Genomic DNA, 144,179 nt, shown 5'->3' on the forward strand with positions numbered 1-144,179 from the left:
AAAGTTACGGAGAATCGCTGAGTAACTGAGATAACAAGTGAACTCATACCGGGCCCCCCCAGAGTAAGTGAGTGGAGGTCCCTGAGCAGTTACTGGGCGGCAGCCATTACTAGTGAGAACATCCCCTCCCCCCTCCCCGATTATTTCATTATCACATATCTGAGGTTTACACAATATTCTGGGGATTTTTCCTCTTTCCATCATTTCCACTATTTATATCCCTGATAATAGATAATGTGTCACAAGGTTCATACAGCGCAGCCCCTGCCCCGTATTGTGTATGCAGCCCCAGCGTCACATGACTGCGCTAAATAACAGAATAAAGCCGTAATGATAGATTATAGCATGTCACCTCCCTGAGCGGCTAATATACAGGAGAAGTGTGATTACTATTACTAGTGGGGGGAATTCACAGCCAAATAATCACAGCCAGTGTTTCCCAACAATTATTATAGATAACTGTATTATTATACTCCAGAGCTGCACTCACTATTCTGCTGCTGGTGCAGTCACTGTGTACATACATGACATTACTTATCCTGTACTGATCCTGAGTTACATCCTGTATTATACTCCAGAGCTGCACTCACTATGCTGCTGCTGGTGCAGTCACTGTGTACATACATGACATTACTTATCCTGTACTGATCCTGAGTTACATCCTGTATTACACCCCAGAGCTGCACTCACTATTCTGCTGCTGGTGCAGTCACTGTGTACATACATGACATTACTTATCCTGTACTGATCCTGAGTTACATCCTGTATTATACTCCAGAGCTGCACTCACTATTCTGCTGCTGGTGCAGTCACTGTGTACATACATGACATTGCTTATCCTGTACTGATCCCGAGTTACATCCTGTATTATACTGCAGAGCTGCACTCACTATTCTGCTGCTGGTGCAGTCACTGTGTACATACATGACATTACTTATCCTGTACTGATCCTGAGTTACATCCTGTATTATACTCCAGAGCTGCACTCACTATTCTGCTGCTGGTGCAGTCACTGTGTACATACATGACATTACTTATCCTGTACTGATCCTGAGTTACATCCTGTAAATCTTTTATTTTATATATAAAAATGAAAAACATTACAACAATAAACATAAATCAAGCCATAACTTCTGGCAAAACAAAACAATAATAATAATAACAAAACAATAATACAAACTAAAAGAGACTTACGAAAATCTCCTGGCCCAGCCACACACACACCACACAATCAGCATTATAAAACAAAACCTTCACCCAATCCCACCACCTAATTTTTTTTTTTTTTATATATAATTTTTTATAATAATTTTTTTATTTTTTTTTTCCCCATAAATAACTAAAGAATACACAGCAAAAAAAAAAGACAAACAGGAAATAAAAACATTAAATATAACTAACTAAATCCCACGCCCATCACCCTCCCACCCAGACACTGGTCTAACGTCCAAAGTTCGCGCTATATAGTCCAGACCAGTGCCCAGGATCATATTGTCCAAATCCCGTCCACCCCCCTCCCAACCTAACACCCTAACACCAACACCCCAAAAACCAACCAAGCTATATACACATTAACTATAACTACATAAATACACACTGTACACAAAATACAAACACATTAAACATATCAACATATAACAAACCAACCACATAAAGCCCAGGTTCGGCGCCTGCAAGCCCCTACATCTCTATAACCTCAGAAACAAAACAAAAATCTACAGTGTCAGCTTCAGCCCAACACCAGGAGAGGAGATGACAGACTAAGGGACACTAAAGGAGAACCCCCTCCAAAGGAGAGAGGCCCTCCCCGTGCCCAGCCTCTCATACTCCAGAGAGCGCACCTTCACCAGGTCCCCCAGAATGTTCCTAACCACCTCAACCACCGGGAGGATTTTACGCTGCGTCGATACTAAACACCGTGCGTTCCACGTGTGGTACCTGACCACTAGACTGACTAAGAATAATGTGCAGCGGTCCCGGCCACCCAGGCCTCTGAATGCTCCATAGGCCCACTCCGCAGAGGAGAGACCGGCCAACCCGGGCCAATGGATGGAAGCGCCCACCCGGTTGTACACCTCTGTGTTATAGGGGCACTGAAGCAGGAAGTGGTCCATGCTCTCCAGCAGGCCACCGCACTCCTCCCGGGGACAACCCCTTTCCTCAGAGCTCCTACACTTCAGATTGTCCCTCACACACAGCTTTCCATGGAAGCAGCGCCAAGTCAAGTCCCAAAACTTCAAGGGGATCCTGATGGAATTCAAAAGACCTAAACCCACCCCCAGATCCCGACTTGGGCAATCCCTGAGGGCCAGAGGCTTCTGGAAATGGGCCAACAGAACCCTTTTGTCAAGGACTTTCCTCGACATGGTCCTGATCTCCCACATTCCCAGACCCCACCGGCGAATCACCTTCAGAACCGGGGTAGCGTAAGCCGGAAGATGCCCATGTGGTGTACAGAGATCCTTCACTTGCCCTCCTGTCTCCCATTCCTGGAAGAAAGGCCGAAACCATCCCCTGCAGGAGTATACCCACGGAGGAGCCCTCTCTTTCCAGAGGTTTGCGATATTGATCTTAAGAAAGGTATTCACTAGGAACACCACAGGGTTGACCATACACAACCCTCCTTGTCTCCTCGTGCGGTAAGTAACCTCCCTCTTGATTAGGTTCAGCCTATTCCCCCATAACAGCTGGAAGAACAGACTGTAGACTCGAGTCCAGAGGGGTTCTGGCAACATGCACACACTGCCCAGATATATCAGCAATGGGAGCAGGTAAGTTTTAATCAAGTTCACCCTTTCCCTGAGGGTCAAAGACCAACCCTTCCACTGGTCCACCTTCTGGGCGGCGATCTTAAGCCTGCCGTCCCAGTTTTGCATGGGGTAATCCCCCTGGCCAAATTCGATGCCGAGAACTTTGGCAGAGTCTTGGGGCCCTGGAAGAGTGTCCGGGAGATCAAAGCCTGGACCTCCCTCTCCCAGCCAGAGACTCTCACACTTATCCCGGTTGATCTTGGACCCAGAAGCCTCTGAGTAGCGGTCAACCTCTGACATCACCCATTGCGCCTCCCCTCTCGAGGACACAAAAACAGTGACGTCATCGGCGTACGCTACCACCCTTAGAGTGGCTTCCGGTGCTGCCCGGTCCATCCCGTCTCCCACCAACGGCCCACGATCAACCCTCCTAAGGAATGGGTCAATCGCGAACACGTACAGTAGTGGGCTCAGAGGACAACCCTGGCGAACACCAGACCCAACCTCAAAAGAGCGGCCAATCCAACCGTTCACAAGCGGGAAACTCTCTGCCCCTGCGTACAAAACTTTAAGCCAATCGACAAACTCCCCCGGCAGGCCATACCTCAGAAGGACAGACCAGAGGTACTCGTGGTTAACCCGATCAAACGCTTTTGCCTGATCCAAGGACAGCAAGTACCCCTTCCAGTTACCAGCCCTGCCCTGCTCCACTGCCTCCCGGACACAAAGCACAGCACTAAATGTACTGCGGCCTGGAACAGAGCAGTGCTGGGTCCCCGAAAGGAGCCGGGGCGCAAACTGCACCAGCCGATTAAACAGCACCTTTGCCAAAACCTTTCTGTCCGTATTGAGAAGCGCTATGGGACGCCAGTTCTCAATACGAGATCGGTCCTTACCCTTTGACAGGATGATCAGGGCTGACCTCCTCATTGACTTCGGCAGAGCGCCCGAGGAAAGACACTCATTGAATACCTCAGTCAAGAGGGGAACCAAGGCATCCTTAAAGGTCTTATAAAACTCAGATGTTAAGCCATCCGGACCCGGCGATTTCTTGAGGGCGAGCCCTTCAATCGCCCGGCTGACTTCCTCTTCCCTGATCATCTCTGTCAAAACATCAAGAGAGGGGTCTACTCCTGGCTCAGGGACAGTTTCAGCCAGGAAACCCGACATCACATCCCGATCTAGATCCTTCCTGCCCAAGAGGTGTGAGTAGAAGGATCTGACGACCTCCAGAATCCCTGATCTGGACCTTTTCAGGGATCCCGTACTGTCAACCAGTCCCGTGACAACTTTACCATTCACTGACATCTTGCAGTTTCTGTAAGGGTCGGGCGAGCGGTATTTCCCGTAATCCCTCTCAAAAACCAAAGATGCGTGTCTATCGTACTGACACCTCTTCAGCAAGGATTTCACTCTGGAGATGTCCTCACGACTACCTCCAGTCGAGACGAGATGCTCGAGTTTCCTCCTCAGGCCCTGATACAGGCGGTACCTGTCCAGGCTCCTGAGGCTCGAGAGCTGGCGGAAGAATCTCGCCACCCTTTTCTTGAGCATCTCCCACCACTCTGACTTACTGCTACAAAGGCCCAGCAATGGTACCTGGCTCTGAAGAAAGTCCTCAAAGGATTGTCTGATCTCTGCTTCCTCCAGGAGAGACGAATTGAGCTTCCAGTAGCCTCTTCCCATCCGGGGGGTCTCTGTAACATTCAGAGAAAACAAAATTAAACAGTGGTCGGAGAACTCCACCTCAACAACGGACACTGCTGAAGAAATGGCTTCCTCCTTTAAATAAAACCTGTCTATTCTAGACCTGCAGCTACCCCTATAATAGGTGAACCCCGCGTGGCCTGGGGTGTGCCGGATGTGGACATCCACCAGGCGAGCCTCACTGGCTATGCTATTAAGAGCGACGCTATCATAAGTCAGCTTGTCTCTGGAACCTCCCCTATCCTGGGACCTCGTGACAGCATTGAAGTCCCCTCCAAAGACCACCTGCCGACTTGTAAAAAGGTAGGGCTTGATCCTCATAAAGAGACACTTCCTGTCCCACTTGGACTGGGGACCATAGATGTTAATAAGACGAAGTTCTTGTCCCTTCATGAGGACATCCAGGATCAGGCACCTCCCCATTTCTAACTCAATAACTCGTCTGCATTCTACCGGTGCGGTAAAAAGGACCGCCACTCCGCTATACGGCTCGGCCGCAAGAGACCAATAGGAAGGCCCGTGTCTCCATTCCCTCTTAGCTTTAAACACGGCCGCCAAATCTGGCAGCCTGGTCTCCTGCAAAAATAAAATGTCGGCTTCAACACGGCCGAGAAAATCAAAGGCCGCAAATCTAGCCGCATCAGACTTAATGCTGGCGACATTAATGGACGCCAGCGTCAACGGAGTGGGTGCCGCCATCATGAGTGATTGAGTTAGACGGCTTTTTTCTTACTATTTCCCTTCCCCCGACTCTCCTCTGAGGATGATCCCTTTTCCCTTTTCCCTTCAGAATTGGGGCAACTTCTTTTTAACGAAATTGAGGTGTCCATGTTATTACTGGCCCCCAAGGACCCACCCGGACCACCCTCTCCTTCGTCCTTGTCTCCTGACTCTGAGTCAGTCTCCCACTCTGAGGACCCGGCTTCCCCAGAGGATAGAGACTCGGCGCCCCCTGCAGGCTGCTCCGCCGCCACCTCCAGAACCCCACCCTCAGCCTCTCCTTCCGAGGAGGCGATCTCATCGAGGGTGAGGAACTGGTTGGAAAGCTCAACCAGAGGGGAGGAAGTTTTCCCTTCCTTAGGTACCTTAGATAGGCCGCGTTTTTTCTTTTTCTGCTTGCGCTTATTTTCTAGCCAAATCCTGTTATCCTCATCCATACTCTCATAATGGGAGGACGTGGAGGACATGGCACCTTTCTCGCGCTCCATCCTCCTGACCTCCTCATCCAACTCATCATCCCTCAGGGCCTCAGTAGCATGACCAGCCTCTGAGGAAGGACCAAGGGTCACCCCAGCAACCTGAGGCTTCCCCAGTTCTCTCCCTTTTTGTCTGGCTTCAAGCCGCCTTAACTGAGAAGGTGACTTATTCTTGCTTTTCTTCACAGGCCCCTCAGCTCCTCCACCTCTGCTGGTACCTTCCCCAGCAGAAGCAACCTCATGGCTCTCCTCCACTGGGGTCACAACCGCATTGGCAAAGGAGCGAGGACAACGGCTGAAAGGGTGACCGAGCTCACCACACAGGTTACACCTAATGTCCTTACAGGATGCAGCGAGATGACCTAGCCCACCACACAAAGCGCACTTCTGCACTTGGCAGCTGGCGCTAAAGTGTGTGGGGTCACCGCACCTGTGACAGACCTTCGGCTGCCCCTGGTAGAAAATCAGGATTCTGTCCCGCCCAAGAAAGGCTGAAGAGGGAATGTGGGCGACTGTGCCGCCTGAACACTTCAACTTCATCATGAAGGTCCAGGCCCCAGACCAAATGCCAAATTCATCGCGGTTTTTCTGAGGTACCTGTACAACCTCACCATAACGACTTAGCCAAGTCATGATGTCCATGCAAGAAAGTGACTCGTTACGGGTCAAACCGGTCACTTTCTTGACTGTGTTTTGGCGAGACACTGCTTGCACAGCAAAGTCTCGCCATGCGGGCTCGTTCTTTGCCAGCTCATAATTTGCCCAGAAGAGCTCTAAGCCCTCCGGCCGAACAAAGCTGACATCGAACTCCGGAGTACCATAAGGATGTATCAGGGCAAAGATGTCACTTGCCCTGAAGTTCATCTTCAGGAGGAGCTCCACTACCCTTGACCTTGGTGGGCATGCGTCACTGCCCCTCCAGCGAAGACGAACCACATTCCTACGGGCAGCTCCGGGCCCGGTTGTGGGTAAAGACCATACAGTCTCTCCCCCCCTTTTCTCTTGGAAGGCTGCCAGGCCATGCCTCTCTGTCCAGAAGGACAGATCAACCTCTCTCCCCTCTACATTGATTGACTTTTCCCCTCTCCTGAGAGCCTCCAGAAGACGCCTTTGCAAAACGCTGTTCCCAGAGCCAGGAGACAAGGAGTTAACCCCACTTGCCCCAGCGGTGACACTCGCATAGCTCCTTATGGGAGCGGCCACCACTGGGGGTGCAGATGGACCAGCACTCACACCAGGATCCCCCTCAGCGCCATTCACCACCCCCACATTCACCACACTATGTACATTACCGCCTCGCTTCCTTGCATCACTCACACCAGCTGGGCCAGGAGGACCTGGGGTTGCCTCAGCGTCACTGGACACTGGGGGTAGAGCCACCTCTATAGCTGATACAGCCTGAGAAGAGGCAGCTCCAACCCCGATCTTACTTGTGCCCTCTGCCTCATTGGCATTAACCCCTGGTTGTCCAGCAGTTTTTCTAAGGTTTGAGCATCGCTGCTCGCTGGATGAAAGAGGCCTCCTGTCTTTATTTACTCCGGACAGTCTCTTATGGTCATCTCCAGGGTCAGATGCACCAATACAAAATAACACTGTTCCTGCACCCTTTCCCACAGGCTGCACAGGACGCTTGGGAGGCGCCGCACCACAAGCCCCAGCAGCCCCATCACACTGCCGCTGCTCACCGGAGCTAGATGCAGCCACAGCGCTAGGGGCCACAGGAGCCACCGTCCCTGGCACCGGGCCACCCCCCCCTCCCACTGGGGGGCAGCGCACAGTACCAGGACCTGCTGGATCGCCCTCACTGTCCGGCCTTTTGGCCGATGCCTTCCCTGCACCATCCTTGCTACTACAAGCAAGGCTGGTGCTCTGCGCCATGATGGAACGTGGCTTTGCAATCTCCCCGCACCCTGGCACCGAGTCCACTGCAGGATTCGGGCTGGGCTGGGTAACGGGGCCTACACGACAGGCTGGCACTGCTGCCCGCCCGGAGGAAACAGGGAGGGGACGAAACACCAGATTCACCTCCTGAGACTTGGTCTTCCTGGCTCTCTTCTTTCTCTTTGGGTCGTCATCTGGCATATCATCGCCGAAGGAGAAGTTCTGGAGGTGAACTGGGGACTCAAGCTGACGGATCTGAGCCATTAGCGCCCCCCCCTGGCCGCTGTCATCACTTTCCTCCTCCAGGTTGGCAGAGCCGCAGCCTGATGGTAATGGCGCTTGCTCCGCAGGCAGCCTGTCGTGCGAGGCCTGCTGGTGTTGGCGCAGGCCACCAGACGGACACGGCAGGTCTTCCTCATCCTCCTCATCATCGCCATCATCCGCCTGGATCTCAAGCCCCTTTTGCTTTCTCAGCTGCTCTTGTTGCATTTTTTCAAATCTGGTGTCATTCTCAAGCTTTTCCCGGAACGGACCGCTGTTTTCACGGATAAGCCGACGCTTCTCCTCCAGAGCGGTGACCTCGGCTTTAAGCCTGTTGATGGTGGTAAGAAGATCAGGCTTCTTCTTCTTAGTGGCCACCCCCGCTAGGGCCAAGGTCTCCCGTACCTCCTCCTGGAGCCTCCTCAGCGCTTTTCCGGCTTCCTCGTACTCACGGAGGTGCTCAGCAATCCGGGAGCCATAGATGGAAGCAGACTCCCGGGCCTTAAGTTCACCCCATGCTTTTTGCACACCTCTGTGAGCACCCAGCTTTTCAGCTGAACCACCCAGCTTTCCCGCACAGTCACTCAGCTTTCCAGGAGGAGCACTCAGGCTGATGTTACTTGCCTTGATCTTCAGTGAACCGAAGACCTTGCGGCTTCCCTGGGTCTTGGGGGTGGCAGCCGAGGTCACATCGCTGCGTCCTTGGCTCCGGGCAGATCTTCTCACCCCCTGCGCTTTGGCCGGTAACTGGCTTCTCCTGCCCCCCGCCGGCCTGGTCCGGGAGGCAGAAGCCTGGGATTTTCCTGGCTCACTCATCCCAGTAACCCACTCCCTCCCTGGGGAGGAGAGAGCAGGCCTGGGTGGATGGAGATTGCTCCAGGTGGTGCAGGAGCTCAGCAGCACACAACCACACCCGTCAGTAGCTCACAGCAAAATGAGTCAGCACGAACTATTCTGCTGGTGGTGCAGTCACTGTGTACATACATGACATTACTTATCCTGTACTGATCCTGAGTTACATCCTGTATTATCCTCCAGAGCTGCACTCACTATTCTGCTGCTGGAGCAGTCACTGTGTACATACATGACATTACTTATCCTGTACTGATCCTGAGTTTCATCAGGCATTATACCCCAGAGCTGCACTCACCATTCTGCTGCTGGTCCAGTCACTGTGTATATACATGACATTACTTATCCTGTACTGATCCTGAGTTACATCCTGTATTATACCCCAGAGCTGCACTCACTATTCTGCTGCTGGTGGTCCAGTCACTGTGTATATACATGACATTACTTATCCTGTACTGATCCTGAGTTACATCCTGTATTATACCCCAGAGCTGCACTCACTATTCTGCTGCTGGTGCAGTCACTGTGTACATACATGACATTACTTATCCTGTACTGATCCTGAGTTACATCCTGTATTATACCCCAGAGCTGCACTCACTATTCTGCTGCTGGTGCAGTCACTGTGTACATACATGACATTACTTATCCTGTACTGATCCTGAGTTACATCCTGTATTATACTCCAGAGCTGCACTCACTATTCTGCTGCTGGTGCAGTCACTGTGTACATACATGACATTACTTATCCTGTACTGATCCTGAGTTACATCCTGTATTATACTGCAGAGCTGCACTCACTATTCTGCTGCTGTGCAGTCACTGTGTACATACATGACGTTACTTATCCTGTACTGATCCTGAGTTACATCCTGTATTATACACCAGAGCTGCACTCACTATTCTGCTGCTGCTGCAGTCACTATGTACATACATGACATTACTTATCCTGTACTGATCCTGAGTTACATCCTGTATTATACTACAGAGCTGCACTCACTATTCTACTGGTGCAGTCACTGTGTACATACATGACATTACTTATCCTGCACTGATCCTGAGTTACATCCTGTATTATACTCCAGAGCTGCACTCACTATTCTGCTGCTGGTGCAGTCACTGTGTACATACATGACATTACTTATCCTGTACTGATCCTGAGTTACATCCTGTATTATACTCCAGAGCTGCACTCACTATTCTGCTGCTGGTGCAGTCACTGTGTACATACATGACATTACTTATCCTGTACTGATCCTGAGTTTCATCAGGCATTATACCCCAGAGCTGCACTCACCATTCTGCTGCTGGTCCAGTCACTGTGTATATACATGACATTACTTATCCTGTACTGATCCTGAGTTACATCCTGTATTATACCCCAGAGCTGCACTCACTATTCTGCTGCTGGTGCAGTCACTGTGTACATACATGACATTACTTATCCTGTACTGATCCTGAGTTACATCCTGTATTATACCCCAGAGCTGCACTCACTATTCTGCTGCTGGTGCAGTCACTGTGTACATACATGACATTACTTATCCTGTACTGATCCTGAGTTACATCCTGTATTATACTCCAGAGCTGCACTCACTATTCTGCTGCTGGTGCAGTCACTGTGTACATACATGACATTACTTATCCTGTACTGATCCTGAGTTACATCCTGTATTATACTGCAGAGCTGCACTCACTATTCTGCTGCTGTGCAGTCACTGTGTACATACATGACGTTACTTATCCTGTACTGATCCTGAGTTACATCCTGTATTATACTCCAGAGCTGCACTCACTATTCTGCTGCTGCTGCAGTCACTATGTACATACATGACATTACTTATCCTGTACTGATCCTGAGTTACATCCTGTATTATACTACAGAGCTGCACTCACTATTCTACTGGTGCAGTCACTGTGTACATACATGACATTACTTATCCTGCACTGATCCTGAGTTACATCCTGTATTATACTCCAGAGCTGCACTCACTATTCTGCTGCTGGTGCAGTCACTGTGTACATACATGACATTACTTATCCTGTACTGATCCTGAGTTACATCCTGTATTATACTCCAGAGCTGCACTCACTATTCTGCTGCTGGTGCAGTCACTATGTACATACATGACATTACTTATCCTGTACTGATCCTGAGTTACATCCTGTAAATCTTTTATTTTATATAAAAATGAAAAACATAACAACAATAAACATAAATGAAGCCATAACTTCTGGCAAAAGAATTACAACAAATATAATCAAAAATAAACTTACAAAACCTCCTGGCCCAGCCACACACACTCACCACACACTCAGCATGAGAACAACCAAAACCCACACACAGTCCCACCACCTAATTTTTTTTTTTTTTTAATAATTTTTTTTTTTTTTTTTTACACATATACACATATATATATACACATACATACACACACATATATATATGCACATACATACACACACACATATATACATACACACACATACACACACACATATATACATACACACACATACACACATTTTTTTTTTATTTTTTTTTTCCCCCATAAATAACTAAAGAATACACAGCAAAAAAAAAGACATAAAACAGGAAATAAAAACATTAAATATAACTAACTAAATCCCACGCCCATCACCCCCTCCCCCCAGACACTGGTCTAACGTCCAAAGTTTGCGCTATATAGTCCAGACCAGTGCCCAGGATCATATTGTCCAAATCCCGTCCACCCCCCTCCCAACCTAACACCCTAACACCAACACCCCAAAACCAACCAACCTATATACACAAGAACTATAACTACATAAATACACACTGTACACAAGATACAAACACATTAAACAAATCAACATAACAAAACCAAACCACATAAAGCCCAGGTTCGGCGCCTGCAAGCCCCACATCACTACACGCTCAGATACAAAACAAAAATCTACAGTGTCAGCATCAGCCCAACACCAGGAGAGGAGATGACAGACTAAGGGACACTAAAGGAGAACCCCCTCCAAAGGAGAGAGGCCCTCCCCGTGCCCCGCCTCTCATACTCCAGAGAGCGCACCTTCACCAGGTCACCCAGAATGTTCCTAACCACCTCATCCACCGGGAGGATTTTACGCTGCGTCGATACTAAGCACCGTGCGTTCCACGTGTGGTACCTGACCACTAGGCTAACTAGGAATAACGTGCAGCGGTCCCGGCCACCCAGGCCTCTGAATGCTCCATAGGCCCACTCCGCATAGGAGAGACCGGCCAACCCGGGCCAATGGATGGAAGCGCCCACCCGGTTGTACACCTCTGTGTTATAGGGGCACTGAAGCAGGAAGTGGTCCATGCTCTCCAGCAGGCCACCGCACTCCTCCCGGGGACAACCCCTTTCCTCAGAGCTCCTACACTTCAGATTGTCCCTCACACACAGCTTTCCATGGAAGCAGCGCCAAGTCAAGTCCCAAAACTTCAAGGGGATCCTGATGGAATTCAATAAACTCAAACCCACCCCAAGATCCCGACTTGGGCAATCCCTGAGGGCCAGAGGCTTCTGGAAATGGGTCAACAGAACCCTTTTGTCAAGGAGTTTCCTCGACATGGTCCTGATCTCCCACATTCCCAGACCCCACCGGCGAATCACCTTCAGAACCGGGGTAGCGTAAGCCGGAAGATGCCCATGTGGTGTACGGAGATCCTTCACTCGCCCTCCTGTCTCCCCTTCCTGGAAGAAAGGCCGAAACCATCCCCTGCAGGAGTATACCCACGGAGGAGCCCTCTCTTTCCAGAGGTTTGCTACATTGATCTTAAGAAAGGTATTCACTAGGAACACCACAGGGTTGACCATACACAACCCTCCTTGTCTCCTCGTGCGGTAAGTAACCTCCCTCTTGATTAGGTTCAGCCTATTCCCCCATAACAGCTGGAAGAACAGACTGTAGACCCGAGTCCAGAGGGGTTCTGGCAACATGCACACACTGCCCAGATATATCAGCAATGGGAGCAGGTAAGTTTTAATCAAGTTCACCCTTTCCCTGAGGGTCAAAGACCAACCCTTCCACTGGTCCACCCTCTGAGCGGCGATCTTAAGCCTGCCATCCCAGTTTTGCATGGGGTAATCCCCCTGGCCAAATTCGATGCCGAGAACTTTGGCAGAGTCTTGGGGCCCTGGAAGAGTGTCCGGGAGATCAAAGCCTGGATCCCCCTCTCCCAGCCAGAGACTCTCACACTTATCCCGGTTGATCTTGGACCCAGAAGCCTCTGAGTAGCGGTCAACCTCTGACATCACCCATTGCGCCTCCCCTCTCGAGGACACAAAAACGGTGACATCATCAGCGTACGCTACCACCCTTAGAGTGGCTTCCGGTGCCGCCTGGTCCATCCCGACTCCCACCAACGGCCCACGATCAACCCTCCTAAGGAATGGGTCAATCGCGAACACGTAAAAAAGTGGGCTCAGAGGACAACCCTGGCGAACACCAGACCCGACCTCAAAAGAGCGGCCAATCCAACCGTTCACAAGCGGGAAACTCTCTGCCCCTGCGTACAAAACTTTCAGCCAATTGACAAACTCCCCCGGCAGGCCATACCTCAGAAGGACAGACCAGAGGTACTCGTGGTCAACCCGATCAAACGCTTTTGCCTGATCCAAGGACAGCAAGTACCCCTTCCAGTTACCAGCCCTGCCCTGCTCCACTGCCTCCCAGACACAAAGCACAGCACTAAATGTACTGCGGCCTGGAACAGAGCAGTGCTGGGTCCCCGAAAGGAGCCGGGGCGCAAACTGCACCAGCCGATTAAACAGCACCTTTGCCAAAACCTTTCTGTCCGTATTGAGAAGCGCTATGGGACGCCAGTTCTCAATACGAGATCGGTCCTTACCCTTTGACAGAATGATCAGGGCAGACCTCCTCATTGACTTCGGCAGAGCGCCCGAGGAAAGACACTCATTGAATACCTCAGTCAAGAGGGGAACCAAGGCGTCCTTAAAGGTCTTATAAAACTCAGATGTTAAGCCATCCGGACCTGGCGATTTCTTGAGGGCGAGCCCTTCAATCGCCAGGCTGACTTCCTCTTCCCTGATCATCTCTGTCAAAACATCAAGAGAGGGGTCTACTCCTGGCTCAGGGACAGTTTCAGCCAGAAAAGCCGATATCACATCCCGATCTAGATCCTTCCTGCCCAAGAGGTGCGAGTAGAAGGATCTGACGACCTCCAGAATCCCTGATCTGGACCTTTTCAGGGATCCCGTACTGTCAACCAGTCCTGTGACAACTTTACTACTCACTGACATCTTGCAGTTTCTGTAAGGGTCGGGCGAGCGGTATTTCCCGTAATCCCTCTCAAAAACCAAAGATGCGTGTCTATCGTACTGACACCTCTTCAGCAAGGATTTCACTCTGGAGACGTCCTCACGACTACCTCCAGTCGAGACGAGATGCTCGAGTTTCCTCCTCAGGCCCTGATACAGGCGGTACCTGTCCAGGCTCCTGAGGCTCGAGAGCTGGCGGAAGAATCTCGCCACCCTTTTCTTGAGCATCTCCCACCACTCTGACTTACTGCTACAAAGGCCCAGCAATGGTACCTGGCTCTGAAGAAAGTCCTCAAAGGATTGTCTGATCTCTGCTTCTTCCAGGAGAGACGAATTGAGCTTCCAGTAGCCTCTTCCCATCCGGGGGGTCTCTGTAACATTCAGAGAAAACAAAATTAGACAGTGGTCGGAGAACTCCACCTCAACAACGGACACTGCTGAAGAAATGGCTTCCTCCTTTAAATAAAACCTGTCTATTCTAGACCTGCAGCTACCCGTATAATAGGTGAACCCCGCGTGGCCTGGGGTGTGCCGGATGTGGACATCCACCAGGCGAGCCTCACTAGCTATGCTATTAAGAGCGACGCTATCATAAGTCAGCTTGTCTCTGGAACCTCCCCTTTCCTGGGACCTCGTGACAGCATTGAAGTCCCCTCCAAAGACCACCTGCCGACTTGTAAAAAGGTAGGGCTTGATCCTCATAAAGAGACACTTCCTGTCCCACTTGGACTGGGGACCATAGATGTTAATTAGGCGCAGTTCTTGTCCCTTCATGAGGACATCCAGGATCAGGCACCTCCCCATTTCTAACTCAATAACTCGTCGGCATTCTACCGGCGCGGTAAAAAGGACCGCCACTCCGCTATACGGCTCGGCCGCAAGAGACCAATAGGAAGGCCCGTGTCTCCATTCCCTCTTAGCTTTAAACACGGCCGCCAAATCTGGCAGCCTGGTCTCCTGCAAAAATAAAATGTCGGCTTCAACACGGCCGAGAAAATCAAAGGCCGCAAATCTAGCCGCATCAGACTTAATGCTGGCGACATTAATGGACGCCAGCGTCAACGGAGTGGGTGCCGCCATCATGAGTGATTGAGTTAGACGGCTTTTTTCTTACTATTTCCCTTCCCCCGACTCTCCTCTGAAGATGATGCCTTTTCCCTTTTCCCTTCAGAATTGGGGCAACTTCTTTTTAACGAAATTGAGGTGTCCATGTTATTACTGGCCCCCAAGGACCCACCCGGACCACCCTCTCCTTCGTCCTTGTCTCCTGACTCTGAGTCAGTCTCCCACTCTGAGGACCCGGCTTCCCCAGAGGATAGAGACTCGGCGCCCCCCTGCAGGCTGCTCCGCCGCCACCTCCAGAACCCCACCCTCAGCCTCTCCTTCCGAGGAGGCGATCTCATCGAGGGTGAGGAACCGGTTGGAAAGCTCAACCAGAGGGGAGGAAGTTTTCCCTTCCTTAGGTACCTTAGATACGCCGCGTTTTTTCTTTTTCTGCTTGCGCTTATTTTCTAGCCAAATCCTGTTATCCTCATCCATACTCTCATAATGGGAGGACGTGGAGGACATGGCACCTTTCTCGCGCTCCATCCTCCTGACCTCCTCATCCAACTCATCATCCCTCAGGGCCTCAGTAGCATGACCAGCCTCTGAGGAAGGACCAAGGGTCACCCCAGCAACCTGAGGTTTCCCCAGTTCTCTCCCTTTTTGTCTGGCTTCAAGCCGCCTCAACTGAGAAGGTGACTTATTCTTGCTTTTCTTCACAGGCCCCTCAGCTCCTCCACCTCTGCTGGTACCTTCCCCAGCAGAAGCAACCTCATGGCTCTCCTCCACTGGGGTCACAACCGCATTGGCAAAGGAGCGAGGACAACGGCTGAAAGGGTGACCGAGCTCACCACACAGATTACACCTAATGTCCTTACAGGATGCAGCGAGATGACCTAGCCCACCACACAAAGCGCACTTCTGCACTTGGCAGCTGGCGCTAAAGTGTGTGGGGTCACCGCACCTGTGACAGACCTTCGGCTGCCCCTGGTAGAAAATCAGGATTCTGTCCCGCCCAAGAAAGGCTGAAGAGGGAATGTGGGCGACTGTGCCGCCTGAACACTTCAACTTCATCATGAAGGTCCAGGCCCCAGACCAAATGCCAAATTCATCACGGTTTTTCTGAGGTACCTGTACAACCTCACCATAACGACTGAGCCACGTCATGATGTCCATGCAAGAAAGTGACTCGTTACGGGTCAAAACGGTCACCTTCTTGACTGTGTTTTGGCGAGACACTGCTTGCACAGCAAAGTCTCGCCATGCGGGCTCGTTCTTTGCCAGCTCATAATTCGACCAGAAGAGCTCTAAGCCCTCCGGCCGAACAAAGCTGACATCGAACTCCGGAGTACCATAAGGATGTATCAGGGCAAAGATGTCACACCACAAGCCCCAGCAGCCCCATCACACTGCCGCTGCTCACCGGACCTAGCAGCAGCCACGGTGCTAGGGACTACAGGAGCCACCGCCACTGCCCCTGGCACTGGGCCACCCCCCCCTCCCACTGGGGGGGCAGCGCACAGTACCAGGACTTGCTGGATCGCCCTCACTGTCCGGCCTTTCGGCCGATGCCTTCCCTGCACCATCCTTGCTACTACAAACAAGGCTGGTGCTCTGCGCCATGATAGAACGTGGCTTTGCAATCTCCCCGCACCCTGGCACCGAGTCCACTGCAGGATTCGTGCTGGGCTGGGTAACGGGGCCTACACGACAGGCTGGCACTGCTGCCCGCCCGGAGGGAACAGGGAGGGGACGAAACACCAGATTCACCTCCTGAGACGCCTTGGTCTTCCTGGCTCTCTTCTTTCTCTTTAGGTCGTCATCTGGCATATCATCGCCGAAGGAGAAGTTCTGGAGGTGAACTGGGGACTCAAGCTGACGGATCTGAGCCATTAGCGCCCCCCCCTGACCGCTGTCATCACTTTCCTCCTCCAGGTTGGCAGAGCCGCAGCCTGATGGTAATGGCGCTTGCTCCGCAGGCAGCCTGTCGTGCGAGGCCTGCTGGTGTTGGTGCAGGCCACCAGACGGACACGGCTGGTCTTCCTCATCCTCCTCATCATCGCCATCATCCGCCTGGATCTCAAGCCCCTTTTGCTTTCTTAACTGCTCCTGGCGCATTTCCTCAAACCGGGCGTCGTTTTCCAACTTTTCGCGGAACGGACCGCTGTGCTCGAGGATTAGATGTCGCTTCTCCTGCAGAGCGGTGACCTCGGCTTTTAGTCTGTTCAAGGATGGTAAGAAGATCAGACTTTTTCTTTCTCTGCGTAGCCACCCCCGCTAGTGCCACGGTCTCCCGTATCTCCTCCTGGAGCCTCCTCAGTGCTTTTCCGGCTTCCTCGTACTCACGGAGGTGCTCAGCAATCCGGGAGCCATAGATGGTAGCAGACTCCCGGGCCTTAAGATCACCCCATGCCTTTTGCACACCTCCGTAAGCACCCAGCTTTTCAGCTGAACCACCCAGCTTTCCCGCACAGTCACTCAGCTTTCCAGGAGGAGCACTCAGGCTGATGTTACTTGCCTTGATCTTCTGTGATCTGGAGACCTTGCGGCTTCCCTGGGTCTTGGGGGTGGCAGCCGAGGTCACATCGCTGCGTCCTTGGCTCCGGGCAGATCTTCTTACCCCCTCCGCTTTGGCCGGCAACTGGCTTCTCCTGCCCCCCGTCGGCCTGGTCTGAGAGGCAGAAGCCTGGGATTTTCCTGGCTCACTCATCCCAGAAACCTACTCCCTCCCTGGGGAGGAGAGAGCAGGCCTGGGTGGATTGGTCTTCCACCAGGTGGTGCAGGAGCTCAGTCGCAGACAACCACACCCGTCAGCAGTTCACAGCAGAATGATCCAGAACGAGCTATTCTGCTGCTGGTGCAGTCACTGTGTACATACATGACATTACTTATCCTGTACTGATCCTGAGTTACATCCTGTATTATACTCCAGAGCTGCACTCACTATTCTGCTGCTGGTGCAGTCACTATGTACATACATGACATTACTTATCCTGTACTGATCCTGAGTTACATCCTGTATTATACACCAGAGCTGCACTCACTATTCTGCTGGTGGTGCAGTCACTGTGTACATACATGACATTACTTATCCTGTACTGATCCTGAGTTACATTCTGTATTATACTCCAGAGCTGCACTCACTATTCTGCTGCTGGTGCGGTCACTGTGTACATACATGACATTACTTATCCTGTACTGATCCTGAGTTACATCCTGTATTATACTCCAGAGCTGCACTCACTATTCTGCTGCTGGTGCAGTCACTGTGTATATACATGCCATTACTTATTCTGTACTGATCCTGAGTTACATACTGTATTATACCCCAGAGCTGTACTCACTATTCTGCTGATGCAGTCACTAGTTACATATGTTGTTCATCACTCATCCCTCTTAAAAACGATATGCATAACCGATGTAGGAGTGAATATTCTCTCTTTGTTAGTATTTGCTGTTGCTTGGTTCCTGTGCTCATACTAATATATTTTTGTAGCCCAGGACATATAACTAGTTGTGTTATCTTGGGGAAGTTGTAGTCATGCTCTATGCTGCACATGGAGGAAGTGCGTCTGTTCCTGGCTACATCCATTTGGTGGTCGCACAACCTATAATTAACCCATCAGTCATTAACCAGCACGGGTCAAGATCTCTGACACCTCCAGAACCTTCCATGAAGCCATCAACCTATCAGCATGTATCACTGGACTCATCCACATTGCAGACCCATTGTCTTCCTTCAGACATTTGCTGACTTGCAGTCTATGTGCAGAGTCTGCATTTTGTTATATTTTGTATATACCCTGGATATTCCCTTAAAGGGGATGTGGCAGAATAAAAACATGGTTGATCTCTGATGTCAAGTCTTTAACTACTCGCAATTTTCCTTTATAATAGGCAAAAGAAGTGAATTGTTCATCCCAGGTTCTTTTTAGTTGTGATTTTTCCCTTCTGATCTAAACTTAGAAAATGAGACATTTTATTGAAGATTATATTATCAACATATAAAGGGAACAAGACAATTAAGCCCCACCCATGAGGAGCACAGAAAAAGACTCCACCAACTAAGATAATAAGAAATGGAGAATAACATTGATGAAGAGTACATGGTAATTTTCACACATAAAGAGAATCAGATAATAAATCTCCACCCAAAAGGAAAATAAGACTCTATCCATAAAGAGAATAGAAAATGGAGACAACATCTATTTAGAGTGGATGATAGTTTCCTCATATGAAGATAAAAGGACAATAAATACCCTCCCATGAAGAACAAAAGTAACAAAAATCAACCCTTTTGAAGGAATCACCAATAAGGAGTACAGAGTAAGATGGCTCCACCCATACTGAGAACAAGAAATTAAGACTACACCCATGAGGTGTAAATGGTAGTCTCAGCATAAAAGGAAACATGAAAACAATCACCACCCATGAGGGAAACAGGGTAAGGAGAACATGAAATGGACAGTACATCCATAAAGAGTAGAAATGTAGTATCCTAATATAAAGATGACAGGGTAATAAATCCCCACCCTTGAGGAACACTGAGTAAGGAGAATCAACCCATATAGGAGTACAGGGTAAGATGGCTCCACCCATAAAGAGAACAAGAAATGGAGAATATACCTATGAACTACCTCGTAGTATTCACATAAAAGGGAACTTGACAAAAATCACCACCCATGAGGAATACAGGATAAGAAGGCTCCACCCATAAAGAACCGATGAAGAACACTAAGTAAGAAAAGTCAACCCGTAGAGGAGTCACCAATAAGGAGTATAGTGTAAGATGGCTCCACCCATAAAGATCACAAGAAGTTAAGACTACACCCATGAAGAGTACATGGTAGCTTCCAAACATGAAGAAAATAGGACAATACAGCCCTGCCCCTGAGGGCACAGAGTAAAAAGACTCCACCTACAAAAAGAACAGGAAACGGATACTAAATGATGAGTAGATGAATGTTTCCTCATACGAAAAACAATAAAGGAACACTGAGCATGAAGAATCAGCCCATAAAGGAGTTGCCCATGAGGAGTACAAGGTAAAATGGCCCCTCCCACAAAGAGAACACGACATGGAGACCACACCCATGACCTACATAGTGGTTTTCACAAATAAAGGGAGCTGGACCATAAAGACCCGCCCACGAGGAGCACAGGGTAAGGCTTTAGAAGTAGAGTACTTGTTAACATCCACATATAAAGAGAACAGGGCCAGTGTCTCTGATGTCTCCAGCTTAGGCCTCCATTGATGTTTGAAAAGATGAGGTTTCATCAAGAATAAATTGAAGTTTTTGGTCCTGAAAGCAAAATTAAGTCCTACCAACCCAGTCTCCTTACTGTATATGACATAAAGCCCTTATTGTCCCCTCAGGCACCTGGAACTGGGTGAGACTTCTACCTCAATCAAGAGAAAAAAACTTTAAAAGTTTGGCCAGAAAATTATTGTTCTTGGTCAACCCTTTTAAGTGTAGAACTGGATAAAAGCCTCAAATCCTTAGTCAAATCCCTTTTGTTTTTTAAATTTGCTGTCAGAAAGGCATCCGAAAAATTTGGATATTAAGTTTAAGATTTGACCACCGCCACTTCCTGAAGCTCAACATTTAACAAGAATCAGCTAAAATATGGGCTAAAAAAAAGTCTGTAGATATGAAATGCCTTAATGTATGTCATGTGGTCAAAACTCCCGAGTAAAGTAAGAGTCATTCCAACAACCCTAGTCAACTGTGAAGACAACACCGGGGGGTTCTGGATGTTTTTGGAGACGTGTGTCAGTCATCTGTGTGGCTGATGTGTCTTCAGACAGGAAATGAGGCGGTTTTCCGGGAAAAAAATGACTCTCGGGTGCATCCTCCGGGACAGGAAGAGCTCAGGATGATACTGACAGGTCACCACACACACAGCTCATCCTACCAGCAGAGGAATTATACACTCGGGGTCCCAGAGATTAGGGGGCCCGCACCGACGTCCTCTGGATGCCAATACGGTTTAAAGCAATGGTGGAGCAGGGAGCAATAAACTGCTGGCTCTACCATTCAGAACTGAGAACCGCTCAGTCATAACTTCTACTGGGGCCCCAAAAATATCAAACCAGCCCCCATCTACATGGAGCTCATAGACAAAAATAATGACTAAATTCCAACCTAAATTCGACGCTATTGCCGTCTATGGTGAGGTACATGCGCCCGCAAATTTGCGGCCGCATGTACGTCCCCGCAGACGGCCATGTGAATGTGCCCTAAAGTGAATTCTTACTTTCATGTACTGGAAAGCTGGAGAAAAATTCCAAATGCAGTAAAAATGACAAAAAACGCATTTACGCCATTTTCCTGTGGGCTCCATTTTACAGCTTTCTTTCTTTTTCTCTTTCTTTCTTTCTTTCTTTCTTTCAATCTTTCAATCTTTCTTTCTTTCTTTCTCTCTTTCTTTCTTTCTTTCTTTCTCTCTTTCTTTCTTTCTTTCTTTCTTTCTTTCTTTCTCTCTTTCTTTCTATCTTTCTTTCTTTCTTTCTCTCTTTCTTTCTCTCTCTTTCTTTCTCTCTTTCTTTCTTTCTTTCTTTCTTTCTTTCTTTCCTTCTTTCTCTCTCTTTCTTTCTTTCTTTCTTTCTTTCTTTCCTTCTTTCCTTCTTTCTTTCTTTCTTTCTATCTTTCTTTCTTTATTTCTTTATTTCTTTCTTTCTTTCTCTCTTTCTTTCTTTCTTTCTTTCTTTCTTTCTTTCTTTCTTTCTCTCTTTCTTTCTTCCTTTCTTTCTTTCTTTCTTTCTTTCTTTCTTTCTTTCTTTCTTTCTATCTTTCTTTCTTTCTTTCTTTCTTTCTTTCTTTCTTTCTTTCTTTCTCTTTCTTTCTTTCTTTCTTTCTTTCTTTCTTTCTTTCTTTCTTTCTTCCTTTCTTTCTTTCTTTCTTTCTTTCTTTCTTTCTTTCTTCCTTCCTTTCTTTCTTTCTTTCTTTCTTTCTTTCTTTCTCTTTCTTTCTTTCTTTCTTTCTTTCTTTCTTTCTTTCTTTCTTTCTTTCTTTCTTTCTTTCTTTCTTTCTTCCTTCCTTCCTTTCTTTCTTTCTTTCTTTCTTTCTTTCTTCCTTCCTTCCTTTCTTTCTTTCTTTCTTTCTTTCTCTCTTTCTTTCTTTCTTTCTTTCTTTCTTTCTTTCTCTCTTTCTTTATTTCTTTCGTTCATAAATAAATGTTTTCAAACTGCAGAATTGTTTCACCCCTCCCCCATACAAAAAATATTAATAGTAAATAATGACATTGTATGTAACCAAGGTTAAAATGGAACTCAACTGGATAAAAACGAGAATTCAAAATAAATTGTGAAAAAGTTATATTTGCTCAACTCATCACACTGGGACACATTTACTTATGATATTCTGCATGTGTCGCTTCCCCGCTCAGGTCTGCCGGAGTTCACCATCTTCTTCCCGGTGCATGTAAGTGCATTGTCTTGCGACAATTTGAAAGTTAAATCCTGCGCTCAGTCCGAATCCCTCGGATCATTCGACAGCCCACCCCCGATTTCTGACACATGAAAGCGGGCGCAGGAAAAATCCGATTATGTGCGATACAATCCCCTTCTAAATAAATGTCACAGCCGCGCAAAACCCGAAAACGCCAGAAAGTCCGGTGAAAATGCGTCCGCGGACCCTTAGTAAATAAGCCCCACTGTTTTTCCGACACATGGTCATGACTGGCGTGTTTTTGTGTAATTATTCCCGCCCTTTCGGGCACATTTCAATGTTAAATAAGGTGCAAACATCAGGAAGCAGGAAAAATACAAAGACAAATTAGGCGCAAACCAGGAAACTGCTAAAAGGAGAACTCTAGGGCACTGCAGGAAATAGGTGCAAAAAACTAGAAAATACCCAAATGCGCCCAAAAAGTCACTAAAATACAACCAAAAAAATGTGCATCAGACTAAGATAAATCTGCCTCATGGTATGGACCCCGCTTGTTACCTCCTTGGAATTTTTTGCCACTTTCTTAAATCTCTTCCAGGTACGGAAACAGTCAAAATATCTTAAACGTAGAAAAAACAAGAATTTTGCTTCTTCATTTCCTACATTCCTTCCCCTCTACATCTGTAATATAACATTTCTGGGCGTCAGCAAATCTGTGCCAGCAAAATCTCCCCCTGAAACCCAGTACATAGAGAGCTCCTGGGCACACGTGCCGTGCTCTTGTGTTATCCCCTCATCCTCATAGACTGTAAGCTCTTGTGTCACCCCCTCATCCTCATAGACTGTAAGCTCTTGTGTTATCCCCTCATCCTCATAGACCGTAAGCTCTTGTGTCACCCCCTCATCCTCATAGACTGTAAGGTCTTGTGTCACCCCGTTCATCCTCATAGGCTGTAAGCTCTTGTGTCACCCCCTCATCCTCATAGACTGTAAGCTCTTGTGTTATCCCCTCATCCTCATAGACTGGAAGCTCTTGTGTCACCCCCTCATCCTCATAGACTGTAAGCTCTTGTGTCACCCCCTCATCCTCATAGACTGTAAGCTCTTGTGTCACCACCTCATCCTCATAGACTGTAAGCTCTTGTGTCCCCCCCATCCTCATAGACTGTAAGCTCTTGTGTCACCAACTCATCCTCATAGACATTAAGCTCTTGTGTCCCCCCTCATCCTTATAGACATTAAGCTCTTGTGTCCCCCCTCATCCTCATAGACAGTTAGCTCTTGTGTCACCCCTTCATCCTCATAGAGTGTAACCTCTTGTGTCACCCCCTCATCCTCATAGACTGTAAGCTCTTGTGTCACCCCCTCATCTTCATAGACTGTAAGCTCTTGTGTCACCCCCTCATCCTCATAGACTGTAAGCTCTTGTGTCACCCCCTCATCCTCATAGACTGTAAGCTCTTGTGTCACCCCCTCATCCTCATAGACTGTAAGCTCTTGTGTCACCTCCTCATCCTCATAGACTGTAAGCTCTCGTGTCACCCCCTCACCCTCATAGACTGTAAGCTCTTGTGTCACCTCCTCATCCTCATAGACTGTAAGCTCTCGTGTCACCCCCTCACCCTCATAGACTGTAAGCTCTTGTGTCACCCCCTCATCCTCATAGACTGTAAGCTCTTGTGTCACCTCCTCATCCTCATAGACTGTAAGCTCTCGTGTCACCCCCTCACCCTCATAGACTGTAAGCTCTTGTGTCACCCACTCATCCTCATAGACTGTAAGCTCTTGTGTCAGCCCCTCATCCTCATAGACTGTAAGCTCTCGTGTCACCCACTCATCCTCATAGACTGTAAGCTCTTGTGTCAGCCCCTCATCCTCATAGACTGTAAGCTCTTGTGTCACCCCCTCATCCTCATAGACTGTAAGCTCTTGTGTCACCACCTCATCCTCATAGACTGTAAGCTCTTGTGCCCCCCCTCATCCTCATAGACTGTAAGCTCTTGTGTCCCCCCTCATCCTCATAGACTGTAAGCTCTTGCGTCACCCCCTCATCCTCATAGACTGTAAGCTCTTGTGTCTCCTCTCATCCTCATAGACTGTAAGCTCTTGTGTCACCTCCTCATAGACTGTAAGCTCTTGTGTCACCCCCTCATCCTCATAGACTGTAAGCTCTTGTGTCACCAACTCATCCTCATAGACATTAAGCTCTTGTGTCCCCCCTCATCCTTATAGACATTAAGCTCTTGTGTCCCCCCTCATCCTCATAGACAGTTAGCTCTTGTGTCACCCCTTCATCCTCATAGAGTGTAACCTCTTGTGTCACCCCCTCATCCTCATAGACTGTAAGCTCTTGTGTCACCCCCTCATCTTCATAGACTGTAAGCTCTTGTGTCACCCCCTCATCCTCATAGACTGTAAGCTCTTGTGTCACCCCCTCATCCTCATAGACTGTAAGCTCTTGTGTCACCCCCTCATCCTCATAGACTGTAAGCTCTTGTGTCACCTCCTCATCCTCATAGACTGTAAGCTCTCGTGTCACCCCCTCACCCTCATAGACTGTAAGCTCTTGTGTCACCTCCTCATCCTCATAGACTGTAAGCTCTCGTGTCACCCCCTCACCCTCATAGACTGTAAGCTCTTGTGTCACCCCCTCATCCTCATAGACTGTAAGCTCTTGTGTCACCTCCTCATCCTCATAGACTGTAAGCTCTCGTGTCACCCCCTCACCCTCATAGACTGTAAGCTCTTGTGTCACCCACTCATCCTCATAGACTGTAAGCTCTTGTGTCAGCCCCTCATCCTCATAGACTGTAAGCTCTCGTGTCACCCACTCATCCTCATAGACTGTAAGCTCTTGTGTCAGCCCCTCATCCTCATAGACTGTAAGCTCTTGTGTCACCCCCTCATCTTCATAGACTGTAAGCTCTTGTGTCACCCCCTCATCCTCATAGACTGTAAGCTCTTGTGTCACCCCCTCATCTTCATAGACTGTAAGCTCTTGTGTCACCCCCTCATCCTCATAGACTGTAAGCTCTTGTGTCACCCCCTCATCCTCATAGACTGTAAGCTCTTGTGTCACCCCCTCATCCTCATAGACTGTAAGCTCTTGTGTCACCTCCTCATCCTCATAGACTGTAAGCTCTCGTGTCACCCCCTCACCCTCATAGACTGTAAGCTCTTGTGTCACCCACTCATCCTCATAGACTGTAAGCTCTTGTGTCAGCCCCTCATCCTCATAGACTGTAAGCTCTCGTGTCACCCCCTCACCCTCATAGACTGTAAGCTCTTGTGTCACCCACTCATCCTCATAGACTGTAAGCTCTTGTGTCAGCCCCTCATCCTCATAGACTATAAGCTCCTGTGTCACTCCCTCATTCTCATAGACTGTAAGCTCTTGTGTCACCCCCTCATCCTCATAGACTATAAGCTCCTGTGTCACTCCCTCATTCTCATAGACTGTAAGCTCTTGTGTCACCCCCTCATCCTCATAGACTGTAAGCTCTTGTGTCAGCCCCTCATCCTCATAGACTGTAAGCTCTTGTGCCACCCCTCATCCTCATAGACTGTAAGCTCTTGTGTCACCCACTCATCCTCATAGACTGTAAGCTCTTGTGTCACCCCTCATCCTCATAGACTGTAAGCTCTTGTGTCACCTCCTCATCCTCATAGACTGTAAGCTCTTGTGTCACCCCTCATCCCCATAGACTGTAAGCTCTTGTATCACCCCCTCATCCTCATAGACTGTAAGCTCTTGTGCCACCCCTCATCCTCATAGACTGTAAGCTCTTGTGTCACCCTCTCATCCTCATTGACTGTAAGCTCTTGTGTCACCCTCTCATCCTCATTGACTGTAAGCTCTCGTGTCACCCCCTCATCCTCATAGACTGTAAGCTCTTGTGTCACCCCCTCATCCTCATAGACTGTAAGCTCGTGTCATCCCCTCATCCTCATAGACTGTAAGCTCTTGTGTCTCCCCTCATCCTCATAGACTGTAAGCTCGTGTCATCCCCTCATCCTCATAGACTGTAAGCTCTTGTGTCACCCCCCTCATCCTCATAGGCTGTAAGCTCTTGTGTCACCCCCTCATCCTCATAGACTGTAAGCTCTTGTGTCACCCCCTCATCCTCATAGACTGTAAGCTCTTGTGTCACCCCTCATCTTCATAGACTGTAAGCTCTTGTGTCACCCCTTCATCCTCATAGACTGTAAGCTCTTGTGTCACCCCCTCATCTTCATAGACTGTAAGCTCTTGTGTCACCTCCTCATCCTCATAGACTATAAGCTCTTGTGTCACCCCCTCATCCTCATAGACTGTAAGCTCTTGTGTTATCCCCTCATCCTCATAGACTGTAAGCTCTTGTGTCATCCCCTCATCCTCATAGACTGTAAGCTCTTGTGTCACCCCCTCATCCTCATAGACTGTAAGCTCTTGTGTCACCCCCTCATCCTCATAGACTGTAAGCTCTTGTGTCACCCCCTCATCCTAATAGACTGTAAGCTCTTGTGTCACCCCCTCATCCTCATAGACTGTAAGCTCTTGTGTCACCCCCTCATCCTCATAGACTGTAAGCTCTTGTGTCACCCCCTCATCCTCATAGACTGTAAGCTCTTGTGTCACCTCCTCATCCTCATAGACTGTAAGCTCTTGTGTCACCCCCTCATCCTCATAGACTGTAAGCTCTTGTGTCACCCCCTCATCCTCATAGACTGTAAGCTCTTGTGTTATCCCCTCAACCTCATAGACCGTAAGCTCTTGTGTCACCCCCTCATCCTCATAGACTGTAAGGTCTTGTGTCACCCCGTTCATCCTCATAGGCTGTAAGCTCTTGTGTCACCCCCTCATCCTCATAGACTGTAAGCTCTTGTGTTATCCCCTCATCCTCATAGACTGTAAGCTCTTGTGTTACCCCCTCATCCTCATAGACTGTAAGCTCTTGTGTTATCCCCTCATCCTCATAGACTGTAAGCTTTTGTGTCACCCCCTCATCCTCATAGACTGTAAGCTCTTGTGTCACCCCCTCATCCTCATAGACTGTAAGCTCTTGTGTCACCCCCTCATCCTCATAGACTGTAAGCTCTTGTGTCACCCCCTCATCCTCATAGACTGTAAGCTCTTGTGTCACCCCCTCATCCTCATAGACTGTAAGCTCTTGTGTCACCCCCTCATCCTCATAGACTGTAAGCTCTTGTATCACCCCCTCATCCTCATAGACTGTAAGCTCTTGTGTCACCCCCTTCATCCTCATAGGCTGTAAGCTCTTGTGTCACCCCCTCATCCTCATAGACCGTAAGCTCTTGTGTCACCCCCTCATCCTCATAGACCGTAAGCTCTTGTGTCACCCCCTCATCCTCATAGACTGTAAGCTCTTGTGTCACCCCCTTCATCCTCATAGGCAGTAAGCTCTTGTGTCACCCCCTCATCCTCATACACTGTAAGCTCTTGTGTTATCCCCTCATCCTCATAGACCGTAAGCTCTTGTGTCACCCCCTCATCCTCATAGACTGTAAGCTCTTGTGTCACCCCCTTCATCCTCATAGGCTGTAAGCTCTTGTGTCACCCCCTCATCCTCATAGACTATAAGCTCTTGTGTTATCCCCTCATCCTCATAGACTGTAAGCTCTTGTGTCACCCCCTCATCCTCATAGACTGTAAGCTCTTGTGTTATCCCCTCATCCTCATAGACTGTAAGCTCTTGTGTCACCCCCTTCATCCTCATAGGCTGTAAGCTCTTGTGTCACCCCCTCATCCTCATAGACTGTAAGCTCTTGTGTTATCCCCTCATCCTCATAGACTGTAAGCTCTTGTGTCACCCCCTCATCCTCATAGACTGTAAGCTCTTGTGTCACCCCCTCATCCTCATAGACTGTAAGCTCTTGTGTCACCTCCTCATCCTCATAGACTGTAAGCTCTTGTATCACCCCCTCATCCTCATAGACTGTAAGCTCTTGTGTCACCCCCTCATCCTCATAGACTGTAAGCTCTTGTGTCACCCCCTCATCCTCATAGACTGTAAGCTCTTGTGTCACCCTCTCATCCTCATAGACTGTAAGCTCTTGTGTCACCCCCTCATCCTCATAGACTGTAAGCTCTTGTGTCACCCCTCATCCTCATAGACTGTAAGCTCTTGTATCACCCCCTCATCCTCATAGACTGTAAGCTCTTGTGTCACCCCCTCATCCTCATAGACTGTAAGCTCTTGTGTCACCCCCTCATCCTCATAGACTGTAAGCTCTTGTGTCACCCCTCATCCTCATAGACTGTAAGCTCTTGTGTCACCCCCTCATCCTCATAGACTGTAAGCTCGTGTCATCCCCTCATCCTCATAGACTGTAAGCTCTTGTGTCTCCCCTCATCCTCATAGACTGTAAGCTCGTGTCATCCCCTCATCCTCATAGACTGTAAGCTCTTGTGTCACCCCCCTCATCCTCATAGGCTGTAAGCTCTTGTGTCACCCCCTCATCCTCATAGACTGTAAGCTCTTGTGTCACCCCCTCATCCTCATAGACTGTAAGCTCTTGTGTCACCCCTCATCTTCATAGACTGTAAGCTCTTGTGTCACCCCTTCATCCTCATAGACTGTAAGCTCTTGTGTCACCCCCTCATCTTCATAGACTGTAAGCTCTTGTGTCACCTCCTCATCCTCATAGACTATAAGCTCTTGTGTCACCCCCTCATCCTCATAGACTGTAAGCTCTTGTGTTATCCCCTCATCCTCATAGACTGTAAGCTCTTGTGTCATCCCCTCATCCTCATAGACTGTAAGCTCTTGTGTCACCCCCTCATCCTCATAGACTGTAAGCTCTTGTGTCACCCCCCTCATCCTCATAGACTGTAAGCTCTTGTGTCACCCCCCTCATCCTCATAGACTGTAAGCTCTTGTGTCAGCCCCTCATCCTCATAGACTGTAAGCTCTTGAGTCACCACCTCATCCTCATAGACTGTAAGCTCTTGTGTCACCCCTCATCCTCATAGACTGTAAGCTCTTGTGTCACCTCCTCATCCTCATAGACTGTAAGCTCTTGTGTCACCCCTCATCCCCATAGACTGTAAGCTCTTGTATCACCCCCTCATCCTCATAGACTGTAAGCTCTTGTGCCACCCCTCATCCTCATAGACTGTAAGCTCTTGTGTCACCCTCTCATCCTCATTGACTGTAAGCTCTCGTGTCACCCCCTCATCCTCATAGACTGTAAGCTCTTGTGTCACCCCCTCATCCTCATAGACTGTAAGCTCGTGTCATCCCCTCATCCTCATAGACTGTAAGCTCTTGTGTCTCCCCTCATCCTCATAGACTGTAAGCTCGTGTCATCCCCTCATCCTCATAGACTGTAAGCTCTTGTGTCACCCCCCTCATCCTCATAGGCTGTAAGCTCTTGTGTCACCCCCTCATCCTCATAGACTGTAAGCTCTTGTGTCACCCCCTCATCCTCATAGACTGTAAGCTCTTGTGTCACCCCTCATCTTCATAGACTGTAAGCTCTTGTGTCACCCCTTCATCCTCATAGACTGTAAGCTCTTGTGTCACCCCCTCATCTTCATAGACTGTAAGCTCTTGTGTCACCTCCTCATCCTCATAGACTATAAGCTCTTGTGTCACCCCCTCATCCTCATAGACTGTAAGCTCTTGTGTTATCCCCTCATCCTCATAGACTGTAAGCTCTTGTGTCATCCCCTCATCCTCATAGACTGTAAGCTCTTGTGTCACCCCCTCATCCTCATAGACTGTAAGCTCTTGTGTCACCCCCTCATCCTCATAGACTGTAAGCTCTTGTGTCACCCCCTCATCCTAATAGACTGTAAGCTCTTGTGTCACCCCCTCATCCTCATAGACTGTAAGCTCTTGTGTCACCCCCTCATCCTCATAGACTGTAAGCTCTTGTGTCACCCCCTCATCCTCATAGACTGTAAGCTCTTGTGTCACCTCCTCATCCTCATAGACTGTAAGCTCTTGTGTCACCCCCTCATCCTCATAGACTGTAAGCTCTTGTGTCACCCCCTCATCCTCATAGACTGTAAGCTCTTGTGTTATCCCCTCAACCTCATAGACCGTAAGCTCTTGTGTCACCCCCTCATCCTCATAGACTGTAAGGTCTTGTGTCACCCCGTTCATCCTCATAGGCTGTAAGCTCTTGTGTCACCCCCTCATCCTCATAGACTGTAAGCTCTTGTGTTATCCCCTCATCCTCATAGACTGTAAGCTCTTGTGTTACCCCCTCATCCTCATAGACTGTAAGCTCTTGTGTTATCCCCTCATCCTCATAGACTGTAAGCTTTTGTGTCACCCCCTCATCCTCATAGACTGTAAGCTCTTGTGTCACCCCCTCATCCTCATAGACTGTAAGCTCTTGTGTCACCCCCTCATCCTCATAGACTGTAAGCTCTTGTGTCACCCCCTCATCCTCATAGACTGTAAGCTCTTGTGTCACCCCCTCATCCTCATAGACTGTAAGCTCTTGTGTCACCCCCTCATCCTCATAGACTGTAAGCTCTTGTATCACCCCCTCATCCTCATAGACTGTAAGCTCTTGTGTCACCCCCTTCATCCTCATAGGCTGTAAGCTCTTGTGTCACCCCCTCATCCTCATAGACCGTAAGCTCTTGTGTCACCCCCTCATCCTCATAGACCGTAAGCTCTTGTGTCACCCCCTCATCCTCATAGACTGTAAGCTCTTGTGTCACCCCCTTCATCCTCATAGGCAGTAAGCTCTTGTGTCACCCCCTCATCCTCATACACTGTAAGCTCTTGTGTTATCCCCTCATCCTCATAGACCGTAAGCTCTTGTGTCACCCCCTCATCCTCATAGACTGTAAGCTCTTGTGTCACCCCCTTCATCCTCATAGGCTGTAAGCTCTTGTGTCACCCCCTCATCCTCATAGACTATAAGCTCTTGTGTTATCCCCTCATCCTCATAGACTGTAAGCTCTTGTGTCACCCCCTCATCCTCATAGACTGTAAGCTCTTGTGTTATCCCCTCATCCTCATAGACTGTAAGCTCTTGTGTCACCCCCTTCATCCTCATAGGCTGTAAGCTCTTGTGTCACCCCCTCATCCTCATAGACTGTAAGCTCTTGTGTTATCCCCTCATCCTCATAGACTGTAAGCTCTTGTGTCACCCCCTCATCCTCATAGACTGTAAGCTCTTGTGTCACCCCCTCATCCTCATAGACTGTAAGCTCTTGTGTCACCTCCTCATCCTCATAGACTGTAAGCTCTTGTATCACCCCCTCATCCTCATAGACTGTAAGCTCTTGTGTCACCCCCTCATCCTCATAGACTGTAAGCTCTTGTGTCACCCCCTCATCCTCATAGACTGTAAGCTCTTGTGTCACCCTCTCATCCTCATAGACTGTAAGCTCTTGTGTCACCCCCTCATCCTCATAGACTGTAAGCTCTTGTGTCACCCCTCATCCTCATAGACTGTAAGCTCTTGTATCACCCCCTCATCCTCATAGACTGTAAGCTCTTGTGTCACCCCCTCATCCTCATAGACTGTAAGCTCTTGTGTCACCCCCTCATCCTCATAGACTGTAAGCTCTTGTGTCACCCCTCATCCTCATAGACTGTAAGCTCTTGTGTCACCCCCTCATCCTCATAGACTGTAATCTCTTGTGTCACCCCCTCATCCTCATAGACTGTAAGCTCTTGTGTCACCCCCTCATCCTCATAGACTGTAAGCTCTTGTGTCACCTCCTCATCCTCATAGACTGTAAGCTGTTGTGTCACCCCCTCCTCCTCATAGACTGTAAGCTCTTGTGTCACCCCCTCATCCTCATAGACTGTAAGCTCTTGTGTCACCCCCTCATCCTCATAGACTGTAAGCTCTTGTGTCACCCCCTCATCCTCATAGACTGTAAGCTCTTGTGTCACCCCCTCATCCTCATAGACTATAAGCTTTATTTTCTTGTCTCCAGAATTCCTTTATAAATAATATTAGATACATTTCTTTAGATTATCTTTATGTATTAGGTTATGTCTCTGCTGCCCTCTGCTGGTGAACAAGTGGAATAACATTTCTGTACTAAAAAGTTGTGAGGGAGGAGTAAATTACTTACTTTTTACTTAGAGTAGCGCTGCTGTATCCAAGCTACTATTTTAGAGGTAACTACTCTACATAGAGCAGAAATACTGTATCTCAGCTGCCATTATAGAAGTACCCACCCTGCATAGGGCTGAGCTGCTGTATCTAATCTACCCTTATAAAGGTAACTACTCTACATAGCTGCTGTATCTAAGCTGCCATTATAGAAGTATCCACCCTGCATATAGCAGAGCTTCTGTATCTAAGCTGCCATTATAGAAGTAGGGCTGAGCTGCTGTATCTAAGCTGTCATTATAGAAGTATCCACCCTGCATAGAGAAGAGCTGCTGTATCTAATCTACCCTTATAAAGGTAACTACTCTACATAGAGCTGAGCTGCTGCATCTAAGCTGCCATTATAGAAGTATCCACCCTACACAGAGCCCAGCGTCTGTATCTAAGCTGCCATTATAGAAGTATCCACCCTACATAGAGCCCAGCATCTGTATCTAAGCTGCCGTTATAGAGGTAACTACTCTACATAGAGCAGAGCTGCTGTATCTAAGCTGCCGTTATAGAGGTAACTACTCTACATAGAGAAGAGCTGCTGTATCTAAGCTGCCATTATAGAAGTCTCATGATGGCCCATACCATTCCAGTCACCAGGTAAGACATATCATGGCTGTATGAAATGGAGATGATGATTCTCATAGAAAATATTCTAAACTCTGGCAATGTTTCCTGCAAATGTATATAATGGCAGCTTAAAACTGTTTGGCATCTGCTACATTGTCACAGAAAATACTGTAAACTTTGGCAAGTTTCCTCCGCACCCCTCTGTCTCAGTTGGCTTTGTTCTGGGCTGCAGACGGTTAAGCTAGCTGAGATGGACAGATGCCTCCTTATTCTTCTAAATGTATATAATTTTTGCAGACTTCTGTGGCAAGGTTCCACCACACCTGTCTGTCTCCTGTTGACTTTATTCTGGGTTGCAGACGGTTAGGCTAGCTGCCATTGACAGATATCTCATAAACTCACGTCTCACATTCTAAACGCTGGCAATGTTTCCTGCAAATGTATATAATGACAGCTTAGAACTGTTTGGCATCTGCTACATTGTCACAGGAAATACTGTAAACCTTGGCAAGGGTCCTCCGCACCCCTGTGTCTCCGTTGACTTCTGTTCTGGGCTGCAGACGGTTCAGCTAGCTGAGATGGACAGATGCCTCCTCATTCCTATAAATGTATATAATATTTGCAGATTTCCACCACACCTGTCTCCTGTTGACTATATTCTGGATTGCAGACGGTTAAGCTAGCTGTCACTGACAGATATCTCATAAACTCACATCTCACATTCTAAACTCTGGCAATGTTTCCTGCAAATGTATATAATGACAGCTTAGAACTGTTTGGCATCTGCTACATTGTCACAGAAAATACTGTAAACCTTGGCATGGTTGACTTCTGTTCTGGGCTTCAGATGGTTAAGCTAGCTGAGATGGACAGATGCCTCCTCATTCCTATAAATGTATATAATATTTGCGGATTTCCACCACACCTGTCTCCTGTTGACTATATTCTGGATTGCAGACGGTTAAGCTAGCTGTCACTGACAGATATCTCATAAACTCACATCTCACATTCTAAACTCTGGCAATGTTTCCTGCAAATGTATATAATGACAGCTTAGAACTGTTTGGCATCTGCTACATTGTCACAGAAAATACTGTAAACCTTGGCATAGTTGACTTCTGTTCTGGGCTTCAGATGGTTAAGCTAGCTGAGATGGACAGATGCCTCCTCATTCTTATAAATGTATATCATTTTTGCAGATTTCTGTGGCAAGGTTCCACCACACCTGTCTGTCTCCTGTTGACTTTATTCTGGGTTGCAGACTGTTAAGCTAGCTGCCAATGACAGACTAGAGTCAGGATGTAAGAGTTTTCCTTATGGAGATTTTGCCAATTAAGGCTGCCTTATAGTCGTGTTGAGACTTAGAGCCATAGAAGCTCCACTAGGGGATTCTATAAGGTAGTCGTAATTAGGAAACTCTCCATAAGCAGAACTCTTACTTCCTGACCCTAGTCAATAGACTCTCATTTAGCCAAACCAGTTCCCTACACTGCACTGAAAAGACCCAACCAGGTGGAAACAGAGCTGTCTACAGTTGGGAATCTGTTCCTCCTGGAATAGATAGACTGGTTTGCCTTAATCCCACATCATGTTATTAGACTTCTTGTAGGTCATACTTGGTGTTAAGGGGACTGCCTTTCAAGGTAGCAAAAGAAGGCATTGTTTCCCATTTCCCCCCTTGGAAAACATCTTTGCATATTTCCCAGAATCCCCTAGTGGAGCATCAATGGCTTTAATTCTCCACACACTACAAGGCCAAGTCTCTGTAAGGAGAATTCTTACTTCCTGACCCCACTTTGGTGCAGTCAACCAGTGGTCACCTACTGTCTAGGTTTGGAAAGGCAAATAAGTAGAGATTTAGGGCTCACCATCCGTCAGCATCACAGTATGTAATAGCTATAAACTTCTACTGCCTTGCCATAGAAGTATATGCAATGTGTCGTGCACATGTATATAACGGCAGTGACTACCTGTCTGACAGCTGATACATTGGGGCTCATTTACTAAGGGTCCGAACGCCGTGCTTTCGTTGGGTTTCCCGAATATTTCCAATTTGCGCCGAATTGCCCCGGGATTTTGGCGCACGTGATCCGATTGTGTCACATAGGCGCCGGCTTTCACGTGACAGAAATCGGGGGCGTGGCCTTCGGAATAACCCGACGAATTCGGAAAAAACGCAGAATTTATAAAAGATCAAGATCAGCACTTACATGCACCAGGAAGAAGCAGGTGAACTCCGGCGGATCTCAGCGCAGCAGCGACACCTGCTGGATATTGGGCGCACGGACCTTAGTGAATCCCGGCAGACCTGAATCAGCGTCGGACAACGCGCCACGGGATCGCGTCTGGACCGGGTAAGTAAATGTGCCCCATTGTCACAGAGAAAAGAAAGTCTGGCGATGTTTCTGTAAATTTATATATAGCAGTGAGAGTCTACTGCTTTGCCATAAACAATATACCAAACCCCATGAGGCAAACTATTTTTATCAATTCCCCCAAAACAGATCCCAATAGATTGAATTTGCTGGAATCCAAAACTTTTTGAGCCAAAACTTTTTGAGTCTGTGCCAAACCATTTTTACTCATCGATATCTGCTTGTTGTTGTTTTCATGTACAGGCAGTTCCCGGGTTACATACAAGATAGGGTCCGGAGGTTTGTTCTTAAGTTGAATTTGTATGTAAGTAGAAACTGTATATTTTATAATTGTAGATCCAGACAAAAACATTTTTTGCCCCAGTGACAATTGGAGTTTAAACATTTTTTGCTGTAATGGGACCGAGGATTATCAATAAAGCTTCATTACAGACACCTTACAGCTGATCATTGTAGTCTGGGACTATGGTAACATCCAGAGAGCTTCACCAGAGGTCAGAGGGGGCAGAGGGGTCCGTCTGTAACTATGGGTTGTCTGTAAGTCGGGTGTCCTTAAGTAGGGGACCGCCTGTATATCCACTTTCTCTACTTTCATCTGAACACGGGCAGATTTCTCCATAAAGCCCTGGCCCCGGAAACATGGAGGGTCCCACACAGTGGTTGAGGCTACTTAACCAGATCAATTGTCAAAGTACAAGCCAGAGAGGGAGACCTGGGGGAGAGGGATGAAGACCACCACATCCTCCAGTGGTGTAACATGGAGCTGCCTAGCAATGCTCTTCTCCTGCTCTAGGGGGCAGAAACTAGACCAAGAGCAGGAGGAAAGTGGCACCGGGCACCACCATGTCCCACCTGAGTCCAGAATTAGGGTCAGATGGCCGTGCAGTGCAGTATAGAGCATGAGGAGCAGCAGCACAGTATAGAGCATGAAGGGCTGCCGTGCGGTATAGAGTATGAGGGGCAGCAGTGCAATATAGAGCATGAGGGGCAGCAGTACAGTATAGGGCAGTGATGGCGAACCTTTTGTAGACCGAGTGCCCAAACTACAACCAAAATCCACTTATTTACCGTGAAGTGCCAACGTGGCATTTTAAGCAGTAACTTATTGCTACCTGTTCTTCCAAATCTTTCAATTGTATCCGCAGCCTAAGGCTACCAATACAGTTGAAAGAAAGAGGGCAAATAGCTTCTCTCCAGGGTCTCTTAGTACAGGAAGAATGGTGGGTCCACACCTTCCAATTTTTCCTGCAGTTCCAAACAGCCAATGACGTGTCACTTTAAAATCGCACTGAGAGCAGCATCTCTTAAGTTGCCTGGGACTGCAGGAAGATTTGGTGGATTTGGTCCTGTTTGGTGAACTCTGTCCTGCAGTGATGGCCTGAGTGCCCACAGAAAGGGCTCTGAGTGCCACCTCTGGCACCCATGCCATAGGCTTCGCCATCACTGGTATAGAGCATGAGGAAGAGAAGCTTAACCTATTGTTAGAGATGTGATCCTGTGTTATCTGTCATCAACTTCTTAGTAGAGATGTCACCTCATTGTGATGATGACTGCTGAAAAGTGATCTTTTCAGACCCAGAGGTGTCGGCCTTGCAGCGCTGTAGTCCTGGGTTCAAGTCCCATCCAGGGCAACATCTGCAAACAGTTTGTATGTTCTCTCTGTGTTTGCGTGGGTTTCCTCCAGGTCCTCTGGTTTCCTCCCACACTCCAAAAACAAACTAGTTGATTGGATTGTGAGCCACATTGGGGACAGGTACTGATTTGGCAAACTCTGTGCAGCGCTGCAGGATCTGTTGGCGCTATATATATATATATATAGGATATTGGAATGATATATTAAAGGAATTATTAGACCACTGAAAGGCTCAAAGCAAGTGTAAAAAATCTTTATAAATCTAAAGTTAACAGTTAGAACTTCCCGCTGTGTTCCCCATTGTCTTTGGTACAATACATCTTGACCTCCATTTTCATGACGCAGAACATTTTACCAAAGAATATTTATTTACAGAAACATATTTTTTACAAATCTAAAAATTTCACACTTAAAAAAAAAAAATAATTGTACATTACTATCTACAATCTACATAACAACAGAATTTACATTGAATGATTCTACATAAGTCTCGGTAACACGTGATAGAATCGTAGAGAGTTGAGCAGTAAATGGAGCCAAATGTTACCCTGCTGATAACATATGTTTCCTTTTATGATTTTTCATGATTTTTTTTAATGAAGTCCAATGAACAACAGAACATAAATATAACTTTAACTAATTAACGACATCATTTTTAAGCGATTTACCCCCCCCAAAAAAAAATTTCAGATTTTAATAACTCTCGTTAAAAAAATACGTTTTCATTTCACAATTTATTATTCTAGTAGTAAGAAATATTCTAAAATAGACTCTACATCCTTCATAGACAATTGCAGACTGGAAATATATGTTTCAATTAGAAAAAATTTTAATAATACAATTCAATGTTTTAGCTAAAAAAATAAATGTTTTTTTTTTTTTTTTAAATGCCCAAAACTAAGTTCCTATTTTATGTTTAAGAGTAAATGTTTTGTATTTTTAAAAAATATTTCTACATTATTCTCCGGTCTTCCGGCTCTCAGCAATAAATATAACATTCTCCACTGGCTCCTGAAATTCTTCTTTTTCTCTATTTTTTTTTTTTTTTCATTTTTGTTAATTTAAGTGGTTCAAGTAATTGTATTATTAATTCAAGTGGTTTAAGTAAAGGTTCAAGGTAAAATTCTAACACCCATGGTAACAGGATACATTTTAACAACCAATAATTATGCAATTTACATTTAGTTCAAGGTTAAGTTACCCCCCCCCCAAAAAAAAAAAATTTACATAATGTTTTTGAAGTTTTTGTGATAGTGGAAGGAGTTATGTACCGTATATACTCGAGTATAAGCCGACCCAAGTATAAGCCGAGGCCCCTAATTTTACCACAAAAACCTGGTAAAACCTATATTTTTTTTACTTGAGTATAAGCCGGGTTTGGGTTTTCAGCACATTTTTTTGTGCTGAAAAACTAGGCTTATACTCGAGTGTATATGGTAATTCAAGTGGTTTAAGTAATTCAAGGTAAAATACTAACGTCCTTGGTGGCGGGATACATTTTAACAACCAATAATTATGCAATTTACATTTAGTTCAAGGTAAAGTTACCCAAAAAAATTTTTTTTACATAATGTTTTTGAAGTTTTTGTGATAGTGGAAGGAGTCCACTATCCCAAAAATTTCAAAAACATTATGTAAATTTTTTTTTCATTAAAAAAAAAAAAAAATCCTAGTTTTTTTTTGTGTGTTTTTTAAAATAAGATTTTTTTGAGTCATCGTGTGATACTTAATCAAGTTTATTAGTTAACTTAATTAAATAATCTTAATGTGTGGAAGCAAAAAAAAAATAAAAAATTCTACTCCCTGAAACTTTACATTTTTTAACAAGACCCTTTAAGAGTCCAATCTACAGCTACATCCTCTGCCGCGCTAATAAAGTCTTAGAGCCAAAAACACTCGGTGGTTTCCATTGACCATCATTGATCCCGTTCGCCTCCTCGATCCCAATCTTCCAGTCTTGCTCTTGTGAGCCGAGCGTCCAATCACAATAGACATCAGGTAATGGCGCCCTCCAGTCAATGGTAGGACCATCCACAAAATTCAAGTTGGAGCAAAAAAGTTGCCGAGTTCCATAATTCCGCCCGTTTTCGCCACGCTCCTCCTTTTTTTCCAAAATATTTCTTTAATTTCCTTGTCGATGACTTCCTGCCAGTCCTCCCTGCCAAAAACAGAAGAGTAACAAGTAAAATTGCACATCATGGAATATTACAGTATAAAATAGTATAGCATAGGATGATATAGAAAAGTATAGTAAGGTATAAAACACTATAGTTGTGTGTTATATAGAAAAGTATAGTATAGTAAGGTGCAAAAAAGTATAAAAAATTAAAGTAAGGTTTTTAGATTAAAATAGCATAACACAGTATAAAATGGTATTGTACCGTTTAAAACACTATGTTATAGGGCAGTATAAAATAGAATGCTATAATACAGTATAAGAAAGTATAGTGTGGTGGAGCGTAAAATATACAATATAGTACAGTAAAACGAGTAAAATAGTATAGTATGATATAGTGTGATGTAGAATAAAATTGTACAAAAAGTAGTATAGTAATCTATAGTATAAAATATTATGATATGGGGGTTACATAAAATAGCATAGAATAGTAAGGTATAAAATATTATTGTGTAGTGTAGTATAAAACAGTATATTATGATGTAGTATAAAATAATGTAGTACAATACAGTATAAAACAGTACAGTATGAAGTAGTATAACAAAGTATAGTATAAAACAGTACAGTATGAGATAGTATAAAATAGAATAGTCCAGTACAGTATAAAACAGTACAGTATGATGTAGTATACACTAGTATAGTATAAAACAGTGTATGATGTAGTAAACACTATAGTATGAAACAGTATAGCATAAGGTATAATAAAATAGTATTGTACAGAACTGTATAAGACAGTATTGTATGATGTAGTATAAAATAGTATAATATGATCTAGAATAAAATAATATAGTACAGTATAAAAGAGGTTTTATATACATCCCCATAGACAGAATGGCGACATGGCGTGCTCTATCCTTCTCCGTATGTACGGCCAGGCCACGCTATTTTCTACAATGTACAATCTAATATATAAAGCTGAGTGTATGTGTGTGTGTGTATATATATATATATATATATATATATATATATATATATATATGTGTATGTGTGTGTATGTATGTATGTGTGTGTATGTGTGTATGTGTGTATGTATGTGTGTATGTATGTGTGTGTATGTGTATGTATGTGTGTATATGTATGTATTTATGTGTGTATATGATGTGTATGTATGTGTGTATGTATGTATGTATGTGTGTGTGTATGTATGTATGTGTGTGTGTGTATGTATGTTTGTGTGTATGTATGTATGTGTGTATGTGTGTATGTATATGTGTGTATGTATGTTTGTTTGTATGTGTGTATGTTAGGGCGGCACGGCGGCTGAGTGAGTAGCACTTCTGCCTTGCAGCACTGGGGTCCTGGGTTCAAATCCCACCCAGGTCAACATCTGCAAAGAGTTTGTATGTTCTCTTGTATGTTTGCGTGGGTTTCCTCCGGGTACTCCGGTTTCCTCCCACACTTCAAAACATACTGTTAGGTTGTTTAGATTGTGAGCCCCATGGGGACAGGGACTAATTTGATATGCTTGTGCAGCGCTGCGTAATCTGTGTGCGCTATATAAATAAAGAATTATTATTATTATGTATGTTTGTGTGTGTATGTATGTATGTTTGTGTGTATGTATGTATGTATGTGTATGTGTGTTTGCATGTATGTATGTCAGCTAAAAGAATCTGCACTCGCGGGTTTACAGTCACCAAATTTTGCACAGCCACTCTCTGTGACTCAGTGCACATCATAGACTAGCTTTTGAGTAAAAATTTTCACCCCGCATTTCCCAAAATCCACTTATTGACCACCATATACAGGAGCCATTCTCTGCTGCTGCTGCTGTGACAGTTGGAAGCTGAGCTGTGATTGGTTGCTGTTCTGCCAAAGGTCAATAATATGAGCTCTGAGCTTTGATTGGTTACTACAGGCAATGAGTATAAGAAGCTTATGCAGAGAGAGACAGAGATATTGGGAGATTTATCAGAATCCCATGGAAACCAATCAGAGATCAGCTGTAATTTTATAAACAGCTGTGGGAATATGAAACTTGAGCTCTGATTGGTTGCAATGGGCAACTTGAACAGTCCTGCTCTCAGACACTTCTGATAAGTCTCCCCATAGACAAGGGACAGTCAGAGACAAAGATAGTCAGAGAAAGACAAGTAAAGAATCACAGTCAGAGACAGAAACAGTCAGAGACAGAGACATTCAGAGACTGACAGAAATAGTCAGAGACAGACAGAGACAGTCAGAGAAAGACAGAGATAGTAAGAGTCAGTCAGTGACAGACAGAGATAGTAAAAGACAGACAGACAGAGACGCTCAGAGGCAGTTAGAGAAAGAAAGAGATAGTTAGAGACAGACATAGACAGTCAGAGGCAAAAACAGACAGTCAGAGACGGACACAGTCAGAGACGGACACAGTCAGAGACAGACACAGTCAGAGACAGACACAGTCAGAGACAGAGAGACAGAGAAGGTCAGAGACCGAGATGGTCACAGAGACAGACAGCAACAAAGAGAGAAACAGACAGAGACAATCAGTCAGAGACCGAGAGACATAAACGCAGTCAGAGAGAGATAGATACATATAAAATATTTTTTGTCAACCCATTTTATTTTGTTATAGCTAAGAGCAGGTATTTACTATCCCAGGCAACTCCGGGAGCTACAGCAAGTGTAATATAAAACAGTAAAGTACAATGCAATACAAAATTATATAATACGGTTTAAAATAGTTTTGTATGGTGTAGTATAGAATATTACTGGGGGTTGTCATAGTACACCCTAGATTTGGAGTTTATGATGACAAAATGACAAAACAGTTATAAAATATGCTAAAAAACAAAAAGAAAATGAAAAAACAAAGTTTTCTCCATGAAAACGGCTAAAAAATAAATCGCACACTTGATTGGTGTTGCAAGTGTTTCTAAATGTACCCTAAAAATTGCATCAAGTTATTTTACCTAAATGTAAAACTCAGTTCAAAATTGGTGCCATTAAAAAGTACAAGTTGTCCTACAAAAAACTAAAAAGTTTCTAGCTGCCGTTTTCTTGTGGATCAAGGCCCCTCCCCCCCCCCCCCCAGTAGATGTTACAAATGTTGACAATGTTTCTTCCTCGCTGGTTCCTGTCTGGGATACATAGGAATGATATATGTTATGTACACAAGAGAACACGAGAATTTCGCCTCTACCTCATCTCTATTCCTGTTTATCCCGCTTAGCGAGCAACTTTTCCGCTTTTTTCCTTTTGAACTCTGCAATTTCTTCTGCTGTTAACCCGTGGGCAATACACCTGCAGTAGATATATATATATATATGGATTAGTTATCGCCGTGCAACAAGTGTCACTAAAGGGTTAAACTTTAAAGGGTTAAATTTGAAACTTTATTATCATGTGACATATCAATAGTTGCTATATGTGTGGTGGAATCATAGAGTTACCATAGAGTTCTATTTGGAAGCGCTCAACTTCCCTAAGCGCCCTCACAGGGGAAATGAGGTATTACACAACGTCCATGCACATGAATGAGCTTTATGAATAACCCAGGACGGGACTGGTCCTACCAGAGTGTGAGACTCTCCATGTAACTAGTCCTAGTGTAAAGGTCCTTAGAGGACAACTTTATAGGTCCAATAATCCCGGTTCTTTATAATAATATTAATAACACTATCGTCATCCACTGTCCTCAACCACTAGGAACCGCCAAGCGATAGAGCATTGGACTTCTTTTACAAATCATGGGACACTTTGAATTTCCTTCCTAGCACTTACGGTTGCTGAGATATCAGTCCCGGTATCTGACCATTATAATCCTCTCTAGTGTCAGAGAGGAGGAGCTGGAGCAGAAGAGGAGGAGGAGGCATGTGTTATTCTAAGATTCTAAGATTAGCATAGGGAGATCACACTGTACACATACATAGCAACTTCTCTGACACTGTCCCAACTGTCAGAGAAGCTTGGCATGACCCATACACCCTACTCTGCTCCAGCGCTTCCAACGGTCAGATATTGGGACTGATATATCAGCAACTATGGGGGCTTGGAAGAAATTTGGCTCCTTGATCTGCGTAGGACCCCCCCCGCCAACAGCTATGTTCATCATAAGGTGAGGTGGTGAAAAGGTCTTCAGTCACCACCCTAGATCACCAGGGATTCTAACACTGACTTCTGTCAGTACCCACAGGGATGCTGACATTAACCTCATATACTACCCTCAACCTACCAGGGATAATAACATTATCCTCATCCACTATCCTCAACCACTAGGAACCACGACCACCAACATTATCGTCATTTACTATACTAGACCATCACTGACAGTTTGGTGATAAGCATGTGGCTGCTTCACAGATTATGGGACACATTTTCTTTCTATCCCTCACAGTTGCTGAGATATTAGTCCCGGAATCTGACCATTATGATCCTCTCCACTGTCAGAGAGGAGGAGCTGGAGCGGAGGATGGAGTGTGTGTTATGATAATCTTCTCTCACATTGTCCAATCCACAGCGGACAGTGTCAGAGAAGCTGCTTTGTGCATGAGCAGTGTGATCTATCTATGCTGCTCTAGAGAAATCACACTGGTTGCTGTCGAGCAACAGACAGTGCAATCTTTCTAGAGGATACTGTGCAAGTACACAGCAGCTTCTCTGACAATGTCTTTCCTGATTGGACAGTGTCAGATAAGATTAGTATGACACACGCCCCCCTTCCCCTGCTCCAGCACCTCCTCTCTGACAGGGGAGAGGATTATTAGGAATAATATCTCAGTAACTTTGGGGGCTAGAAATAAAATTGAAAATGTCCCTAAATCTGCAAAGCAGCCACTTCAGCATGGTATGTTCCTCTCCACATGTGTGAGGTGGTGAAAGGTCCTCTTTAACTTTACTCACAACCCTAGTTCACCAGGGATTCTAACACTGACTTCAGTCACTACCCCAGACCACCAGGGATGCTGACAATAACCTCATCCACAACCAGTAGGGACCACCAAGGGTTGTAGACATTATACTTATTTGCTACACTTGACCACCAGGGATGCTGACAAAATTATGTTCACTAAAACTAAACATAAGGGATGAAGACATTTACTCCATTCACTACTCTGGACCACCAGGGATGCTGACCACAACCTCCTCCATTACTACCCTACATCTTCAGGGATACTCACATTAATTTTATTTAATACCCAAGACCACCAGGGATGATGATATGAACCCCATTCACTCTACTGGACAGCAAAAGACCAGTCTCCATACAGATGGCAGTATTATTGAGTGACTCTGTATGATCCAGTCGCTGCAAGTATAGCAGTATTATTCAGTTACTCAATGGCGGTATTATCCAGAATTATTCAGTCACTCTAGGATCATTTCATTGTACAACTATGCAGTACATTGTATGCAGTGTATTGGTCTACTGTATGGCAGTATTATTGGTATACTGTATGGCAGTATTATTGGTATACTGTATGGCAGTATTTTCTACTCAATATATGGTAGCGTTATTCAATTATGGTACTTGTATGGCGGTATTATGGTATTGAGTCACCATATGAAAATTGTCTGTCACTGTATGGGAGCTTTACTTAGTTACTGTTATGACAGTATTTTTCACTCACCGATTTTGCAGTATTATTCAGTCACTGTATGGCAGTATTTTAAGTCAGTGTATGGCGGTACTGTAGGATGGTATTATTTATCGACTGCATGATGATGACACTGGGTGATAGTATTATTGAGGGGCTATGGCAGTATTATTTAATCACTGTATGGTGATATTATTAAGTCACTGTCTGATGATCAAACTACAGTAAATGACTAGTTATGGTGTCTCTATAGAGGGTCTTTTTAGAGTGACTATTATTCAGTCACTGTTATTGAAGTATTTTTCAGCGACTTATTTGGCAGTATTATTTAGTAACTTTATGGCAGTATTGCTCAGTATGATAGCAATATCTACTGACTGCGATTAGATGTATTCAGTCACTGCATGGTAGTATAGCAGTATTATTTAATGTCTATTAGCTGCATAACAGATTGACTTTATGGCAGTATTATTCAGTCGCACATTGGCATTCTTATTTGTGGACAGTATGGTGGTATTATTTACTATCTACCTGCTGACATCATTCAGATAATTTGCGACTGTGTATCAATAGGTCACTGTACAGCGGTATTATTTACTATGTACCTGTTGACTTTATTCAGATACTTTGTGACTGTATCTATAGATCAACATATAGCGGTATTATTTACTATGTACCTGTTGACTTTATTCAGATACTTTGTGACTGTATCTATAGATCAACATATAGCGGTATTATTTACTATGCACCTGTTGACATTATTCAGATGCTTTGTGACTGTGTATCAATAGGTCACTGTATAGTGGTATTATTTACTATGCACCTGTTGACATTATTCAGATACTGTGTGACTGTGTATCAATAGGTCACTGTATAGCGGTATTATTTACTATCCAGCTGTTTACATAATTCAGTTACTGTGTGACTGTGTATCAATAACTTACTGTATAGCGGTATTATTTACTATGCACCTGTTGACATTATTCAGATCCTGTGTGACTGTGTATCAATAGGTCACTGTATAGCGGTATTATTTACTATCCATCTGTTGACATAATTCAGTTACTGTGTGACTGTGTATCAATAACTTACTGTATAGCGGTATTATTTACTATGCACCTGTTGACATTATTCAGATCCTGTGTGACTGTGTATCAATAGGTCACTGTATAGCGGTATTATTTACTATGCACCTGTTGACATTATTCAGATACTGTGTGACTGTGTATCAATAGGTCACTGTATAGCGGTATTATTTAATATTCTCCTGTTGACATAATTCAGTTACTGTGTGACTGTGTATCAATAACTTACTGTATAGCGGTATTATTTACTATGCACCTGTTGACATTATTCAGATCCTGTGTGACTGTGTATCAATAGGTCACTGTATAGCGGTATTATTTACTATGCACCTGTTAACATTATTAAGATATTGAGTGTCTGTGTATCACAAGGTCACTGTATAGCGGTATTATTTACTATCCACCTGTTAACATTATTAAGATATTGAGTGTCTGTGTATCAATAGGTCACTGTATAGCGGTATTATTTACTATCCACCTGTTAACATTATTAAGATATTGAGTGTCTGTGTATCAATAGGTCACTGTATAGCGGTATTATTTACTATCCACCTGTTAACATTATTAAGATATTGAGTGTCTGTGTATCAATAGGTCACTGTATAGCGGTATTATTTACTATCCACCTGTTAACATTATTAAGATATTGAGTGTCTGTGTATCAATAGGTCACTGTATAGCGGTATTATTTACTATGCACCTGTAGACATTATTCATATACTGGGTGACTATGTATCAATAGGTCACCGTACAGCGGTATTATTTACTATTCTCCTGCTGACATTATTCAGATACTGTGTGACTGTGTATCAATAGGTCACTGTATAGCGGTATTATTTATCTCTAAATCAGACAATATCTGAGCAGTAAGCGTTACCTAGGGGTACATGTTTTGTCACGTGGAATACATACGCCGTTGCATCTGTAAACTTCTCCACTGGCTTCTGCGGATCCGCCCCAGTTACAAAAAAAAGTTTTACCGCAACTTTTCCATTAATATTCTGCGCGCGGTTCGTATATTATAGCGGCTGCACATTAACAATAAGACGTTTGTCAGTTTTATTTACATATCCGCCATCGCGCTTTAGTGAAGCCGTTCCCTTATTATGCTGACGGTCGTATTTATTTGCTCCGCGTTGCGGTTTTATTTATTTATATTTTTTTTCCTTTTTACGTCTTTTCGCTCACAATTATCGGCTTTAACGCCGGGCCAGCAGTTTCCTCTTTGCTGGGAGATATGACACGATGAAGGGGAATTTATTGTGTTCCATAAAAGCCATTCCCTCGGAGACGGCGGTTTTTATTATGGCCGCGCCGACGCTCGCCTAAGAGATGCAAAATAAGACGCCGCAGTCCCGCGCTGTACAATCCCCTTATAATACCGCCATATATAATGAAAGGCCGGTGATTATTACTGCGTGAACACAAAGCGCAAATAATTTCTGAAGGTGCAAGGAAGAAGGAAGAACACGGAGAGGAATTTCCCGGAGTCGTCATGGAAAATATGTCTTAAAGGGACGGTGTAATATAGGTGATTTGACTGTCAGTATGGAGCCCTAAAGCTTAGCTTAGCGGTTTGCTACTATATGGAGGTATTATAATATGACTCTATGTAAGGAGCCGTTATTGGGTCATTGTATGTTAATACTGTATTATTTGAGAATCATATGGCGGTATTATGGTTTTATACTTTGTAAAGAGCTGTTATTTGGATACTGTTTGGCAGTAATATTTGAGCAGCGTATGGCGGTATTATGAGATTACTCTACATAAGTAGCTGTTATAGGGTGATTGTACATCAATATTAATGTATCAGCATATAAAAGTATTATGAGATTACTCAGTTATTCAGATACTGTATATCATTATTATTTGAGAACACTATGGCAGTATTATAAGATTACTCTATATAAGGAGCCGTTTTTTTTCGGATACTGTATGTCACTATTATTTGAGAACACTATGGCAGTATTATAAGATTACTCTATATAAGGAGCTGTTTTTCGGATACTGTATGTCAGTATTAATTGAGAACACTATGGCAGTATTATAAGATTACTCTATGTAAGGAACCGTTTTTTTTCGGATACTATGGGGCTCATTTACTAAGGGTCATGCGGCCGCACTTTGGTCGGATAGTTTGACTATTTCCAATCCGCACCGCATTTTGGATTTTGGCGCCAGCACCGGCTTTCATGTGACACAAATCAGGGGGCGGGCCATCCAACGATCCGATAAATTTGGACTACCCGCGGGATCTAACAAGTCAAATTGTGTCGCCCCCTCAGCGGGGGAAGGGACAAATGCAGGATCTCAGGCGCACGATCTTCATGAATCAGGCAGACTTCATCCTCAGGGATCGCGCAGGGACCGGGTAAGTAAATGTGCCCCTATGGGGGTCATTTACTAAGGGCCCGATTCGCGTTTTCCCAACGTGTTACCCGAATATTTCCGATTTGCGCCGATTGTACCTGAATTGCCCCGGGATTTTGGCGCATGCGATCAGATTGTGGCGCATCGGCGCTGGCATGCACGCGACGGAAATGGGGGGGGGGGGCGTGGCCGAACGAAAACCCGACGGATTCGGAAAAACCGCCGCATTTAAGACAAAGAATGTGTTGCGAAAATTACACTTACCTTCAGCAGGTATAGGCCGGTGAATTTCAGGGCATTCCAGCGCGCCTCCGGGGAACTACCTTAGTGAATCCCGGCCGGACCCGAATCCACCGCAGAGAACGCGCCGCTGGATCGCGAACGGACCGGGTAAGTAAATGTGCCCCTATGTGTCAGCAATGATTGAGCAGCGTATGGCGGTATTATGAGATTAGTCTATGTAAGGAGCTTTTATTTGGATACTGTATGTCAGTAGTATTTGTGCAGCATATGGCGGTATTATGAGATGACTCTATGTAAGGAGCTGTTATTGAGTCACTGTATGTCAGTAGTATTTGAGCAGCGTATGGCGGTATTTACATGACACTGTGTGATGCGGAACATATTGCACTGTATAGCATAGTTAATTAGGTAAACTATATGGTAGTATTATTGACAGTTCCTTAATCTTGTATGTTACCTGGATGCTATATGGCAGTATTATTTGGGTACTGTTTGTCAGCATTGGCTTGGCACTGCAGTATTCACATTACCTTCCCCCTGTATGTAATTCGGATATATTTGGCATTGTGTGGCACATCTTGCACTGTATAGCAATGTTATTTATCTTACCCGGGTGTGTTACCTGGACGCTCTATGTCAGTATTATTTCAGCATAAAAGGAAGCTATTTACTTAGCACCATATGACACTATACATTTTGTGTTATTTGTACTCTGCATGGCGGTATTACATTGTTACATTGTATAACATTATACACGGTGTAGCATTATTACTATGGTGGTATAGTGTGTCATTTGGACACTATATGGCAGTATTACTGGACCCATGTGTGGCAGTGATTACTTGTTACATGGCACATACTGCACTGTATAGCAGTATTATTTACCCTGGCATTCGGTCACTATCCACATGTAATTCTTTAGCATTATATGGCGATATTTTCTTGTATTATATCGCACTTTACATTTCACTCTGTATAGAATTGTTATTAAAGGGAATCTACCATCAAAAAACCATCATGATAAACCGGAGACACTTACTCATAGATCCAGGCACCGTGACTGTGGTCATCTTCTTATATATGCCCTCCTTCATTCTAAAATCAACTTAAAAAATGATGTTGATCAGTTTGATGAGGGGTGTCACCGAAAGCCCTTCTTGCTGTAGCTTCACTGGCTGTTACACTGTGCAAGAACACTCCCCCCCTCCCACTGGGTGTGTAAACTTCCTCTGCTGCAGAGGGATTACATCAGGCAGATCGAGGGGGAAGTGCTGAGGTAGAAGAGGAGGAGACAGTGTAACAGCATGTGAAGCTACAGCATGGAGGAGCTCTGGTAACACCCTCAGCATGATTTTAAAAGTTGATTCTACGGTTCTACGAGTAAGTGTTTCTGGTTTATCATGATGGATTTTTGATGGTAGATTTCTTTTAGGGTAACCTTGTGTGTTATGACATGTCAGTAGTATTTGAGCAGTGTATGGCGGTCATTACTTTGCAATACTTTGTATATAGTTTGCATATCTTTGCTATTAGGCAGACCTTGTCAGTTATTTGAGCCTCATATGTCAGCACTATTGGAGCACAGTTTGGTACTGCTGTGATTAAGTTAATCTCTGGACACTATATGGCAGCATTATTTGAGCACAGTTTGGTAATGTTGATCTTTGGACACTATATGGCAGCATTATTTGAGCACAGTTTGGTAATGTTGATCTTTGGACACTATATGGCAGCATTATTTGAGCACAGTTTGGTAATGTTGATCTTTGGACACTATATGGCAGCATTATTTGGAGCACAGTTTGGTAATGTTGATCTTTGGACACTATATGGCAGCATTATTTGGAGCACAGTTTGGTAATGTTGATCTTTGGACACTATATGGCAGCATTATTTGGAGCACAGTTTGGTAATGTTGATCTTTGGACACTATATGGCAGCATTATTTGGAGCACAGTTTGGTAATGTTGATCTTTGGACACTATATGGCAGCATTATTTGAGCACAGTTTGGTAATGTTGATCTGTGGACACTATATGTCAGCATTATTTGAGCACAGTTTGGTAATGTTGATCTTTGGACACTATATGGCACCATTATTTGAGCACAGTTTGGTAATGTTGATCTTTGGACACTATATGGCACCATTATTTGAGCACAGTTTGGTAATGTTGATCTTTGGACACTATATGGCAGCATTATTTGAGCACAGTTTGGTAATGTTGATCTTTGGACACTATATGGCAGCATTATTTGAGCACAGTTTGGTAATGTTGATCTTTGGACACTATATGGCACCATTATTTGAGCACAGTTTGGTAATGTTGATCTTTGGACACTATATGGCACCATTATTTGAGCACAGTTTGGTAATGTTGATCTTTGGACACTATATGGCAGCATTATTTGAGCACAGTTTGGTAATGTTGATCTTTGGACACTATATGGCAGCATTATTTGGAGCACAGTTTGGTAATGTTGATCTTTGGACACTATATGGCAGCATTATTTGGAGCACAGTTTGGTAATGTTGATCTTTGGACACTATATGGCAGCATTATTTGGAGCACAGTTTGGTAATGTTGATCTTTGGACACTATATGGCAGCATTATTTGGAGCACAGTTTGGTAATGTTGATCTTTGGACACTATATGGCAGCATTATTTGAGCACAGTTTGGTAATGTTGATCTGTGGACACTATATGTCAGCATTATTTGAGCACAGTTTGGTAATGTTGATCTTTGGACACTATATGGCACCATTATTTGAGCACAGTTTGGTAATGTTGATCTTTGGACACTATATGGCACCATTATTTGAGCACAGTTTGGTAATGTTGATCTTTGGACACTATATGGCAGCATTATTTGAGCACAGTTTGGTAATGTTGATCTTTGGACACTATATGGCAGCATTATTTGAGCACAGTTTGGTAATGTTGATCTTTGGACACTATATGGCAGCATTATTTGAGCACAGTTTGGTAATGTTGATCTTTGGACACTATATGGCAGCATTATTTGAGCACAGTTTGGTAATGTTGATCTTTGGACACTATATGGCAGCATTATTTGAGCACAGTTTGGTAATGTTGATCTTTGGACACTATGGGGGTCATTTACTAAGGGCCCGATTCGTGTTTTCCCGACGTGTTACCCGAATATTTCTGATTTGCGCCGATTTTCCCTGTATTGCCCGGGTTTTTGGTCGCACGCGATCGGATTGTGGCGCATCGGCGCTGGCATGCACGCGACGGAAATCGGGGGGCGTGGCCCAACGAAAACCAGACGGATTCGGAAAACCCGACCGCATTTAAAAGACCGAAAGTGTCGCGGAGCTTGCACTTACCTTCATCCAGGATAGGCCGGTGTATTTGAGTGCGTTCCGATGCTCTTCAGCGCAGCAGCGCTTCCTGGTGGACGTCGGAGGAACTACCTTATTAAATCCCGGCCGGACCCGAATCCACCGCAGAGAACGCGCCACTGGATAGCGAACGGATCGAGTAAGTAAATCTGCCCCTATATGTCAGCACTATTTGAGCACAGTTTAGTTAACCTTTGGACACTATATGGCAGCATTATTTGGGCACCATATGTATGATGCTTATAATAAATCACTGATGTGGGGGATTACTAGGACCCAATATTAGGTACTCATCAACTTTAAGCCCAGAGTTTATGAATGTTGGGGGTCCTGCTCCATATTGTAAACTTCTCATTGATTTGGGAGTCAAAAGTCCCTCCCTATGATCCAAACTCACACCCAAAATCTTAAAGACACAACCAGTTATAGTTACGAGATGCTTTAGACCCCATATTGATACCCCCCCCCCCCAATGTGACCACCATGACACATATACATACCCCGGCTTGACATCCGGTGGTCTTGGTAGAGGTTTGGTGAAACCATCTTTTCCTACTAACCAATACGTTTCTTCTATACCTTTACCCTATAGACAAAAGAATACAGATTTAGAACAGGAGGTGCAGGGTTTCTGTAGATCTCATCCTTTTGTGGGTCAGGGTATCGCTGCTTTTGCTGAGATTGTTTCCAAAATTTGTGACTGTCCTTGGAAATTTAGGACAACGGGAAACCAAGGAAACTGGCGTAAAGGATTAAGTAGAGCGCCATCTGGTGGTCACCATTTCTTTGTCCTTTCTAGAATTCCCACTTATGTGGAATCTTGTCCATAAAAAAAATCTCCATGTGGACAATGGGCAGAGAAGAGTCATATTTTGAGTTGAATTAATTATTGGTTGAAGGGGGGAAAGTCACTTCAGATGCCCCTATTTTGCACTAAAGATAAAAATCTTATCTTTCAGATCGCACCCGGTTGGTGATTCTTGGAGCTACAGAACCGGAGATACAGACCGTTAAAAGCATAGATGGAAATCTGAGCTGCAGATAAAAATCCAGTTCCCACCTATTTCTTTAACTGTTTTGTAGCTCACAGAACCACAAGCCTGAATCATAGTGAAAGATGATATTCTTACCTTTAATTCGACACCAGGAGCAAGTTTCTAGGTGCCAAAGAACTGAATATAGGGTTGCCTGAAGTGACGCTCCCCATGCAGCCTCTAAGCATGACTCATCTCAGGTAAAATATGACGCTTCTCTGCTCCTTTTCACTTGACTTTGCAGGAGATATTTTTTATAGGTACATGGGTGAGATTTCACATAAAAAAGGGAATTCAAGGAAGCGCTACGGAATTTGATGGTGCTATATAAATAAAGATTATTATTATTTTTATTATCTCCTGGGAGCTTACTGGGGTAAAATCTGATGACAGGTTCCCTTTAATTGATTTTCGATTCGTTTTGTCATTACCTATCAGGGTATAACCTAAAGATCCTGGACCCCAAAACAAAATCTGCAAAAGGACCCCATCCCCCGGTTCCCCCCTACACGATTCGTACTCATCCAATAGAAGTAGCATATAACCTTACCTTTAATTCTGTCTTTCCCCTAACTTCTATTTTGTAGTTTTCTTTGAGTGTCCGCAGCGTGGCCACTGTACTTTGGTTGACGTGGATTCTGTAAGCTGAAAACAAAAATTGTATATTCAGTTACAAAAAATTGCCTTAGCTTTAAATTTTTCACAGTGCCCCCTAGTGGTCACTCTGTGTTACACATGAAGATACTTTGTGAGAGTTTCCCTGGGATGTTAATATAAATACTAATCCATCATTCAAGAACACTGTGTATATTAGGTAAATCATTAATATTAGGAAGCAAACAGCGCCAAACACTAAATAGTGGCCAAGCAGGGTTACTACAGTCACTACAGAGTGAATGCAGTAACCAGTAACAGCCACTTAACATGAAACAGCACTGTTTGCTTTTCATCTCTGCTCCATGGCTCCTGAATGGTGGGGGTGCCTAATATCAGACCACCACTAATCTACATGTGAGGACCTATACTAAGGATCAAAATCCTTAGTATGGAAAGCCCCTTTAACCACAAGGGATAATATAGGATGACTACATCCCATCCTTTGTGACATTTAGAACACGTTTCTGTAGTCAGATGTTCTAAATGTCTAAATGTAACAACTTTCGAGACACTCTGTAACAACATGAACAAAAACTAGAATACTTAGTTGTAGCTGCAGCAGGAACCTTCCTCAATAGGGGTCATTTACTAAGGGCCCGATTTGCGTTTTCCCGACGTGTTACCCGAATATTTCCGATTTGCGACGATTTCCTCTGAATTGCCCCGGGATTTTGCCCCAATGGGGCAGATTTACTTACAGGGTCCATTCGCGATCCAGCGGCGCATTCTCTGCGCTGGATTCAGGTCTGGCCTGGATTTATTAAAGCAGTTCCTCCTCCGCTTCGCTGAAAAGCATCGGAACGCACTGGAATACACCGAGCCGTGCTGAGTGAAGGTAAGTGCAAGCTCCGCGACAGATTTTTTAAAAAATGTGGCGGTTTATCCGAATCCGTCGGGTTTTCGTTCGGCCACGCCCCACGATTTCCGTCGCGTGCACGCCGGCACCGATGCGCCAAAATCCGATCACGTGCGCCAAAATCCCGAGGCAATTCAGGGGAAATCGGCGCAAATCGGAAATTTTCGGGTAACACGCGAATCGGGCCTTTAGTAAATGACCCCCAATGTTTCTATACTTATGTAGGACCATTTCTACGTAGATCCCCTCCTAGGGCACACACCCAGGACTTTAGACCGAGTTTCAGCCCCCCCTCCAAGAATTCTCACGACTTACGCAGTCCGGTGGATTCCATTCGTGAAGCCGTGTTCACAGTGTCTCCAAATAGACAGTAGCGCGGCATAGTGAGCCCAACGACCCCGGCTACACAAGGCCCTGGAAATAGACAAAATATCACACGATACCAAATGTGAAAGGTTCCTCCTCATCTTGGGATCAGACAGAATCTGATGTGACTCTTGTGTGGTCCGTACCTGAGTGCAAACCTATCCTGATCCGGACCGGTACGTCCGGCATGTGCCTCATCTGGAAGGTGCCCACAGAGCTCAGGATGTCCAGAGACATGTTGGCAATTTCGGCTGCATGTTTGTTTCCGTTTCTCTTAGGAAGCCCTGAGGCCACCATGTAGGCATCACCAATGGTCTCCACCTGCAGAGAGAAGGTCCATGGCTTGGTAGGGTAACTTTATAACATGAAGGACCAAGGACATGAACTGGTTAGTATTCTGTCCCAATGGACAATCAGTAATACCACCTTTCTCCTGTAGTGGCCGCTGCAGGGCAAATGATCACCTGCTGGAACCTCTCTTGGGAATAAGAGCTGATCCGTGGGAGCTTCAGCTCCTGGATCTACGCTTGGAAATTATTGAACATAATGTTGGGTGTGAGAAAAGGGAAGGAAGAAATGTCCATGATTTTAACCGTTTCCCAGCGTTACTTGTTTGGCATGGCCTGTGCCTTAATCCCAAATTTTTGCTTTGGGCATGGTCTGGGTTTGGGCATAGCCTGTGGTCTCTGCCTTAGTCCTGACCAGTGCTCTCTGTCTTGAATGTCGTTGAGTCTGATGTATGACCATGGACATTCAGGTCTGATCCATATCTCCATCCTTGCCTCTGCCTTGGGTCTGGTCTTTTCCATAAGCTTGGATTTAGCCTGGTCTAGGTTATGGTCTGGGCTCTAAAACGTGGTCTCTGTCGTGGTCCTGGCCTCAGCAAGGTTGTACATTTGACTGAATGTTGTCCAGCCGGGTTTGTGGCCTGGACACCAAAACTTGATCTCCAACTTAGTCCTAACCTCTGCTTTAGGCTTTGCCTTTTTGCATGGTTTAGGCTGCAGTATAGAAAGAAAGTCTTAGTCTCTGCCTTAGTCTTGGTCTCTGCCTTAGTCCGGCTCTCCGCCTTAGTCCGGCTCTCCGCCTTAGTCCGGCTCTCCGCCTTAGTCCGGCTCTCCGCCTTAGTCCTGCTCTCTGCCTTAGTCCTGCTCTCTGCCTTAGTCCTGGTCTCCCCCTTAGTCCTAGTCTCTACCTTAGTCCTAATCTCCCCCTTAGTCCTAGTCTCCGCCCTTAGTCCTAGTCTCTGCCTTAGTCCTGCTCTCCGCCTTAGTCCTGCTCTCCGCCTTAGTCCTGCTCTCCGCCTTAGTCCTGCTCTCCGCCTTAGTCCTGCTCTCCGCCTTAGTCCTGCTCTCCGCCTTAGTCCTGCTCTCTGCCTTAGTCCTGGTCTCCCCCTTAGTCCTAGTCTCTACCTTAGTCCTAATCTCCCCCTTAGTCCTAATCTCCCCCTTAGTCCTAGTCTCCGCCCTTAGTCCTGGTCTCCGCCTTAGTCCTGGTCTCCGCCCTTAGTCCTGGTCTCCACCCTTAGTCCTGGTCTCCACCCTTAGTCCTGGTCTCTGCCTTAGTCCTGCTCTCCGCCTTAGTCCTGCTCTCCCCCTTAGTCCTAGTCTCTGCCTTAGTCCTAATCTCCCCCTTAGTCCTAGTCTCCGCCTTAGTCGATTGTTTAGTCTTTTTTAATCTTTCTAAAAATTCATGTACCAGATCATGAATAGTCCTGTCTGAGAAGAACCTGTAGAAAAGTGCATAGACAATATCTGTGGATGAATAGACTTCTGGAGCTACATACCTGCTATACAATGGCTGTCACCGTTCACTTACCTTATACACATCATGATTTCCCAAAACTGCATCAAATAATGTATAAAGGTCGTTCAAAAGGTCGACCACCTCGATGGGTTCACTGAGGGCAGATATGGTGGTGAAGCCAACTATGTCACTGAAGTAGATGGTGACCTGATCGAAATACTCCGGCTCCACGGTGGCTCCGGTTTTCAGAGCTTCAGCGACAGAACTGAGAAATACAAGGTGCGAGGTTATCGGAAATATTCCAGGTGTGCAATTTATACCAAGCCATAGAACCCATAGTACCCACATAGTCTACAATTGTAACAAAACCTGAGCTGAGTATTAGATCAGAACCAATTTTCAATGATGTTCTGGATGGATTCCATTCACCGATGGCAAGCAGAGATCTTGAGAATCGGAAGACATTGGAACAAATGGACTCTAATAACATAGCAACCCTGGAGAGATGTGTAATTATAGCTTTGTGTGTGTGTGTTGTTAGTAGCAGCAGGGCTGTGGAAAATGTGTTCATACTCTGGGATTTGAGGGTTGTGTCCTCACACTACTATACTCTGGATTCTCTGCACTGAACTGCCCCTCCCCTCTACTCAGTGTAAAAGCTGGTTAAATAATACAGTAGTTGCTCGGAGTAGTAGGTCAATTGCAGAGAGCACAGAGCACAGAAGTGTGAGGACCCAACCCCTGACCAGTACACATGGAGAGTAGCTCCTCCATCGTTAGTTTATTTGAAAGGGATGTCCCTCTAGACTGGGCGACATCCCCCATAGTGTGAGTCTTCTCAGGTCATTACTACACTGTAGCATCTACTCACGGGGGTAGCATTTGGGAGAGAAGTTTTTCGGTTTTCTGTTTTTCCACCTCCAGCTCCTCAGTCCTCTCTCGGATCAAATCTTCTAAATTACTGGAGTATTGTTCCAACATCCTCAGCATGGAGTCGATGATGTTGGTTTTCTTCCCTTTGTTGATGGTCTTAAACTGAAATAAAAAATAGACTAGCCTATTATCTGTGTTACCAGTATGCAGCAGTTTCTTAGTTATATCTACAGATGATCTGAGAGCTGCAATAACTGCTTCCTCTGCCTTTGCTGATAAGCCCCAAAATCCGTATTATAAACAAATCTACAAACTCTATGGACTCCTGGGAGGGGAGGGGAGAAGGTCATGTGACCGAGCTCTCTCTCTCTGTATGTAGCAGAGCTAGATGTGTTCGAAGACTGTGGATACAGATATCTACTGCACAGAATAGTGAGGTACAAGATCTCCCTGTTCCCATCAGTCCCTCCATCCCAGTCTGTGATTCTACAGAACTTTCTCTCTCTCTCTCTCTCTCTGCACATCATGCTGCTCCCTCCCCCACCTTGTAATCTTTACTTTGTGCTCTGTGCAGATAAGCTATTGCAACACCCTCGCCGATGCAATGGCGAGGTAGTGTTTGCGAATACGTCCCACCTGCATGTACCCACATCACACTACATGGTCCTGATAGGACATAGGGGATATTGCAGTGGTGAATCCTGCCTGGCAAGGCAGAGGTTAAGTATTTTGTATGATGCAAGATGCTATTGTCCAATGATATGTGTTACATCCTGTGCTCTGTAAGCTGAGATGTGATTGGAGGAGCAGCCACCACCTGACCAAAGGGAGGTAATAAAACCCCCTGGCCAGGAATGTTCTGGAGATCTAAGAGAAAGGAGTTAGTGAGAGAAGTCTCTCCCACAGGAGAAGATCTTGTAGACTTAGAGTGAGTGAGTGAGTAATCTCTGTCTAGCCCATACCAGAGCAGGAAGAGCCTAGCCCCTGCCTCTGAAGAGTGGAGTCTAAGACTAGAGTTAGTGTAGTGAGGAAAAGGGGTATCATCTTACCTTCAAAGGTGATACCTGAAGCCCTACAGGACAAGCTGAAGCTTCCTACCAGGACACAGCTGCCTTCCCAGCCTGCCCTCTACATCCAGGCTGGTGAACTATCTCCTGAGGCTCCCTCCAACTCACATCTCAGCACTCCATCTACCTGTTAAAGGCACGTTTGCTGCGGTTCCTGCCGGTTCAAATAAAGAACTGTAAGTTGTTTTCTTCAACTTCTGTCTCCGTCTGGTCCCTGCTAATACGGCTGCCTTCATCACTGGCACCCTGCCCATCACCCAGAGACTCACACTCGGGACATTAAGGGGTTGCCCCAGGGAGATCCGCTATAGCAGCCTCTCCCTCATCTTTTCTTGCCAACACCACCCTGCTGGAGACCTGCCAGGCTGTAGGACAGCCCTCCGGTTCCCCCGTACCAAGCACCGTGACAATAGCGTGCTTAGGCCGCAACCGCCAGCCACTCCGGTACTACGGGCCCCGGCTGTCTCCAGGCCTCACCTCAAAGGGCTAGGCCCCGGTGGGGGATGTTGCAAGTGGCGTCACGAACAGGATTGATACTTCTGTGCCTTATTACGGCATTAAAGACTTTCCTTTATTAAAAAGACTGTGCTGCCTAACCCTGCTGCCATCCGGGTTTAGGCCCAAGTAACTGTGTGTTTCACATTGAACTGTTATACTGCTGCCACGTGCTGTCGAGCGCCGCTCCAGCACTCAAGAGGTTAATTCCTGCAAGAACTGTGTCAGCTCTGCTACATCCGGCGCTGCTGCGCCTGAAGCATTTTACCTCAGAGGCGTGTGGCGCAGCAAGTATTGCCAGCCCGCCAAATCCTCACTGGCGGGAACTCCAGAGGCGTCACTAGGCTCCGCCCCCTGCGCGAGTGGCGCGAACTACCGTGGAGGAGGAGCTGGAGCGAGTGCGGCCGGCAACGAAGAGGGTTAATCGGCCATCTTGGATTTCGGCGCAGGCCGCGCCTGAAGCCTGCCAGCAGTGTGCGCCTCATCCGGAGTTCCGGCGCACGTGTCCTGCGACCGGAGAACACCGCGGAGCATCACTGAGCCCTGCTGCCTGCCGGACATCGGGAACGGAGACCTTCGTGTACCGGAGCTGTCCTGTCACCGCGGCTGATCCTGAGTGAGTACCGCTGGGGAAGTTAAAGGGGGGTAGAGATTGTTTCCGACGCTAGGTTATTGGCTCACCTCCCAAGGAATAGTGACTGTGTCTTAAAGTGCCCACGTCCCATTCTAGCCATCGCCCCTAGCAACGGACATTGTATAACCCTACAGGCTTCCCTCAGCTAGGCCAGTCATGTCCGCCCAGGACGAAGATACGGGACTGGCGCAAGTCCCGTCCCCTGGTCCCTCCTCAGGGTACCGGAGCATGTTAAGTCCTCCAGAGAGTCCCTTCAGCCCTGCTACAGCTAGTGTCCCTGGGACTCCCACCATGATGCCTCTGACTATGCCCTACTATCTGGGGGCCCCCTGGTTACCCTACTACGAGGGAGAATCACATACTCTCCCTGAATTCAGGGACAAGTTGTTAGCCACCTTCGCCTTGCTCCCATTCACAGAGGAACAGAAAGTGGGCATCCTCATCGGGCAGTTGAAAGGACCCGCTCTCCGGGAAGTCAAGTCCTGGCCCCGAGAACAGTGTCAGAATGTGGTCCAGATTCTTGATAGGCTACGTAACACCTTTGACAAGTGTACTGTCTCCGAGTTGAAGCAGAAATTCTTCGGGAAAAGACAGAAGCCCCAAGAGTCCCTCCGAGACTTTGCCCTCTCCCTACAGGAGACATGGAAGGCCATCACCTGCCTTGAGCCCAAAGACGCTGAAACCTCTGATCAAACCTTAAGGGAACAATTTATCAATGGACTTGTTGATAGAAATCAAAGGTGTCAACTAAAGATCATCTCTTCTCAACATGCCCAGGCCTCTTTCCTTGAGTTTAAGGAAATTGCCATTGACATATTAGGAGACCGATCACCTACTGGACCGCAGAAAGAGCCTGAATCCGTAGAAATGGAAGAATCTGCTCTCGCTTGCCATCCCACGCAGTCAGCATCACCTACTCCTGCGACTATGGAAGTTACTGGCATAACAGGACCGGTCCCTAATCTGGCGGACACCCTGCATCAAATCCTTGATCGGTTGACCCAGTTGGAAGTAACTGTCTCTGCTATGAGGAGGAAACCTCCAGAGAACCCGGTACGGTCAGCTACTCCTCGTGAATCTCCGACTAAACAGCGCCCAAAAGAAGCGAAGTCGTTAAGCACCTGGAGTCAGAAGAAACCCCGCCAGCGGTGCAGCTACTGCCATAAATATGGGCATGAAGAGAATGATTGTCGTCAGTTAAACGACAAACCCTTGGAGCTAAGGGACGACCTCCAAGGGAAGAACTTGTAAGTCCCCGAGATGCTAACTGGATGCCCAGGTTCGTGGGGACTCGCCCCATGGTTCATGTAACCATCAATGGAGTTACCCTACCAGCCTTAATTGATACCGGCTCTCAAGTGACCACCCTCCGGAGTGCTGCCTTCGAGAAATGCAGAGGAGGAGCATCCTTAGTCCAGCCTCCCAAGGCTTACTTGAACATTATTGCTACGAACGGAAAACCCGTTCCCATCCGCGGCTACTGGGAGCCCACACTAACCATTGGAGACACTGAGTTAACCAGACAGGGCGTAGTGGTGACACGAGTCCCCGAAAATGGTAACTTCTCCCTGGTACTGGGTACCAATGTCCTCCGCAACTGCTACCCTGAAGTGCTGAAGGCTCTCCACGACTCCCTGCCAACAGTGCCCAACGGTTCCCGGAAGGTAATTCAGGAGACTATGCAGGTTCTTGCGACGCAACAGAAGTTTGCTGGCCCTAATGGAGAAATCTGCAGAGCCCGGATCAAGGATCCCCAACCTGTCCGCCTTCAACCTGGGACTGAGACGTTAGTATGGTGTCGAGCCTGCATGGGCGTTCAAGGTCAAGACTACCAGGCGATAGTAGAACCTCTACCAGCTGATGAAGACCTGCCCATTCTAGCCGCCAGGAGCCTAGTCACGGTATCCCGAGGACAAGAACCCATTCGACTACTAAATGTGGGAGACTCCCCAGTGGACCTGAGAAAGTATCAAGCCGTAGCCACTCTCTTCAGTGTCCATCCTGAAGACTTGATGGAAACCTCTCTGTCTGCCTCCCAACGGTTGGAAGTGAAGCAAGGTGCTGAAGATGAGCCTGCCGAGCAATCCTGGTGGCTTGAGCTCAATATTGGAGACGATGATTTTACTCCTGCAGACCAAGTACAAGGTGTCCTGGATGTCGTTATGAAGCACCACCGGGCCTTCAGCAAACACCCACTGGATTTTGGGCAGACTACTCTGATCCAACACACTATCCCTACTGGCTCTCATCCTCCTATCAAGGAACGATACCGGCCCATACCTCCAGCCCGCTACCAAGAGGTGAAGAAGCTGGTACAAGAGATGAAGACAGCCAACGTTATCCGGGAGAGTCACAGCCCATGGGCTGCCCCGCTGGTCCTTGTGAAGAAGAAGGATGGAACCCTTCGATTCTGTGTTGACTATAGGAAGATCAACAATATCACCCACAAGGACGCCTATCCTCTGCCTCGAATCGAGGAATCCCTCGCAGCCCTAGGGTCAGCTGCCTACTTCTCTACCCTGGACCTGACCAGTGGCTACTGGCAAGTGGCCATGGCACCAGAAGACAGAGAGAAGACGGCTTTCACCACCCCAATGGGCTTGTTCGAGTTCAACAACATGCCGTTTGGGCTATGCAACGCCCCAGGCACATTTCAACGGCTGATGGAGAGATGTTTGGGTCATCGCAACTTCGAGACCGTCCTGCTATATTTGGACGACATTATCATCTACTCCAAGACTTATGAAGACCACCTCCACCATCTGGCTGAAGTCTTCCAAATCCTGACCCAACATGGGTTGAAGGTCAAGCCATCCAAGTGCCACCTGCTACAACCTAGCGTCAAGTACCTGGGACATGTGGTGAGCGCTCATGGAATTGAGCCAGATCCAGAGAAGATTGCAGCTGTCTACGACTGGCCTACCCCATCCACCGTACGGGACATCAAAAGCTTCCTGGGATTTGCCAGTTATTACAGGCGTTTCATCCCGAAGTTTGCTCAGCTGGCGGCTCCCCTGCAAGAGCTTCTAAGGGGCCTGCCAAAAGAGAGCCAACATTCCCGAGTATCCATTGAGTGGACGGCCGAACGAGAAGCTGCCTTCCAGATGCTCAAGCAACGGCTGACTGAACCTCCGGTGTTGGGATATCCAGACTATAGTCTGCCTTTCACCCTATACACTGATGCCAGCAAGCAAGGTCTAGGGGCGGTATTATCCCAGCTCCAAAACGGAACTGAAAGGGTCATAGCCTACGCCAGCCGTTTCCTCCGAGAACCGGAGCAAAACGACCAGAACTATAGTTCCTTCAAGTTGGAGTTTCTGGCGTTAGTCTGGGCTGTGACCGAAAAGTTCAAGGACTATCTAGCTGCATCATCTTTCACTGTCTTCACAGACAATAATCCTTTGGCGCATCTGAACACCGCCCGTCTTGGAGCACTGGAACAACGGTGGGCCTCCAGACTTGCCAATTTCAGCTTTACCATCAAGTACCGGGCTGGTAAGACCAATGACAATGCCGACGCTCTGTCCCGTCTCCCTGACTAGTGGGAGGGACCCTCCACGGATGCTCAGTGGGAAGATGTCGAGATGCCAGCATTCTATGCCCGGTTTGTGCGTCAAGATGCCCAGAGAGTTTACTCCCTACCGACAGAGGCAGCGCCAGCTACTCCTCAAGAAGAGTCAGAGCCCCCTGCGGAAAAGGACCTCTGGATGAGTCTTCAGGCTGATAGCCGTGCCATAGGAGAAGTGATGGACTATCTCTCTAGTGGGCGAGTGCCTGAAAGAATCCGGCGCAGAAGAGCTGATGGAGAACTGTCTCAATTGTGGCGCCAGAGAAAGACTCTGAGCATGCACCAGGGTCTGCTAAAGAGAAGAACTCTGGACCCTATCACTTATGACCGGCTATACCAGATTGTGATTCCCAGGAGGGACGCCAAGATAGTACTGGAAATGTACCATGACCAGTCCGGACACTTTGGCGCTCAGAAAACTGAAGCCACCCTCCGAAGGCGATTCTTCTGGGTCAACATGAAGTCCGACATTGAAGCCTGGTGTCGAGAATGCCCAGCCTGCGCCATCGTTCGAGGAGAGCGACACAATCAAAGGGCCCCTCTACGTCCCATTGTGAGCCAACGGCCCTTGGAGATCCTGGCATTGGACCACGTGAAGTTGGAGCCCAGCAGATCCGGTCACAGTTATGCTCTTACGATCATCGACCACTATACCAAATTTGTGGTTGCAGTACCTGTCAGAGATCTATCTGCAAGGACCACCGCAGCGGCCCTGTGGAAGAGCTTCATCCTCCCCTATGGCTGTCCGGACCAGATCCTTACAGACCAAGGAACAGCATTTGAGTCCCAAGTCTTCCAGGAGCTGTGCACTCTATATGGCTGCAAGAAGCTGAGGACCACAGCCTATCATCCCCAAGGCAACGGGCTTTGTGAAAAGATGAACCAGACTCTAATCAATATGCTGAGGACTCTGACCCCTGCAAAAAGGGCTGACTGGCCAAAACTGTTGTCCGAATTAGTGTACCTGTACAACAATACCACTCATTGCTCCACAGGATACACCCCGTATTATCTGATGTTCGGGAGACACGGCCATCTCCCTGCTGATATGACCTGGGACATGGAGTCCCCTGATTCCCAGTCTTTACTCCCCCAGACTGACTGGGTTCACGAACACCAGAGGCGCCTGGCGGATGCCAGAGAAGTTGTGGATCTGCGGTTGGAAGAGGCCCGAGAGAAACAAAAACGAGACTTTGATCGTAATGCCTGTGCTGAGCCTTTTTCCCCAGGAGATCGAGTGTGGCTGCGCAACAACCATCCCACCAGTAAGCTAGATGGGCGTTGGGAGCGTGAGCCATACCTAGTTAGGGACAGTCTCTCCCCTGAAGTCTACGAGATTTCAAGAGGAGACCGTCCACTACTCCGGGTACATAGGAACCGGCTGAAGAGATGTCTTCGTCCTTTTGCCCCTATGCCCACACCTCTCACTTCGACCCCCAACTTACAGACCTCATTGTGTTCACCTACCCCCAGTTTCGTGGAACTTGTGACTGTGCCTCAATTCTGTTTTGTTTCCACTCCAGTAAGAGGTACCTCGGAGAGACCATCATCCCCACCGCAGTCTCCAATACGGCTGCCTGTGGAGGATGATCCGGCTCCACTGTCTGCAACCCCTGAAGCATCAGAGCCAGCTGAGACTCCGACTCCAGCGCCTGAATCAGAGGAGGACGATGAGGAGATTGTTATTTTCTCCCAACCGGAACTGCGGAGGTCTCAAAGGGAGACAAAAGGTAAAGCTCCTGCGTACCTGCAGGAGTATCAGCTGGTGTCACACAGAAGGAGGAGACAGGTAAGTTTTTCTGACACCGAAGTACTTACCACCGAAGAAGATGCAGAGTAACCCCTGAAGGGCTGTAGCCCACTTCAGGTACTGTACTGTGTACATATTGTATATTTCTGTCCTTATCCCTAAAGAGCCAGAAACTGTCCTGAGACTCTCATCCCTATTGATCTCAGTCACGAGACTTTCCTTGAACTGATTATTGTCCTGTGCTATGATAGCACCCCTTCCTCTGCCACAGCAGAGATTCCTACCAAAGGACTCTGTCCCTCTACACAAAGAGGAGACCCTTCGCTTCTCAGTGCACTTTTCCCCACATCAAGGGCTGTACCCAGAAGATGGACTTTGTCACTAGAGACCTTCTGTGAGACTTTTGCCAGATACTACCAAGGAAAAGTTGCCACTTTATTTATTATTATTTTGCACTTAATGCCTTCCTTTTTAGGTACGGACATTATGTTTGCACTTCCATGCCTTTTCTTTGCAGGAAAAGAGACATTTGCTACCGTGCTACCCTGAGTAGCCTATCTACCTCTGTAACGTTTGTAACGTTTTAAGATGTGTACCCATTGGGCTCCTAAGCCAATGTGATCTTAACCTGTTTGCACACTGTCATATATGCCAGTAGTCTGCTTTAACCCTTTCATAGGCTTTTCAGGTTGTAGTGTGGCTGTGTCGGACCGTCTTTTTTGTAAAACACTGACCGCTACCTGATCCCTCAAACCGAGGTTTGCACATGGGGGTAGTCCGTAAACTGCGGGTCCTACGGGGACCGGGGGTGTTACACAGTTAGCACCTGGATGCCACCCATACATGGGTAAGGATACCAGTCAGGAGGTACTCGTGTCGCATATGCTAACGCAATGCATATACACATTATATAATTGCCGCCAGGGAAGAAGCGTTGATAAAACAAATATACAGGCCTTGGTGCAAGGAGTGGATTACAGGACATGACACCACACCTTTCCTACTGTACAGTTCGGTTTAATGGCGTCAGCGACCAACTGTCATACAGCTACATGTTTTGTCTTAGTCCGACACCAACCCAGGTGCCTGTCTCCAGGACCATGGGCGGTTTGTCCCTACACCTCACATAGCCTGCACTTCCCAGAAGTGCCCTTAGCCCCCTCTGTGCCCCAAAACATCTGTAGTCGAGCCGAGGGCGGCTCTTTCAATTGCCCCCGGGGTATGCAACACCCTCGCCGATGCAATGGCGAGGTAGTGTTTGCGAATACGTCCCACCTGCATGTACCCACATCACACTACATGGTCCTGATAGGACATAGGGGATATTGCAGTGGTGAATCCTGCCTGGCAAGGCAGAGGTTAAGTATTTTGTATGATGCAAGATGCTATTGTCCAATGATATGTGTTACATCCTGTGCTCTGTAAGCTGAGATGTGATTGGAGGAGCAGCCACCACCTGACCAAAGGGAGGTAATAAAACCTCTGGCCAGGAATGTTCTGGAGATCTAAGAGAAAGGAGTTAGTGAGAGAAGTCTCTCCCACAGGAGAAGATCTTGTAGACTTAGAGTGAGTGAGTGAGTAATCTCTGTCTAGCCCATACCAGAGCAGGAAGAGCCTAGCCCCTGCCTCTGAAGAGTGGAGTCTAAGACTAGAGTTAGTGTAGTGAGGAAAAGGGGTATCATCTTACCTTCAAAGGTGATACCTGAAGCCCTACAGGACAAGCTGAAGCTTCCTACCAGGACACAGCTGCCTCCCAGCCTGCCCTCTACATCCAGGCTGGTGAACTATCTCCTGAGGCTCCCTCCAACTCACATCTCAGCACTCCATCTACCTGTTAAAGGCAGGTTTGCTGCGGTTCCTGCCGGTTCAAATAAAGAACTGTAAGTTGTTTTCTTCAACTTCTGTCTCCGTCTGGTCCCTGCTAATACGGCTGCCTTCATCACTGGCACCCTGCCCATCACCCAGAGACTCACACTCGGGACATTAAGGGGTTGCCCCAGGGATATCCGCTATAGCAGCCTCTCCCTCATCTTTTCTTGCCAACACCACCCTGCTGGAGACCTGCCAGGCTGTAGGACAGCCCTCCGGTTCCCCCGTACCAAGCACCGTGACAATAGCGTGCTTAGGCCGCAACCGCCAGCCACTCCGGTACTACGGGCCCCGGCTGTCTCCAGGCCTCACCTCAAAGGGCTAGGCCCCGGTGGGGGATGTTGCACTATTAACCCTTAGTGCTGACACAACACAGGCTATAGACTTTATGTACTTTCTACCACTTATTACATGTTTCCTGCTCCCCCATGTGATGGAAGCTGCCAGGCTGTCACCATATACATCCTGTATGTGCACTGTGCATGTTCCTCGCTCCTCTGTGTGATGGAAGCTGCCAGGCTGTCACCATATACATCCTGTATGTGCACTGTGCATGTTCCTCGCTCCTCTGTGTGATGGAAGCTGCCAGGCTGTCACCATATACATCCTGTATGTGCACTGTGCATGTTCCTCGCTCCTCTGTGTGATGGAAGCTGCCAGGCTGTCACCATATACATCCTGTATGTGCATTGTGCATGTTCCTCGCTGCTCCGTGTGTTCGAAAGTTGCCAGGCCGTCACCATATACATCCTGTATGTACTGTACATGTCCCCTGCTCCTCCATGTGATGGAAGCTGCCAGGCTGTCACCATATACATCCTGTATGTACTGTACATGTCTCCTGCTCCTCCATGTGATGGAAGCTGCCAGGCTGTCACCATATACATCCTGTATGTGCCCTGTGCAGTGTTCACTGGATTTACTTATTGGAAACTAAATTGATTTAATGCTAAATAACTTTGAGAGAGAACACAAGGCATAATAAGATCTGTGGACAAGCTAACTGGACTCACCCTGAGGGCATAGACCGGCAGACATTAGTCTCCGCCCACTTCCCCTCTAGTGAGAAAGATAAATGCCAGAACTTTGTAAAGAAAAGGGTGAGCAGCACAAAGTAGGCATTGTTCTGTATCACATATAATAATTTGGTAAAATCATTATAACTTTACAGTTACACTTTAATACAATGTATAGAAAAGTATTAAATGTAATTAAAAGGAATCTGCACAGGGCAGAACTTAGCAAAGAGACAAAGAGAGTCGCTCTTTCTCCACTTCAGAGAAACAGAGGGGAAGCTTTCTACTGCAGTAAGCTGTACAATATTTAGGTTTGTTTTGTTACTTTGTATTTTGTTACATTGTAAAATCTTATAAATATTGAATATAGAGGTGAGATGTTTCTAGTAATATACGATAATGATACCCAATGATTAATGTCTTCAAATAAAAGCTGTCCATATTTATACTCACACACACATATATATATATATATATATATGTGTGTGTCTGTGTATATATATATATATATATATATATATATATATATATATATATATTGATAAACATAGAAGGTATAAGCATACAATTACTTTTTCTTGCAGTACAGTCAATGACCAGCAGATGGTGACATAGATGTATGTTTTGGTGGTAAAAGCCCCATGGATGTAAAATATTCAATTCCAGAGTCATCTCTTCTCTTCCCCGCTACATACAACCAATAGTTTTGTTTCTTATTTGTACGTTTTGTGTTAAACTACAATTTTTCTCCCATAATAGTTTGTTTAATACTCTCAATATCCCTCTGCATCATCCTTTTTATAGTAGCTATTAAAACAATAACAATAGGCTAATCCTTTCATTATGCCTGTAGATTTACTATATAGTCTGGGACACAATTAGCAGAGCCATCTCATTGTCATTTAAGGGTAACAGAATTCATACTTGCAAACTGGTCTGGTAAGATGGTGACACTGTATATCATAGACACAGCTCTAGTTTGGGAGGCTGCTCCCCAGCGTGCTTTGCTGTATAGAATTGGGTAGAAGAATAAGCAGAGTCATCACATTATCATTGGAGGAGAAGGGAGTTAATACTAGTCCTGTTGTATTGCTGACGATCCCGATAAGCCTGGGAAGAAGCGCTTTATACTATATATATAGTTATTGTTCTGTATGCCACTCCTCTATAAGCTTTACTGTACAGACTAGGACACTATAGTAAAAGCCATTTCACTACTAAAAGAAGGCATGAGAGTTAATACTAGCTGTTGTGTTTCTGGAGGACCAGATAAGGCAATGTAATGACAGAATAAATTATAAACACAGCTATGGCTCTGTATGCAGTTACCCTGTGAGCTTTACTGTATAGACTGGGATAGCATAGGAAGCAGAGAGTTGATACTTGCTCTACCGCATTGCTTAAAGCCTATATAGTAAAGAATTTACTGTACATTATAGACAATGCAAAGGCTCTGTACAAAGTCCCCTATCAACTTCACTGTATAGACTGGCGCAACGTAAGCAGAGTCATCTCATTATCATTGGAGGGTGGTAGAGATAATAATAGCCTTGTGGTATTTCTAGAGGTCTAGATAAGGCTGGATAGTAACACTATAGACACAGATATGAAAACTCTATATACTCTGTATACACTGTATACAGCTGTCCTCACATTCCCTGTCTCTGAGCTACCGTTCATTACTTTTCAGAGAGTCTAATAATCTATGACTTTTATGTGTCCAGTGACTCTTAAGACATCTTCTATATACAGGGGTGAACCTTAACTCTCTGTTGCCTGAGGCAAGAGGCTCAACTTGCCTCATGGCTGGATGAATGTCAGAGGATCGGCTATTTTCGCAGTTTATTTTTTTTTTAAAAACCTTCAGTTTAGACCTGTTTCTGGCTGTAAGGAATCTTGCTGTAGTAGGAGCTCTCCCCCACTGCCAGGTCTTTAATAGGAGTCTAGGAAAAAGTAAGTTCTCGCCTTTAAAGGGGTTTTCCCACAAAAGAAAATTCTCACATCTCAATCCCCTAGTGATGATAACACAATAAAGATCATGTTAACCCCTTACTTTACAATGTTACTCAGTGTTATTGGTGTTTTAGCTCTTATCACTCCCTAGGCTGCTCAGTGCAAAATCCCAGGGTGTGGGCAGAGACTCTGTAAGCAGTCACATTATTATCTATCTAGTACTGTGGAGTGACAATGTGGTTTCATTATCAGGGTACAGGTTTATATACACTTTCATCTGGCTCCTGACATTATACTAACACACTGACACATAGAAGGAGAGATGAGACAGATCAGAGATGATGAGATCCATGAGATGCCTTTTTACACATAGGCATGACAGACAGAGGCTGACAGACATTTACACTGTCACACTGTGAGCTCTGCTACATCTCACAGATATGTGCCTGCCTACCCCTTCCCCTGGATCACTTATCTCCTTGTAGCTTGTAGTTTGGAGCCTCTCTCTCTCTCCTCACAATCTCCTGGCATGATGTGAGTGTCTCTGAGCTCCGTGCAGGGGGCGGGGCTACAGGCAGACAGCAGAGACAGACAGAAATCTCTTCTGCATGATCTCACACAGAAATCCAAGATGATATCCCTGACCCTAAGTCAGAAGTTACAGGGTTGTGTCTAAGGGTGACTGAAATTGTGCACAGCAAGACAGATTGGAATTATATCTGTAAAATGCTGTATTTTTGGTAATAACAGTGAATTAGAGAATATGTTATTTTGTTGAAGAAACTTGTCTTCGGGGGAACACCCCTTTAAGCTGAAAATTACAATTTCTCCTTCTACCAACCTGATCAAAGATTTCATCAAACGTTGGCCTCCTCTCTGCTAGTTCACTCCAGCACTGCTTCATAAGCTGAATGCACTCCAGGGGAGCCTGGTCGGGGGCCACCGTTGGGCGACACAGGGGAGGCGGCTTCTTTACCTTCCTGATGATCTCTGGAACATATACATAGCGTTAGTATATATTACTTTATTGCCTTTGCCCTATGTGCTACACTCCTTTCTTAAAGGACATCTACCACCAGGATGAAGGATTGTATGCAAATGAGCCTGAGGGGCTCCATTAACACTTATGGAGCCAGGAGACCCTCAAACTCATTTGCATAAAGTCCTTCATCCTGGTGGTAGATGTCCTTTTAGATCTCTGCATGTGGATTAGGGTGTGACCTGGTCATTTGGTGCACTTAAAGGTCTTTGCAGTACAGTGGACCTCTTGTGTCCATCACATACATGGAAGGTAAACAATGAAGGTCCTTTTTCAATGACAGCATGCAGAGATCTTGACAACTGAAAAGAATCAATACAGGAAGTATTATAGGGGAAAAGGGATCATTTTCTTATAGATAATAAGAAATAATAGAATAAATGTATTTGATGACCCCCTTTAAATCAATGGACAACAATTGGTGGGGGTCCAGTTATGTATATTATATAGGTACCCAGGATTGCACTCCGTTATATAAAGCTTTATTATATCAGATCTTTACCCTCAGCTGAGAGTCCTGACATGCAGTACGGTGGCCCCCGTACAACCACTTCTTGCAGTATGATAGCAAAGCTGAAGACATCCCCTTTAAAGGTTCCTCTACGGGCCAGGTTTTGATCTCGTAGTAATTCTGGAGCCGTCCAAAACAATTCTGCAAGAGGGGATGACAACACTTCAATGAGCAAATGTCTAGCCCCGCCTATGGGGGGATGACATCACAGACTACTCATAAGGGGTGGGATTATATCCCCTTCACGCCCCTTTTTCGTTTTTGCGTTTAAATTTTTCACTCCCCACCTTCATAAATAATAACTTTTTTATTTTTCTATGTACAGAGCTGTGTGAGGGCTTGTAACAAATTGCACTTCATAGTGATGATATTTAATATTCCATGCCGTGTACTGGGAAGCAGGAAAAAAAATTCCAAATGCCGTGAAATGCAACGGAAAAAATGCATTTTCGCCGCTTTCTTGTGGGCTTGGATTTTACGCCTTTCACTGTGCGCCCCAAATGACATGTCTACTTTATTCTTTATTTTATTATTTTTCTTTACTTTATTCACAGGGATAACACATTTGTAATGTTTTCATACATTTACAAAAATTAAAACAAAAAAAGAAAAAAATATTTCTTCATCTTCTGGCGCTAATAACTTTTTCATACTTTGGTGTATGGAGCTGTGGGTGGTGTCATTTTTTTCCGACATTTGAAGAAATTTTCAATGCTACCATTTTTAGAACTGTACAACCTTTTGATCACTTTTTATAGAACTTTTTAAAATGGCAAAAAAGTGCCATTTTCGACTTTGGGCACTATTTTCCGTTACAGGGTTAAACGTAGTGACAAACCGTTATTGTATTTCACGGGTTGTTACCGGTCGGTAAGGGGATATAGTGATGTCACTTGAAGGTCTAACCATTGAGAATAATAAAAAAAATCCTTTCCAAATAATAGGTTTCCAGAAAAAAAAAAAACAGTTTTTATTTTAAATTTCATTAAACATCTCAACTTGTTTATGTTACTTTTCTGCCCCTGAAATGTCTCTATGGCAGGTTTTATGATATGTCAGAGAAGGGGCCCCTAAAATGGAAGGCAACAATAAAGTATAGTTCACTTCTTACTAGAATTAGAATTTTCTCAGCCCAAAAGCCTCAATAACAATATTTTTTCTTTGCCAGCACAAAGTAGTGATATATGTAGAAATATCTATATAGACCAGTACCGAAGGATAAGAGAAGAAGATGAAAGATAAGTCATGTGTTTATACCAGGCTATAACTGGTATACACGGATATGTTACTATATACCACTCCGTTATCCCTGCAAAGAAGAAGAAGAAGAAGAAGATTGCTACTGAAGCTTTTAGGCAAAGATGATTCTTCTTTTAGCAAGAGGGAATCCTGTGACTCATCTCTCTTATATTTTACCTCCCATATCAGAGGTTCAAAACACATTGTGGGGCACGTTGTAATAGGTGCCTAAAATTTATAGAGGTATCTCAGGGGCAGGGGTGCAAAAGCAATGAGGCAAGTTGAGCCTCTTGCCTGAGGTGGCAAGATAGGGAGCAGTCACCTGATAAAAAGCAGAAGCTGACACTTAAAAATAGTATTTCTCCTTACCAGACGTCAGCACGGGTGTGAGACACTGCATGGAGAACCCACGTACTACAAACATAACCTGATATGTTACTAGTGGATGAGGCAGAGGGGGGCCATTGTATAGCTTGTCTCAGGCAGCAGAAAGCTCAGGTTCACCCCTGCTCAGGGGCATTGTGAGAGTGCTTAGAGGTGACTTTTTTCCGACACATAAAGAATGTCCGGAGTCATCTGTTTTTATTGTCCTCCCTCCACTGGTCAGAGCCGTCACATGACCACAGAAACTTATGGCCCATCTGGAGGTGTCAACAAGTGGCACCATAAAAAGGAGCCAGGAATGGTCAGCACCAGATTTTATCTTACTCCTCATCCATTCTCCCCCAGGATTTTCCAAAATAACTGGTCTGGTGCACATGCTCCATCCTCACCTCCAGGTGGCAGAGTGCTACGAGGAGCTTTCTGATTTTCCACAATTTCGTTATAACCATAATCGGTGATCTTCAAGACAAATCTTCCATCTACTACGCAATTCCGGGACTTCAGACGCCCATGTTGAAAGTCTCTGTGGTGTAAGTATCTCATTCCCTGTAATAAAAAGTAAAGAAAATTTCAATCACAAAAGAAAATGAAAAAACAACTCCCTTTCTTTGCTTGGTTGAAGCGACACAATTGAATTTTGGCACAGCTGCGCCGGCTTTCATGCGACAGAAATTGGGGGGGACGTGCTTTCGGATGATCCAACTGATTTGGACTGAGCACAGGATTTAACTTTGAAATTGTGTCGCAAGCCACACTTACAAGCACCGGGAAAAAGAAGGTGAACTCCGGCGGACCAGAGCGGGGAAGCGACACATGCAGGATATCGGGCGCACAATGTAAATGAGTCGCGGCACAGTGCATTATCGTCGGACAATCAGGGATTGCGCAGGGACCAGGTAAGTAAATGTGCTCCAAAGTGTGCAAAGAAATCAGTGAAAGGTGGTGAAGGAAGTGTCATGGTTTGGGAAATGTTTTCTGCAGTTGGATCTCTCATACAGCTACATGGAATGAAAGTGTGTATGAGAACCTTCTTCAACAACATGTGGTTCCTTCATTGCATTCATCATTGAATCATCTAGCAAATTCCATGCAGGACATTGCCCCCTGTCACCCAGCAATATGAGTAAAGCAGCTCCTTGAAAACCGGACCGGGTAAGTAAATGAGCCCCATTGTATCAGAGTTTCTAGTACATATGGGATACCTCTATATTGCCACCTTGTGGACTTAATCTATTTTTTATGTTTTAAGGATTTTTTTTTTTTTCATATTATACTGCATTATACAAACCTTGATCAGATCTAATACCAATGAAGATTTGAACATCCAGTCCAGCTTGACATCCTCGTTCTTCAGCAGATCCTCCAGGCTTCCTCGGGAGCAGTGTTCTGTTACAATGGCAAAAATTCCACAGTCGGAAAAAAAGCCGAGGAAGGGATTCACATTCTCGTTCCTCAAATCCTTCATCTGCAAATAGAAAGTAGTCCAGTCAAATATTCACCCACAGGATGATCCCCTATGTGGTTTTTTATACTGCCATAGTGGGTGGCTGTAGGAGTATACAGTACATGATGGTTCATGTGGTTCATGCCGTACAGTATAGAGAGTGATATAACTGCACAATATACATCCCATAACATTATCCCAGCCCCTCGTCTAGCGGGTAAGGCCCCGGATATCTTCCAGTACCTGCCAAGCGAGATACCGGAGCTATGAGGAAATCAAGCAGGTTCTGGTCTGGTAGCACAACTTGACCCAAAGTTGTGCGCACCGATCTTCATGAATCTGGTGCGCTCTGCAGGATTGTGAGGCAAACTGTACGTAGTAAATAAGCCCCATTGTATTCAATGTACAACGTTTATTAAAGCGTTTGCGCCAATTTTCTGTATGAGTTTGCAATAGAAAGTACGTGGAAACTGCTTGCACATGTATTTATAAAGTGTTTGCGCCACTTTTGTGATGCGGCTGCTCTGTGTCTGACAAGATAAGAACAATGGGGCAGATTTACTTACCCGGTCCGTTCGCGATCCAGCAGCGCGTTCTCTGCGGTGGATTCGGGTCCGGCCGGGATTCACTAAGGTAGTTCCTCCAACGTTCCATCAGGTGGCACTGCTGCACTGAAAAGCATCTGAACGCGCTGGAGTTCACCGGGCCGGACCAAGTGAAGGTAAGCGCGTCCCAAGCAACACTTTTTTTTGTTTTAAATGCGGCGGTTTTTCCGAATCCGTCGGGTTTTCCTTCGGCCAGGCCCCCCGATTTCCGTCGCGTGCATGCCGGCACCGATGCGCCACAATCCGATCGCGTGCGCCAAAATCCCGGGGCAATACAGGGAAAATTGGCACAAATCGGAAATATTCGGGTAACACGTCGGGAAAACGCGAATCGGGCCCTTAGTAAATGACCCCCAATGTGCACCATAAAGTGTGTGTTACTTGTAAGTCGGAATTTGCGCCACATTTATTATTACTGACGTGCACCACAATTCTGCAACATGAACAAAATGCACCCAAAAAAATTTGGTGACACTTCCCGAGCCGTGCAGGGGGCGCCAGATTCATGCACTATTGCACCTGTAGTCAATAATCTGGCGCCCCCTGCACTATACACAGGCAGACTGCATTAGTGTGAAAAACGCACAATACAAGTCTTTGGGGACGCAACAAATCCGCATTACACTCTGAGAAATATGTAAGTGCAATGCGTTTTTCAATGTTAAATTGCCAGAAAAAGACCACGGTTCTGAGTCTGTGAAAAATGCATTGAAAATGCAACAAAAAAAAACCAAGTGATAAACGCAAAAACGCTAATGACTCCTATGAAAGATAAGTCGTGTTTATAGCAGTTTATAACTGATATACAGGGATATGTTACTATATACCACTGCATTATCCCTGCAAAGAAGAAGAAGAAGAAGATTGCTACTGAAGCTTTTAGGCAAAGATAATTCTTCTTTTAGCAAGAGGGAATGATGAAAATTACAGGATAAAACCTTAGGCCTCTTTCACACTTGCATTGCAGATCACGTCAGAGTTGGATCAGAGGACGATCAGGGTTCGGTCAGTAAAAAACTGATGGTTTCAATCAGTTTTGAGCCAGAATCTCAGTATTTCACATACGTGAAAAAGACTCCAGACTGATCTTGTCTATTGCATTTGATCAGTGAAAAATGTAGATGGTAATGCGTTTTTGATGCGTCTCCATAGACTTGTATAGTGCGTTTTTCACACAAGTGCCTTGCAAATATGGACCGTGCTGAGATTTTAACACGTGCAAAAAAATCCGCACAAATTAATGACAAAACCAACAGTGTACAGTGGGTCGGAGCGCAATGCAAGTTCTGCACATTAAGAACACGTACAGAACATGCATGTGAAAGGGGCCGTACAGTAAAAAGTATACTATGGCCATACAGAAACCTACCTTGCGTAGTGTGCTGGTGGTGCTCTGCCGCAGTTCATGGTATACACCAGGCTCAAATTTCTTTAGCCAAACCCAATCTCCCTGCAAAACAATATTACTTAATAAATGTCCACCAGCAGCAGAATAGTGAGTGCAGCTCTGGAGTATAATACAGGATGTAACTCAGGATCAGTACAGGATAAGTAATGTCATGTATGTACACAGTGACTGCACCAGCAGCAGAATAGTGAGTGCAGTTATGGAGTATAATACAGGATGTAACTCAGGATCAGTACAGGATAAGTAATGTCATGTATGTACACAGTGACTGCACCAGCAGCAGAATAGTGAGTGCAGCTCTGGAGTATAATACAGGATGTAACTCAGGGTCAGTACAGGATAAGTAATGTCATGTATGTACACAGTGACTGCACCAGCAGCAGAATAGTGAGTGCAGCTCTGGAGTATAATACAGGATGTAACTCAGGGTCAGTACAGGATAAGTAATGTCATGTATGTACACAATGACTGCACCAGCAGCAGAATAGTGAGTGCAGCTCTGCAGTATAATACAGGATGTAACTCAGGATCAGTACAGGATAAGTAATGTCATGTATGTACACAGTGACTGCAGCAGCAGCAGTATAGTGAGTGCAGCTCTGGAGTATAATACAGGATGTAACTCAGGATCAGTACAGGATAAGTAATGTCATGTATGTACACAGTGACTGCACCAGCAGAATAGAGAGTGCAGCTCTGGGGTATAATACAGGATGTAACTCAGGATCAGTACAGGATAAGTAATGTCATGTATGTACACAGTGACTGCACCAGCAGCAGAATAGTGAGTGCAGCTCTGGGGTATAATACAGGATGTAACTCAGGATCAGTACAGGATAAGTAATGTAATGTATGTACACAGTGACTGCACCAGCAGCAGAATAGTGAGTGCAGCTCTGGGGTATAATACAGGATGTAACTCAGGATCAGTACAGGATAAGTAATGTCATGTATGTACACAGTGACTGCACCAGCAGCAGTATAGTGAGTTCAGCTCTGGAGTATAATACAGGATGTAACTCAGGATCAGTACAGGATAAGTAATGTCATGTATGTACACAGTGACTGCACCAGCAGCAGAATAGTGAGTGCAGCTCTGGGGTATAATACAGGATGTAACTCAGGATCAGTACAGGATAAGTAATGTCATGTATGTACACAGTGACTGCACCAGCAGCAGAATAGTGAGTGCAGCTCTGGAGTATAATACAGGATGTAACTCAGGATCAGTACAGGATAAGTAATGTCATGTATGTACACAGTGACTGCACCAGCAGAATAGAGAGTGCAGCTCTGGAGTATAATACAGGATGTAACTCAGGATCAGTACAGGATAAGTAATGTCATGTATGTACACAGTGACTGCACCAGCAGAATAGAGAGTGCAGCTCTGGGGTATAATACAGGATGTAACTCAGGATCAGTACAGGATAAGTAATGTCATGTATGTACACAGTGACTGCACCAGCAGCAGAATAGTGAGTTCAGCTCTGGTGTATAATACAGGATGTAACTCAGGATCAGTACAGGATAAGTAATGTCATGTATGTACACAGTGACTGCACCAGCAGCAGAATAGTGAGTGCAGCTCTGGAGTATAATACAGGATGTAACTCAGGATCAGTACAGGATAAGTAATGTCATGTATGTACACAGTGACTGCACCAGCAGCAGAATAGTGAGTGCAGCTCTGGAGTATAATACAGGATGTAACTCAGGATCAGTACAGGATAAGTAATGTCATGTATGTACACAGTGACTGCACCAGCAGAATAGAGAGTGCAGCTCTGGAGTATAATACAGGATGCAACTCAGGATCAGTACAGGATAAGTAATGTCATGTATGTACACAGTGACTGCACCAGCAGCAGAATAGTGAGTGCAGCTCTGGGGTATAATACAGGATGTAACTCAGGATATGTCATGTGTTTACACCGGAACTCCCCCAGCAAAATACTGAGTGCAGCTCTTCAGCATGTCAAAGTATAGGTATGCCCACAGTGCTGTCATGCACAGGGATAATACACACAGTGATGTTATGGTACATAAATGCTTCTTCCATGTTATGTCGGGGATATGGACACTATACGTTTCTGCAGTTTCTCACCTCATACACGGCCACGTTGGAGTTCTCGTGGTTGACCCCGGTGCTTTTGGTGGACATGGACCGCGCAAGGGACTTCATGCTCTTGCAGTCAGATACACTTTTAGTGTCGCTCAAGTTATCAATATTCAGCTTCTACAGATATGAACAAATTGAAGAGTTTAGGTTTTTCATTTGTTTAATGTACACGGTCCATTCTGTCCTCTGAGTGTATAACAGAGGGGGGATCCGAAGTTTATATATACGTCCAGTGTCAGACTGCCCAACCAAAGGAGCGGAAGATCCTCCAGGGGGCCCAGGCTCTAACCTAGGTCTAGGTCTATGTCCTTGAATCTTATGGATGTGGGGCCCCCAGGAAAGTTTTGGACCCTGCCTGTGCACAAACCTGTATTTGGTATTGGGCCACAGCTCTATAACATTCAATGGAGCTGATCTGCATTTCTAGAATAACTTAAGGACATAGGTGGCAATGTTCCAGGTAGATAGATTCTTTAACAATAGAAAAGTCCTTAATGGGCACTTCCTTTATTTTTGGAAAAACCTCTGGGGCCCTAGACACTTGCAACAAAAATGACTCCATCATTGTTATTCTGCTTTGTCTCTTTGTTGCGGTGTCCAGTCTCCCCGCTGGGCAGGAAGAGTCGGTGGTCATAGGACTACGTTGGCTACACAATGTTCCCTGGTCAAGTAGGGTCGGCCATTGTCAGAAGTCACAACTTTTTTGGTGGCCAAAAAAGTGCAGACAAAACCTGTGACCTTCTGCCAGCAGTGACCTCTACACAGGCGCAGTTCCGATGTGATCATACACCTTATCCCAAGTAGTTTTTTTTATTATAATTTTTTTTTATTTATTAAAAAACACTTATTGTTATTATTGTGAAATTCTCCATTAGGATCAGATCCATAGCTCCGGGATTTATACCGCACTACGTTACAGATACAGAGATAATGCTCAGGTAATGTAGCAATCCACTTCATGTGATTTCCTGCCGCACAGGATTCACTTTTGGGTTATTGCTGGTTTTATGTTACACCAGGAGAGGTTATAATGTTACTTTGTTTTAGAATTGTTACTACATTGCAGCATCACTCAGCATTATGCAATATATTATCCCATCAGTTATGTTATACAGGCAAAGCTTTAGGAGAAAACATAGGAGAAAAAGGGAGACTGGAGAAGAAGGAGGATGAAATGATGAAAAGATGGAGAGATGGATAAGAAGGAGATTGATAAGAGGAGAAGAAGATGAAGAGATGGAAAAATGGAGGAAATGATGAAATGGAGGAAAAGAGAACCAAAGCCTGAGGAGAAGGTAAAGAGAGAGGAGAAGAAATAGGGGAATGAAAGGAGGAGGGGAAAATATGAGATTAAAAAGGACAATAAAAGTACACACAAGTTCAAGAGATGGAAAAGAGGAATAAAAGGAGTACGGCTTGATGAAGACATGGAAAAGAAAAAAACAGAAAGAAGAGAAGATGAAGAGATTGAGAAAAAGGAGAAAGTAGGAGGAAGAAAAGATGAAGAGATGAAAAAGGAAAAAAAGGAGGAAGAGAAGATGAAGAGATGGAGGAGAAGGAGAAAATAGGAGGAAGAGAAGATGAAGAGATGGAGGAGAAGGAGAAAATAGGAGGAAGAGAAGATGAAGAGATGGAGGAGAAGGAGAAAATAGGAGGAAGAGAAGATGAAGAGATGGAGAAGAAGAAGAAAACAGGAGGAAAAGAGGATGAAGAGATGGTAAAGGAGAAAACAGAAGGAAGGGAAGATGGAGATATGGAGGAGAAGAAGAAAATAGGAGGAAGAGAAGATGAAGAGATGGAGAAGAAGAAGAAAACAGGAGGAAGAGAAGATGAAGAGATGGAGGAGAAGAAGAAAATAGGAGGAAGATAATGAAGATATGCAGGTGAAGGAGAAAAAAGTAGTGAGAGAACATGAAGATATCTTCCTAGATGAAGTCACCTTTATACTCAGCTTGGGGTTGATAAAGGTCAGGTCATCCAGAGACAGGAGGATTTTGTTGGGTCCCTTCACCAGTTGTATCTGCAGGAGGCTGTGCCTGGAGGATTACACAAGGGGGACGATAAGAAAGACTCGTAGATAGTGTCACCAAGAACTATAACATCCTGACCTACCCCCAGCACCCATAGCATATAACACCCTGACCTACCCCCACCACCCATAGCATATAACATCCTGACCTACCCCCAGCACCCATAGCATATAACATCCTGACCTACCCCCAGCACCCATAGCATATAACATCCTGACCTACCCCCAGCACCCACAGCATATAACATCCTGACCTACCCCCAGCACCCATAGCATATAACACCCTGACCTACCCCCAGCACCCATAGCATATAACATCCTGACCTACCCCCAGCACCCATAGCATATAACACCCTGACCTACCCCCAGCACCCATAGCATATAACATCCTGACCTACCCCCAGCACCCATAGCATATAACATCCTGACCTACCCCCAGCACCCATAGCATATAACATCCTGACCTACCCCCAGCACCCATAGCATATAACATCCTGACCTACCCCCAGCACCCATAACATTTAACACCCTGAACTATCCCCAGCACCCATAGCATATAACATCCTGACCTACCCCCAGCACCCATAGCATATAACATCCTGACCTACCCCCAGCACCCACAGCATATAACATCCTGACCTACCCCCAGCACCCATAACATTTAACACCCTGAACTATCCCCAGCACCCATAGCATATAACATCCTGACCTACCCCCAGCACCCATAACATTTAACACCCTGAACTATCCCCAGCACCCATAGCATATAACATCCTGACCTACCCCCAGCACCCATAGCATATAACATCCTGACCTACCCCCAGCACCCATAACATTTAACACCCTAACCTATCCCCAGCACCCATAGCATATAACATCCTGACCTACCCCCAGCACCCATAGCATATAACATCCTGACCTACCCCCACCACCCATAGCATATAACATCCTGACCTACCCCCAGCACCCACAGCATATAACATCCTGACCTACCCCCAGCACCCATAACATTTAACACCCTGAACTATCCCCAGCACCCATAGCATATAACATCCTGACCTACCCCCAGCACCCATAGCATATAACATCCTGACCTACCCCCAGCACCCATAACATTTAACACCCTAACCTATCCCCAGCACCCATAGCATATAACACCCTGACCTATCCCCAGCACCCATAGAATATAACATCATGACCTACCCCCAGCACCCATAGCATATAACATCCTGACCTACCCCCAGCACCCTTAGCATATAACATCCTGACCTACCCCCAGCACCCATAGCATATAACACCCTGACTGACCACCAGCACCCATAGCATATAACACCCTGACCTACCCCCAGCACCCATAGCACATAACACCCTGACCTACCCCAGCACCCATAGCATATAACATCATGACCTAACCCCAGCACCCACAGCATATAACATCCTGATCTACCCCCAGCACCCATAGCATATAACATCATGACCTAACCCCAGCACCCATAACATATAACATCCTGACCTACCCCAGCACCCATAGCATATAACATCATGACCTACCCCCTGCATCTATAGCATATAACATCCTGACCTACCACCGGCACCCATAGCATATAACATCCTGACCTACCCCCAGCACCCATAGCATATAACATCCTGACCTACCCCCAGCACCCATAGCATATAACATCCTGACCTGCCCCAGCACCCATAGCATATAACACCCTGACCTACCCCCAACACCCATAGCATATAACACCCTCACATACCCCGAGCACCCATAGCATATAACATCCTCACCTACCGCCAGCACCCATAGCATATAACATCCTGACCTACCCCCAGCACCCATAGCATATAACATCCTCACATACCCCCAGCACCCACAGCATATAACATCCTCACCTACCGCCAGCACCCATAGCATATAACATTCTGACCTACCCCCAGCACCCATAGCATATAACACCCTTACCTACCCCCAGCACCCATAGCATATAACATCCTGACCTGCCCCCAGCACCCATAGCATATAACATCCTGACCTACCCCAGCACCCATAACATATAACATCCTGACCTGCCCCCAGCACCCATAGCATAAAACATCCTGACCTGCCCCCGGCACCCATAGCATATAACACCCTGACCTACCCCCAGCACCCATAGCATATAACATCCTGACCTACCCCCCGCCCCCATAGCATATAACATCCTGACCTACCACCAGCACCCATAGCATATAACACCCTGACCTACCCCCAGCACCCATAGCATATAACATCCTGACCTACCCCCAGCACCCATAGCATATAACACCCTGACCTACCCCCAGCACCCATAACATATAACATCCTGACCTACCCCCAGCACCCATAGCATATAACATCCTGATCTCTCCCAGCATCCATAACATATAACATCCTGACCTACCCCCAGCACCCATAGCATATAACATCCTGACCTACCCCCAGCACCCTTAGCATATAACATCCTGATCTCTCCCAGCATCCATAACATATAACATCCTGACCTACCCCCAGCACCCATAGCATATAACATCCTGACCTACCCCCAGCACCCATAGCATATAACATCCTGACCTACCCCCAGCACCCATAGCATATAACACCCTGACCTACCCCCAGCACCCATAGCATATAACATCCTGACCTACCCCGGCACCCATAGCATATAACATCCTGACCTGCCCCCAGCACCCATAGCATATAACACCCTGACCTACCCCCAGCACCCTTAGCATATAACATCCTGACCTACCCCCAGCACCCATAGCATATAACACCCTGACCTACCCCCAGCACCCATAGCATATAACATCCTGACCTACCCCCAGCACCCATAGCATATAACATCCTGACCTACCCCCGGCACCCATAGCATATAACATCCTGACCTACCCCCAGCACCCATAGCATATAACACCCTGACCTACCCCCAGCACCCATAGCATATAACATCCTGACCTACCCCCAGCACCCATAGCATATAACACCCTGACCTACCCCCAGCACCCATAACATATAACATCCTGACCTACCCCCAGCACCCATAGCATATAACATCCTGACCTACCCCCAGCACCCATAGCATATAACATCCTGACCTACCCCAAGCACCCATAGCATATAACATTCTGACCTACCCCCAGCACCCATAGCATATAACATCCTGACCTACCCCCAGCACCCATAGCATATAACATCCTGACCTACCCCCAGCACCCATAACATATAACATCCTGTCCTACCCCCAGCACCCATAGCATATAACACCCTGACCTACCCCCAGCACCCACAGGATATAACATCCTGACCTACCCCCAGCACCCATAACATATAACATCCTGTCCTACCCCCAGCACCCATAACATATAACATCCTGTCCTACCCCCAGCACCCATAGCATATAACATCCTGACATACCCCCACCACCCATAGCATATAACATCCTGTCCTACCCCCAGCACCCATAACATATAACATCCTGTCCTACCCCCAGCACCCATAACATATAACATCCTGTCCTACCCCCAGCACCCATAACATATAACACCCTGACCTACCCCCAGCACCCATAGCATACGACATATTGGCCAATGACTATACAGTGATCAGTATGACACATCCAGGATTATCACCCCAGGTCGTTGTGCTGATGACTAATGACACAAATCACATAAAAACATAACAATTGTGTATTAAACAGGGAACTCCATTATATTTTCATGTATTAAGGAAGTGGAACAAGTTCTGAAAAGATCAAAAATATAATCCCAGAGATTACTTCCTGGTGTCGTCATTCCAAGATCAGCCACCAGCCCAGCTGGACAGCAGAAGAGCATCATGGGAGCTACACCTTGTGTTAAGGGTGGATTTACAGGGCTGCAGGATATGAAATATGAAACAACTATGAAATATGAAAAAACTGTATACACTATTTTGTGTATACAGCTCTTACGCAGATCAATGTGTCTCCATGGACACCGACTACAACAAAAAATACCCTTAGTGCCACGTGTTGTACTTTGTCTCTTCTCCTATTGTCTCTAGGTTAAGTAAGGGACAGAAGTGAGAGATGCTGACAGGCTCAGACTACACAGGGTTTGTTTGTAGTCTGTTACCATGGAGAAACTCTACAAGAGTTGAAAGGTGTGCAGATATGAAACGCAGGAAGGGACTTCAGTATGAGGTTCCCAGACATACCTGAAGCCCCCTGGGCATCCTCAAGAGGGTCAAGACATTGTTTTGTACATTAGTTACCTTCCAGGACAACCCCCTTAAGAGGGGGACTATTGTAAGGATCTGACTACACAAAGGTTTGTTTGTAGTCTGTTACCAGGGAGAATCAGATTGTATAGCAACCGTCAAAACATGGGAACTTTATCCAGAACAGTATCTAGAGTGATATACACTTTTATCTGATTTTTTTTTTAATTTTAAGATTTAATAGTACGGTGGCTGCAAAAGTACAAACAACGCTAAAGGCTAAATGTCAGGACTTACCTGATGAGGTAAGAGACTCCAACACCACATAAAGCCAAGGCAAACACCAAGCCGAATACCAGGATGACAATAGACGGTTCTATACCTGTAATAGACAATGTGGCAGAGGGGATCACATGGACTTACCAGGCAGGTGCCTATAGGTGGCGCTATAGAGAAGCTTCCTTCCTACTATTATTTACCTTTACATTAGTATATTTTGCTTGGCAATCTCTTAAAGGAAATCTACCATCAAAATCCACCACTATAAACCAACCAGATACACTACTCATAGACCCAGGCGGAGTAACTGTGGTAATCTTCTTATATTTGTTATCCATGGCCTCCTTCCTTCTAAAATCAACTTTTAAAATTATGCTAATAAACCAGATGTGGTGGGATTTACCAGAGCCCCTCTGTGCTGTAACTTCACAGGCTGATACACTGTGCAGGAGCACTCCCACCTCCCACGGTGTGAGATTACATCAGGTAGAGGAAGGGGGGAAGTGCTGAGGGAGCAGGGGGCAGTGTTACAGTCTGTGAAGCTGCAGCATAAAGGGGCTCTGTTAACACCACCCTGGAGCCCTTCTGGGTCATTAGGATAATTTTAAGTTATTTGTCAGGAAGGAGGCCATGGATAGCTAATATAAGAAGATGGTAGAGGTAAGAAGAGGGGATTGTAGTTAAGTGGTGAAACGAAAGGGGAACAGGGCCCCTGCGTTAAGGGTTAACCATTTACATTTATAGAATTTCCTGTTCTAAAATCTGTAGCTAATGGTAGAGGAAGTATCTGGCTACATAAAAGACACCAGCATTGGGAGGAGGACCTGGATCTGGGTAATGTGGTTGTGGATCATCCCCCATCTAACTACTACGGACCTGAACATCAAAGTTTGGATATGTACTTTACTCTGCCGGTTCAGGTCCCGGGCAAACCTTATTAGAAGCTCAGGTCCAGGTGTGTCTCAATCCGCCTTCCAATAATGCCTGTGATTGGTGCCGGTGCTGATTTTGGGCACTAACTATTTAAGTGCATGTGCTTTCTGGAAATAGCTGCTCATTGGGGCAGATTTACTTACCCGGTCCATTCGCGATCCAGCGGCGCATTCTCTGCGGTGGATTTGAGTCCGGCCGGGATTCACTAAGGTAGTTCCTCCGACGTCCACCAGGTGTCGCTGCTGCGCTGAAGTCCGCTGAAATGCACTCAAGTACACCGGCCTATTCCTGGTGAAGGTAAGTGCAAGCTCCGCGACACTTTTTTTTAAATGCGGCGGTTTATCTGAATCCGTCGGGTTTTCGCTCGGCCACGCCCCCGATTTCCATCGCGTGCATGCCGGCGCCGATGCGCCAAAATCCGATCGCGTGCGCCAAAATCCCGGGGCAATACAGGGAAAATCGGCGCAAATCGGAAATATTCGGGTAACACGTCGGGAAAACGCGAATCGGGCCCTTAGTAAATGACCCCCATATACTGTGTTCTGGTGCTGTTTGGCTAGGTTTCTACAAGGTACACCAGCCCCTAAATTTAACTGATGGTGTGCCATATGGAAGGAAACGCACATTGCGCTAGCAGTACACTGGCTGTTAGTAGCTGTAACCCAAGGATCTCATACCATAAGGCTTCAACTTTTTGATCTTAAAAATCAGCCATGAAATACATGTTACATTCATTATTCTGAATATACTGAAAAAAGAAAAAAAAAGCAAGTTGCTCCTTAAAATTTGGGAACCTAACAAAGAGTTTCACATAACTGTGTATATCTGTACATCATAGATATACACTACTTACACATTGGGGGTCATTTACTAAGGGGCCGATTTGGGTTTTTGCGACGGTTTAACCGAATGTTTCCGTTTTGAGCCGATTTTCCCTGAATTACCCTGGGATTTCGGCGCACGCGATCGGATTGTGGCGCATCGGCGCCGGCATGCACGCGATGGAAATCGGGGGGGCTTGTCTGTAAAAAAAACCTGACGGATTCGGAAATTAAAAAATGTAAAAAAAAAAAAAAAGAAGTGTCGCTCGACACACGCTTACCTTCACCCGCGATGGCTCGGTGAACTTCAGTGCATTCCGATGCTCTTCAGCGCAGCAGCAACACCTAGTGGACATCGGAGGAACTGCCTTAGTGAATCGCCGGAAGACCCGAATCCACCGCAGAGAATGCGCCGCTGGATCGCGAATGGACCGGGTAAGTAAATCTGCCCCATTCTATGAAGTAAATGAATTTGGCATGGAAGCCGTGCCCATTGCGGTACCAGCTAATTTAGAATTTACTATCCATCAATTACATCAGCAATACGTCATAATTATCAGTGATAGATTATTTTACACAATTTTTTTTACCTTACCTGAATTTATTGTATATTATCTGTAAAACATGACTGCTTTCTTAGGAAAATAAGGGGCCAGTGGGTGAGATAAGTATTGAACACATCAGCCAATCTATTTCTAAATGTTGCTATTGGTATGAAATTATCAGCAGATGTCATTCGTTCTACACTGGCAAAGAAATTTAAGAAGTATAAAAGTGTAATGTGCTGGTCGGCACATTCATGGTGCGGTGAGACGCGGTGCTGTGAATTACCTGCCATATATGCAGATATTTTACGGCACACAAATACATTTCTGCGCATCAGTCCTTATTCTGCTGTTTTTGGGCTTAAATGTAGTGAATTATGGCCTTCAAACATGATGTCATTGTGGCGTCCAAACAAAAAGGGCCATTCGGAGCAGGTGGGTGCTGGCTATTTGGAGCCAATACCCTCTACCTGCTCCAAGTTATTTAAAGGGGTTGTCCAACAAAACAAGTTAGGCCTTATCCTAACTTGTTGATAGGTGGGGGTGAGACCCCTGTAAGACCATTACAGATCACAAGAATGGGGAGTCCGATGGGGTCTGATCTATTTCTGTCTGACCCCTTGTCGCTCCCCAAAATGAGCAAAGCAGCCGGTTAGGCATTCATGGACCCTGGTTCTGGTGCTGTATTTTTGTACAGAGGCCAGTTCTGGTGCTGTATTTTTGTACAGAGGCCAGTTCTGGTGCTGTATTACTGCACTCAGACTGGTTCTATTTTTTTTTTTGTACCCAGTTGTACTGCGCTCAGTTCTGGCGCTGTATTTTTGTACAGAGGCTGGTTCTTGTGCTGTATTTCTGCACTCAGCTTGGTTCTATTTTTTTTTTGTACTGAGCTCAGTTCTGGTGCTGTATTTTTGTACAAAGGCCGGTTCTGATGCTGTATTTTTGTAGAGGCCTGTTCTGGTGCTGTATTTTTGTACGGATGCTGGTTCTAGTGCTGTATTTTTGTACAGAGGCCGGTTCTGGTGCTGTATTTTTGTATCATCGGTGCAGAATTGTCTACAAACTATCTGTGACCCCAGTAGCCTGAAAGTTACGACCTCAGAAAGAAGAAACCTCTCTAGTCACTATCCATCGATTATATTCTTCTGTTATGGGTCCCAGTTCTAGGGTGTATCTGACATTAAAGACAGCTGCAATCCTTCTTAGTATTTATGTGTTACTTACTATTTTGCATGGATGTACATCACTAGTTTTATAATATGTTTCAATAAAGTATAGTTTTTACATTTTTTGCAGGATTTCCTTCCTTTTTTCTATTTACTTGCAAACCGAAGAGAACACTAATCCTCCTCCCCTTCTTGCACTCCATAATGGACTATTATTGATGGAAATAGTGGTGAGCTGACTAGTTCGAGCTTGTTTAACACTCACTATTTTGCATGGAGCTTGGTTCTGGTGCTATATTTGTGTATTGAGCTCAGTCCTGGTGCTATATTTGTCTATTGAGTTTCGTTCTGGTGCTATATTTGTGTATTGAGCTTGGTTCTGATGCTATATTTGTCTATTGAGTTTCGTTCTGGTGCTATATTTGTCTAATTCCGATGATACCTGTATCAGGCTGCTGGCTTCTTCGTAGCCTGCAATATATTTGGTACAACTAACACAATTTCTTATTAAATTAAGTACAGCTATTCCTGATGTGGGTGGGAACTTCCTAGTTGTGACATCAGCTCAGGGCACTGAAGCCAGAACAGGACAGCATGTTTGCGATTGGCCGATCTGAAGCATGTGATAAGTCACATGCTTGTGACATCACTCAATTTTTTTGCACTCTTCTACTACTAAGCCTCCGGTCGTCTCTAGCTGCGCTCTATGGTTTCCCATAGTCTGGGGGGACATGGTAAAACCTCTACTAGCTGCTTGCAGATAGCTAAATAGAGTAAAATAGAGAATCGCTTATTTTTGTTTAGTACCGAGTTAGGCAAAAGTTTTTATACTTTTACAGTTGTACTTTAAGCTTGGTTCTTGTGCTGTATTTTTGTAGTACACACTTATAATTATTTATGGTACACACAATAACATAACTAGGGGTCCTGCACATATTGTTATTATTAATTAAAATATCTCACTGTATATACTAAAATTACTCTTCCGTGGTGAGTGAACCTACAGGACATGGAGGATGAGTTTCTGATTTTTGGAGTTTCTGATTCCAGGTTTTCTGGAGTTCTCAGATTCTTACCCTAAAAGTGATCAACAAACCTTGAGTAGTTTGTAAATTCTTGTGAAAGAACCAGGGCCATCAGTACATTGTGTAACAATAAGGTAGTATTGGGCCAGAGACAGATCAATAGTGTTACCTTCTTGTGCGGCTCCTCAGTTCCACCAGCTGATAATATGTATCACTATTATGGTCATTTACTAATCACGAATCACGTTTTTACGGTGATTTACCTGAATTTTTCCGCTTTGCAGCGATTTTCCCTGGATTGCGCCGGGTTTTTGGCACACGCGATCGGATTGTGGTGCATCGGCGCCGGCATGCACGCGACAGAAATGGGGGGGGCGTGGCCGTACGAAAACCCGACGGATTTGGAAAAACCGCCACATTTTTTAAAAAAAAGTGTCGCTGGACACGCGCTTACCTGCACCCGGCTCGGCTTGGTGAACTTCAGTGCATTCCGATGAACATCAGTGCAGCAGCGACACCTGGTGGACGTCGGAGGAACTACTTTACTGGATCGCGAATGGACCAGGTAAGTAAATGTGCCCCTAAGGGTGAAGACACACATGGCGTTTTTGGGCCGTTTTTGGGCCGTTTTTACTAAGTGCCTTTTCAGATCGTTAAAAACGCATGCGTTAAAAACCGCATCCGTTTTTAAAAACGCATGCGTTTTTTGAAACCGCATGCGTTTTTGTCCGTTTTTCCGAAATTGCGCAATGAAAAATGGACAAAAACGCATGCGTTTTCAAAAACCGCATGCGCTTTTAAAAAACGGATGCGTTTTTTAACGCATGCGTTTTTAACAATCTGAAAACGCACTTAGTAAAAACGGCCCAAAAACGGCCCAAAAACGCCATGTGTGTCTTCACCCTAAGGCCCGTTCCCCACTTGCGAGTGTGATGCGATGAACTCGCATCACACTCGCAACGCAAGCTGCCGGGAACGCACGGCCTGAACGCTGCACCGCGGGAGTGAACTCAGCATGTCAGTTCACTCCCGCGGTGCAGCGTTCAGGCCGTGCGTTCCCGGCAGCTTGCGTTGCGAGTGTGATGCGAGTTCATCGCATCACACTCGCAAGTGGGGAACGGGCCTTAGGGCGCTGTCCCACGTTGCGTTCGCAAACGCAGACGCATTCAAAACCGCGCCCACCGGGGCGGTCCGCGGTCCGATCGCATCGGCGTTTCTATGGAAACGCCTGCGATCGAGTACGAGCCGCCGGTGTTTTGCGTTCCCGATCGCAGGCGTTTCCATAGAAACGCCGATGCGATCGGACCGCGGACCGCCCCGGTGGGTGCGGTTTTGAATGCGTCTGCGTTTGCGAACGCAACGTGGGACAGCGCCCTTAGTGTCAGGATTGCCTTCTAATTACTGACAGATCTCTGCAGGTGTCATGACTTTCCAGGGTTTTTTTGCACTTCTCTTTTTTCGTGTGTTCAATACTTTTTGCTGTGTCGTTTCTCATTATTACACATAATTTATGGGCATCTATGGTGATTTCTTAGCCAGTGTGGATTAGACGGATTGTTAGAGACCTCTGCTGAGAATTTAATGTCAATTCTCACCAGATATTTTGGAAAATTAATATTTGGAAAATTAGTGATGTTTTTAAATACTTATTTCGCACATTTTTGTATGACTGGTATTGCAACTCATGTCCACTGAGATCAAGTAAAGCTGAAGTTCTGTTATATTTTGCTATTTTCAGGGGTTTAGTTCTCTCGTGTTGTTTGTTTTAGGGCGCGTTCACACGTTGCGCTTTCGTCGCGTTCATAACGCGACGCTAGCGCACAGGGGGCGGAGTTTGGGGCGATCGCATATGCGTTTCCAGAGAAACGCATGCGATCGGGTTATCAATCGCATGCGTTTCCCGGGAAACGCATATGCGTTCGGCCCGAGCCCCGCCCACTGTGCGCTAGCGTCGCGTTATGAACGCGACGAAAGCGCAACGTGTGAACGCGCCCTTAGGGTGCGGTCACACGTCGCATTCAACACATGCATTTAAAAACGCATTGCAACAGCCGAAGAAAGATTTGCCTAATTAAACAACTGTCAACACTTGCGTTTACAAAACGCAACCGTTACTGTATTGTTAACACCTGTGTTAATATTGTGTTAACTCATGAGTTTGTTAACATTAGCATTTTGTAAACGCAAGTGTTAACAACTATTCAATTTGGCAAATCTCTTTCAGCTGTTGCAACGTGTGACCGCACCCTCAAGGTCAATATTCCAGATGAAGGTTTTCATTAGGAAAATCATTAGGACTTGAAGATCAGAGCTGATCTCAATAAGCATGACTTACCTCCAATGCACAACGTGTCTGGATCAAACCAACAACTGGAGTCTGCAGGAGGAGGAGTCCCACCAGGAAAACGTATGGTCTTTCCCAAAAAGCGCACTAAATTAGAAGCCATCTCCACAGAGTAGGTTGGGAAGAGCTGATTCACTTTACCATCAGTGTCCAAAACCACAAAGCTGCTGAGCCCGTTCCCCTTCCCATCTGTATACAGCATATGAGTAAATCCAGGGTAATCCAAGTTTTTGGTATATTCCACAAGGTTAGATCCGGAAATCCATGCCCCTTGTTTCCAGGCGCTGCTCATTGCTTTGGCCATTAAATACATAGAATCATAGATGGTTCCGAATAACGGGGAGACCTACGGGAAGGCAAAGATGGTATAGATAAAGGCAGGACTGAACGTGCGAGACATGAAAGCTTCACACATCTCCAATATTATATTCTTTGTGGCATTCATTATTATTTCTGTACTGTGACATCACTGTGTGTATTATCCCTGTACTGTGACATCACTGTGTGTATTTTCCCTGTACTGTGACATCACTGTGTGTATTATCCCTGTACTGTGACATCACTGTGTGTATTATCTCTGTACTGTGACATCACTGTGTGCAGTATCCTGTACTGTGACATCACTGTGTGTATTATCTCTGTACTGTGGCATCACTGTGTGTATCATCCCTGTACTGTGACATCACTGTGTGTATTATCCCTGTACTGTGACATCACTGTGTGTATTATCCCTGTACTGTGACATCACTGTGTGTATTATCTCTGTACTGTGACATCACTGTGTGTATTATCCCTGTACTGTGACATCACTGTGTGTATTATCTCTGTACTGTGACATCACTGTGTGTATTATCTCTATACTGTGACATCACTGTGTGTATTATTCCTGTACTGTGACATCACTGTGTGTATTATCTCTGCACTGTGACATCACTGTGTGTATTATCTCTGTACTGTGACATCACTGTGTGTATTGTCCCTGCACTGTGACATCACTGTGTGTATTGTCTCTGTACTGTGACATCATTGTGCATTATCCTTGTACTGTGACATTACTGTGTGTATTATCCCTGTACTGTGACATCACTGTGTGTATTATCCCTGTACTGTGACATCACTGTGTGTATTATCCCTGTACTGTGACATCACTGTGTGTATTATCCCTGTACTGTGACATCACTGTGTGTATTATCCCTGTACTGTGATATCACTGTGTGTATTATCTCTGTACTGTGACATCACTGTGTGTATTATCCTTGAATTGTGACATCACTGTGTGTATTATCCCTGTACTGTGACATCACTGTGTGTATTATCCCTGCACTGTGACATCACTGTGTGTAGTATCCCTGTACTGTGACATCACTGTGTGTATTATCCCTGTACTGTGACATCACTGTGTGTATTATCCCTGCACTGTGACATCACTGTATGCATTGTCCCTTTAAAGGTTGTGCAGCTACAAATCCCTTACTCCTATTGTCATGTTGCCCCTCTCTGTAGTCCATAGAAGTCTTACCATGTTACACAAATTCAAATTAACACCACAGAGGGTGCACAGTTCTGTAGCTGTATACATTTCTATGCATTAGCTTCCTAGTGACATGTCCACCAGGGGGCAGTGCAGCCTCATCGTTACTCACTTGCTGCGGCTCCAGACTTGTCCTGATCTCTCCCTTCTCCTTGTACTCGCTGAAGACATCGTAGAAGGACTTCTCATGGTAGTCCATGGTGATGGTCAGCACCGCGTCGTAGGCCTCCTGCAGTTTACCGTTCTGATCGAAGATGGCGTACGAGTTGTTCTTATAGGGAAGACTGTATAGTAACGTGTCATACGGTACAAAGACGTATCGCCCGTCCGTCAGTCCCATCTCATGGGCTTTTATCAGGAAGGCGGCTTGTTCCTTCCCCCCGACCAGCACCGAATGCATACACATGATGATCACTGGAAGAAGAAGAATAGGATGGAGTAAACCCTTTCATTATCCTGAATATAAGAGATGAAACACATTGGGGCAGATTTACTTACCCGGCCCATTCGCGATCCAGCGGCGCATTCTCTGCTCTGGATTCGGGTCCGGCCGGGACTTATGAAGGTAGTTCCTCCGCCGTCCACCAGGTGGCGCTGCTGCGCTGAAAAGTCATCTCATTGCGCCGGAATGCACCACCTCGGACCAGGTGAAGGTAAGCGCTCCCCAAGCGACACTTTTTCGGTTTTTAAATGCGGCGGTTTTTCCGAATACGTCGGGTTTTCGTTCGGCCGCGCCCCCCGATTTCCGTCGGCGCAAATCAGAAATATTCGGGTAACACGTCGGGAAAACGCGAATCGGGCCCTTAGTAAATGACCCCCATAGAGCGCCACCCCTGTGCATAGGCTGTGATTGGTATTACAGCCCCAATGTGGTTGGGCTATGTGCTAAACAATAAATTGCATTGCTATTGCATTTTAGTCACAATTATTGTGACTAAAATGTGAATCTGACATTACAGTCACTAAGAAGAGACCACAACACTGGACTAGTAACACCAGTAATACCAGGAGTTGGACCCCACAGATCTGATATTGATGACAGAACCAAAGAATTAGAAAGTCTCTAATCTACAGACTACACTCAGTTTTGTGTGTAGTCTGTTATCATGGAGACAATGACTAGTGTAAGCGGAGCCTTGGAAGTGGAAAATCTGCCTTTGTTTCCTAATCTGTGGGTAGTAACTAGTGATGAGCGAGTATACTCGTCCGAGCTTGATGCTCGGTCGAGTATTAGCATACTCGGACCGGCTCGTTGCTCGGACGAGTATTTGCCCTGCTCGATAACGAGCATTTAATTTAAAAAAAAAAGTGAAGAACAGTAAAAAGATACAATTAAAACATTTAATTTAATTGTTTAATTGAAGAAAACAGTGAAAGAACACAGTGCAGAACAGATTGCAGATGTTCGGGAACATCTGCAATCTGTTCCGGAGACACGCGTGCAGAACGGTGTTCTCTGCAATAGTATTTGAAGAACAATATGTGTGAAGAACACATTACAGATGTTTGGCAACATCTGCAAGTTGTTCTCTACACATTGTTCTTCAAATACTATTGCGGAGAACACCGTTCTGCACGGGTGTCTCCGGAGCAGATCGCAGATGTCCCGGAGACACGCGTGCAGAACGGTGTTCTCCGCAATAGTATTTGAAGAACAATATGTGTGAAGAACAACTTGCAGATGTTTCCAAACATCTGCAAGTTGTTCTTCACACATATTGTTCTTCAAATACTATTGCGGAGAACACCGTTCTGCACGCGTGTCTCCGGAACAGATTGCAGATGTTCCCGAACATCTGCAATCTGTTCTGCACTGTGTTCTTTCACTGTGCTCGTTAAGTTTATAATTTTACTGAAAAATGCTCGGGTCTCCCATTGATTTCAATGGGGCTCGTTACTCGAAACGAGCACTCGAGCATCGGGAAATGTTCGGCTCGAGTAACGAGCACCCGAGCATTTTAGTGCACGCTCATCTCTAGTAGTAACCAATCCAGAGAAGATGGAACAAATTACATTACATCTGGCAAATAATGTGCAGGGGGTGACATAGTAGAAGGGGGTCCTCCCTGTTAACACTTTACCTTTCCCAAGACTTTACCTCTCCCGAGGAATAAGACCCCCAGATATACAAGGAGAGCTGTGTACTGTCAGGTGGGCGGTCCCAGGACGGATAAGAGTCTGGCACCACCCACCGAATGGGACTGTGGGGACTACAGCATAAGTTACAACTAGACCATGACCAAGGCATCCAAAAAATTCAAAAAATTCCAGCGTCCTCCTGACAAAGAACGCACGATTTGAGTTTCAAACGCATTGGGGAAGGCGCAACTCCATTACTAAGCTTCCTCCCTGATGAACCGCTGCTATTTCTAGTGATTTTTGAATAAAATGTGTGTTTTATCTAAAAAAAGGACATTTTTTGTTGCCTTCTGACCGGTGATCACCTGGCCCACTACAGCTCTTACCAAACCTTATCCATCTACCACCAAGATGAAGGATTGTAAACCTAGCACACTGACATACTGGTGTGTGCCCCCTCTGGCAGGACCTGCTCTACTTTAATCTCCCTATGCCCTTGGTTTTTAAAGGTTTTAAAAATATGCAAATGAGTCTGAGGGGCTCCAGGCTCTATTAAAACCTAAGGTGCCCCGAGCCCCTTAGGCTCATTTGGCTCATAATTTTTAAAGCTTTTTTTGTAAAAACCAGGGTATGAGAAGCTAAAAGAAGAGCAGATCCTGGCAGAGGGGGCACACACCAGTATGTCAGTGCTTGGTTTACAATCCTTCATCCTGGTGGTCAATGTACTTCCAGACATCCTAGGCAAAACGAGTAGGTCTCTGGGTCTACAACTCTTCCTCTACAAATCACCAATTGTTGAAAAATGTGTTGAAAAATAAAGTATTGATCATTTTTAAAACCCCTACAAAGGATTGTTCCAATCCCAGGTTTTTCCTCCTCTTTCCAGTTTTGCCTTGTGCACTGAAGAGAACTGCACTTAAAGGAAAGCTACCATCAAAATCCACCATGATAAACCAAGGGTACTTACTTATGGATCCAGACCTGGCCTCCTGCCTTCTAAATTATGCAGATGAACCAGAACTACTACAGTGGCGTTACCAGAGCCGCTCTGTGCTGCAATTTCACAGGCTGTTACACAGTCTCCCACTCTTATACCTCAGCACTTCCCCCTCCCTGTGCCTGATGTAATCTCAATGCAGTAGAGAAGGTTTTAGCACATGGTGCGAAGGGCTACTACACAGTGTAAGAACCTTTGAAGCTGCAACTCTAGTAACAAGTTCAAGGAGCTCCTCAGGCTCATTGGCATAATTCAAAAAGTTGCTTTTAGAAGAAAAGAGGCCATGGATAATAAATATAAGAAGATTACCACAGTCACAGTGTGTGGGTCTATGAGTAAGTGCCCCTGACTAAACATGATGACGGCCAAGTGCTCACCAGGACCGGATCCTGGATGAGCACCTGGCCGGGGTGAGGAGATGGGAGAGACAAACACTCTTTCCCGTCTGAATGAGCCCATAAGAGGTGAGCTGACCAGAATCTTTATTCCAACTGCTAAGGACAGGAAAATGGGATACAGGTATATATTAAGGATTATAATAAAGGATTATCTTATCTTATTCTATATTACTGGACCCATTAATATTGATGGAAATGGGGTTCCTTGCATCTCAGTCTCTCATTGACTTCATAGCTGTAGTTATAGCTTCTCCTTGTGGGGCTTGAACTGTCTCTAAATATATGTACCTGTCCTGACAAATTTGGGACAGATGACAAGTATGTAGGCGGGGCATGTGGAGAATTAGGGGCGGCCTCCCGATCACTCACTGTTACATTGTTGCAGAGACAAATTAGGCAAAATTAGCGGTTTCCCGACGTGTTACCCGAATATTTCCGATTTGCGCCGATTTTCCCTGTATTGCCCTGGGATTTTGGCGCATCGGCGCTGGCATGCACGCGACAGAAATGGGGGGCGTGAGCGAACGAAAACCCGACGGATTCGGAAAAACCGCCGCATTTAAAAAAAAAAAAGTGTCGCTGGACTCGCACTTACCTTCACCCACGATATGACGGTGAACTCTAGTGCGTTCCGATGTCCACCTGGTGGACGTCGGAGAAACTACCTTAGTGAATCCCGGCCGGACCCGAATCCACCGCAGAGAACGCGCCGTTGGATCGCGAATGGACCGGGTAAGTAAATCTGCCCCAATGTTGCAAATCTTTCCTTTATGTATAATGTATCTTTCCAGGATTCCACCACTTCCTGCGCAGTATCGGCCCTATTACAGCTTATTAGGACACTGATAATGAGTATATATTCTATATACTGACACTTGTCGGATTTCGTCCAGGATATTCATCTATTTTTACTTACTGGATGTTTCCCGACACATTTCACTTTTTTCCCCTTTGTACTGAATATTCCCACATTTACATTTTTTCATCTATATTTCTTTCTAATTTTTTATGCCTTTCCTTGATCCCCCGGGAAAAGCTTCTGTCAGATGGAAGAGACGTGACATTTACGTGTTGGTGGATGAAAACACAAACATTTACCTGCCAAAGGTTACATCTCATCGCTTCGGCATCTCAGCTCTTCAGGTATCAAAAGTTTATGGTGTCAAAATAACTGGTACCAAAAAGAGGAAAGGTCTAGGTGAGGTCAGGTCTAGAGATTAGGTCCATCATGTTGTGCGGATACAGGGACCTTCTCTAGTGGGAGTGACAAAAGGATTGATTATGTGGACCGAATCCCTTTAAAGAAGACCCAACACCAGAATTTTACCCCTCACACCAGTAAGTTAGAGGGTCAAAGGTCCTCCCCATATCACCTAAAATGATTTGCCACTGAGGCACGGTACCCTAATTACAGCCATTGTTCTGATATGCAAATGAGTAGGCAAAGAGTCAATTCTGAAGAGAAGAGTCATGGTTTCTCAGGTCTGCCAGTGACCACACCTCCTTCTTTTGACTGACAGCTCGGTGTCTCTTTGAAACTCAGCTTGAGCATCCTGTCATTACCAGAATGCTGCCCCTTTCTCTGCATAGTAAATTTAGAAGTGAGCACTGGGAAACCACAGATCTTGTCACTATTTCATGTACCCCTGATGGGCGTGGTCAGACGGCAAGATAGGCAATGCCAAAAAAGTGTGGGAGCAAATGTGGGAGGAGGAAGATCGAAGCTGGGACACCTGCACTGCTCCTTTTAAATTAGAATATCTGATAAAAAGTGAAGAAGCTTATACAGAGAGTGGAACCGTCTCTCTGTATTGTTCAGGAAAAGGAGGTTTCCCTTCGAAGGAGGTGGAGCTAAATGGTAGTGTATCATGTGACCATTCCCAGCTCTGCTTATTGGGTGAGAGAGTTCACAGAAAGGTCTTAAACTGGAGCTGCATCGGAAGCAGTCACAACAAAACCCTAAAGTCTGAGGGGTCAATAGATTACTCTGCCACCCAAAAATCCAATGCATTTTAATGTTTCCATTGTATGTTCCAGTAGTAAGGCTCGTCAGTTACAGGACTAGTTGTCTTATGTTGTGGCGTAATCTAATGTTTTTTATGTCATTTATTGAGAGACTTTTATGATTTTTTATTTCTAGGTAGAGTGATTGATGGGATTTTTTTCTTGGGTTTAGTTGTTACAACTTTTAGAACTGTAGGAAGGACAATTACATTCCCTTATGTAAATCTGTAGCTTCGGGTCCCAAAACTTTACATTTAGGGCTCATTCATACTACCATCTGCAGAGCCGTACATGCGGCCGCATGTACGTCCCCATGGACGGCAATAGCGGCACGGCGGAGATACGGTGCACACACATGTGGCATGCTCTATCTTTCGGCGAGTGTGCGGCCGTGCACCGCTGTTTTTTATAGAGGGAGGAGGGGTCACCTCCTCCTCCTCTCCAGAACACGGCGGTATGCCCGTACGGTGGGCATACCGCGTGTGTATGTACCCTTATTTTGCTTTTGGACCTGTATGAGATCTTGTTTTTTGTGACATGAGATTTTTATATATATATATATATATATACAGGCAGTCCCCAGGTTACATACAAGATAGGTTCTGTAGGTTTGTTCTTAAGTTGAATTTGTATGTAAGTCGGAACTGTATAGTTTATAATTGTAACCCCAGCCAAAAATTTTTTTGTCTCTCTGACAATAGTATTTTAAAAATGTTGCATTGTCATAAGAACCAGGATTAACTATAAATATTAATTACATATTAATTGTCATTTAAAAATTTTAATGACAAAAATTACTTTTACTTTTTACTTACTTGTTATATCTTTTCCATAATTTCAATAAATTTAATGAAATTTCTTTTTGTTCTTTCTGTTTTCTTACCATTTCACCATTTAGGGGGGCACTTACCTTTAATCAGAACATTTGTGCATGTTTTTTTTTTTTTTTTTGCTTTTTCTGGGTTTTGGACTTGTTTCTTTTATCTTAGAGGGGGGTACGTCAGGCATTTGTGTCTGTTGGATTTTTACCCTTTTTTTTATATATAAAAGTCACAAAAAAGTTGCAAATTCTTCTACAAACCCTTCTAATCTTTTGCCTACACCTGTTTGGGAGTCATTTGTGACAAAATTGTGCAATTTACCGCAATCTACACCAAAATTACAACTTTCTTGTATGTCCACATTAGGATTTTAAAGATACATCAGACACAATACTGAAAAATTATTGCTCGTCTAAATTTGCTAGGCGAGTGGAGAGGCAAAGTTTGTCTCAAATATGCAAATGCACCCCAAAAAAAAAAAAAAGAGACAAAAAAGAGAAAAGCCTAAGATTTACCGCACCATCCAAGGGATGAAAAGCTCCCAAAGCTGGAGATGTTTATGGAGAGGGTTCATTTCCTGGGCACATCTGCTGTACATATTGGTGGTTGTTACTAAAAGGTTAATGGGTTTTCTGTCATAGTGTTGCTTTCTGTGCCCTTAAAGGGTTAACCATTTCCTCTATTAACTTCAAGTTCCCTAAATGTATGTATGACATTGGAATTTTATAATTTTTTTGTCAACGTAGATATAAAGATGATCAGCCTTCAAAAGCCATAACTTTTTAGTTTTTCAGTCATCATAGCCATTTCAGGGCTTGGTTTTTGCGGGTTGAATTGAATTTGAGTTGAATTGAATTTTTTCTCTCCTGTTACCAGTTTGGTTGTACATAGAATTTATTGATTACTCTTTGAATTGGAGAGAAAATTAAAAAAGGGACGGGGGTTAAATTACTGTGTTAACCAAGCAGTTTCGATAAAATTAAAATGTATTTTCCAGGCCATACATTTTTAATTTTTCTATTTATTTAATTTTCTATTTATATAAAAAAAAATGTTATTTATTTTGGGTAATTTAATTTTTTTTTTGCAGTTTTAATGGGGACTTGAACATTCAATCATTTAATTGATTGTATAATACATTGAACTACTTATGTAGTATTACTGACATGTAGCCTAATAGACTTTGCCTCTGGCAGGGTCTAATATGCAAATAATGAAGACAGACCTTCCAAAGGAACAAACCCCCAGGATCATAATGCAGGGCGTGATTAACTTACCTGTCCATTGGTCACTATCTAGATGTAGTGGTTACTATCGCCGCAGCATCTAAAGAGTTGACCGCAAGCTTGGCACTACTAACTGGCTCCCCGCAAAGTACTAGCAATGGTTATGTAAAAATCTATAGATACAATTCTATAAGTTCCTCTTCTTACCTCGAAGATCATGTGTTTCCTTTATAGCCTTCATCGTAGCTTCAATCCCTTTCTCACCATTGCCCATACTCGTCACAATACCAATGGGCAGCCCATGATTCCTCAGAGCACTTGCCACTTTCCGAGCCGTATCCACCCAGATATCCTCATTCGAAGACACCACCCCAACATGCGCCCATCGAAAATACTTCATAAAGTGAAACAAAACTTTGGTTGGCGCCGGCAAAGTTCTGGCAAAAGTTGGGAAACTAAATTTATTATCCAGGTCATGGTTGACACAAGCCCAAGAGAATATTGCCTTGTTCCAATTTTTGCCCAGAAGTGAGGCAGAGTCACAGTATCCGGGGTTTTGTGGTCCTACAAATGCTGAAGAAAGTTTGTCGAAACTGGCAAAGTCTACCAAAGCTTTTGATGTTTCACAATTTTCGTCCAAAATTTTGTAATCCAATTTATGGGCCAATTCAAGAGTTGAGTCGTTGTTGATCTTGACGACTGCCAAACGAGCGGCCAGTTCTGGCAAGGCCTTAGAGAAGAGTGGGTCACATGACCAAGGACCTATGATGCCCACTGTAAAGTTCACACTCTGCACGCCTACAGGCTTCATGATGAGTAATCCTAATAGGAAGCACCAAGGAACCACATGGAATGGAAACGTTCTTGAGGGTCTTTGTGTTCGCAGCTGGTTGGGACCTTGGAGTCTTGATCTTTTCAACAAGAAGTCTCCAAGACTTGAGAGAAGATAAAACATTGTCTTATAGCTTATGACAGTGAAGCTAAGGTCCTTCACTGGCCATGAATCTACAACCTCGGAAGGTCCTGAAGAAGAAAAAGAAAACAATTAAAAAAATTTTAGATTCAAAAACAACATGGAGCTGTCTTGAGCAGACTGAGTTATCAAACTTCATCTATGATTTGTTCCTCGGAAATTTCTACAAAATCTTTAAGGAGAAGACAAGTGACTGGGTTTAGAGGGGTTTCCCAGTATAAATATATTGATGACCTTTTTAAAAATTTTCAGACAGGGTAAAAATACTCTCCTTTTTGTGTAGTATTTTTAGCTGAGGGGAAGTATGAAATTTATAGTAAATCAATTAATTGACTTAAATTTTTGAATGAAAAAAAAAACAGAAATGTAGATATTTTTGCTAATTTAATAAATAAGAAAAACTAAAATACCACATGGTCATAAGTATTAAGCCCCCGGTGATAAGTATTCAGCCCCCAGTGATAAGTATTCAGCCCCCGGTGATAAGTATTCAGCCCCCCGGTGATAAGTATTCAGCCCCTCGGTGATAAGTATACAGTCCCCGGTGATAAGTATTCAGCCCCCGGTGATGAGTATTCAGCCCCCGGTGATGAGTATTCAGCCCCGGTGATAAGTATTCAGCCCCCGGTGATGAGTATTCAGTCCCCGGTGATGAGTATTCAGCCCCCGGTGATGAGTATTCAGCCCCCGGTGATAAGTATTCAGCCCCCGGTGATGAGTATTCAGTCCCCGGTGATGAGTATTCAGCCCCCGGTGATAAGTATTCAGCCCCCGGTGATGAGTATTCAGCCCCTGGTGATAAGTATTCAGCCCCCGGTGATGAGTATTCAGTCCCCGGTGATGAGTATTTAGCCCCCGGTGATGAGTATTCAGCCCCTGGTGATAAGTATTCAGCCCCTGGTGATGAGTATTCAGTCCCCGGTGATGAGTACTCAGCCCCTGGTGATGAGTATTCAGTCCCCGGTGATGAGTATTCAGTCCCCGGTGATAAGTATTCAGTCCCCGGTGATGAGTATTCAGCCCCCGGTGATGAGTATTCAGTCCCCGATGATGAGTATTCAGCCCCCGGTGATGAGTATTCAGCCCCTGGTGATAAGTATTCAGCCCCCGGTGATGAGTACTCAGCCCCCGGTGATGAGTATTGAGCCCCCGGTGATGAGTATTCAGTCCCCGGTGATGAGTATTCAGCCCCCGGTGATAAGTATTCAGCCCCCGGTGATGAGTATTCAGCCCCTGGTGATAAGTATTCAGCCCCCGGTGATGAGTATTCAGCCCCCGGTGATAAGTATTCAGCCCCCGGTGATAAGTATTCAGCCCCCAGTGATAAGTATTCAGCCCCCAGTGATAAGTATTCAGCCCCTGGTGATAAGTATTCAGCCCTCGGTGATAAGTATTCAGCCCCCGGTGATGAGTATTCAGCCCCGGTGATAAGTATTCAGCCCCCGGTGATGAGTATTCAGCCCCCGGTGATAAGTATTCAGCCCCCGGTGATGAGTATTCAGCCCCCGGTGATAAGTATACAGTCCCCGGTGATAAGTATTCAGCCCCTGGTGATGAGTATTCAGCCCCCGGTGATAAGTATTCAGCCCCCGGTGATAAGTATTCAGCCCCCGGTGATGAGTATTCAGCCCCCGGTGATGAGTATTCGGCCCCCGGTGATGAGTATTCGGCCCCTGGTGATAAGTATTCAGCCCCCGCTGATAAATACTCAGCCCCTTTGCTCAGTGTTGAGTATAAGCAGGTTTGGAGTTGGTGCGGACAGGAGTCTTCTTGGGAAGATGCAACAAGTTTCTCACACCAAAATTTGGGGCTCAGGCTGGACCAGAATGGTCACAGAGATGTTCTGAAGCCTCTGCTTTATTTTCTTGTTGGAAGGTTTGCCCCAGTCTGAGGTCCAGAGTATCTGGAAGAGGTTCTCATCCAGGATATCTCTGTACTTGGCCACATTCATCCTTCCTTCCATTACAGCCAGTGGTCCTGTCCCTGCCCCCATAACCTGATGCTGCCTCTACCATGTGTCACTGCTGGGATGGTATTTGGCAGGTGATGAGCAGCACCTGCTTTTCTCCACCGCATAGAATTAACACCAAAAAGTTCAATCTTCGTCCCCTCAGAGCAGAGAATCTTATTTCTCATAGTCTGGGATCTTTCATGTGTTGCACACTCTATGCGGCTTTCATGTGTCTTGCACTGAGGAGAGGCTTCTGTCAGCAGATTAAGGCTGCAGTGATAGGTGACTCCCATCTCCCTTCTGCATCTCTGGGGCTCAGTCACAGTGAGGGGTCTTATTTACCTCTCACCAAGGCTCTTCTCTGACAATTGCTTAGTTTGGTTGGACTGCCAGGTCGAGAAAGAATTGTGATCATCCAAAACTTCTTCCGTTTAACTATTATGGAGGCCACTGTGCTCCTAGGAAAATGCTGCAGAAATTCTTTTGTAACCTTGACCAGATCTGTGCCTTGTACACAATTATGCTCATTGGGCAGTTCCTTAGACCTCATGATTCTCATGCGCTCTGACATGCACTGTGAGCTGTCAGGTCTTATATAGGTATGTGCCTTTCCTAATCAAGTCCAATCAGTTTAATTGAACACAGCTGGACTCCAATGGAGGAGTAGAACCATCTCAAAGAGGATCAGAAGGAAATGGACAGCATATGAGTGTCACAGCAAAGGGTCGGAATACTTATGACCATGTGATATTTCAGTTTTTCTTGATTAATAAATGAGCAAAAAATATCTACATTTCTGTTCTTTTTATGCTATGATGTGGGTAGCGTGTACATTAATGAGGAAAAAAGAACCTTTTTGATCTTACCAATTGGCTGCTATAAAAGAAAGAGTGAAAAATTTACAGGGGTCTGAATACTCTCCATACCCACTGTACATTACCAGGTTGCTTTTTTATGCATGTGCTGTCTGGTGTAGAAATGCGCTATAACCTTCACCCGTTCAGGCCTGAACGGGCACAGGCTATAGCTAGTGCACAGGCACGGGGTGTTTCTCTCTGTCGCCCGCAATGTCACCCTTTACGACACCTTTCAGTAGGAATTGCCATTATTTCAGGGCCTGTACGTCAGGAAAATTGCCATGATAAATGCCCCCAATGGGGGATATTTATCAGAAGTGTCTGAGAGTAGAACTGTACTAGTTGCCTATAGCAACCAATCAGAGCTCAGATTTTCCACAGCTGTTTTAAAAAGTGAAAGCTGAGCTCCGATTGGTTTCCATGGGCAACTAGAACAGTTTTACCTCAAGCACTACTGATAAATCTCCCCCATTGTGTTTAATCTGACGATCAAGTGTCTGTATCCCACTAATCTGATTAAAAACCCCTTTAAAAAGTCACTTCTTTTTGTGTAATCAGGTCCATTATTATTTATGTCTGCTCTGTGACCTCTATAATTATTCGTTGCATAAACTGGGTTCTCCATTATTATTGTCTGGGCTGGGGTCTCCATTATTATATTTATTTTTTCCTGGGTCTTCATTATTATTTTCTGTTCTGGGGTCTCCATTATTATATATATTTGCTCCTGGGTCTCTATTATAATTGTTTGGTCTGGGGTCTTAATTATTATATTTATTTGCTCCTAGCTCTCTATTATTATTGTCTGGTCTGGGTTCTCTGTTATTATATTTATTTGCTCCTGGGTCTCAATTATAATTGTTTGGTCTGGGGTCTCCTCTATTATATTTATTTGTTCCTGGGTCTCCATTATTTTTGTCTGGTCTGGGGTCTCTATTATTATATTTATTTTCTCCTGGGTCTCCATTATTATTGCGTGGTCTGGGGTCTCCATTATTATTGTCTGGTCTTGGGTCTCTATTATTATATTTATTTTCTCCTGGGTCTCCATTATTATTGCGTGGTCTGGGGTCTCCATTATTATACTTATTTTCTCCTGGGTCTCCATTATTATTGCGTGGTCTGGGGTCTCCATTATTATTGTCTGGTCTTGGGTCTCTATTATTATATTTATTTGCTCCTGGGTCTCCATTATTATGGTCTGGGGTCTCCATTTTTATATTTATTTGCTCCTGGGTCTCAATTATAATTGTTTGGTCTGGGGTCTCCTCTATTATATTTATTTGTTCCTGGGTCTCCATTATTTTTGTCTGGTCTTGGGTCTCCATTATTATATTTATTTTCTCCTGGGTCTCCATTATTATTGCGTGGTCTGGGGTCTCCATTATTATTGTCTGGTCTTGGGTCTCTATTATTATATTTATTTGCTCCCGGGTCTCCATTATTATGGTCTGGGGTCTCCATTGTTATATTTATTTGCTCCTGGGTCTCCATTATAATTGTTTGGTCTGGGGTCTCCATTATTATATTTATTTATTCCTGGGTCTCCATTATTTTTGTCTGGTCTGGGGTCTCTATTATTATATTTATTTTCTCCTGGGTCTCCATTATTAGTGTCTGGTCTTGGGTCTCCATTATTAGTGTCTGGTCGTGTCTATTATTATTTCTTGTCTGGAGTTTCTTTTATTATTCCTGGACGGTCACTTGCAGTTTGTGGTTTATAATCATTCTTCTAGCCGGCTCTTTCTACACTTTGGAGAACTTTCTATTGGTTTTCAGTGCTGCAGTATAAAGCATGGAGAAAGCTGGATTCCTGGCTGGATTCCTGGCTGGATTTCAGACTACATTGGATGCCTATGGACCATACAGCTGAGCTGTAGTCAATGATCAGATCTAATGAAGCAGCAGAAAGATTTCCACTAGAACCTGCTGTGTGTTTGTGTCCCGGGAGAGGCCCGGGCTGACGTGGGATATGTTACAGCTCCATTAAGTGAATGGAGTATAATCGTCTTAATGCTCAGCGCTTTGTCAGCACAAGGATGAAGGATTTGCTGGAGAGTTTCTCCGGCTACATGGAGAAAAGCAAATCCCCAATGTACAATGTATCACCACGGGGGCTTATTAACGGACTATAATACCGCCATAGTGTATGACAGTGACCCACCTGTGAGAACAGCGAGAGGTAAACCGGACATGTCTACCCTAGTAGTGTCTCATTTGTAGGGTCTGCTGGGACCCCACACCCATGGTGCAGCATGGGGACCTAGTAGGTATAGGACTTCTGGGATGGGGACCTCCATTGAGGTCAATGGAGTGGGGATCACTTACATGGAGCATTCATGAGCATTAAGCATCATGCCCCATCCTATGGCAGGAGTTACTAGGCTCTTATTTAGGACTGACCTTTAGACCTCTGGCTGCTGCATTAACCCATTGTCTCCCAATGGGTATTAAGCAAGGGACAGAGAAAGCCCCCTCCCATCCATGGCCATTGTAAGCCATTGTCACCTGTGATTGCACCAGATAGCTGCCATTAATATGATAAAGCAACCCCCTCTATATGTCTGAGCCCTTATGTATATACAGTATCATGCATTGTCTGGAGAGCTAAGTGAAGTCTGTGTAAGATAATAAATGTATAATCATCTCCAATCCCATAGGAGAACTAGTGGCTACATGCAATAAGTATGTAACACCATGTACCAAGAGAACAGGTCCCACCCCTCTCATTATACATGAAATGTAAGAACAAACTTTTGCAACATTTTACCATTTATGGATTTACCCAGCATGCTGGCAGACATTTTTGAGCAGGAAATGCAGCCATATTGGTTGTCACTTTGGAATGTACATTCTCAAGGCCCATCAGCTGTCAGGATAATACATGAGACTTGTGACCTGCATCTATATAGTATATAACCTCATTACATTCATTATACAAACTACTGATCCTGAGTTACATCCTGTATTATACCCCATAGCTGCACTCACTATTCTGCTGCTGGTGCAGTCACTGTGTACATACATGACATTACTTATCCTGTACTGATCCTGAGTTACATCCTGTATTATACTCCAGAGCTGCACTCACTATTCTGCTGCTGGTGCAGTCACTATGTACATACATGACATTACTTATCCTGTACTGATCCTGAGTTACATCCTGTATTATACTCCAGAGCTGCACTCACTATTCTGCTGGTGCAGTCACTGTGTACATACATGACATTACTTATCCTGTACTGATTCTGAGTTACATCCTGTATTATACCACAGAGCTGCACTCTCTATTCTGCTGCTGGTGCAGTCACTGTGTACATACATGACATTACTTATCCTGTACTGATCCTGAGTTACATCCTGTATTATACTCCAGAGCTGCACTCACTATTCTGCTGCTGGTGCAGTCACTGTGTACATACATGACATTACTTATCCTGTACTGATCCTGAGTTACATCCTGTATTATACTCCAGAGCTGCACTCACTATTCTGCTGCTGGTACAGTCACTGTGTACATACATGACATTACTTATCCTGTACTGATCCTGAGTTACATCCTGTATTATACTCCAGAGCTGCACTCACTATTCTGCTGCTGGTGCAGTCACTGTGTACATACATGACATTACTTATCTTGTACTGATCCTGAGTTACATCCTGTATTATACTCCAGAGCTGCACTCACTATTCTGCTGCTGGTGCAGTCACTGTGTACATACATGACATTACTTATCCTGTACTGATCCTGAGTTACATCCTGTATTATACCCCAGAGCTGCACTCACTATTCTGCTGCTGGTACAGACACTGTGTACATACATGACATTACTTATCCTGTACTGATCCTGAGTTACATCCTGTATTATACCCCAGAGCTGCACTCACTATTCTGCTGGTGGAGTCACTGTAATTCTGAATATAGCCTGTAGGATGTGTTAGATATGATTTCACAGATTCTGTGTGGATTATTATTCACTCCTGAAGAATTTAGCTGATTCCATTATATGACATCTGTCACTGCCACTAATCCACTGATTGTGTAAGAATTTAGAAGGGAATGTGGAGCGATAGCGTTCATGGTTATTTTGTTTTGCAACATATTTTACGATAGTGTTTTTTTTTTTTTACTATGTTATTATTATGTTATCACATATGTATTTTAATATATCATTAATTTAGTTTATTATTAGTATTATTATCCGCTGTATTGTGCTTTTTGTTGCTGTTATTATTATAACAGTATTATTATATTATTGCTATTATTATATTATTATAACATTAAAGATATTTATTAACTTTAATATTGCACTGTAACACATTAATCATAAATATGTTACTGTAAGAATGCGAAGAATAAGACAAATAAAAAATATGACGTGAAATATTTTGCTTTTTTGAATATTCATCACCTGTTGTCGTTTCTATGACTTTTTATACACTCATTTTCCTTTTTTAACATATTTACATGAACATGACCCGCAATGAGACAAGAACAAATGAGATTTTTTTTCTAGTTGTCTTTCATTTTCTCTATGGTTGATGCAGACAGTCCTGCAGTTCTGATATGACACCCCCCATCCCCCCCTAGATATGAGATTATTATAAGGTGGTGGTCACGGACATTCACTTACCCTTCACGATCCCATTATAAACTCTGTATCCAGGACATTATAAGGAAATATCAACCTGGTTTAACCCTTAGTTCAGGATTTCAGCACCAAGGACAGCTCCCTGCCAAGTTCTGCAGATAGCCCTGAGGTGTCCACTGGTCTTCTCTCATATCTCCTTATGGGGTCACAATCCGGCACATAGATCCTTCACCTTGTTTCCACCACTAGATTTCTTCTTCTTATTTCCTTCAGTTAAGAAGTCAGTGAATTCCAAACCAAGGATCCAGCAAGGAAGCAACATCATGAAGAAGAATGTCTACTAAGAAGACCCTCCGGGACATCACTTCTAGGCTTCTTCTTCTAGGGTCCTGTACCTTTTAGCCTATGGGTCAGTCAGTAGATCCAGTAGATCCTTTCCAGTAAAATTCCCAATGTTTCCAGAATTCCAATGTTTAAAATCTCAGCTTTTACAGGTATGTGCAGCAATTGTGGTGAGTGTGACCTTTGGGTCAGGAGCAGAGCATTACCTGGAGCTGTGAGTGTGTGCTTAATCCCTGCTTTGCAGGAAGCCTCCTAAGAAGATTGCTGCTGTACTGTGTCTCTCACACCTCTCCTGTGCGCTCCATAGATATGACATGTTGTTCAGCAGACAGCTGGGAGCCTGGACATGTGATGAGCAGCAGCTGGACACTGTATAACATGTATCAGGCTTGATACTATTATGTCTCACTATATATATATGGAATCTGTGCTCCTCCAGCAGCTGTGGAACTATAACTCCCAGCATATCAAATCAGGACATGCTGAGAGTGATCATTTTAGTGTCTCCGTAACTTTCCACTTTGTACAAAAATTTTGGTGGAAAGTTTAAAATAATAATAGAACATAGTACAATAGTCCTACTTAAGGACACCTGACTTACAGACGACCCCTAGTTAAAGACAGACCCCTGTGACCTCTGGTGAAGCTCTCTGGATGCTGTTACATCAGTCCCAGACTGTAATAATCAGCTGTAAAGTGTCTGTAATGAAGCTTTATTGATAATTCTTGGTCAATTTACACCAAAAAATTTTGAAACTCCAATTGTCACTAGGGCAAAAAATTAATTTTCTCTGGAACTACAATTATAAAGTATACAGTTCCGACTTACATACAAATTCAACTTAAGTACAAATCTATGGAACCGATCTTATACATAGCCCGGGGACTGCCTGTAGTAGTTATTATTGTATTATGATCACTGTTATTACTATTATAATTATTGTTTCCTGATTTTATTCTCTTTATTTTCCATATGTAAATTTTTAAGAATTTAACCGCAATTATTTTTGAATGATTTATTTGATATATACTCAATTCAGCCTTTCCCCCGGGAGGGATGTGTCATTATAGTTAAGTCAGTTTTCGGGTGTTTAAATGACCCACAAATTGGTACCAAATTTGGGCCATTTTACTCAAATGAATCCAGATTTGATGGAGACATTAATTTTGCATAATAGTAATAATAATTCCTTTATTTATTTAGCGCACACAGATTACACAATGTTTGCCTAATCGGTCCCTGTCCCCAATGGGGCTCACAATCTAATCAGCCTACTAGTATGTTTTGGAGTGTGGGAAGAAACCGGAGGACCCGGATGAAACGCATGCAAACACTGCACCAGTCCCCTCCTGGCATAGAAAAGACATACAGTATTTGCGATTTTTGTGCAATTTTTAAAAAAATTTTTTTTTTTTATTATTCTCTGCAGGCATTAACACCTTGTGTGTCGTATTTATGAAGCAGGCTAAGACGTCTAGAAGATATCTGAAGAGCTCCTAAGATGCTTTAAAAACTGGCACAAGATGATGCCTAAGATCCGGGTCAGAGGTGGTGTTTTAAACGCGTTTTTGGCCCGTTTTTAAGCAGTTTGTTAAAAAAAAACACGCATGCTTTAAAAAAAAAGCATCCGTTTTTGTCAGGTTTTACCAATTATCATTAAAACTGGTCAAAAATGGATGCGTTTTTCAAAAAACAAATGCATTTTTTGATTGGCTGCTTAAAAATGGGCCAAAAACGCGTTCAAAACGCCACGTTTGACCGCAGCCTAATAAAAATCCCCCCATGTGGTATGTACAGATTCCCTCGTGTTGATTCATGGAGTTCACAATTAATGATGATGAGCAAATCGATAAAAATTCTATGTTGGGTCCAGTTTCTGATGATGTCATCAGGGAGCGAAGATCCCCCGAAGAACTCCCAAAATGGTGGCACCCTGCGTGGTTTAGCCATTTAGCTGCGGCTGGCGACTTTGCTAATGTCATTTAAAGAGTTAACACCTGCACTCGGTGGCAGCACCAAATGCAAGTGTTTATGGAGGGGGAAGGGAGGAGGGGGTAGAGCTGAACCCAGACCCAAACTTTTAAGTTTAGTAAGAACTTTATGGTTCGGATCCACTTATCACTATTCACAATCTGAATGTACAGGTCATTACTGTCTTTCTAAGTTCTCTAGCTTCTTGCTCAATTTGTTTTTAGGAGATTTTTATTAAAATGTTTATTATTATTATTATTATCGTTAGTAGCAGTAGTAGTAGTAGCAATATAAGTAATAGTACAGGCAGTCCCCGGGTTACGTACAGGATGGGCTCTGTTAATTTGTTCTTAAGTTGAATTTGTATGTAAGTCGGAACTGTATATTTTATAATTCTAACCCCAGCCAAAATTTTTTTTGGTCTCTGTGACAATTGGATTTTAAAAATGTTGCATTGTGATAAGAATCAGGATTAACACTAAAGCTTCATTACAGACGCCAGTGATAACTGTTATTGCTGTTTATTGTGGCCTAGGACTAAAGTACAGTAAATTACCAATATCCAGAGGTCCGTTTGTAACTAGGGGTCGTATGTAAGTCAGTTGTTCTTAAGTAGGGGATCGCCTGTAATTAATTCTTTCCTTTTATTATGGTTTACTTTTCTATTATTTTTGAAATTTTGGAATTAATTTGAATAATCTTGGAGCAAAATTATGATTAATATTATACTCATTATTTATTAGTCATATTTAGTCTTTTTTTGTGTTGTGTTCATGTATTGTTTTTTTTCTCATTTTACTGTTATACTCTAGATATATTCTTCATAGCATTTTGATCTATTTATCTTTTATTTTATTCAACATTACAATAGCCCTGATATATCCCATAGTGCTGTCCCAGGGGCTCATTATCTATGTATACGGTACACTCCTAAACCAGCTCTCAAAATTCAAAATTGGGTTTCTCTCCTGCCAGAATTCATTGTATGGTGTTATTATTATTTCATATATATATATATATATATATATATATATATATATATATATTAATTATAATTATTAGGAATATCCTGAACACTCCTGGACCATCTCTCAAAATTAGGTTTCTCTCCTGCCAGAATTGATTGATTTTCATATAAATATATATATATTAATTATAATTATTATGAACATTATTTCATAATTTTATCATATTTACTATTGTATTGTTTTGCTGTAAGTTTTTGGATACTGTTCTAAAGACGTTGCACCTCCCTGAGGTGTTGCTGTAGTACAGGCCTAGATATAATCCACAGGGTGCCCTGTATAATAAGGCACACACATAATAATGCACTACAGCCTTGTTCACACATCCAGGATCGTTCAGGTTTTAGAAGTGGATTCCCATGCGACATCAGCTCTACTTTACAGAGCGGAAAAGAAACTTTATTATTAGGAATTCGGATTCGGAGGTAAAATGATGGTAAAAATGTAAAATATACTCATACTGCACTACTATTGTGAGTACAGTCATAGTATAGTATGACCAGAGGTGTTACTACAGTGGTAGCAGCCATAGCAACTGCTATGGGCCCCACAAAGTCAGGGGGTCCCATCATCCAACCTAACACACTACTGTACAGTAATATAGTTTCGGAGTTTAACTCCTTTCGGACTGCCCATTGACTTTAGATGTCAGCGGGCGCAGCTCCCAAGTCTGCAGCGACGTCTTTAGGCCACATTCACACTGCCGTTGCCCGGCGGGCACACAGCAGTGCCGGGGGAGGGGAGAAGGGGGAGAGCGCTGCTCACCCCCGCCTCTCTCCATAGGAATATATGGCGCCGTATTCCGGTGAAAGATAGGACATGTCCTATCTTTCTACGGGCTACGGAATGGTACAGTGCCGCACGTCTGCAGCACCGTACCGCTCCCGTTGGGTGCTGTGAGACCATTGCGATGTATGGGGGCGTATATTGGCCGTATGTACATATGCCGTATATACGTTCCTCGTATGTTCGTGTGAATGTAGCCTTAGACTGGGCGCAGAGACACCCAGAGACCCTAGGGAGAAGGGAGATGCGGGCCGTTAACGCTTCTCCGTTCCTCACAGCATCGTGCTGAATGAGCGTGATGCAGAGAGGAGCAGAGGCGCCGCCACCAGCTCCATAGACTCGCCGGTCCGCCGGGTCTAAAGGGGTTAAACAGAGCTGCTGGGTCCAAATCTAAGACCCAGTAGAGGTCACAGGTGGGCATTTCGGTCACCAGCATCAATAATGTTCATTTTGAGTTCATTTGAAAAAAAAAACCCATAAATTACAAAAAAAGCTTTTTTTTCACTTTTAACCCCAAATAAAAATTTTAATTTTTTTTTAACTTTTATTACCTTTTTAACTAGCTCTATGTGTCCTGAAAAAAACGCTGCAAAAAAAAAATTAAGGTAGCAAAAAAATAAAAGTTATGGCCCTTAACCCGGACAAATACGAAAATTTGTTAAAAATGCCCGGTCACTAGAGACTTTTCAGGCTGCGACACTAAGGGGTTAATATAGTAATAGTTGTTCATACAAATAACACTAGTACAATATTACTAGTATTAATAGTATTAGTACTGCTGATATTGCTATTAGACGGTATTGTACAATTGCAAGGAGTTCTATAAGCAGTCGTATTAGAAATGATAACATTTATCTTAGTACTGTGTAGGCGGTAGAATTATTAGCAGTAATATACAGGGTGTGTAGAATTCCTACTATTGTTATTATAATAATTCCTTTATTTATATAGTGCACACAGATTACGCAGCGCTGCACAGAACTTTCCAAATCAGTCCCTGTCCCCAATGGGGCTCACAATCTAAACAACCTACCAGTATGTTTTTGGAGTGTGGGAGGAAACCGGAGGACCCGGAGGAAACTTAGTGGTATGTTTTTTGAATAGTATTTAGAGTAGTAGTATAAGTAGTGGTAGTAGTAGTAGTTGTAGTCAGGGCCAGATTAAATGAGGGGCTCCTGGGGCTCGAGCCCCGGGGCCCCCACCACTTTCACTTTTTAAGAGGCCCCCACTAGTTTCCGACAGTCAGCGACTCAACTCAACTACAGGGGTCTGGAAGGCTATGTACTACAGGGGTCTGGCAGGCTATATACCTCCGAAAACATTGTTGGAAGGGCCCCCACCACCCTTAATCCGGCCATGGTTATAGTGTTATGTTAATTCTTACAGCGCTGGTAGTAACACAAGTGGTAATGTCCGTGTACCATCACCGTTATTCATATTAGTAGTAACATTAGTATAATAGGAGTAACAACACTAGTAGTAGCATTGAATGTAAGAGGAAATATGTTATTAGTAATAGCATTGTAGGAAGTATTGGTAGTAGAATACTATTTAGATTTTGTATCAGTAGTATCAATATCATTATTAGTAGAAGAAGAAATATTTACATTATTAGAATGATCATTAAAGTAGAAGCATTGTAGTACTTTATATAAGAGTATTAGTAATTGTATAGTACCTCATACATAGTCATATATGGCGCACAGCGCTGTATTATAGGGAAGTATAGGATATGTCCTATCTTTCTCCAGGCTATGGAACGGTATGGTGCCGCACCGTACTGCTCCCGTATTGTGCCGTGCACCCATTGCAGTCTATGGGGGACGTATAAATGGCGTATATACGTCCCCCATAAGGCAATGTGAATGTAGTGTTAGTCATTTAAAATAGTAATGTGATACAACTTTTTTACGTCAATAGGAGGAACCTACCTGACGTATGCGGAGACACATATGGCATAAACACCGCACTGATCCCATAGGGCTGGTCACCTGCCTGTAGTCACCACCAGGGGAAGATAAGGAGATATCTGATCTCATGATATCATAAAATTCATATATAAACTGCATGCACTATGCTCCTGAGCTCCCCCTAGTGGTGCCAGCAAACATTTAGCATCAGAGAAAAGAGTGACATAGATACAGGAGCTTATGATACATCCACTGCCTCATCTTACATATCACCATCTACTGAGACATCATCAATGATGATGACAAAACATAATGGACGTTAGAGAAAGGGAGATAATTAGTTACTTGCTCATTAACCCGTGAGTGTGCGATGACATATTTGCTCAAATCAATATACATTTTTTTCTTAAATTGGGCAAAGTTCATTTAGCTATGGAATAATTTAAAACAATACTATTACTGTTACATAAAGGCTCCCCCTGGCGTTGTTTGATTCCCTCTTAGATAGTCCCCTTATGTTGCTCAATGGAGATTAAGTTAAGATTTTGTCATTTTGATTTCCAATGTAGCGATAGAAGAATAATACATTTCATCTGCTTGAACCCACCATAAGGGGGAGCTCTGGAGCTGTAGGGTTTACCACTGAACTCAATGGGATCTGTATACACCAATCACCCATCAACACCCAAACATTAAATTACGTGAGGAAATTAGAGGCAGAAGAGCAGATCTAATGTCATTTCTTTATTTCTTGTAGGATTTTGGGTGAACTTACTATTATCTTGGGTCTTTACATAAAATTAAAAAAAAATTCTGTTCTGCTACATCTGTATGAGTTTGCCATTTGATTGGTGTTGGGAAGGTGTGTTAGTATATCCTCCTGTTCCTGGAGATAATGGGTTAAAAAAAAAGTAAATCTAATGTATCATAACGACATACAGTGTATCACTTACCTGACTGTACATGACTTACCTGTTAGTGGTCCTTCTGTTCTGTAAGATAGTGAGGGATGACTTTATAGGATTCTGACTATATCACTGCACACACCTGACAGTGACCAGGTAAAAAGCCGTTCCCATGCCCAAGGCTGGCACTGGCTGGCACTGCCATGGGATGTAGGGTATATTGCTGTGCCAGGGGACTGGCATGAGGTCACATGCTGCTTCAATTATTTGATGACTTGGAAGGAAACTTACCTGCAGTGTAATCACTTACAGCCCAGGGAGACATAGTTCAAATTGCTGATCAGAACATCTAAAAAGTTACATGTTTAAGCAAAAGTTCAGAGCGTTTCAGTGAATACGGGGGATATATTCTCTTTAACAGAATTTTGTGTTTTTTTATTGTTTTGAATAAACACTCAAAGCAAATAAAGCTCTGTTATCCGAGATATAGCTCTCCAAACCTTCACACTTATAAAAGGTATGGCGGGGACAAGAAGCTGGAGCTCAGAAGTTTATTACATACTGTATATAGCTGCCAGTAGAGGGAGCTCAGGAGATTACTACATACTGTATATACAGCCACCACTAGGGGGAGCTCAGGAGATTACTACATACTGTATATACATCCACCACTAGGAGGAGCTCAGGAGATTACTATATACTGTATATACAGCCACCACTAGGAGGAGCTCAGGAGATTACTACATACTGTATATACAGCCACCACTAGGGGGAGCTCAGGAGATTACTACATACTGTATATACATCCACCACTAGGAGGAGCTCAGGAGATTACTATATATACAGCGACTACTAGAAGGAGCTCAGGAGATCACTATATACTGTATATACAGCCACCACTAGGAGGAGCTCAGGAGATTACTACATACTGTATATACAGCCACCACTAGGAGGAGCTCAGGAGATTACTACATACTGTATATACAGCCACCACTAGGGGGAGCTCAGGAGATTACTACATACTGTATATACAGCCACCACTAGGCAGAGCTCAGGAGATTACTATATACTGTATATACAACCACCACTAGGGAGAGCTCAGGAGATTACTACATACTGTATATACATACTGTATATAAACAAGCACCACTAGAAAGAGCTCGGGAGATTACTATATGCTGTATATACAACCAACACTAGGAGGAGCTCAGGAGATCACTGAATACTGTATATACAGCCACCACTAGGAGGAGCTCAGGAGATTACTACATACTGTATATACATCCACCAATAGGAGGAGCTCAGGAGATTACTATATATACAGCGACTACTAGAAGGAGCTCAGGAGATCACTATATACTGTATATACAGCCACCACTAGGAGGAGCTCAGGAGATTACTACATACTGTATATACAGCCATCACTAGGAGGAGCTCAGGAGATTACTACATACTGTATATACAGCCACCACTAGGGGGAGCTCAGGAGATTACTACATACTGTATATACATCCACCACTAGGAGGAGCTCAGGAGATTACTATATATACAGCGACTACTAGAAGGAGCTCAGGAGATTACTACATACTGTATATACAGCCACCACTAGGGGGAGCTCAGGAGATTACTACATACTGTATATACAGCCACCACTAAGAGGAGCTCAGGAGATTACTACATACTGTATATACAGCCATCACTAGGAGGAGCTCAGGAGATTACTACATACTGTATATACAGCCACCACTAGGAGGAGCTCAGGAGATTACTACATACTGTATATACAGCCAACACTAGGCAGAGCTCAGGAGATTACTAAATACTGTATATACAATCAACACTAGGAGGAGCTCAGGAGATTACTACATACTGTATATACAATCAACACTAGGAGGAGCTCAGGAGATTACTATATATTGTATATACAACCACCACTAGGGAGAGCTCAGGAGATTACTACATACTGTATATACAACCAACACTAGGAGGAGCTCAGGAGATTACTACATACTGTATATATACAAGCACCACTAGAAAGAGCTTGGGAGATTACTATATGCTGTATATAAACCAACACTAGGAGGAGCTCAGGAGATCACTGAATACTGTATATACAGCCACCACTAGGAGGAGCTCAGGAGATTACTACATAATGTATATACAGCCACCACTAGGAGACGCTCAGGAGATTACTACTTACTGAATATACAGCCACCACTAGGAGAAGCTCAGATATATCTGCATACTGTATATATAGCCACCACTAGGAGGAGCTCAGGAGATTACTACTTACTGAATATACAGCCACCACTAGGAGAAGCTCAGATATATCTGCATACTGTATATATAGCCACCACTAGGGGGAGCTCAGGAGATTACTACATACTGTATATACAGCCACCACTAGGAGGAGCTCAGGAGATTACTACATACTGTATATACAGCCACCACTAGGAGACGCTCAGGAGATTACTACTTAATGAATATACAGCCACCACTAGGAGAAGCTCAGATATATCTGCATACTGTATATATAGCCACCACTAGGAGGAGCTCAGGAGATTACTACATACTGTATATACAGCAACAACTAGGAGGAGCTCAGGAGATTACTACATACTGTATATACAGCCACAACTAGGAGGAGCTCAGGAGATTACTACATACTGTATATACAACCAACACTAGGAAGAGCTCAGGAGATTACTATACGCTGTATATACAACCAACACTAAAAGGAGCTCAGGAGATTACTGAATACTGTATATACAGCCACCACTAGGAGGAGCTCAGGAGATTACTACACACTGTATATACAAAGAAACTAGAAAGAGCTCAGGAGATTACTATATGCAGTATATACAACCAACACTAGGAGGAGCTCAGGAGATCACTGAATACTGTATATACAGCCACCACTAGGAGGAGCTCAGGAGATTACTACATACTGTATATATAGCCACAACTAGGAGGAGCTCAGGAGATTACTACATATTGTATATACAGCCACAACTACGAGGAGCTCAGGAGATTACTACATACTGTATATACAACCAACACTAGGAAGAGCTCAGGAGATTACTATATGCTGTATATACAACCAACACTAGAAGGAGCTCAGGAGATTACTGAATACTGTATATACAGCCACCACTAGGAGGAGCTCAGGAGATTACTACATACTGTATATACAGCCAGCACTAGGAGGAGCTCAGGAGATTACTACTTACTGAATATACAGCCCCCACTAGGAGAAACTCAAATATATCTGCATACTGTAAATACAGCCACCACTAAGAGGAGCTCAGGAGATTACTACATACTGTATATACAGCCAACACTAGGAGGAGCTCAGGAGATTACTACATACTGTATATACAGCCACCACTAAGAGGAGCTCAGGAGATTACTACATACTGTATATACAGCCACCACTAGGAGGAGCTCAGGAGATTACTACATAGTGTATATACAGCCACCACTAGGAGGAGCTCAGGAGATTACTACATAGTGTATATACACCACCACTAGGAGGAGCTCAGGAGATTACTACATACTGTATATACACCACCACTAGGGGGAGCTCAGGAGATTACTACATACTGTATATACAGCCAACACTAGGAGGAGCTCAGGAGATTACTACATACTGTATATACAGCCACCACTAAGAGGAGCTCAGGAGATTACTACATACTGTATATACAGCCACCACTAGGAGGAGCTCAGGAGATTACTACATAGTGTATATACACCACCACTAGGAGGAGCTCAGGAGATTACTACATAGTGTATATACACAACCACTAGGAGGAGCTCAGGAGATTACTACATACTGTATATACACCTCCACTAGGGGGAGCTCAGGAGATTACTACATACTGTATATACAACCAACACTAGGGGAGCTCATGAGATTACTACATACTGTATATACAGCCACCACTAGGAGGAGCTCAGGAGATTACTACATACTGTATATACAGCCACCACTAGGAGAATCTCAGAAGATTACTACATTCTGTATATACAGCCACCAGTAGGAGGAGCTCAGGAGATTACTACATACTGTATATACACCACCACTAGGAGGAGCTCAGGAGATTACTACATACTGTATATACAGCCACCACTAGGAGAAGCTCGGGAGATTACTATATACTGTATATACAGCCACCACCAGGGGAGCTCAGATTACTACATACTGTATATACAGCCACCACTAGGGGGAGCTCAGGAGATTACTACATACTGTTTATAAAGCCACCACTAGGGGGAGCTCAGGAGATTACTACATACTGTATATACAACCACCACTAGGAGGAGCTCAGGAGATTACTACATACTGTATATACAGCCACCACTAGGGGGAGCTCAGGAGATTACTACATACTGTTTATACAGCCACCACTAGGGGGAGCTCAGGAGATTACTACATACTGTATATACAGCCAACACTAGGAGGAGCTCAGGAGATTACTACATACTGTATATACAGGGAGCTCAGGAGATTACTACATACAATACTGTATATACATTATGACTAGTGGGACCTCAGGAGATACCTCAGGACACCATACACTAGTGTAATCTAGACTAAGGTGTGTCACTGCACAGTCTCACAGGCTGACCTATCAGTGCAGAGACTCTATAGCACCCCACGGAATAGTCATGACAATCCTCTATTCCTATACATTGCCATAGGGATAACAGGGGTCTGGCACAAAATGCAGATTTAAAGAACATGTTCCACGATTCTCGTTTCTTGAGATTTTATGACAGTAACCTCTTTAGTTTTTAGTTTAGTCAACAGTTTAGTTTTAGTCAAAAGTTTGAATTCCATGAAAGTTTTTCACAGTTTTTATTTTTCACAATTCTGCCTGTCCTGCAGCCATGGTGGAGGTCCTGGATATACTGAGCGCTCATCACATACATCTTCTCCTCAATCTTCTCTGTTGGGTCTAGGGGCAGTTACATCGGAGCCTGTGAATCTTGTGTGCAGATCGTTCCTCCACTTTCCAGAGGAGGATTTTGGGTCATTATCCTGTAAAAACAAAGTAAATTGTCAAGATGGAAGACATCTCCGGCTCCATCATTACCACCTCTCACCGGATACTTTGTAAGAACCACAAACCCTGATCTTATCCCTCTTCTCTTTGTCTCATAAATTTATGGAAGTAAATATGAAAAAACCCATAAATCTGGAATTTTCAAACCAAAATCCGCCACTCACCCGATCTGATGTCTGCTGGTTTTATTCTTTAGCCACTGGAACATTCCACATTTTTGGAACAATTTTGCCAGAAAGCTCAGAAATTGATGATATGTGTATCACATCCCGTCAATATGCCTAAGCATGTTCTCCCCAGCTCCTAAGCATCGGGGGTCCCAAAGACCCTTCTGCCACATAACACCCAGTATTACGCATCGTAGATGTGATTCTGCGCCCTCCTCCAGCCAGAGCCTTGGCCAGAGGTGATTAGAGATGCTCCGCCAGATGTCAGACTCCTCCATAAGCTCCGATTCCTCCCTTTTACATGATCTTGGCCCGGGGATGATTATTTTTCTCCTGGAGTTGATGAAAGGATAACATCTCCTTAACCCGTAAATGGCTGGTTGGGGCACAAGTGTGAAAACAAGGAGACTGCCAGATGTCACTGGTCAAAGCTAGTGTATGCAATGTATAGTCCTATGTAATAATAGAGAGTACAGGGGGGAAGTGGGGGAGGGAACAGCAGTGATCAGGCAGATGTCAAACCTACAGAGCTTACAATCTATCAGCACAGTGCAATTTTATAATACTGCCCCTATGTACAGCTATATAACTACTATAATACTGCCCCCTGTGTACAAGAATATAACTACTATAATACTGCCACCTATGTACAAGAATATAACTACTATAATACTGCCCCTATGTACAGGAATATAACTACTATAATACTGCCCCCCTATGTACAAGAATATAAGTACTATAATACTGCCCCCTATGTACAAGAATATACCTACTATAATACTGCCCCCTATGTACAAGAATATAACTACTATAATACTGCCCCCCTATGTACAAGAATATACCTACTATAATACTGCCCCCTATGTACAAGAATATAACTACTATAATACTGCCCCCTATGTACAAGAATATAACTACTATAATACTGCCCCTATGTACAGGAATATAACTACTATAATACTGCCCCCCTATGTACAAGAATATACCTACTATAATACTGCCCCCTATGTACAAGAATATAACTACTATAATACTGCCCCCTATGTACAAGAATATAACTACTATAATACTGCCCCCAATGTACAAGAATATAACTACTATAATACTGCTCCTATGTACAAGAATATAACTACTATAATACTGCCCCCTATGTACAGGAATATAACTACTATAATACTGCCCCCTATGTACAAGAATATAACTACTATAATACTGCCCCCTATGTACAAGAAATTAACTACTATAATACTGCCCCCTGTGTACAAGAATATAACTACTATAATACTGCCCCCTATGTACAAGAATATAACTACTATAATACTGCCCCTATGTACAGGAATATAACTACTATAATACTGCCCCCTATGTACAAGAATATAACTACTATAATACTGCCCCCTATGTACAAGAATATAACTACTATAATACTGCTCCTATGTACAAGAATATAACTACTATAATACTGCCCCCTATGTACAGGAATATAACTACTATAATACTGCCCCCTATGTACAAGAATATAACTACTATAATACTGCCCCCTATGTACAAGAATATAACTAATATAATACTGCCCCCTATGTACAGGAATATAACTACTATAATACTAACCCCTATGTACAGGAATATAACTGCTATAATACTGTCCCTATGTACAAGAATATAACTACTATAATACTGCCCCCTATGTACAAGAATATAACTACTATAATATTGTCCCCTATGCACAAGAATATAACTACTATAATACTGCCCCCTATGTACAAGAATATAACTACTATAATACTGCCCCCTATGTACAAGAATATATCTACTATAATATTGCCCCCTAGGTACTAGAATATAACTACTATAATACTGTCCCCTATGTACAAAAATAGAACTGCTATAATACTGCCCCTATGTACAAGATTATAACTACTATAACACTCCCCCTATGTACAAGAATATAACTACCATAATACTGCCCCCTATGCACAAGGATATAACTACTATAATACTGCCCCTATGTACAAGAATATAACTACTATAATACTGCCCCCTATGTACAAGAATATAACTACTATAATACTGCCCCCTATGTACAAGAATATAACTACTATAATACTGCCCCCTATGTACAAGAATATAACTACTATAATACTGCCCCCTATGTACAAGATTATAACTACTATAATACTGCCCCCTATGTACAAGAATATAACTACTATAATACTGCCCCCTATGCACAAGGATATAACTACTATAATACTGCCCCCTATGTACAAGAATATGACTACTATAATACTGCCCTCCATGTACAAGAATATAACTACCATAATACTGCCCCCTATGTACAAGAATATAACTACTATAATACTGCCCCCTATGTACAAGAATATAACTACTATAATACTGCCCCCTATGTACAATAATAGAACTACTATAATACTGCCCCTATGTACAAGAATATAACTACTATAATACTGCCCCCTATGTACAGGAATATAACTAATATAATACTGCCTCTATGTACAAGAATATAACTACTATAATACTGCCCCCTATGTACAAGAATATAACTACTATAATACTGCCCCCTATGTACAAGACTATAACTACTATAATACTGCCCCCTATGTACAAGAATATAACTACTATAATACTGCCCCTATGTACAAGAATATAACTACTATAATGCTGCCCCTATGTACAAGAATATAACTACTATAATACTGCCCCCTATGTACAGGAATATAACTACTATAATACTGCCCCCTATGTACAGGAATATAACTACTATAATACTGCCCCTATGTACAATAATATAACTACTATAATACTGCCCCCTATGTACAAGAATATAATTACTATAATATTGTCCCCTATGTACAAGAATAGGACTACCATAATAATGATGTTGATATAACTTACACATAAGTGACCTATTATTTTGGCATCACTTGTCCCTGTGGGTTTGGGGTATCTGTGTGGTTACCGCCATGCAGTGTGTGCACTTTCTTCTGTACATGGCAGAACATGCTGCTCCTAATAGATTCTCCCCCTCTCCTGGATATATAATGGGTGTCTGGGGAGCGGCTTCTTCCATGGGATGTAATTCAATTATCACAAACCCTGCGCCGCTCCTCACCAACAACGTGGAAAGATCATTAAGAAACTGATGACCTCGTTAGATCCAGACTTAGATTGTTTGACTATGGAGCAAGACTACACTCACCGTACAAGAGTTTACTGATCTGTATTTCCTTGCCTCCAAAAGCATATAAAGGGGAGGTGTCATTTAAAGGACATCTACCACCAAGATGAAGGATTGTAAACCCAGCACACTGACATACTGGTGTGTGCACCCTCTGGTAGGATCTGCTCTTCTTTTAGCATCTTATGCCCTTGTTTTTACAAAAAGAGGCTTTTACATTTTGCAAATGAGCCTGAGGGGCTCCGGACTCCACAGGTGTTAAAAGAGCCTGGAACCCCTCAGAATCATTTGCATAATTTATAAAGTCTGTTTTTTCTTCCAAACAAGGGCATAGGGAGTTTAAAAGATCCTGGCAGAGGGGGCCACACCAGGGGCCGAATACTCCTCACCAGGGTCGAATACTCCTCACCAGGGGCCGAATACTCCTCACCAGGGGCCGAATACTCATCACCGGGGGCTGAGTACTTATCACCGGGGGCTGAATACTCATCACTGGGGGCTGAATACTTATCACTGGGGGCTGAATACTTATCACCGGGGGCTGAATACTTATCACCAGGTACTGAATACTTATCACCAGGGGCTGAATACTTATCACCGAGGGCTGAATACTTATCACCGGGGGCTGAATACTTATCACTGGGGGCTGAATACTTATCACCAGGAGCTGAATACTTATCACCGCGTGCTGAATACTTATCACCAGGGGCTGAATACTTATCACCAGGGGCTGAATACTTATCACCGGGGGCTGAGTACTTATCACCAGGGGCTGAATACTTATCACCAGGGGCTGAATACTTATCACCAGGGGCTGAATACTTATCACCAGGGGCTGAATACTCATCACCGGGGGCTGAATACTTATCACCAGGGGCTGAATACTTATCACCGGGGGCTGAATACTTATCACCAGGGACTGTATACTCATCACCGGGGGCTGAATACTTATCACCAGGGGCTGAATACTTATCACCAGGAGCTGAATACTTATCACCGGGGGCTGAATACTTATCACCGGGAGCTGAATACTTATCACCGGGGGCTGAATACTTATCACTGGGGGCTGAATACTTATCACCGGGGCTGAATACTTATCACCGGGGGCCGAATACTTCTCACCGGGGGCTGAATACTTATCACCAGGGGGTGAATACTTATCACCGGGGACTGAATACTCATCACCGGAGGCTGAATACTCATCACCGGGGGCTGAATACTTATCACCGGCGGCTGATTACTTATCACCGGGGGCTGAATACTCATCACCAGGAGCTGAATACTTATCACCGGGGGCTGAATACTTATCACCGGGGGCTGAATACTCATCACCAGGAGCTGAATACTTATCACCGGGGGCCGAATACTTCTCACCGGGGGCTGAATACTTATCACCAGGAGGTGAATACTTATCACCGGGGGCTGAATACTCATCACCCGAGGCTGAATACTCATCACCGGCGGCTGATTACTTATCACCGGGGGCTGAATACTCATCACCAGGAGCTGAATACTTATCACCGGGGCCTGAATACTTATCACCGGGGGCTGAATACTTATCACCGGGGGCTGAATACTTATCACCGGGGGCTGAATACTTATCACCGGGGGGCTGTATACTTATCACCGGGGGCTGAATGCTTATCACCTGGGGCTGAATACTTATCACCAGGAGCTGAATACTTATCATCAGGGGCTGAATACTTATCACTGGGGGCTGAATACTTATCACAGGGGGCTGAATACTTATCACCGGGGGCTGTATACTTATCACCAGGGACTGTATACTCATCACCGGGGGCTGAATACTTATCACCAGGGGCTGAATACTTATCACCGGGGGCTGAATACTTATCACCGGGAGCTGAATACTTATCACCGGGGGCTGAATACTTATCACTGGGGGCTGAATACTTATCACCAGGGGGCCGAATACTTATCACCGGGGGCTGAATACTTATCACAGGGGGATGAATACTTCTCACCGGGGGCTGAATACTTATCACAGGGGGATGAATACTTCTCACCGGGGGCTGAATACTTATCACCGGGGCTGAATACTTCTCACCAGGGGGCTGAATACTTATCACCGGGGGCTGAATACTTATCACTGGGGGCTGAATACTTATCACCGGGGGCTGAATACTTATCACCGGGGGCTGAATACTTATCACTGGGGGCTGAATACTTATCACCGGGGGCTGAATACTTATCCCCGGGGGATGAATACTTATCACCGGGGGCTGAATACTTATCACCGGGGGCTGAATACTTCTCACCGGGGGCTGAATACTTCTCACCAGGGGGCTGAATATTTCTCACCAGGGGCTGAATACTTATCACCAGGGGGCTGAATATTTCTCACCATGGGCTGAATACTTATCACCAGGGGCTGAATACTTATCACCGGGAGCTGAATACTTATCACCGGGGGACTGAATACTTCTCACCGGGGGCTGAATACTTATCACCGGGGGCTGAATACTTATCACCGGGGGCTGAATACTTCTCACCAGGGGGCTGAATACTTCTCACCGGGGGCTGAATACTTATCACCGGGGGCTGAATACTTATCACCGGGGGCTGAATACTTATCAGCGGGGTCTGAATACTTATCACCGGGGGCTGAATACTTATCACTAGGGGGTGAATACTTATCACCGGGGGCTGAATACTTATCACCAGGGGGCCGAATACTTATCACCGGGGGCTGACTACTTATCACCAGGGGGTGAATACTTATCACCAGGGGCTGAATACTTATCACCAGGAGCTGAATACCTTAATACTTACACCTGGGGGCTGAGTACTTATCACCAGGGGCTGAATACTTATCACCAGGGGCTGAATACTTATCACCAGGGGGTGAATACTTATCACCGGGGAATGAATATTTATCACCAGGGGCCGAATACTTATCACCGGGAGCTGAATACTTATCACCGGGGGCTGAATACTTATCACCGGGGGCTGAATACTTATCACCGGCGGCCGAATACTTCTCCCCGGGGACTGAATACTTATCATCGGGGGCTGAATACTCATCACCAGGGGGTGAATACTTATCACCAGGGGCTGAATACTTCTCACCGGGGGCTGAATACTTATCACCAGGGACTGTATACTCATCACCGGGGGCTGAATACTTATCACCGGGAGCTGAATACTTATCACCGCGTGCTGAATACTTATCACCGGGGGCTGAATACTTATCACCAGGGGCTGAATACTTATCACCGGGGGCTGAATACTTATCACTGGGGGCTGAATACTTATCACCGGGGGCTGAATACTTATCACCAGGGGGCCGAATACTTATCACCGGGGGCTGAATACTTATCACCAGGAGCTGAATACTTATCATCGCGTGCTGAATACTTATCACCGGGGGCTGAATACTTATCACCAGGGGCTGAATACTTATCACCGGGGGCTGAATACTTATCACTGGGGGCTGAATACTTATCACCGGGGGCTGAATACTTATCACCGGGGGACTGAATACTTATCACCGGGGGCTGAATACTTATCACCGGGGGCTGAATACTTATCACCAGGGGCTGAATACTTATCACCGGGGGCTGAATACTTATCACTGGGGGCTGAATACTTATCACCGGGGGCTGAATACTTATCACCGGGGGCTGAATACTTATCACCGGGGGCTGAATACTTATCACCGGGGGCTGAATACTTATCAACGGGAGCTGAATACTTATCACCGGGGGCTGAATACTTATCACAGGGGGCTGAATACTCATCACCGGGGGCTGAATACTTCTCACCGGGGGCTGAATACTTATCACCGGGGGCTGAATACTTCTCACCAGGGGGCTGAATACTTCTCACCGGGGGCTTGATACTTATCACCGGGGGCTGAATACTTATCACTGGGGGCTGAATACTTATCACCGGGGGCTGAATACTTATCACCGGGGGCTGAATACTTATCCCCGGGGGATGAATACTTATCCCCGGGGGATGAATACTTATCACCGGGGATGAATACTTATCACCAGGGGCCGAATACTCATCACCGGGGGCTGAATACTTCTCACTGGGGGCTGAATACTTCTCACCAGGGGGCTGAATACTTCTCACCGGGGGCTGAATACTTATCCCCGGGGGACTTAATTCTTATCACCGGGGGCTGAATACTTCTCACCGGGGGCTGAATACTTATCACCGGGGGCTGAATACTTATCACCGGGGGCTGAATACTTCTCACCTGGGGCTGAATACTTATCACCGGGGGCTGAATACTTATCACCAGGGGGTAAATACTTATCACCAGGGGCTGAATACTTATCACCAGGGGCTGAATACTTATCACCAGGAGCTGAATACTTATCACCGGGGACTGAATACTTATCACCGGGGGCTAAATACTCATCAACGGGGTCTGAATACTTATCACCGGAGGCTGCATACCTTAATACTTACCACTGGGGGCTGAGTACTTATCACCAGGGGCTGAATCCTTATCACCGGGGGCTGAATTCTTATCACCGGGAGCTGAATACTTATCACCATGGGCTGAATACTTATCACCGGGGGCTGAATACTTATCACCGGGGGCTGAATACTTATCACCGGGGGCCGAATACTTCTCACCGGGGGCTGAAAACTTATCACCAGAGGGTGATTACTTCTCACCGGGGGCTGAATACTTCTCACCGGGGGCTGAATACTTCTCACCGGGGGCTGAGTATTTATCACCGGGGGCTGAATACTTCTCACCGGGGGCTGAATACTTCTCAACGGGGGCTGAATACTTATCCTCGGGGGATGAATACTTATCACCGAGGGCTGAGTACTTATCACCAGGGACTGTATACTCATCACCGGGGGCTGAATACTTATCACCGGGGGCTGAATACTTATCATCGGGGGCTGAATACTTATCACCGGGGGCTGAATACTTATCTCCGGGAGCTGAATACTTATCATCGGGGGCTGAATACTTATCACCGGGGGCTGAGTACTTATCACCGGGGGCTGAATACTTATCCCCGGGGGACTTAATTCTTATCACCGGGGGCTGAATACTTATCACCGGGGGCTGAATACTTATCACCGGGGGCTGAATACTTCTCACCTGGGGCTGAATACTTATCACCGGGGGCTGAATACTTATCACCAGGGGGTGAATACTTATCACCGGGGGCTGAATACTTATCACCAGGGGGCCGAATACTTATCACCGGGGGCTGAATACTTATCACCAGGGGGTGAATACTTATCACCAGGGGCTGAATACTTATCACCAGGGGCTGAATACTTATCACCAGGAGCTGAATACTTATCACCGGGGACTGAATACTTATCACCGGGGGCTAAATACTCATCAACGGGGTCTGAATACTTATCACCGGAGGCTGAATACCTTAATACTTACCACTGGGGGCTGAGTACTTATCACCAGGGGCTGAATCCTTATCACCGGGGGCTGAATTCTTATCACCGGGAGCTGAATACTTATCACCATGGGCTGAATACTTATCACCGGGGGCTGAATACTTATCACCGGGGGCTGAATACTTATCACCGGGGGCCGAATACTTCTCACTGGGGGCTGAAAACTTATCACCAGAGGGTGATTACTTCTCACCGGGGGCTGAATACTTCTCACCGGGGGCTGAATACTTCTCACCGGGGGCTGAGTATTTATCACCGGGGGCTGAATACTTCTCACCGGGGGCTGAATACTTCTCAACGGGGGCTGAATACTTATCCTCGGGGGATGAATACTTATCACCTAGGGCTGAGTACTTATCACCAGGGACTGTATACTCATCACCGGGGGCTGAATACTTATCACCGGGGGCTGAATACTTATCATCGGGGGCTGAATACTTATCACCGGGGGCTGAATACTTATCACCGGGAGCTGAATACTTATCACCGGGGACTGAATACTTATCATCGGAGGCTGAATACTCATCACCGGGGGCTGAATACTTATCACCGGGGGCTGAATACTTATCACCGGCGGCTGAATACTTATCACCGGGGGCTGAATACTTATCACCGTGGGCTGAATACTCATCACCGGGGGTTGAATACTTATCACCGGGGGCTGAGTACTTATCACCGGGGGCTGAATACTTATCACCGGGGGCTGAATACTTATCACCGGGGGCTGAATATTTATCACCGGGGGCTGAATACTTATCATCGGGGGCTGAATACTTATCACCGGGGGCTGAGTACTTATCACCGGGGGCTGAATACTTATCACCGGGGGCTGAATACTTATCACCGGGGGCTGAATACTTATCACCGGGGGCTGAATACTTATCACCAGGGGCTGAATACTTATCACCGGGGGCTGAATACTTATCACCAGGGGCTAAATACTTATCACCGGGGGCTAAGTACTTATCACCAGGGGCTGAATACTTATCACCGGGGGCTGAATACTTATCACCGGGGGCTGAATACTTATCACCAGGGGCTGAATACTTCTCACCGGGGGCCGAATACTTCTCACCGGGGGCTGAATACTTATCACCAGGGGCTGAATACTTCTCACCCGGGGCTGAATACTTATCACCGGGGGCCGAATACTTCTCACCGGGGGCTGAATACTTCTCACCGGGGGCTGAATACTTATCACCGGGGGCTGAATACTTCTCACCGGGGGCTGAATACTTCTCAACGGGGGCTGAATACTTGTCCTCGGGGGATGAATACTTATCACCGAGGGCTGAGTACTTATCACCGGGGGCTGAATACTAATCACCGGGGGGCTGAATACTTATCACCAGGGGCTGAATACTTATCACCGGGGGCTGAATACTTATCACCAGGGACTGTATACTCATCACCGGGGGCTGAATACTTATCACCGGGGGCTGAATACTTATCATCGGGGGCTGAATACTTATCACCGGGGGCTGAATACTTATCACCGGGAGCTGAATACTTATCACCGGGGACTGAATACTTATCACCGGGGGCTGTATACTTATCACCAGGGGCTAAATACTTATCACCGGGGGCTAAGTACTTATCACCAGGGGCTGAATACTTATCACCGGGGGCTGAATACTTATCACCGGGGGCTGAATACTTCTCACCGGGGGCCGAATACTTCTCACCGGGGGCTGAATACTTATCACCAGGGGCTGAATACTTCTCACCCGGGGCTGAATACTTATCACCGGGGGCCGAATACTTCTCACCGGGGGCTGAATACTTCTCACCGGGGGCTGAATACTTATCACCGGGGGCTGAATACTTATCACTGGGGGCTGAATACTTATCACCGGGGGCTGAATACTTCTCACCGGGGGCTGAATACTTCTCAACGGGGGCTGAATACTTGTCCTCGGGGGATGAATACTTATCACCGAGGGCTGAGTACTTATCACCAGGGACTGTATACTCATCACTGGGGGCTGAATACTTATCACCGGGGGCTGAATACTTATCATCGGCGGCTGAATACTTATCACCGGGAGCTGAATACTTATCACCGGGGCTGAATACTCATCACCGGGGGCCGAATACTCATCACCAGGGGCTGAATACTTATCACCGGGGGCTGAATACTTATCACCGGGGGTTGAATACTTATCACCGGGGGCTGAATACTTATCACCGGGGGCTGAATACTTATCACCGGGGGCTGAATACTTATCACCAGGGGCTGTATACTTCTCACCAGGGGGCTGAATACTTCTCACCGGGAGCTGAATACTTATCACCGGGGGCTGAATACTTATCACCGGGGGCTGAATACTTATCACCGGGGGCTGAATACTCATCACTGGGGGCTGTATACTTATCACCGGGGGCTGAATACTTTCCCTGCTTAGATACACTGTGATACAATGTAACTGAAGCAGAACATTCCGCAGTCTTGTTACATTCCGCTCCCTTTAACCCTATCCTGGGATTCCGTGGGGGGGAGCTGGACCTCCGCTGCAGTGTAGGTTTAACGCTATTGTAGGGATCTGTGTCTCTCCTTGTGGGAAAGTGTCTGTGCGATTATATCCTCCCACCTGACCTATATCTCCTAAGCTGCTAATAATAATCCTCTCAGCGCGATTACACCCCAGTCCTCAGTATTCTCCACAATATTCAGCAGCCGAATATTCTGCGCCCGCCCAGCGTCCGCTGCTCAGGGGGCGCCGCTGCTCAGTGACGATTATTAGATGTTATTAGCACATGGCAAATATTCTTTAAGGGACCTGTAGGGATTGTAGGGGTCACCGCGCAGACTGCTTGCCCGCGCCCTGATTGGACGTCTATAATAAGACTTGGAGATTTGGGAGCCGAGGGATTTAGCGAGACAAAAGTTCATTGCTTGACAATTGTGATGACGGAGACGGAATATAAGGGGACGGGGTTTGTGAATAAGGGGCAGCAGCGGACGGGAAGGGAGGGTATGGGAAAAGTAGATTGATAAGGTCTTAAAGGGGAACTCTGATGGCAGGGCTGGTCTCCAGGGGGGGCTGGGCCCCATAGCAGCCTGCACAAGGGGGCCCCCATTACAGCTTAATAAATGTATACACAAAGCATTTATATACTTATATACATATATCTACTCTTCTTCATTCATACACATTATACACTCATACACACATTTATGCAGATATATATACACTTATACATAGAGTGTGTACACACCTTATGCACACATAAAGTATATATGCTACTTATACACACCCACATTGTTTACACATCAAATACACACATACAGTATATACATATCACATATGCACACACATATACAGCAAATACACACATACTCTACAATACAATACCATATACAATCATGCAGCATGTATACACACACATGCAGTATATACACATCACATATACACACACACACAGTGTCATACAGTATAGTCATACAGCATGCATACACATATATACAATAACTTATACAGTCATACAGCATGTATACACACATGCAGTATATACATATAAAATATACACGCATACATACAATAGCATATACAGTCATGCAGCATGTATACACACATACAGTATATACACATCACATACACACACACATACAGTACTATATACAGTCATACAGTATATATATATATATATATATATATATATATATATATAGAGAGAGAGAGAGAGAGAGATACACATACAGTACCATACAGACAATCATACAGCATGTATACACACATACACTATATACACATCACATATACAGTACCATATATATAGCAAGTCATACAGTATATATCTGCACACATATAACAGTGTACATAGCAGAGGGCAGGAAGTAGAGATAAGAGATTCCAGTCCTGTCATGCTGCTGCCCCCTCCCCTCTTACCTGAGCATAATATGTATATAACAATCACATCCTCCATTATCTAGTGTCAGGTCAGATACCGGGGCCCCCTGACACTGTGGGCCCCATAGCAGTTGCTATGGCTGATACCTCTGTAGTTCTGCCCCTGTTGGTCCTGTTGGTACTTTTCCTACCAATGTCTCATCTAACACATAACCGAGGCTCACCGGAGTTCACATACCTATTCTTGGTGAAGGTAAGTGCGTGTCAAGCGACACTTTTTTTTTAAAAGTGCGGCGGTTTTTCCGAATCCGTCGGGTTTTCGCTTAGCTACGCACCCCCCCCCCCCATTTTTCGTCGCGTGCATGCAAATCGGAAATATTCAGGTAACATGCTGGGAAAACGTGAATCGGGCCCTTAGTAAATGACCCCCTATATGTATTCTGAGTGATGGGTCAGCATGCCGCCTCTTCACAGCTGTGATCATCTCTGATGCATTATGGGTAATTGCTTCAGACCCTGGAGATCAGGATGGTCCATAGTGATGTCCTCAAGAGTCCATATAGTACACATACATCACACATACACTCACAGGAGACACATACTACCACCCATACACTACTCATACATCACACATACTATAAGCCACATTAACTCACAGGAGACACATACTACTGCCCATACACTACACATACATCACACATACTATAAGCCACATGCACTCACAGGAGGCACATACTACTGCCCATACACTACTCATACATCACACATACTATAAGCCACATACACTCACTGGAGGCTTATACTACTGCCCATACACTACTCATACATCACACATACTATAAGCCACATACACTCACAGGAGGCTCATACTACTGTCCATGCACTACACCTACATCACACATACTATAAGCCACAGACACTCACAGGAGACACATACTACTCCCCATACACTACAGATACATCACACATACTATAAGAGACATACACTCACTGGACGCTTATACTACTGCCCATACACTACACATACATCACACATACTATAAGCCACATACACTCACTGGAGGCTTATACTACTGCCCATACACTACTCATACATCACACATACTATAAGCCACATACACTCACAGGAGGCTCATACTACTGTCCATGCACTACACATACATCACACATACTATAAGAGACATACACTCACAGGAGGCTTATACTACTGCCCATACACTACACATACATCACACATACTGTAAGCCACATACACTCACAGGAGACACATACTACTGCCCATACACTACACATACATCACACATACTATAAGCCACATACACTCACAGGAGGCGCATACTACCACCCATACACTACACATACATCACACATACTATAAGCCACATACACTCACAGGAGGCACATACTACTCCCCATATACTACACATACATCACACATACTGTAAGCCACATACACTCACAGGAGACACATACTACTGCCCATACACTACACATACATCACACATACTATAAGCCACATACACTCACAGGAGGCGCATACTACCACCCATACACTACACATACATCACACATACTATAAGCCACATACACTCACAGGAGGCACATACTACTCCCCATATACTACACATACATCACACATACTGTAAGCCACATACACTCACAGGAGACACATACTACTGCCCATACACTACACATACATCACACATACTATAAGCCACATACACTCACAGGAGGCGCATACTACCACCCATACACTACACATACATCACACATACTATAAGCCACATACACTCACAGGAGGCACATACTACTCCCCATATACTACACATACATCACACATACTATAAGCCACATACACTCACTGCAGGCTTATACTACTGCCCATACACTACACATACATCACACATACTATAAGCCACATACACTCACAGGAGGCACATACTACTCCCCATACACTACACATACATCACACATACTATAAGCCACAGACACTCACAGGAGGCGCATACTACCACCCATACACTACACATACATCACACATACTATAAGCCACATACACTCACAGGAGGCTCATACTACTGTCCATGCACTACTCATACATCACACATACTATAAGCCACATACACTCACAGGAGGCTCATACTACCACCCATACACTACACATACATCACACATACTATAAGAGACATACACTCACTGGACGCTTATACTACTGCCCATACACTACACATACATCACACATACTATAAGCCACATACACTCACTGGAGGCTTATACTACTGCCCATACACTACTCATACATCACACATACTATAAGCCACATACACTCACAGGAGGCTCATACTACTGTCCATGCACTACACATACATCACACATACTATAAGAGACATACACTCACAGGAGGCTTATACTACTGCCCATACACTACACATACATCACACATACTGTAAGCCACATACACTCACAGGAGACACATACTACTGCCCATACACTACACATACATCACACATACTATAAGCCACATACACTCACAGGAGGCGCATACTACCACCCATACACTACACATACATCACACATACTATAAGCCACATACACTCACAGGAGGCACATACTACTCCCCATATACTACACATACATCACACATACTATAAGCCACATACACTCACTGCAGGCTTATACTACTGCCCATACACTACACATACATCACACATACTATAAGCCACATACACTCACAGGAGGCACATACTACTCCCCATACACTACACATACATCACACATACTATAAGCCACAGACACTCACAGGAGGCGCATACTACCACCCATACACAACACATACATCACACATACTATAAGCCACATACACTCACAGGAGGCTCATACTACTGTCCATGCACTACTCATACATCACACATACTATAAGCCACATACACTCACAGGAGACTCATACTACTGCCCATACACTACACATACATCACACATACTATAAGCCACATACACTCACAGGAGGCGCATACTACCACCCATACACTACAGATACATCACACATACTATAAGAGACATACACTCACAGGAGACACATACTACTGCCCATACACTACACATACATCACACATACTATAAGCCACATACAGTCACAGGAGGCTCATACTACTGTCCATGCACTACACATACATCACACATACTATAAGCCACATACACTCACAGAAGGTGCATACTACTGCCCATACACTACTCATACATCACACATACTATAAGCCACATACACTCACAGGAGACACATACTACTCCCCATATACTACACATACATCACACATACTATAAGCCACATACACTCACAGGAGGCACATACTACCGCCCATACACTACTCATACATCACACAGACTATAAGCCACATACACTCACAGGAGGCACATACTACTGCCCATACACTACACATACATCACACAAACTATAAGCCACATACACTCACAGGAGGCACATACTACTGTCCATAACCTACACATACATCACACATACTATAAGCCACATACGCTCACAGGAGGCACATACTACTGCCCATACACTACACATACATCACACATACTATAAGCCACATACATTCACAGGAGACACATACTACTGCCCATACACTACACATACATCACACATACTATAAGCCACATACGCTCACAGGAGGTACATACTACTGCCCATACACTACACATACATCGCACATACTATAAGCCATATACACTCACATGAGACATATACTACTACCCATAAACTACACATACATCACACATACTATAAGCCACATACACTCACAGGAGGTACATACTACTGCCCATACACTACACATACATCACACATACTATAAGCCACATATACTCACAGGAGGCACATACTACTGCCCATAAACTACACATACATCACACATACTATAAGCCACATACACTCACAGGAGGCACATACTACTGCCCATACACTACACATACATCACACATACTATAAGCCACATACACTCACAGGAGGTACATACTACTGTCCATACACTACACATACATCACACATACTATAAGCCACATACACTCACAGGAGACACATTCTACTGCCCATACACTACACATACATCACACATACTATAAGCCACATACACTCACAGGAGGCGCATACTACCACCCATACACTACACATACATCACACATACTATAAGAGACATACACTCATAGGAGACACATACTACTGCCCATACACTACACATACATCACACATACTATAAGCCACATACATTCACAGGAGACACATACTACTGTCCATACACTACACATACATCACACATACTATAAGAGACATACACTCACAGGAGGCACATACTACTGCCCATACACTACACATACATCACACATACTATAAGCCACATACACTCACAGGAGACACATACTACTGCCCATACACTACACATACATCTTCATACTATAAGCCACATACACTCACAGGAGGCGCATACTACCACCCATACACTACACATACATCACACATACTATAAGAGACATACACTCATAGGAGACACATACTACTGCCCATACACTACACATACATCACACATACTATAAGCCACATACATTCACAGGAGACACATACTACTGCCCATACACTACACATACATCACACATACTATAAGCCACATACACTCACTGGAGGCTTATACTACTGCCCATACACTACTCATACATCACACATACTATAAGCCACATACACTCACTGCAGGCTTATACTACTGCCCATACACTACACATACATCACACATACTATAAGCCACATACACTCACAGGAGGCACATACTACTCCCCATACACTACACATACATCACACATACTATAAGCCACAGACACTCACAGGAGGCTCATACTACCACCCATACACTACACATACATCACACATACTATAAGCCACATACACTCACAGGAGGCTCATACTACTGTCCATGCACTACTCATACATCACACATACTATAAGCCACATACACTCACAGGAGGCTCATACTACTGCCCATACACTACACATACATCACACATACTATAAGCCACAGACACTCACAGGAGGCTCATACTACCACCCATACACTACACATACATCACACATACTATAAGCCACATACACTCACAGGAGGCGCATACTACCACCCATACACTACAGATACATCACACATACTATAAGAGACATACACTCACAGGAGACACATACTACTGCCCATACACTTCACATACATCACACATACTATAAGCCACATACATTCACAGGAGACGCATACTACTGCCCATACACTACACATACATCACACATACTATAAGCCACATACAGTCACAGGAGGCTCATACTACTGTCCATGCACTACACATACATCACACATACTATAAGCCACATACACTCACAGAAGGTGCATACTACTGCCCATACACTACTCATACATCACAAATACTATAAGCCACATACACTCACAGGAGGCACATACTACTGTCCATACACTACACATACATCACACATACTATAAGCCACATATGCTCACAGGAGGCACATACTACTGCCCATACACTACACATACATCACACATACTATAAGCCACATACATTCACAGGAGACACATACTACTGCCCATACACTACACATACATCACACATACTATAAGCCACATACGCTCACAGGAGGTACATACTACTGCCCATACACTACACATACATCGCACATACTATAAGCCATATACACTCACATGAGACATATACTACTGCCCATAAACTACACATACATCACACATACTATAAGCCACATACACTCACAGGAGGTACATACTACTGTCCATACACTACACATACATCACACATACTATAAGCCATAAACACTCACATAAGACATATACTACTGCCCATACACTACACATACATCACACATACTATAAGCCACATACACTCACAGGAGGCACATACTACTGCCCATAAACTACACATACATCACACATACTATAAGCCACATACACTCATAGGAGGCACATACTACTGCCCATACACTACTCATACATCACACATACTATAAGCCACATACACTCACAGGAGGCCCATACTACTGCCCATACACTACACATACATCACACATACTATAAGCCACATACACTCACAGGAGGCGCATACTACCACCCATACACTACACATACATCACACATACTATAAGAGACATACACTCATAGGAGACACATACTACTGCCCATACACTACACATACATCACACATACTATAAGCCACATACATTCACAGGAGACACATACTACTGTCCATACACTACACATACATCACACATACTATAAGAGACATACACTCACAGGAGGCACATACTACTGCCCATACACTACTCATACAGCACACATACTATAAGCCACATACACTCACAGGAGACACATACTACTGCCCATACACTACACATACATCACACATACTATAAGCCACATACACTCACAGGAGGCGCATACTACCACCCATACACTACACATACATCACACATACTATAAGAGACATACACTCATAGGAGACACATACTACTGCCCATACACTACACATACATCACACATACTATAAGCCACATACATTCACAGGAGACACAAACTACTGCCCATACACTACACATACATCACACATACTATAAGCACATACACTCACTGGAGGCTTATACTACTGCCCATACACTACTCATACATCACACATACTATAAGCCACATACACTCACAGGAGGCTCATACTACTGTCCATGCACTACACATACATCACACATACTATAAGCCACAGACACTCACAGGAGGCGCATACTACCACCCATACACTACAGATACATCACACATACTATAAGCCACATACACTCACAGGAGGCACATACTACTGCCCATACACTACACATACATCACACATACTATAAGCCACATACACCCACAGAAGGTGCATACTACTGCCCATACACTACACATACATCACACATACTATAAGCCACATACACTCACAGGAGGCGCATACTACCACCCATACACTACACATACATCACACATACTATAAGAGACATACACTCACAGGAGACACATACTACTGCCCATACACTACACATACATCACACATACTATAAGCCACATACACTCACAGGAGGTACATACTACTGTCCATACACTACACATACATCACACATACTATAAGCCACATACACTCACAGGAGGCTTATACTACTGCCCATACACTACTCATACATCACACATACTATAAGCCACATACACTCACAGGAGACACATACTACTGCCCATACACTACACATACATCACACATACTATAAGCCACATACACTCACAGGAGACACATACTACTGCCCATACACTACACATACATCACACATACTATAAGCCACATACACTCACAGGAGGCGCATACTACCACCCATACACTACACATACATCACACATACTATAAGCCACATACACTCACAGGAGGCTCATACTACTGCCCATACACTACACATACATCACACATACTATAAGCCACACACACATATAAACACAGCATCCACATACAGTACACATACATCACACATACTATGAATGTAACCATCAGTCAGGCCATTAGTAGGGGATCAGATCAATAACCTCCATTCTGGATGACAAATTAGTTATTTTAGTGGGAAAAAAAACTGAATAAAACCCACACTGAGTATTCAGTAACCTGTCCGTCTGTTCTCACCATCACACATTATACTGTACATAGGACATTGCAGCTATCAGGGTCATTCCACAGGTCAGAGCGCCCCCTAGTGAGCAGCAGATTTCTATCCTCCCTCTATATTAGGATTGGGGTTTGTGTTGAGGATCTCTTTGGATGTTGGGAATATTTTGGGATCTTCTGATGACACACATTTAATTTCCTAATTACATTTTTAAATAGTTAAAGTTCTCCATTTCAGGATCTCTGTTTGCTGTCATCCAATGGAAATAATTTTACCTAGACTGAGATTATGTGATTGTGATTCCATATGTAATAATGATTGTTAGGAGGAATAACAGAGGGACTGTCACAGTGATGTGAATGATAATTGTTGTTTTGCCATTATTAAAGGGCTTGTCCACTCTCACCAAACTGATACTGTTTGTCGCTGGGTGTAGGATACTTGCTGATTTGGGTTCCGGTGACCCGGGCAGCAGATGTTCCCTCCGATGACATCATCGCGCTTGGATTTGGCGAATCTTCATCTCTGTTTCTCATTTTCGTAGAACAGTTTCTTTATTTTCTGATGTTTCCTGATGGGAGTAAGAAAAACACTTGGTGTGATATAACCAGGACCAGACCCCCACCCTCCGGGGACCCCTCACCCCGCTACAGTGTGACTAGCGAAACAATCACTCCCATCATGTCACGCGCTGTCCTCCGCTTACCCCTCCATATTACATGGAGTGACATCACTGCGGCTCTCAGGGGTCACTGGTCGGACAGATGTGCACAGTTACTATGGGGGTCTTCTGTCATACAAACATTACTGTGGAAGTGCTCTGGAGCTGTTATGGGGTCACAGTTATGGAGGTATTCTGGAGCTGATAAGGGGTCACAGTTCTGGATGTGTTCTGGAGCTGATATGGGGTCACAGTTGTGGAGGTATTCTGGAGCTGATAAGGGGTCACAGTTCTGGATGTGTTCTGGAGCTGATATGGGGTCACAGTTGTGGAGGTATTCTGGAGCTGTTATGGGGTCACAGTTATGGAGGTGTTTTGGAGCTGTTATGGGGTCACAGTTCTGGGGGTATTCTGGAGCTGTTATGGGGTCACAGTTGTGGAGTTATACTGGAGCTGTTATGGGGTCACAGTTGTGGAGGTATTCTGGAGCTGTTATGGGGTCACAGTTGTGGAGGTGCTCTGGAGCTGTTATGGGGTCACAGTTGTGGAGTTATCCTGGAGCTGTTATGGGGTCACAGTTGTGGAGGTATTCTGGAGCTGTTATGGGGTCACAGTTGTGGATGTATTCTGGAGCTGTTATGGGGTCACAGTTGTGGATGTATTCTGGAGCTGTTATGGGGTCACAGTTGTGGAGGTATTCTGGAGCTGTTATGGGGTCACAGTTGTGGATGTATTCTGGAGCTGTTATGGGGTCACAGTTGTGGATGTATTCTGGAGCTGTTATGGGGTCACAGTTGTGGAGGTATTCTGGAGCTGATATGGGGTCACAGTTGTGGAGGTATTCTGGAGCTGTTATGGGGTCACAGTTATGGAGGTGTTTTGGAGCTGTTATGGGGTCACAGTTCTGGGGGTATTCTGGAGCTGTTATGGGGTCACAGTTGTGGAGTTATACTGGAGCTGTTATGGGGTCACAGTTGTGGAGGTATTCTGGAGCTGTTATGGGGTCACAGTTGTGGAGGTGCTCTGGAGCTGTTATGGGGTCACAGTTGTGGAGTTATCCTGGAGCTGTTATGGGGTCACAGTTGTGGAGGTATTCTGGAGCTGTTATGGGGTCACAGTTGTGGATGTATTCTGGAGCTGTTATGGGGTCACAGTTGTGGATGTATTCTGGAGCTGTTATGGGGTCACAGTTGTGGAGGTATTCTGGAGCTGTTATGGGGTCACAGTTGTGGAGGTATTCTGGAGCTGTTATGGGGTCACAGTTGTGGAGTTATTCTGGAGCTGTTATGGGGTCACAGTTGTGGAGGTATTCTGGAGCTGTTATGGGGTCACAGTTATGGAGGTGTTCTGGAGCTGATATGGGGTCACAGTTATGGAGGTGTTCTGGAGCTGTTATGGGGTCACAGTTCTGGGGGTATTCTGGAGCTGTTATGGGGTCACAGTTCTGGGGGTATTCTGGAGCTGTTATGGGGTCACAGTTGTGGAGGTATTCTGGAGCTGTTATTGGGTCACAGTTATGGAGGTATTCTGTATCTGTTATGGGGTCACAATTGTGGAGTTATTCTGGAGCTGTTATGGGGTCACAGTTATGGAGGTATTCTGGAGCTGTTATGGGGTCACAGTTGTGGAGGTATTCTGGAGCTGTTATGGGGTCACAGTTGTGGAGGTGCTCTGGAGCTGTTATGGGGTCAGAGTTATGAAGGTGCTCTGGAGCTGTTATGGGGGTCACAGTTATGGAGGTATTCTGGAGCTATTATGGGGTCACAGTTATGGAGGTGCTCTGGAGCTGTTATAGGGGTCACAGTTATGGAGGTATTCTGGAGTTGTGATGGGGCCACAGTTGTGGAGGTATTCTGGAGCTGTTATGGGGTCACAGTTATGGAGGTGCTCTGGAGCTGTTATGGGGGTTACAGTTATGGAG

The 144,179-nt window shown here is 44.8% G+C and overlaps 1 protein-coding gene across 2 annotated transcripts; it reads right to left on the bottom strand.

Moving 5' to 3' along the window:
- Window positions 1–38,021: 38,021 nt before the first annotated feature.
- Window positions 38,022–109,870, bottom strand: LOC140117334 (retinal guanylyl cyclase 2-like). Of its 2 annotated transcripts, XM_072133932.1 has the most exons (20): window positions 109,276–109,870; window positions 101,068–101,883; window positions 93,448–93,749; window positions 91,796–92,150; window positions 84,989–85,073; window positions 80,383–80,479; window positions 78,429–78,560; window positions 76,283–76,363; window positions 74,153–74,329; window positions 73,254–73,410; window positions 71,233–71,382; window positions 70,533–70,681; window positions 57,338–57,501; window positions 56,539–56,731; window positions 54,867–55,041; window positions 54,670–54,768; window positions 53,392–53,486; window positions 52,308–52,393; window positions 42,347–42,447; window positions 38,022–39,201 (listed from the first exon to the last, which is right to left on the bottom strand). In XM_072133932.1, the coding sequence occupies exons 2-19, from the start codon at window positions 101,813–101,815 to the stop codon at window positions 42,354–42,356; spliced, it is 3,339 nt and encodes a 1,112-aa protein (XP_071990033.1). In that variant the 5' UTR covers window positions 101,816–101,883; window positions 109,276–109,870; the 3' UTR covers window positions 38,022–39,201; window positions 42,347–42,353. The 2 variants fall into 2 exon arrangements, with proteins under 2 accessions (XP_071990033.1, XP_071990032.1); XM_072133931.1 differs by lacking the exon at window positions 42,347–42,447.
- Window positions 109,871–144,179: the final 34,309 nt, after the last annotated feature.

This window comes from Engystomops pustulosus, chromosome 2, assembly GCF_040894005.1.
Source record: "Engystomops pustulosus chromosome 2, aEngPut4.maternal, whole genome shotgun sequence".
Lineage (NCBI taxonomy): Eukaryota > Metazoa > Chordata > Amphibia > Anura > Leptodactylidae > Engystomops > Engystomops pustulosus.

Bases quoted from the DNA above. Each gene is read 5' to 3' on its own strand.
- LOC140117334 (XM_072133931.1), bottom strand. From the start codon at position 101,815: ATGTTTTATCTTCTCTCAAGTCTTGGAGACTTCTTGTTGAAAAGATCA. The intron at 76,364-78,428 runs GTGAGAAACTGC...ATTGTTTTGCAG, and splicing joins CCAACGTGGCCGTGTATGAG to GGAGATTGGGTTTGGCTAAA. The intron at 74,330-76,282 runs GTAGGTTTCTGT...TTCTATTTGCAG, and splicing joins CCACCAGCACACTACGCAAG to ATGAAGGATTTGAGGAACGA.